Here is a 144,179-nt window from a genome sequence, read left to right as displayed (position 1 = left end):
TACTGTGACACGGTGAACCACGTGGGTTAGAGAACACACATACAGTGTGGTAGTGTTGGTGTTCGTCTAGCAGTGGATAAATTAATGGTTGTACTGAGACACGGTGAACCACGTGGGTTAGAGAACACACATACAGTGTGGTAGTGTTGGTGTTCATCTAGCAGTGGATAAATTAATGGTTGTACTGTGACACGGTGGACCACGTGGGATAGAGAACACACATACAGTGTGGTAGTGTTGGTGTTCATCTAGCAGTGGATAAGTTAATGGTTGTACTGTGACACGGTGGACCACGTGGGATAGAACACATACAGTGTGGTAGTGTACAGTGTTGGTGTTCATCCAGCAGTGGATAAGTTAATGGTTGCACAGGGAGACACGTGGAGAGGGACCCACAGGTTTTTACCCAACATAATTATCCAGTCAGAATCCTTATCCTGCAGGAGAAATCCGAAGAGCTACTAAGCTCTTTACACACGAGTAGTAGCAGTGTCTAAAGCTACAGACAAAGATCCCCCGTGTAGCCTTAACATACAGTAGGGGCAAGTGGCTGCTAGTAGCGAATAGCAGCAGTGTCTATGAAGGCTACAGACAAAGATCCCCCGTGTAGCCTTAACATAATGTAGGGGCAAGTGGCTGTTAGTAGCGCGTAGCAGCAGCGTCTATGAAGGCTACAGACAAAGATCCCCCGTGTAGCCTTAACAGACTGTAGGGGCAAGTGGCTGTTAGTAGCGAGTAGCAGCATCGTCTATGAAGGCTACAGACAAAGGTCCCCCGTGTAGCCTTAACATACTGTAGGGGCAAGTGGCTGTTAGTAGCAGCAGTGTCTATGAAGGCTACAGACAAAGATCCCCCGTGTAGCCTTAACAGACTGTAGGGGCAAGTGGCTGTTAGTAGCGAGTAGCAGCATCGTCTATGAAGGCTACAGACAAAGATCCCCCGTGTAGCCTTAACACACTGTAGGGGCAAGTGGCTGTTAGTAGCAGCAGTGTCTATGAAGGCTACAGACAAAGATCCCCCGTGTAGCCTGAACAGACTGTAGGGGCAAGTGGCTGTTAGTAGTGAGTAGCAGCAGTCTCTAAATCTACAGACAAAGATCCCCCGTGTAGCCCTAACAGACTGTAGGGGCAAGTGGCTGTTTAGTAGTGGGTAGCAGCAGTGTCTAAAGCTACAGACAAAGATCCCCCGTGTAGCCTTAACAGACTGTAGGGGCAAGTGGCTGTTAGTAGCGAGTAGCAGCAGCGTCTAAAGCTAGAGACAAAGATCCCCCGTCTAGCCTTAACATACTGTAGGGGCAAGTGGCTGTTAGTAGCGAGTAGCAGCAGCGTCTATGAAGGCTACAGACAAAGGTTCCCCGTGTAGCCTTAACAGACTGTAGGGGCAAGTGGCTGTTAGTAGCGAGTAGCAGCATCGTCTATGAAGGCTACAGACAAAGGTTCCCCGTGTAGCCTTAACATACTGTAGGGGCAAGTGGCTGTTAGTAGCGAGTAGCAGCAGCGTCTATGAAGGCTACAGACAAAGATCCCCCGTGTAGCCTGAACAGACTGTAGGGGCAAGTGGCTGTTAGTAGCAGCAGTGTCTATGAAGGCTACAGACAAAGATCCCCCGTGTAGCCTTAACATACTGTAGGGGCAAGTGGCTGTTAGTAGCGAGTAGCAGCAGCGTCTATGAAGGCTACAGACAAAGGTCCCCCGTGTAGCCTTAACATACTGTAGGGGCAAGTGGCTGTTAGTAGCAGCAGCGTCTATGAAGGCTACAGACAAAGGTCCCCCGTGTAGCCTTAACATACTGTAGGGGCAAGTGGCTGTTAGTAGCGAGTAGCAGCAGTCTCTAAAGCTACAGACAAAGATTCCCCGTGTAGCCCTAACAGACTGTAGGGGCAAGTGGCTGTTAGTAGCGAGTAGCAGCAGTCTCTAAAGCTACAGACAAAGATCCCCCGTGTAGCCCTAACAGACTGTAGGGGCAAGTGGCTGTTTAGTAGTGGGTAGCAGCAGTCTCTAAATCTACAGACAAAGATCCCCCGTGTAGCCTGTAACAGACTGTAGGGGCAAGTGGCTGTTAGTAGTAGCGAGTAGCAGCACTGTCTCTAAAGCTACAGACAAAGATCCCCCGTGTAGCCTTAACATACTGTAGGGGCAAGTGGCTGGTTAGTAGTGAGTAGCAGCAGTCTCTAAAGCTACAGACAAAGATCCCCCGTGTAGCCTTAACATACAGTAGGGGCAAGTGGCTGTTAGTAGCGAGTAGCAGCAGTGTCTAAAGCTACAGACAAAGATCCCCCGTGTAGCCTTAACATACAGTAGGGGCAAGTGGCTGTTAGTAGCGAGTAGCAGCAGTCTCTAAAGCTACAGACAAAGATCCCCCGTGTAGCCTGAACAGACTGTAGGGGCAAGTGGCTGTTAGTAGCGAGTAGCAGCAGCGTCTATGAAGGCTACAGACAAAGGTCCCCCGTGTAGCCCTAACAGACTGTAGGGGCAAGTGGCTGCTAGTAGCGAGTAGCAGCATCGTCTATGAAGGCTACAGACAAAGATCCCCCGTGTAGCCTTAACATACTGTAGGGGCAAGTGGCTGTTAGTAGCAGCAGCGTCTATGAAGGCTACAGACAAAGGTCCCCCGTGTAGCCCTAACAGACTGTAGGGGCAAGTGGCTGTTTAGTAGTGGGTAGCAGCAGTGTCTAAAGCTACAGACAAAGATCCCCCGTGTAGCCTCAACATACAGTAGGGGCAAGTGGCTGTTAGTAGCGAATAGCAGCAGTGTCTAAAGCTACAGACAAAGATCCCCCGTGTAGCCTTAACAGACTGTAGGGGCAAGTGGCTGCTAGTAGCGAATAGCAGCATTGTCTATGAAGGCTACAGACAAAGGTCCCCCGTGTAGCCTTAACATACAGTAGGGGCAAGTGGCTGTTTAGTAGCGAGTAGCATCAGTGTCTATGAAGGCTACAGACAAAGGTCCCCCGTGTAGCCTTAACAGACTGTAGGGGCAAGTGGCTGTTTAGTAGTGGGTAGCAGCAGTGTCTAAAGCTACAGACAAAGATCCCCCGTGTAGCCCTAACAGACTGTAGGGGCAAGTGGATGTTAGTTGCGAGTAGCAGCAGTCTCTAAATCTACAGACAAAGGTCCCCCGTGTAGCCCTAACAGACTGTAGGGGCAAGTGGCTGTTTAGTAGTGGGTAGCAGCATTGTCTAAAGCTACAGACAAAGGTCCCCCGTGTGTAGCCTGTAACAGACTGTAGGGGCAAGGGGCTGTTAGCGAGCAGCGTCTATGAAGGCCGGAACGGTACGTGATGGGGATGGGTGGCCAGCACCACGCGCCCGGCCGCCTTTGTCTCCCCCACTAGGCGATGGTTGACCACACCGCCGCTACACCAGCTGCTCGCCTGTGGCTGGGTCGACCTAGGGGGGCGAGCCCCCCCTATGACCAAGTTGGGATAGTTCCAATTCGCAGCGCGAACCGCAGGCACGGCCGCTTTGTCCCACGTAATACAACTCTGTCTCTCTCTCTGTCTCTCTGTACCTCTGTCTCTCTCTGTACCCGTCTCTCTCTCTGTCTCTCTGTACCTGTCTCTCTCTCTCTGTACCCTCTCTACCCCCTCTCTCTCTGTCCCCTCTCTGTCTCTCCCCCCCCTCTCTCTCTCTCTGTCTCTCCGTCTCTGTCTGTCTCTATCCCCTCTCTCTCTCTCTCTCTCTCTCTCTCCCCCCTCTCTCTCTCCCCCTCTCTCCCCCTCTCTCTCTCTGTCCCCCTCTCTCCCCCTCTCTCTCTCTGTCCCCCTCTCTCTCCCCTCTCTCTCTGTCCCCCTCTCTGTCTCTCCGTCTCTGTCTGTCTCTATCCCCTCTCTCTGTCCCCCTCTCTCTCTCTCCCCCTCTCTCTCTCCCCCTCTCCCCCTCTCTCTCTCTCTCCCCCTCTCTCTCCCTTTCTCTCTCTCTCTGTCCCCCTCTCCCCCTCTCTCTCCCCCCTCTCTCTCTCTCTGTCTCCCTCTGTCTCCCTCTCCCCCTCTCGTCCCCCTCTCTCTCCCCCCTCTCTCTCCCCCTCTCTCTCCCCCCCCCTCTCTCCCCCCTCTCTCTCCCCCCTCCTCCCCCCTCTCGCAGGTGAACGTTCCCAAGTCGCGCAGGACCTTCTGCAAGAAGTGTCGCAAGCACCAGCCGCACAAAGTGACGCAGTACAAGAAGGGAAAGGACTCCGTCTACGCTCAAGGTGAGGGGACACCCCCTGGAGCGGGTCCACATAGCCGCCGTGACCAGGTCGAGGATTGACCCAAGTGCCACCTGTGATTTGTAAACAGATGAGTAATGTTTTATATATATATGTGTGTGTGTTTGTGTGTGTGTGTGTGTGCCTGGGGAGCGGTAGTGTAGCGGTTAGCGCTATGAACCTGGCGACCCGGGTTCGATTCCCGCTCACGGCCAACACCGTCAGTGGCGATTATTTGAACCGGTCCCGGGCCTCCCCTAGGTCGACTCAGCCTCAAATGAGTACCTGGTGCGGTGTGTAGTAAACATCGTCACTGGGGAGACAAAGGCGGTCGGGCGTGGTGCTGGCCACCCACCCCCTCGTGTGTACCGTTCCGGCCTTCATAGACGCTGCTCGCTAACAGCACTTGCCCCTACAGTCTGTTAAGGCTATACGGGGGATCTTTGTCTTTGTTGCCTTGCTAGTAAGCTCGCCACCACGTAAGGGTAAAGGGGCCGTGGTCAGTTGGACATTAGACCCAAGCCGAAGCGTAACATCTAAAAAATAACATTTACAAAAATCTATTTTTATTTTAATGATAGAATATCGTATCGTCATCAGTGTGACAATAAGTATTATAGCGAGTTTTGCAGTCGATAGCACACTGGGAAGTGGGTTACAAATTGAGTTACAAGATTTGAATATACAACAACAACAGACAGTGAGTTAATAGAAAGCGTTTAAAAAGATTGTTTAAAAAAATCTATTTTTAATGATAGAATATCGTATCGTCATCAGTGTGACATAAGTATAGCGAGTTTTGCAGTCGATAGCACACTGTGAAAGTGGGTTACAAATTGAGTTACAAGATTTGAGGATACTACTACAACCAGAGTGAGTTAATAGAAAGCGTTTAAAAAGATTGTTTAAGAATTTATTTTTAATGATAGAATCTAGTATCGTCATCAGTGACAATAAGTATAGCGAGTTTTGCAGTCGATAGCACACTGGGAAAGTGGGTTACAAATTGAGTTACAAGATTTGAGGTAACAACAACAGACAGAGTGAGTTAATAGAAAGCGTTTAAAAAGATTGTTTAATTTTTGTTTATTTTTAATGATAGAATCTAGTATTGTCATCAGTGTGACATAAGTATAGCGAGTTTTGCAGTCGATAGCACACTGGGAAAGTGGGTTACAAATTGAGTTACAAGATTTGAGGATACTACTACAACAGAGTGAGTTAATAGAAAGCGTTTAAAAAGATTGTTTAAAAAAATCTATTTTTAATGATAGAATATCGTATCGTCATCAGTGTGACAATAAGTGTAGCGAGTTTTGCAGTTGATAGCACACTGGGAAAGTGGGTTACAAATTGAGTTACAAGATTTGAGGATACTACTACAACAGAGTGAGTTAATAGAAAGCGTTTAAAAAGATTGTTTAAAAAATCTATTTTTAATGATAGAATCTAGTATTGTCATCAGTGACGTAAGTATAGCGAGTTTTGCAGTCGATATCACACTGGAAAGTGGGTTACAAATTGAGTTACAAGATTTGAGGATACTACTACAACAGAGTGAGTTAATAGAAAGCGTTTAAAAAGATAGTTTAAAAATCTATTTTTAATGATAGTATCTAGTATTGTCATCAGTGTGACAATAAGTATTATAGCGAGTTTTGCAGTCGATAGCACACTGGGAAAGTGGGTTACAAATTGAGTTACAAGATTTGAGGTTTCAACAACAACAACAGACAGAGTGAGTTAATAGAAAGTGTGTAAAAAGATTGTTTAAAAATCTATTTTTAATGATAGACTATAGTATTGTCATCAGTGACATAAGTATAGCGAGTTTTCAGTCGATAGCACACTGGGAAAGTGGGTTACAAATTGAGTTACAAGATTTGAGGATACTACTACAACAGAGTGAGTTAATAGAAAGCGTTTAAAAAGATTGTTTAAAAATCTATTTTTAATGATAGAATCTAGTATCGTCATCAGTGACAATAAGTATAGCGAGTTTTGCAGTCGATAGCACACTGGGAAGTGGGTTACAAATTGAGTTACAAGATTTGAATATACAACAACAACAGACAGTGAGTTAATAGAAAGCGTTTAAAAAGATTGTTTAATTTTTGTTTATTTTTAATGATAGAATCTAGTATTGTCATCAGTGTGACATAAGTATAGCGAGTTTTGCAGTCGATAGCACACTGGGAAAGTGGGTTACAAATTGAGTTACAAGATTTGAGGTTTCAACAACAACAACAGTGAGTTAATAGAAAGTGTGTAAAAAGATTGTTTAAAAATCTATTTTTAATGATAGAATCTAGTATTGTCATCAGTGTGACATAAGTATGTCAAGTTTTCAGTCGATAGTACACTGGGAAGTGGGTTACAACAACAACAACAGACAGAGTGAGTTAATAGAAAGTGTGTAAAAAGATTGTTTAAAAATCTATTTTTAATGATAGACTATAGTATTGTCATCAGTGACGTAAGTATAGCGAGTTTTCAGTCGATAGCACACTGGGAAAGTGGGTTACAAATTGAGTTACAAGATTTGAGGATACTACTACAACCAGAGTTAAATTAAAGCGTGTATTAAGATAGTTTAATTTTTGTTTATTTTTAATGATAGACTATAGTATTGTCATCAGTAACAATAAGTATTATAGCGAGTTTTGCAGTCGATAGCACACTGGGAAAGTGGGTTACAAATTGAGTTACACGATTTGAGGATACTACTACAGAGCGAGTTAAATTAAAGCGTGTAATAAGATAGTTTAATTTTTGTTTATTTTTAATGATAGAATCTAGTATTGTCATCAGTGTGACATAAGTATGTCAAGTTTTCAGTCGATAGCACACTGGGAAGTGGGTTGCAAATTGAGTTACAAGATTTGAGGTTTCAACAACAGACAGAGTGAGTTAATAGAAAGCGTTTAAAAAGATTGTTTAAAAATCTATTTTTAATGATAGACTATAGTATTGTCATCAGTGTGACAATAAGTATAGCGAGTTTTCAGTCGATAGCACACTGGGAAATGGGGTACAAATTGAGTTACAAGATTTGAGGATACTACTACAACCAGAGTTAAATTAAAGCGTGTATTAAGAAAGTTTAATTTTGTTGTTTATTTTTAAGGATAGACTATAGTATCATCATCAATATGACAAGTATATCAAGTTTGCTGTCGATACCACATTGCGAAGTGGGTTACAAATTGAGTTACAAGATTTGAGGATACTACAACAACAGACAGAATGTTAATAGAAAGCGTGTAAAAAGATTGTTTAAAAATCTATTTTTATTTTTAATGATAGAATGTCGTATTGTCATTAGTGACAATAAGTATAGCGAGTTTTCAGTCGATAGCACACTGGGAAAGTGGGTTACAAATTGAGTTACAACATTTGAGGTTTCAACATCAACAACAGACAGAGTGAGTTAATAGAAAGCGTTTAAAAAGATTGTTTAAAAATCTATTTTTAATGATAGACTATAGTATTGTCATCAGTGTGACATAAGTATAGCGAGTTTGCAGTCGATAGCACACTGGGAAAGTGGGTTACAAATTGAGTTACAAGATTTGAGGATACTACTACAACCAGAGTTAAATTAAAGCGTGTATTAAGATAGTTTAATTGTGTTGTTTATTTTTAATGATAGACTATAGTATTGTCATCAGTGTGACATAAGTATATCAAGTTTGCTGTCGATACCACATTGCGAAGTGGATTACAAATTGAGTTACAAGATTTGAGGATACTACTACAGAGCGAGTTAAATTAAAGCGTGTAATAAGATAGTTTAATTTTTGTTTATTTTAATGATAGACTATAGTATCGTCATCAGTGTGACATAAGTATAGCGAGTTTTCAGTCGATAGCACACTGGGAAAGTGGGTTACAAATTGAGTTACAAGATTTGAGGATACTACTACAACCAGAGTTAAATTAAAGCGTGTATTAAGATAGTTTAATTGTGTTGTTTATTTTTAATGATAGACTATAGTATCGTCATCAGTGTGACAATAAGTATAGCGAGTTTTCAGTCGATAGCACACTGGGAAAGTGGGTTACAAATTGAGTTACAAGATTTGAGGATACTACTACAACCAGAGTTAAATTAAAGTGTGTATTAAGATAGTTTAATCTTGTTGTTTATTTTTAATGATAGACTATAGTATTGTCATCAGTATGACATAAGTATAGCGAGTTTTCAGTCGATAGCACACTGGGAAAGTGGGTTACAAATTGAGTTACAAGATTTGAGGATACTACTACAACCAGAGTTAAATGAAAGCATGTAAGAAGATAGTTTAATTTTTGTTTATTTTTAATGATAGAATCTAGTATTGTCATCAGTGTGACATAAGTATAGCGAGTTTTGCAGTCGATAGCACACTGGGAAAGTGGGTTACAAATTGAGTTACAAGATTTGAGGTTTCAACAACAACAGACACAGTGAGTTAATAGAAAGCGTTTAAAAAGATTGTTTAAAAATCTATTTTTAATGATAGAATCTAGTATTGTCATCAGTGTGACATAAGTATAGCGAGTTTTCAGTCGATAGCACACTGGGAAGTGGGTTACAAATCGAGTTACAAGATTTGAGGATACTACAACAACAGACAGAATGTTAATAGAAAGCGTTTAAAAAGATTGTTTAAAAATCTATTTTTATTTTTAATGATAGAATATCGTATTGTCATCAGTGTGACATAAGTATAGCGAGTTTTGCAGTCGATAGCACACTGGGAAATGGGTTACAAATTGAGTTACGAGATTTGAGGATTCAACAACAACAACAGACGGAGCGAGTTAAATGGAATCTTGTAAGAAGATAGTTTTGAGCGTTATTGTTTTTTTGTGGACTCTTGTCCGTACAGAGCACCCATCCCAGACTGCAGGTTAACTACCTCGCCGGAGATGTTAACTACCTCGCCGGAGATGTTAACTACCTCGCCGGAGATGTTAACTACCTCGCCGGGAGATGTTAACTACCTCGCCGGAGATGTTAACTCCCTCGCCGGATATGTTAACTACCTCGCCGGAGATGTTAACTACCTCGCCGGGAGATGTTAACTACCTCGCCGGAGATGTTAACTACCTCGCCGGAGATGTTAACTACCTCGCCGGAGATGTTAACTACCTCGCCGGAGATGTTAACTACCTCGCCGGAGATGTTAACTCCCTCGCCGGAGATGTTAACTACCTCGCCGGAGATGTTAACTACCTCGCCGGGAGATGTTAACTACCTCGCCGGAGATGTTAACTACCTCGCCGGGAGATGTTAACTACCTCGCCGGAGATGTTAACTACCTCGCCGGGAGATGTTAACTACCTCGCCGGGAGACGTTAACTACCTCGCCGGGAGATGTTAACTACCTCGCCGGGAGATGTTAACTACCTCGCCGGGAGATGTTAACTACCTCGCCGGGAGATGTTAACTACCTCGCCGGGAGATGTTAACTCCCTCGCCGGGAGATGTTAACTACCTCGCCGGAGATGTTAACTACCTCGCCGGGAGACGTTAACTACCTCGCCGGAGATGTTAACTACCTCGCCGGAGATGTTAACTACCTCGCCGGGAGATGTTAACTACCTCGCCGGAGATGTTAACTACCTCGCCGGGAGATGTTAACTCCCTCGCCGGGAGATGTTAACTCCCTCGCCGGGAGATGTTAACTACCTCGTCGGGAGATGTTAACTACCTCGCCGGAGATGTTAACTACCTCGCCGGAGATGTTAACTACCTCGCCGGGAGATGTTAACTACCTCGCCGGAGATGTTAACTACCTCGCCGGAGATGTTAACTACCTCGCCGGAGATGTTAACTCCCTCGCCGGAGATGTTAACTACCTCGCCGGGAGATGTTAACTACCTCGCCGGGAGATGTTAATTACCTCGCCGGAGATGTTAACTACCTCGCCGGAGATGTTAACTACCTCGCCGGGAGATGTTAACTACCTCGCCGGAGATGTTAACTACCTCGCCGGGAGATGTTAACTACCTCGCCGGGAGATGTTAACTCCCTCGCCGGGAGATGTTAACTCCCTCGCCGGAGATGTTAACTACCTCGCCGGAGATGTTAACTCCCTCGCCGGAGATGTTAACTACCTCGCCGGAGATGTTAACTCCCTCGCCGGAGATGTTAACTACCTCGCCGGAGATGTTAACTACCTCGCCGGAGATGTTAACTACCTCGCCGGGAGATGTTAACTACCTCACCGGAGATGTTAACTACCTCGCCGGGAGATGTTAACTACCTCGCCGGAGATGTTAACTACCTCGCCGGAGATGTTAACTACCTCGCCGGGAGATGTTAACTCCCTCGCCGGAGATGTTAACTACCTCGCCGGAGATGTTAACTACCTCGCCGGAGATGTTAACTACCTCGCCGGGAGATGTTAACTACCTCGCCGGAGATGTTAACTACCTCGCCGGAGATGTTAACTACCTCGCCGGAGATGTTAACTACCTCGCCGGAGATGTTAACTACCTCGCCGGGAGATGTTAACTACCTCGCCGGGAGATGTTAACTACCTCGCCGGAGATGTTAACTACCTCGCCGGAGATGTTAACTACCTCGCCGGAGATGTTAACTACCTCGCCGGGAGATGTTAACTACCTCGCCGGGAGATGTTAACTACCTCGCCGGAGATGTTAACTACCTCGCCGGGAGATGATAACTACCTCGCCGGGAGATGTTAACTACCTCGCCGGAGATGTTAACTACCTCGCCGGAGATGTTAACTACCTCGCCGGAGATGTTAACTACCTCGCCGGAGATGTTAACTACCTCGCCGGAGATGTTAACTACCTCGCCGGGAGATGATAACTACCTCGCCGGAGATGTTAACTCCCTCGCCGGAGATGTTAACTACCTCGCCGGAGATGTTAACTACCTCGCCGGAGATGTTAACTACCTCGCCGGAGATGTTAACTACCTCGCCGGGAGATGATAACTACCTCGCCGGAGATGTTAACTCCCTCGCCGGAGATGTTAACTACCTCGCCGGGAGATGTTAACTACCTCGCCGGGAGATGTTAACTACCTCGCCGGAGATGTTAACTACCTCGCCGGGAGATGTTAACTACCTCGCCGGAAGATGTTAACTACCTCGCCGGGAGATGTTAACTACCTCGCCGGGAGATGTTAACTACCTCGCCGGAGATGTTAACTCCCTCGCCGGAGATGTTAACTACCTCGCCGGGAGATGTTAACTACCTCGCCGGAGATGTTAACTACCTCGCCGGGAGATGTTAACTACCTCGCCGGAGATGTTAACTACCTCGCCGGGAGATGTTAACTACCTCGCCGGGAGATGTTAACTACCTCGCCGGAGATGTTAACTACCTCGCCGGGAGATGTTAACTACCTCGCCGGAGATGTTAACTACCTCGCCGGGAGATGTTAACTACCTCGCCGGGAGATGTTAACTCCCTCGCCGGGAGATGTTAACTACCTCGCCGGAGATGTTAACTCCCTCGCCGGGAGATGTTAACTACCTCGCCGGAGATGTTAACTCCCTCGCCGGGAGATGTTAACTACCTCGCCGGAGATGTTAACTACCTCGCCGGAGATGTTAACTACCTCGCCGGAGAGAGATGTTAACTCCCTCGCCGGGAGATGTTAACTACCTCGCCGGGAGATGTTAACTACCTCGCCGGGAGATGTTAACTACCTCGCCGGGAGATGTTAACTACCTCGCCGGAGATGTTAACTACCTCGCCGGGAGATGTTAACTACCTCGCCGGGAGATGTTAACTACCTCGCCGGGAGATGTTAACTACCTCGCCGGAGATGTTAACTACCTCGCCGGGAGATGTTAACTACCTCGCCGGGAGATGTTAACTACCTCGCCGGGAGATGTTAACTACCTCGCCGGGAGACGTTAACTACCTCGCCGGAGAGAGATGTTAACTACCTCGCCGGGAGATGTTAACTACCTCGCCGGGAGATGTTAACTCCCTCGCCGGAGATGTTAACTACCTCGCCGGGAGATGTTAACTCCCTCGCCGGAGACGTTAACTACCTCGCCGGGAGATGTTAACTACCTCGCCGGGAGATGTTAACTACCTCGCCGGGAGATGTTAACTCCCTCGCCGGAGATGTTAACTACCTCGCCGGGAGATGTTAACTACCTCGCCGGGAGATGTTAACTACCTCGCCGGAGATGTTAACTACCTCGCCGGAGAGAGATGTTAACTACCTCGCCGGGAGATGTTAACTACCTCGCCGGGAGATGTTAACTACCTCGCCGGGAGATGTTAACTACCTCGCCGGGAGATGTTAACTACCTCGCCGGAGAGAGATGTTAACTACCTCGCCGGGAGATGTTAACTCCCTCGCCGGGAGATGTTAACTACCTCGCCGGAGATGTTAACTCCCTCGCCGGGAGATGTTAACTACCTCGCCGGAGTTGTTAACTACCTCGCCGGGAGATGTTAACTACCTCGCCGGGAGATGTTAACTACCTCGCCGGGAGATGTTAACTACCTCGCCGGGAGATGTTAACTACCTCGCCGGGAGATGTTAACTCCCTCGCCGGAGATGTTAACTACCTCGCCGGGAGATGTTAACTACCTCGCCGGGAGATGTTAACTACCTCGCCGGGAGATGTTAACTACCTCGCCGGGAGATGTTAACTACCTCGCCGGAGAGAGATGTTAACTACCTCGCCGGAGAGAGATGTTAACTACCTCGCCGGAGAGAGATGTTAACTACCTCGCCGGAGAGAGATGTTAACTACCTCGCCGGGAGATGTTAACTCCCTCGCCGGGTATGCGGGAGGACGTTGTGGGTTGGACCCCACACGCCCTGCCGTCTGTTTTGAGTGTTTTGCGTGTTCTCTGCGGGTCCGGTGGGATTTCCCCTCTGCGTTTTGGAAGCGTCTGTGGCAAGAGCTTCATAGCTCATCGGATTCCTCAGTGCTGATTGCGATGATTGTTGTCGCAGGCAAGCGTCGCTACGACCGCAAACAGAGCGGCTATGGCGGGCAGACGAAACCGATCTTCCACAAGAAGGTGAGGTGATGGCGGCGGTGGTGGTGGTGGTGGCGGTGGTGGTGGTGGTGATGGTGGTGATGGTGGTGGTGGTGGTGGTGATGGTGGTGGTGGTGGTGATGGCGGTGATGGTGGTGGTGGTGGTGGTGACGGTGATGGTGGTGGTGGTGATGGTGGTGATGGTGGTGGTGGTGGCGGTGATGGTGATGGTGGTGATGGTGGTGGTGATGGTGGTGATGGTGATGGTGGTGGTGATGGTGGTGGTGATGGTGGTGATGGTGGTGGTGGTGGTGATGGTGGTGGTGATGGTGGTGGTGATGGTGGTGGTGATGGTGGTGATGGTGGTGATGGTGGTGGTGATGGTGGTGGTGGTGATGGTGGTGGTGATGGTGGTGGTGATGGTGGTGATGGTGGTGATGGTGGTGATGGTGGTGGTGATGGTGGTGGTGGTGATGGTGGTGGTGATGGCGGCGGTGGCGGTGATGGTGATGGTGGTGATGGTGGTGGTGGTGGTGATGATGGTGGTGATGGTGTTGTTGTTGTTGTTGTTCCAGGCGAAGACGACCAAGAAGATTGTGCTGCGCCTGGAGTGCGTGGAGCCCAGCTGCCGTGCCAAGCGGATGATCGCCATCAAGCGCTGCAAGCACTTCGAGCTGGGAGGAGACAAGAAACGGAAGGTGGGTGGGGCACCCCTCCACCACCCACCCACCCACTACACACACCACCACCCACCCACTACACACACCACCCACTACACACTACACCCACTACACACACCACCCACCCACCCACTACACACACCACCCACCCACTACACACACCACCCACCCACCCACTACACACACCACCCACCCACTACACACACCACCCACCCACTACACACTCCACCCACTACACACACCACCCACTACACACACCACCCACTACACACTACACCCACTACACACACCACCATCCACCCACCCACTACACACACCACCCACTACACACACCACCCACTACACACACCACCCACTACACACACCACCCACCCACCCACTACACACTCCACCCACCCACTACACGCACCACCCACACACTACACACACCACCCACCCACTACACACACCACCACCCACCCACTACACACACCACCACCCACCCACTACACACTCCACCCACCCACTACATGCACCACCCGCCCACTACACACACCACCCACTACACACTCCACCCACTACACGCACCACCCACACACTACACACACCACCACCCACCCACTACACACACCACCCACTACACACACTACACACCACCACCCACTACACACTCCACCCACTACACACCACACACACCACCACCCACCCACTACACACACCACCCACTACACGCACCACCCACCCACTACACACACCACCCACTACACGCACCACCCACCCACTACACACCCACCCACCCACTACACACTCCACCCACTACACACACCACCCACCCACTACACACTCCACCCACTACACACACCACCCACCCACTACACACTCCACCCACTACACACACCACCACCTACCCACTACACACACCACCACCCACCCACTACACACACCACCCACTACACACTCCACCCACTACACGCACCACCCACTACACACACCACCACCCACCCACTACACGCACCACCCACCCACTACACACCACCCACCCACTACACGCACCACCCACTACACACACCACCCACTACACACACCACCCACTACACACACTACACGCACCACCTACTACACACTCCACCCACTACACGCACCACCCACTACACACACCACACACTACACACACCACCCACCCACCCACTACACACTCCACCCACTACACACTCCACCACCCACCCACTACACACACCACCCACTACACACTCCACCCACTACACACACCACCCACTACACACACCACCCACTACACACACCACCCACTACACACACCACCCACCCACTACACACACCACCCACCCACTACACACACCACCCACCCACTACACACTCCACCCACTACACGCACCACCCACTACACGCACCACACACCCACTACACACACCACCCACCCACTACACACTACACACACCCACTACACACACCACCCACTACACACACCACACACCCACTACACACACCACTACACACACCACACACTACACACACCACCCACTACACACACCACACACACACTACACGCACCACCCACCCACTACACACACACCACCCACTACACACACCACACACTACACACACCACACACCCACTACACGCACCACCCACCCACTACACGCACCACCCACACACTACACACACCACCCACCCACTACACACACCACCACCCACCCACTACATACACCACCCACCCACTACATACACCACCCACCCACTACCCACTACACACACCACCCACTACACACACCACCCACCCACCACACACACCACCCACCCACCACACACACCACGCACCCACTACCCACTACACACACCACCCACTACACACACCACCCACCCACCACCCACTACACACCACCATCCACCCACCACTCACACCACCCTACACTTTACTCACCCTACACCCACTCACCCGCCTGCTCAGCCCAGTCGTCCACCCACGCACTTGCCCACTAACCCATCTACTCGCCCACCCACTCACCCATCTACTCACCCACCCACTCACCCATCTACTCACCCACCCAGCCATCTTCTCACCCACTCAGCCACCTAATCACCCACCCAGCCATCTACTCACCCACCCAGCCATCTACTCACCCACTCCCCCATCTACTCACCCACCCAGCCATCTACTCACCCACCCAACCATCTACTCACCCACTCAGCCATCTACTCACCCACCCACTCCCCCATCTACTCATCCACCCAGCCATCTACTCACCCACCCAGCCATCTACTCACCCACCCAGCCATCTACCCACCCACCCAGCCATCTACTCACCCACCCAGCCATCTACTCACCCACCCAGCCATCTACTCACCCACCCAGCCATCTACTCACCCACCCAGCCATCTACTCACCCACCCAGCCATCTACTCACTCAGCCATCTACTCACCCACCCAGCCATCTACTCACCCACCCAGCCATCTACTCACCCACCCAGCCATCTACTCACTCACCCAGCCATCTACTCACCCACTCAACCATCTACTCATCCACTCAGCCATCTACTCACCCACCCAGCCATCTACTCACCCACCCACTCAGCCATCTACTCACCCACCCACTCCCCCATCTACTCACCCACCCAGCCATTTACTCACCCACCCATCCATCTACTCACTCAGCCATCTACTCACCCACCCAGCCATCTACTCACCCACCCACCCATCTACTCACCCACCCACCCATCTACTCACCCAGCCATCTACTTACCCATCCAGCCATCTACTCACCCACCCAGCCATCTACTCACTCACCCAGCCATCTACTCACCCACCCAGCCATCTACTCACTCACCCAGCCATCTACTCACCCAGCCATCTACTCACCCACCCAGCCATCTACTCAGCCATCTACTCACCCATCCACCGTCACCCACTCGTCCACCCACTCATCCACACAAATCCGATGTATGGAAACCGTATTTTGGTTTGTGCATGGAGAGACTAACTTTGCGTGTGTGTGTCCGTGTGTGTCTGTCTGGGTGTTCATTCCTGTCTGGGGGTGTGTGTGTCTGTGTGTGTGTCCGTGTCACTGTGTGTCTGCATGGGTGTGTTTTTGCGTGTGTGTCCGTTGCTGTGTGTGTGTGTGTCTGTCTGTGTGTATCTGCGCGTGTCCGCGTGTGTGTCTGTGTCGCTGTATGTGTCTGCGCGTGTGTGTCTGTGTGTGTCTCTGCGTGTGTGTCTGCGTCTGTGTGTCTGCGTGTGTGTGTCTGCGTGTGTGTGTCTGCGTGTGTCTGTGTGTGTCCATGTCTGCGTGTGTCTGTGTGTCCGTGTCTGCATGTCTCTCTGCGTGTGTCTGTGTGTGTATGTGTGTGTCTGTGTATGTGTCTGTGTCTGTGTGTGTCTATGTGTCTGTGTGTCTCTGTGTGTGTGTCTGTGTGTCTGTGTCTCTCCATGCGCACCGTGTCTCCCCCAGGGCCAAGTCATCCAGTTCTAGGCCTCGTCTCGTCACCCCCCCACCGCCCAGCGCTGAACACGTGCCCAACAACAACAACTCGTGCACAACAACAACACGTGTGTGTGTGTACAACACGTGCCCAACAACAACAACTCGTGCACAACAACAACACGTGTGTGTGTGTGTACAACACGTGCCCAACAACAACAACTCGTGCACAACAACAACACGTGTGTGTGTGTGTACAACACGTGCCCAACAACAACAACTCGTGCACAACAACAACACGTGTGTGTGTGTACAACACGTGCACAACAACAACAACACGTGTGTGTGTGTGTGTACAACAACACGTGTGTGTGTGTGTACACAACAACTACAACACGTGTGTGTGTGTACAACAACAACAACTACAACAACACGTGTGTGTACAACAACACGTGTGTGTGTACACAACAACTACAACAACACGTGTGTGTGTACACAACAACAACTACAACAACACGTGTGTGTACAACAACACGTGTGTGTGTGTACAACTACAACACGTGTGTGTGTGTACAACTACAACACGTGTGTGCCCTGGGCTAATAAAGAGTGCCCTGCGATCACAACCAAACACGTTGTGTGCCACCTTGTCCCTCCTTACTGTGTTCATGTGTCGCTGGGCGTGCGGTCAGCACTACGTCGCTGTGTCTGGGGGAGCGGTGGTGCAGTGGTTAGCGCTACGTCGCTGTGTCTGGGGGAGCGGTGGTGCAGTGGTTAGCGCGGTGCGTCTGGGGGGAGCGGTGGTGCAGTGGTTAGCACTACGTCGCTGTGTCTGGGGGAGCGGTGGTGCAGTGGTTAGCGCGCTGCGTCTGGGGGGAGCGGTGGTGCAGTGGTTAGCGCGCTACGACTTTGGGGGGAGCGGTGGTGCAGTGGTTAGCGCGCTGCGTCTTTGGGGGGAGCGGTGGTGCAGCGGTTAGCGCTACGTCGCTGTGTCTGGGGGAGCGGTGGTGCAGTGGTTAGCGCGCTACGACTTTGGGGGGAGCGGTGGTGCAGCGGTTAGCGCTACGTCGCTGTGTCTGGGGGAGCGGTGGTGCAGTGGTTAGCGCTGTGCGTCTTTGGGGGGAGCGGTGGTGCAGTGGTTAGCGCGGTGCGTCTGGGGGGAGCGGTGGTGCAGCGGTTAGCGCTACGTCGCTGTGTCTGGGGGGAGCGGTGGTGCAGTGGTTAGCGCGGTGCGTCTGGGGGGAGCGGTGGTGCAGCGGTTAGCGCTACGTCGCTGTGTCTGGGGGAGCGGTGGTGCAGTGGTTAGCGCTACGTCTTTGGGGGGAGCGGTGGTGCAGCGGTTAGCGCTACGTCGCTGTGTCTGGGGGGGAGCGGTGGTGCAGTGGTTAGCGCTACGTCGCTGTGTCTGGGGGGGAGCGGTGGTGCAGCGGTTAGCGCTACGTCTTTGGGGGAGCGGTGGTGCAGCGGTTAGCGCGGTGCGTCTGGGGGGAGCGGTGGTGCAGCGGTTAGCGCGCTACGACTTTGGGGGGAGCGGTGGTGCAGCGGTTAGCGCGGTGCGTCTGGGGGGAGCGGTGGTGCAGCGGTTAGCGCTACGTCTTTGGGGGGAGCGGTGGTGCAGCGGTTAGCGCTACGTCGCTACGTCTTTGGGGGGAGTGGTGGTGCAGCGGTTAGCGCGGTGCGTCTGGGGGGAGCGGTGGTGCAGTGGTTAGCGCTGTGCGTCTTTGGGGGGAGCGGTGGTGCAGCGGTTAGCGCTACTACCGTCTTTGGGGGGAGCGGTGGTGCAGCGGTTGGGGCTGCGACTTGGGCAAAGGGCAGAGTTCGATTCCCGGCCAACGCCTCCGGTGATCGTCATCCAAACCGGTCCTGGGCCTCCCCTAGGTCGACTCGGCCTCAAATGGGTTCGCTACACAACCGCCGCTGGTGGAAGCTGTGTCGCCTTGGTCTGTCGCTCGGCATGGGAGATTCTCGGCCACGGAGGGGGCGTGGCCTCACGGAGGAGGCGTGGCCTCATTGAGGGGGCGTGGCCTCACGTAGGGGGCGTTGCCTCTCGGACGGGTCCTTGCCTCACGGAGAGGGCGTGGCATCATGGAGGGGCGTGGCCCCTCGCAGGGGGCTTCTTCACGGAGGGGGCGTGGCCTCATGGAGGGGGCGTGGCCTCACAGGGGCGTGGCCTAACGGAGGTGGGGGGGGCGTGTTAGGCACACCCCCTCGGTGAGGCAGACGTGATAGCTGCCTCCCCTTGGTGCTTTTTCATTTGCAGTTTCACGACGAGACCAGCGAGCCCGCAACACCTTCATACACACCACGGTGAAATAAGTTACCCGGGGTGTGGAAGGCGAGGACGTGAAATGAAGGGCGGGAGGAGGGCGTTCTACAAACATCTGCATTGGTGACACACACACAGAGAGAGAGAGAGATAGTAAACGGGCTTATTGCCATGCGCTCCGTCCAGTTACTGAGGGGTTGCGCAATCAGAGAGGGGAGGCTGGGCTGGTCGCTGCCTCACCTCCTCGCCTCTCCCCCCCCCCCCCTCGCATTTGCAAAATTTGTCGATTTTTGTTTTACCACCACCATCAAAGTGATGGCGAATCGTACAGGAAGCGAATTTTCATAACGTGCGGCGGGCGGGGGGAGGAAAAACAACTAAAAATATAAATATTTTATTTTCGGTCGTTCTTCGTTTTTAACTTTTAGTAACGGCCTTGTTTTCATTGGCGCGTGATGGGCGGTGAGGCTCTGCCGCCTCCCCTTACCGCACGTGCCTGTCCCACCCACCCCACCCACCCCACCCACCCACCACCACCCCCCACCACCACCCCCCCACCACCAATGGAACATCTGTGCCGGGTCGAGAGACGTTCACAACGGGGCTGACCCCTAGGATTCATCCTTGGTGGTGGTGGTGGTGGTGTGGTTGGTGTGGGTGGTGTGGTTGGTGTGGCGTGCGCTTAGCCTGCAGGCTCCATCTCGGGTGTGAGACTGGCAGAAGGAGTAGGAGGAGTAGGAGCTCACAAATCCCTCGGAAAGTTCTGGACGGGCTCATCTCATCTCATCTCTCGCCTCCGGCTCTCAAAGGGGGTGGTGGTGGTGTGGTTGGTGTGGTTGGTGTGGCGTGCGCTTAGCCTGCAGGCTCCATCTCGGGTGTGAGACTGGCCCATTTCCCGTGTGTGACTGGCAGAAGGAGTAGGAGGAGCTCACAAATCCCTCGGAAAGTTCTGGACGGGCTCCTTTCATCTCTCCTCTCTCGCCTCCGGCTCTCGAAGGGGGTGGTGGGTGGGTGGGTGGTGGGTGGGTGGGTGGGTGGTGGTGGGTGGGTGGGTGGTGGTGGGTGGGTGGGTGGTGGGTGGAAGCAGGCAGGGGCACGCGGTTTGACTGCTGCGTCATTCACGATTTGGAACTTTGGCGCGTGCGCGAATCCCATTCTCGTCGGTGCTTTCGGTTGAAGGGGGCCGTCCGTAAATGACGTCACTCACCTAGAGGACGGGGTGGGGGCGTGGTCTTTGAGAGGAACGTGACGTCACGTAACAATGCCTCGACCAAAAACATGAAACTAAATTTTTCAATGGCACGGAATTATTTTTTTTTTTTCAAGTAGTGGTACCCCAAAACTTCCGCAGCTCTTAAAAATTCTCCTTTTTCACACCGTCAATAGGTAAACTCCCCCTCCTCCCCCTCGCCAACTGGCATGTTCACCCGCATGTACAACACCTACTACGCCGTTCATCATGCTAAGTCGGCCAATCAAATGCTAATTTGTATACTCTTTGGTTCTATTGGCTAAAGTCGTCACGTAGGTAGAAAAAAATCAAATGACAAAAATCACGACGTTTCGGCCACAACACAAGCGGCCTTCATCAGGTTGAAGGGACCAGGCTGTCTGGTAGGACAGCGCTGGAGTGAGAAAAAGCCAAGCTCAGATCGCGACCTTTAAGCTGTGTGAGAAGAAACAAAGCGCCTTGACAAAGGAATTAGCATAGAATTTAGCATTGAAATGGCTCATTGAAAGAGCTAAGTTAAAGTATACACATCCGCAGAGGCACCCCTTGACAAAGGAATTAGCATAGAATTTAGCATTGAAATAACTGAGGGATTAGCTTGTGACTGGTCACAGAAATGGCTATGTTAAAGTCAAAGCCTACACATCCGCAGAGGCACCCCTTGACAAAGGAATTAGCATAGAGTTTAGCATTGAAATGGCTCATTGAAATAGCTAAGTTAAAGTATACACATCCGCAGAGGCACCCCTTGACAAAGGAATTAGCATAGAATTTAGCATTGAAATGGCTCATTGAAATTGCTAAGTTAAAGTATACACAACCGCAGAGGCACCCCTTGACAAAGAAATTAGCATAGAATTTAGCATTGAAATGGCTCATTGAAATAGCTAAGTTAAAGTATACACCTCCGCAGAGGCACCCCTTGACAAAGGAATTAGCATAGAAATTAGCATTGAAATGGCTCATTGAAATAGCTAAGTTAAAGTATACACATCCGCAGAGGCACCCCTTGACAAAGGAATAAGCATAGAATTTAGCATTGAAATGGCTCATTGAAATAGCTAAGTTAAAGCATACACATCCGCAGAGGCACCCCTTGACAAAGGAATTAGCATAGAATTTAGCATTGAAATGGCTCATTGAAATAGCTAAGTTAAAGTATACACATCCGCAGAGGCACACGTTTACAAAGGAATTAGCATAGAATTTAGCATTGAAATGGCTCATTGAAATAGCTAAGTTAAAGTATACACATCCGCAGAGGCACCCCTTGACAAAGGAATTAGCATAGAATTTAGTATTGAAATGGCTCATTGAAATAGCTAAGTTAAAGTATACACATCCGCAGAGGCACCTCTTGACAAAGGAATTAGCATAGAAATTAGCATTGAAATGGCTCATTGAAATAGCTAAGTTAAAGTATACACATCCGCAGAGGCACCCCTTGACAAAGGAATTAGCATAGAATTTAGCATTGAAATGGCTCATTGAAATTGCTAAGTTAAAGTATACACATCCGCAGAGGCACCCCTTGACAAAGGAATTAGCATAGAATTTAGCATTGAAATGGCTCATTGAAATAGCTAAGTTAAAGTATACACATCCGCAGAGGCACCCCTTGACAAAGGAATTAGCATAGAATTTAGCATTGAAATGGCTCATTTAAATAGCAAAGTTAAAGTATACACATCCGCAGAGGCACACGTTTACAAAGGAATTAGCATAGAATTTAGCATTGAAATGGCTCATTGAAATAGCTAAGTTAAAGTATACACATCCGCAGAGGCACCCCTTGACAAAGGAATTAGCATAGAATTTAGTATTGAAATGGCTCATTGAAATAGCTAAGTTAAAGTATACACATCCGCAGAGGCACCTCTTGACAAAGGAATTAGCATAGAAATTAGCATTGAAATGGCTCATTGAAATAGCTAAGTTAAAGTATACACATCCGCAGAGGCACCCCTTGACAAAGGAATTAGCATAGAATTTAGCATTGAAATGGCTCATTGAAATTGCTAAGTTAAAGTATACACATCCGCAGAGGCACCCCTTGACAAAGGAATTAGCATAGAATTTAGCATTGAAATGGCTCATTGAAATAGCTAAGTTAAAGTATACACATCCGCAGAGGCACCCCTTGACAAAGGAATTAGCATAGAATTTAGCATTGAAATGGCTCATTTAAATAGCAAAGTTAAAGTATACACATCCGCAGAGGCACCCCTTGACAAAGGAATTAGCATAGAATTTAGCATTGAAATGGCTCATTGAAATAGCTAAGTTAAAGTATACACATCCGCAGAGGCACCCCTTGACAAAGGAATTAGCATAGAATTTAGCATTGAAATGGCTCATTGAAATAGCTAAGTTAAAGTATACACATCCGCAGAGGCACCCCTTGACAAAGGAATTAGCATAGAAATTAGCATTGAAATGGCTCATTGAAATAGCTAAGTTAAAGTATACACATCCGCAGAGGCACCCCTTGACAAAGGAATTAGCATAGAATTTAGCATTGAAATGGCTCATTGAAATAGCTAAGTTAAAGTATACACAACCGCAGAGGCACCCCTTGACAAAGGAATTAGCATAGAATTTAGCATTGAAATGGCTCATTGAAATAGCTAAGTTAAAATATACACATCCGCAGAGGCACCCCTTGACAAAGGAATTAGCATAGAATTTAGCATTGAAATGGCTCATTGAAATAGCTAAGTTAAAGTATACACCTCCGCAGAGGGCACCCCTTGACAAAGGAATTAGCATAGAAATTAGCATTGAAATGGCTCATTGAAATAGCTAAGTTAAAGTATACACATCCGCAGAGGCACCCCTTGACAAAGGAATTAGCATAGAATTTAGCATTGAAATGGCTCATTGAAATAGCTAAGTTAAAGTATACACATCCGCAGAGGCACCCCTTGACATAGGAATTAGCATAGAATTTAGCATTGAAATGGCTCATTGAATAGCTAAATTAAAGTATACACATCCGCAGAGGCACCCCTTGACAAAGGAATTAGCATAGACTTTAGCATTGAAATGGCTCATTGAAATAGCTAAGTTAAAGTATACACATCCGCAGAGGCACCCCTTGACATAGGAATTAGCATAGAATTTAGCATTGAAATGGCTCATTGAATAGCTAAATTAAAGTATACAAATCCGCAGAGGCACCCCTTGACAAAGGAATTAGCATAGAATTTAGCATTGAAATTGCTCATTGGAATTCCTAAGTTAAAGTATACACATCCGCAGAGGCACCCCTTGACAAAGGAATTAGCATAGAATTTAGCATTGAAATGGCTCATTGAAATAGCTAAGTTAAAGTATACACATCCGCAGAGGCACCCCTTGACAAAGGAATTAGCATAGAATTTAGCATTGAAATGGCTAATTGAAATTGCTAAGTTAAAGTATACACATCCGCAGAGGCACCCCTTGACAAAGGAATTAGCATAGAATTTAGCATTGAAATGGCTCATTAGAATTGCTAAGTTAAAGCATACACATCCGCAGAGGCACCCCTTGACAAAGGAATTAGCATAGAATTTAGCATTGAAATGGCTCATTGAAATAGCTAAGTTAAAGTATACACATCCGCAGAGGCACCCCTTGACAAAGGAATTAGCATAGAATTTAGCATTGAAATGGCTCATTGAAATAGCTAAGTTAAAGTATACACATCCGCAGAGGCACCCCTTGACATAGGAATTAGCATAGAATTTAGCATTGAAATGGCTCATTGAAATAGCTAAGTTAAAGTATACACATCCGCAGAGGCACCCCTTGACAAAGGAATTAGCATAGAATTTAGCATTGAAATGGCTAATTGAAATTGCTAAGTTAAAGTATACACATCCGCAGAGGCACCCCTTGACAAAGGAATTAGCATAGAATTTAGCATTGAAATGGCTCATTAGAATTGCTAAGTTAAAGCATACACATCCGCAGAGGCACCCCTTGACAAAGGAATTAGCATAGAATTTAGCATTGAAATGGCTCATTGAAATAGCTAAGTTAAAGTATACACATCCGCAGAGGCACCCCTTGACATAGGAATTAGCATAGAATTTAGCATTGAAATGGCTCATTGGAATTGCTAAGTTAAAGCATACACATCCCCAGAGGCACCCCTCGACAAAGGAATTAGCATAGAATTTAGCATTGAAATGGCTCATTGAATAGCTAAATTAAAGTATACACATCCGCAGAGGCACCCCTTGACATAGGAATTAGCATAGAATTTAGCATTGAAATGGCTCATTGAATAGCTAAATTAAAGTATACACATCCGCAGAGGCACCCCTTGACAAAGGAATTAGCATAGACTTTAGCATTGAAATGGCTCATTGAAATAGCTAAGTTAAAGTATACACATCCGCAGAGGCACCCCTTGACATAGGAATTAGCATAGAATTTAGCATTGAAATGGCTCATTGAATAGCTAAATTAAAGTATACAAATCCGCAGAGGCACCCCTTGACAAAGGAATTAGCATAGAATTTAGCATTGAAATTGCTCATTGGAATTCCTAAGTTAAAGTATACACATCCGCAGAGGCACCCCTTGACAAAGGAATTAGCATAGAATTTAGCATTGAAATGGCTCATTGAAATAGCTAAGTTAAAGTATACACATCCGCAGAGGCACCCCTTGACAAAGGAATTAGCATAGAATTTAGCATTGAAATGGCTAATTGAAATTGCTAAGTTAAAGTATACACATCCGCAGAGGCACCCCTTGACAAAGGAATTAGCATAGAATTTAGCATTGAAATGGCTCATTAGAATTGCTAAGTTAAAGCATACACATCCGCAGAGGCACCCCTTGACAAAGGAATTAGCATAGAATTTAGCATTGAAATGGCTCATTGGAATTGCTAAGTTAAAGTATACACATCCGCAGAGGCACCCCTTGACAAAGGAATTAGCATAGAATTTAGCATTGAAATGGCTCATTGAAATAGCTAAGTTAAAGCATACACATCCCCAGAGGCACCCCTCGACAAAGGAATTAGCATAGAATTTAGCATTTAAAAAGCTATTAACTTAGCTATTTCAATGAGCCATTTCAATGCTAAATTCTATGCTAATTCTTTGTCAAGGGGTGCCTCTGCCGATGTGTATGCTTTAACTTTAACATAGCCATTTCTGTGACCAGTCTCAAGCTAATCACTCAGCCATTTCAATGCTAAATTCTATGCTAATTCCTTTGTCAAGGGGTGCCTCTGCGGATGTGTATACTTTAACTTAGCTATTTCAATGAGCTATTTCAATGCTAAATTATATGCTAATTCCTTTGTCAAGGCGCTTTGTTTCTTCTCACACAGCTTAAAGGTCGCGATCTGAGCTTGTGGCTTCTTCCACTCCAGCGCTGTCCTCCAGACAGCCTGGTTCCTTCACCTGATGAAGGCCGCTTGTGTTGTGGCCGAAACGTCGTGATTTTTGTTATTTTATTTTTTTACCTACGTGGTGACTTTGCCGAATAGAACCAAAGAGTATGGATCCTTGCAGTCACGAATGCTTCAAATCTAGTATGGACAACACGTTCCGCTTAAATTTTGATTTTAAAGCTTTTCGTGAATGCAGTGATTCATATTCCTGGTTCTTTGGGTAAAGTCACCACCGCGTACATAGGGAAACAATAAAATCATAAAAATATAAAACAATAAAATTATTATTCTTGGTTCTTTCGGTAAAGTCACCACCACGTAGATAGGGAAACAATAAAATAATACAAAATATAAAACAATAAAATTATTGTAAAACAATTAAATTATTATTCTTGGTTCTTTCGGTAAAGTCACCACCACGTAGATAGGGGAAACAATAAAATAATAAAAATATAAAACAATAAAATTATTGTAAAACAATAAACGTATTATTCTTGGTTCTTTCGGTAAAGTCACCACCACGTAGAAGGGAAACAATAAAATAATAAAAATATAAAACAATAAAATAATTGTAAAACAAAATTATTATTCTTGGTTCTTTGGATAAAGTCTGTGGGTCTCTGTGCATGTCTGTGGGTCTGTATGCATGTCTGTGGGTCTCTATGCATGTCTTTGGGTCTCTGTGCATGTCTGTGGGTCTCTATGCGTGTCTGTGGGTCTCTGTGCATGTCTGTGCATGTCTGTGGGTCTCTATGCATGTCTGTGGGTCTCTATGCATCTCTATGCATGTCTGTGGGATCTCTATGCATGTCTGTGGGGTCTCTATGCATGTCTGTGGGTCTCTATGCATGTCTATGGGTCTCTATACATGTCTATGCATGTCTGTGGGGTCTCTATGCATGTCTGTGGGTCTCTATGCATCTCTATGCATGTCTGTGGGTCTCTGTGCATGTCTGTGGGATCTCTATGCATCTCTATGCATGTATGTGGGTCTCTATGCATGTCTGTGGGTCTCTGTGCATGTCTGTGGGATCTCTATGCATCTCTATGCATGTCTGTGGGTCTCTGTGCATGTCTGTGGGTCTCTGTGCATGTCTGTGGGTCTCTGTGCACGGCTGTGGGTCTCTATGCATGTCTGTGGGTCTCTGTGCATGTCTGTGGGTCTCTATGCATGTCTATGCATCTCTATGCATGTCTGTGGGTCTCTATGCATGTCTGTGGGTCTCTGTGCATGTCTGTGGGTCTCTGTGCATGTCTGTGGGTCTCTGTGCATGTCTGTGGGTCTCTGTGCATGTCTGTGGGTCTCTATGCATGTCTATGCATCTCTATGCATGTCTGTGGGTCTCTATGCATGTCTGTGGGTCTCTGTGCATGTCTGTGGGTCTCTGTGCATGTCTGTGGGTCTCTGTGCATGTCTGTGGGTCTCTGCGCATGTCTGTGGGTCTCTATGCGTGTCTGTGGGTCTCTATGCATGTCTGTGGGTCTCTGTGCATGTCTGTGGGTCTCTGCGCATGTCTGTGGGTCTCTATGCATGTCTGTGGGTCTCTGCGCATGTCTGTGGGTCTCTATGCGTGTCTGTGGGTCTCTGTGCATGTCTGTGCATGTCTGTGGGTCTCTATGCATGTCTGTGGGTCTCTATGCATCTCTATGCATGTCTGTGGGAGCTCTATGCATGTCTGTGGGGTCTCTATGCATGTCTGTGGGTCTCTATGCATGTCTATGGGTCTCTATACATGTCTATGCATGTCTGTGGGGTCTCTATGCATGTCTGTGGGTCTCTATGCATCTCTATACATGTCTGTGGGTCTCTGTGCATGTCTGTGGGATCTCTATGCATCTCTATGCATGTATGTGGGTCTCTATGCATGTCTGTGGGTCTCTGTGCATGTCTGTGGGTCTCTGTGCATGTCTGTGGGATCTCTATGCATCTCTATGCATGTATGTGGGTCTCTATGCATGTCTGTGGGTCTCTGTGCATGTCTGTGGGATCTCTATGCATCTCTATGCATGTCTGTGGGTCTCTGTGCATGTCTGTGGGTCTCTGTGCACGGCTGTGGGTCTCTGTGCATGTCTGTGGGTCTCTGTGCATGTCTGTGGGTCTCTGTGCATGTCTGTGGGTCTCTATGCATGTCTGTGGGTCTCTGTGCATGTCTGTGGGTCTCTGTGCATGTCTATGGATCTCTATGCATGTCTGTGGGTCTCTATGCATGTCTGTGTGTCTCTGTGCATGTCTGTGGGTCTCTGTGCATGTCTGTGGGTCTCTATGCATGTCTGTGGGTCTCTGTGCATGTCTATGGATCTCTATGCATGTCTGTGGGTCTCTATGCATGTCTGTGTGTCTCTGTGCATGTCTGTGGGTCTCTGTGCATGTCTGTGGGTCTCTGTGCACGTCTGTGGGTCTCTGTGCATGTCTGTGGGTCTCTGTGCATGTCTGTGGGTCTCTGTGCATGTCTGTGGGTCTCTATGCATGTCTGTGTGTCTCTGTGCATGTCTGTGGGTCTCTGTGCATGTCTGTGGGTCTCTATGCATGTCTGTGGGTCTCTGTGCATGTCTGTGGGTCTCTATGCATGTCTGTGGGGTCTCTATGCATGTCTGTGGGTCTCTGTGCATGTCTGTGGGTCTCTGTCCATGTCTGTGGGTCTCTGTGCATGTCTGTGGGATCTCTGTGCATGTCTGTGGGTCTCTATGCATGTCTGTGGGTCTCTGTGCATGTCTGTGGGTCTCTATGCATGTCTGTGGGTCTCTATGCATGTCTGTGGGTCTCTATGCATGTCTGTGGGTCTCTGTGCATGTCTGTGGGTCTCTGTGCATGTCTGTGGGTCTCTGTGCATGTCTGTGGGTCTCTATGCATGTCTGTGGGGTCTCTATGCATGTCTGTGGGTCTCTGTGCATGTCTGTGGGTCTCTGTCCATGTCTGTGGGTCTCTGTGCATGTCTGTGGGATCTCTGTGCATGTCTGTGGGTCTCTATGCATGTCTGTGGGTCTCTGTGCATGTCTGTGGGTCTCTATGCATGTCTGTGGGTCTCTGTGCATGTCTGTGGGTCTCTGTGTATGTCTGTGGGTCTCTATGCATGTCTGTGGGATCTCTATGCATGTCTGTGGGGTCTCTATGCATGTCTGTGGGTCTCTATGCATGTCTGTGGGTCTCTATGCATGTCTGTGGGTCTCTATGCATGTCTGTGGGTCTCTATGCATGTCTGTGGGTCTCTATGCATGTCTGTGGGTCTCTATGCATGTCTGTGGGTCTCTATGCATGTCTGTGGGTCTCTATGCATGTCTGTGGGTCTCTATGCATGTCTGTGGGTCTCTATGCATGTCTGTGGGTCTCTGTGCATGTCTGTGGGTCTCTGTGTATGTCTGTGGGTCTCTATGCATGTCTGTGGGTCTCTGTGCATGTCTGTGGGTCTCTGTGCATGTCTGTGTGTCTCTATGCATGTCTGTGGGTCTCTGTGCATGTCTGTGGGTCTCTGTGCATGTCTGTGGGTCTCTATGCATGTCTGTGTGTCTCTGTGCATGTCTGTGGGTCTCTGTGCATGTCTGTGGGTCTCTATGCATGTCTGTGGGTCTCTGTGCATGTCTGTGGGTCTCTATGCATGTCTGTGGGTCTCTATGCATGTCTGTGGGTCTCTATGCATTTCTGTGGGATCTCTATGCATCTCTATGCATGTCTGTGCATCTCTATGCATGTCTGTGGGTCTCTATGCATGTCTGTGGGGTCTCTATGCACGTCTGTGGGATCTCTATGCATGTCCGTGGGTCTCTCTGCATCCTGCAGTTACCGCTGAGAGTCACTGCTCAGATATCACAGCAGGGGGCAACAGACCATCAGCGGTGCCGATTTAAAGCCACCAGCGTGCCTGGTAAAAGCGCGCTCCGTGACCCCGCCAAGGCAGCCTCACAGCCTGCCCACAGGATCTCACCGATAATGTGGACTGTTCAGATCTTACCCACTCACCTACCCACTCACCCACTCACCTACCCACTCACCTACCCACTCACCTATTAACTCGCCCACTCACCTATTAACTCGCCCACTCACCTACCCACTCACCGATTAACTCGCCCACTCACCTACCCACTCACCTATTAACTCGCCTATTAACTCGTCCACCTACTCACTCACCTATTAACCCACCAACCTACCCACTCACCTAACCACTCACCTATTAACTCACCTATTAACTCGACCACCTACCCACTCACCTACCCACTCACCTATTAACTCACCCACCTACCCACTCACCAATTAACTCACTCACCTACCCACTCACCTACCCACTCACCTATTAACTCACCCACCTACCCACTCACCTATTAACTCACCCACCTGCCCACTCACCTACCCACTCAACTATTAACTCGCCTACCCAATCACCTATCAACTCGCCTTTTAACTCACCCACCTACCCATTCACCTATTAACTTACCCACTCACCTATTAACTCACCTATTAACTCACTCACTCACCCACCCACTCACCTATTAACTCGCCCAATCACCTACCCACTCACCTATTAACTTACCTATTAACTCACCAATTAACTCACCCACTCAACTACCCACTCACCTATTAACTCACCCGCCTAACCACTCACCTATTAACTCACCTATTAACTCACCCACTCACCTACCCACTCACCTATTAACTCACCCACCACGCGCTCAACTACCCACTCACCTACCCACTCACCTATTAACTCGCCTATTCACCTATTAACTCACCTATTAACTCACCCACTCACCTACCCACTCACCTATTAACTCACCCACCAGCCACTCACCTACCCACTCACCTACCCACTCAACTATTAACTCACCCACCTACCCACTCACCTACCCACTCACCTATTAACTCACCCACTCACCTATTTACTCGCCCACCTACCCACTCACCTACCCACACACCTGTTAACTCGCCCACTCACCTACCCACTCACCTATTAACTCGCCCACTCACCTACCCACTCAACTATTAACTCACCCACCATCCACTCACCTACCCACTCATCTACCCACTCAACTATTAACTCACCCAGCTACCCACTCACCTACCCACTCTCCTATTAACTCGCCCACCTACTCACTCACCTACCCACTCACCTATTAACTCACCCACCTACCCACTCACCTATTAACTCACCCACCTACCCACTCACCTATTAACACACCGATTAACTCACCCACTCACCTACCCACACACCTATTAACTCACCCACCACCCACTCACCTACCCACTCACCTACCCACTCACCTATTAACTCGCCCACTCACCTATTAACTCACGTATTAACTCACCCACTCACCTACTCACTCACCTATTAACTCACCCACCAGCCACTCACCCACCAGCCACTCATCTACCCGCTCACCTACCCACTCAACTATTAATTCACCCACCTACCCACTCACCTACCCACTCACCTATTAACTCGCCCACCTACCAACTCACCTATCAACTCACCCACCTACCCACTAATATATTAACTCTCCCACCTACCCACTCACCTATTAACTCACCCAGTCACCTACCCACTCACCTATTAACTCACCCACCTACCCACTCACCTATTACCTCACCCACTCACCTATTAATTCACTCACCTACCCACTCACCTATTAACTCACCCACTCACCTATCAACTCACCCACCTACCCACTCACCTATTAATTCACTCACCTACCCACTCACCTATTAACTCACCCACTCACCTACCAACTCACCTATTAATCCACTCACCTATCCACTCACCTACCCACTCACCTATTAACTCACCCATTCACCTATTAATTCACTCACCTACCCACTCACCTACCCACTCACCTATTAACTCACTCACCTACCCAATCACCTATTTACTCACCCACATACCCAATCACCTACCCACCTATTAACTCACCCACTCACCTACCCACTCACCTATTAATTCACTCACCTACCCACTCACCTATTAACTCACCCACCTACCCACTCACCTATTAACTCACCCACCTACTCACCTACCCACTCACCTATTAACTCATCCACCTACCCACTCACCTACCCACTCACCTATTAACTCACCCACCTACCCACTCACCTACCCACTCACCTACCCACTCACCTACCCACTCACCTACCCACCCACCTACCCATTCACCTACCCACTCACCTACCCACTCACCTATTAACTCACCCACCTACCCACTCACCTACCCACTCACCTATCAACTCACCCACCTACCCACTCACCTACCCACTCACCTATTAACTCACCCACCTACCCACTCACCTACCCACTCACCTATTAACTCACTCACCTAACCACTCACCTGCTCACTCACCTATTAACTCACCCACCTACCCACTCACCCACCTACCCACTCACCTAACCACTCACCTACGCACTCACCTATTAACTCACCCACCTACCCACTCACCTACCCACCCACCTACCCACTCACCTACCCACTCACCTACGTACTCACCTATGAACTCACCCACCTACCCATTCACCCACCTACCCATTCACCTACCCACTCACCTACCCACTCACCTACTAACTCACCCACGTACCCACTCACCTACCCACCCAACCACTCACCCACCTACCCACTCACCTACCCACTCACCTACCCACTCACCTATTAACTCACCCACCTACCCACTCACCTACCCACTCACCTATTAACTCACCCACCTACCCACTCACCTACCCACTCACCTACCCACTCACCTATTAACTCACCCACCTACCCACTCACCTACCAACTCACCTACCCACCCACCGACCCACTCACCTACCCACTCACCTACCCACTCACCTATTAACTCACCCACCTACCCACTCACCTACCCACTCACCTAACCACTCACCTGCTCACTCACCTATTAACTCACCCACCTACTCACTCACCTACCCACTCACCCATTAACTCACCCACCTACCCACTCACCTTCCCACCCACCTACCCACTCACCCACCTACTCACTCACATACCCACTCACCTATTAACTCACCCACCTACCCACTCACCAACCCACCCACCCACTCACCCACCTACCCACTCACCTACCCACTCACCTACCCACTCACCTATTAACTCACCCACCTACCCACTCACCTACCCACTCACCTATTAACTCACCCACCTACCCACTCACCTATTAACTCACCCACCTACCCACTCACCTATTAACTCACCCACTCACCTATTAACTCACCCACTTACCTATTAACTCACCCACCTACCCACTCACCTATTAACTCACCCACCTACGCACTCACCTACCCACTCACCTACCCACTCACCTACCCACTCACCTACCCACTCACATATTAACTCACCCACCTACCGACTCACCTACCCACTAACCTATTAAATCACCCACCTACCCACTCACCTACCCACCCACCCACCTACTCACCCACCTACCCACTCACCTACCCACCCACCTACCCACTCACCTATTAACTCACCCACTTACCTATTAACTCACCCACTCACCTATTAACTCACCCACCTACCCACTCACCTATTAACTCACCCACCTACCCACTCACCTACCCACTCACCTACCCACTCACCTACCCACTCACCTATTAACTCACCCACCTACCGACTCACCTACCCACTAACCTATTAACTCACCCACCTACCCACTCACCTACCCACCCACCCACCTACTCACCCACCTACCCACTCACCTACCCACCCACCTACCCACTCACCCACCTACCCACTCACCTACCCACTCACCTACCCACTCACCTATTAACTCACCCACCTACCGACTCACCTACCCACTAACCTATTAACTCACCCACCTACCCACTCACCTACCCACTCACCTACCCACTCACCTATTAACTCACCCACCTACCCACTGCCCACGTGACTGCCCTCGTCACTGCCCACGTGACCGCTGCCCTCGTGACCGCTGCCCTCGTGACTGCCCTCGTGACCGCTGCCCTCGTGACTGCCCTCGTGACCGCTGCCCTCGTGACTGCCCTCGTGACTGCCCACGTGACCGCTGCCCACGTGACCGCTGCCCTTGAGAGCTCCGTGTTGCCCGCGAGAGTCGTGCGGGCGCTGCGTCACAGCGGGAGTCCAGTTCCATAGGGGGAGGGGGGGGCGAGGGGGAGGGGCGAGGGGGGGGCGTGGGGGAGGGGCGAGGGGGAGGGCGAGGGGCGAGGGGGAGGGGCGAGGGGGGAGGGGCGAGGGGGGAGGGGCGTGGGGGAGGGGCGAGGTGGGGCACTACCACCACCGTCACCACCATCATCACCACCACCATCACCACCACCATCACCACCACCACCATCACCACCATCACCACCGTCACCACCATCATCACCACCACCATTCACCACCATCATCACCAGCACCATCACCACCATCACCACCTTCGCCACCATCACCACCACCACCATCATCACCACCACCATCACCACCACCACCATCACCACCACCACCATCATCACCACCACCATCACCACCATCATCACCAGCACCATCACCACCATCACCACCTTCACCACCATCACCACCACCACCATCACCACCACCATCACCACCACCATCACCACCACCATCACCACCGTCACCACCATCATCACCACCACCATCACCACCATCACCACCACCATCACCATCACAACCATCACCACCATCACCACCATCACCATCACCACCACAATCACCACCACCACCATCACCACCACCATCATCACCACCATCACCACCACCATCACCACCATCATCACCACCACCATCACCACCACCATCACCACCACCATCACCACCACCACTACCACCAACACCATCATCACCACCACCATCATCACCAACACCATCACCACCACCACCATCATCACCACCACCACCATCACCACCATCACCACCACCACCATCACCACCACCACCACCATCATCACCACCATCACCACCATCATCATCACCACCACCACCACCATCACCACCACCATCACCACCATCACCATCACCACCACCATCACCACCATTACCATCACCACCACCATCACCACCACCACCATCACCACCATCACCACCACCATCGCCACCATCACCACCACCATCACCACCACCATCACCACCACCACCATCACCACCATCACCACCACCATCACCACCATCACCAGCACCTGCATCACCACCACCACCATCACCATCATCACCACCATCATCACCATCACCACTATCACCACCACCTTCATCACCACCACCACCATCATCACCATCACCACCACCACCATCATCACCATCACCACCATCACCACCACCATCACCACCATCACCACCACCACCATCACCACCATCACCATCACCACCATCACCATCACCACCATCACTACCACCATCACCACCATCACCACCATCACCATCACCACCACCACCACCACCAACATCACCACCACCATCACCACCATCACCACCATCATCATCACCATCACCATCACCACCATCACCACCATCATCATCACCATCACCACCACCATCACCACCACCATCACCACCACCATCACCACCATCACCACCATCACCATCACCACCATCATCATCACCATCACCACCACCACCATCACCACCACCATCACCACCATCACCACCATCATCATCACCATCACCACCATCACCACCACCATCACCACCATCACCACCATCATCATCACCATCACCACCATCACCATCACCACCATCACCATCATCACCACCATCACCATCATCACCATCATCATCACCATCACCACCACCATCACCACCATCACCACCATCACCATCACCACCATCACCACCACCATCACCACCATCACCACCATCATCATCACCATCACCACCATCACCACCACCATCACCACCATCATCATCACCATCACCACCACCATCACCACCATCACCACCACCACCATCACCACCATCACCACCACCATCACCACCACCACCACCATCATCATCACCATCACCACCATCACCATCACCACCATCATCATCACCATCACCACCACCATCACCACCACCATCACCACCATCATCATCACCACCACCACCATCACCACCACCATCACCACCATCACCACCATCATCATCACCATGACCACCATCACCACCACCATCACCACCATCATCATCACCATCACCACCATCACCATCACCACCATCACCACCATCATCACCACCATCACCACCATCACCATCATCACCATCACCACCACCATCATCATCACCATCACCACCATCACCACCATCACCACCATCATCATCACCATGACCACCATCACCACCATCATCACCACCATCACCACCATCACCATCACCACCATCACCATCACCACCATCACCATCACAACCATCACCACCGTCCCCTTTCCCCCCTCCCCCTGTCCCCGCCCCTCCCCCCTGTCCCCGCCCCTCCCCCCATGGCCCCTCCCCCCTGGCCCCGCCCCTCCCCCTGGCCCCGCCCCTCCCCTCTGGCCCCGCCCCTCCCCGTGGTTGTCTCTAAGCGATGAGTCGACTTCAACTCCTCAGCGAGTGGCAGCGGCAGTCGTGTGGGGACTCTCAACCCAGTTGACAGTCACTCCCAGTCACTCCCAGTCGCTCCCAGTCACTCCCAGTCACTCCCAGTCACTCTCAGTCACTCCCAGTCACTCCCAGTCACTCCCAGTCACTCCCAGTCACTCCCAGTCACTCCCAGTCGCTCCCAGTTGCTCCCAGTCACTCCCAGTCGCTCCCAGTCACTCCCAGTCACTCCCAGTCGCTCTCAGTCACTCCCAGTCACTCCCAGTCGCTCTCAGTCGCTCCCTGTCGCTCCGAGTTGCTCAGAGTCGCTCCCAGTTGCTCCCAGTCGCTCCGAGTTGCCAGTGACTCCGAGTTGCTCCCAGTCGCTCCCAGTCGCTCCGAGTTGCTCCCAGTCGCTCCCAGTCGCTCCGAGTTGCTCAGAGTCGCTCCCAGTTGCTCCCAGTCGCTCCGAGTTGCTCAGAGTCGCTCCCAGTTGCTCCCAGTCGCTCCGAGTTGCCAGTGACTCCGAGTTGCTCCCAGTTGCTCCCAGTTGCTCTCAGTCGCTCCGAGTCGCTTCCAGTCGCTCCCAGTTGCTCCCAGTCACTCCCAGTCGCTCCCAGTCGCTCCCAGTCGCTCAGAGTTGCTCCCAGTCGCTCCCAGTCGCTCACAGTCACTTCCAGTCGCTCACAGTCACTCCCAGTTGCTCTCAGTCACTCCCAGTTGCTCAGAGTTGCTCCCAGTCGCTCCGAGTCGCTCAGAGTTGCTCCCAGTCGCTCTCAGTTGCTCAGAGTAGCTCCCAGTCGCTTCTAGTTGCTCCGAGTTGCTCACAGTCGCTCCCAGTTGCTCTCAGTTGCTCCGAGTTGGCAGTGACTCCGAGTCGCTCCCAGTCGCTCCGAGTTGCTCAGAGTCGCTCCCAGTTGCTCCCAGTCGCTCCGAGTCGCTCCGAGTTGCTCCCAATTGCTCCCAGTCGCTCCGAGTTGCTCAGAGTTGCTCCCAGTCGCTCCCAGTCGCTCCGAGTCGCTCCGAGTTGCTCCCAATTGCTCCCAGTCGCTCCGAGTTGCTCCCAGTTGCTCTCAGTTGCACCGAGTTGCTCCCTGTCGCTCCCAGTCGCTCCCAGTCACTCCCAGTTGCTCCGAGTTGCCAGTGACTCCGAGTTGCTCCGAGTTGCACCGAGTTGCTCCAAGTTGCTCCGAGTTGCTCCGAGTTGCCAGTGACTCAGAGTTGCTCCGAGTTGCTCCGAGTTGCTCTGAGTTGCAAGTTGCTCCGAGTTGCAAGTTGCTCCGAGTTGCAAGTTGCTCCGAGTATTTTGTTGCTCCGAGTTGCTCCGAGTTGCTCCGAGTTGCAAGTTGCTCCGAGTTGCAAGTTGCTCCGAGTATTTTGTTGCTCCGAGTTGCTCCGAGTTGCCATCGACTTCAAGTTGCTCCGAGTTGCTGTTGCTGGCAACCATGGTGGTGTTGCCTACGATCGTGGCTCTCATCTTGGCCTTGACGACGAGGTGAGTGAGTGGGTGGTGAGTGAGTGGGTGGGTGAGTGGGTGGGTGAGTGTGTGAGTGGGTGAGTGAGTGGGTGAGTGAGTGGGTGGGTGAGTGGGTGGGTGGATGAGTGGGTGAGTGAGTGGGTGAGTGGGTGAGTGAGTGAGTGGGTGGGTGAGTGGGTGGGTGAGTGGGTGAGTGAGTGGGTGGGTGAGTGAGTGGGTGGGTGAGTGGGTGAGTGAGTGGGTGAGTGAGTGGGTGAGTGGGTGAGTGAGTGAGTGGGTGAGTGAGTGGGTGAGTCGGTGAGTGAGTGGGTGAGTGAGTGGGTGGGTGAGTGGGTGGGTGAGTGAGTGAGTGAGTCGGTGAGTGAGTGGGTGAGTGAGTGAGTGAGTGGGTGGGTGAGTGGGTGGGTGAGTGAGTGAGTGGGTGGGTAAGTGGGTGAGTGAGTGGGTGGGTGGGTGAGTGAGTGGGTGAGTGAGTGTGTGAGTGGGTGAGTGAGTGAGTGGGTGAGTGAGTGGGTGAGTGAGTGGGTGGGTGAGTGAGTGGGTGAGTGAGTGAGTGGGTGAGTGAGTGAGTGGGTGAGTGAGTGGGTGGGTGAGTGGGTGGGTGGGTGAGTGAGTGGGTGGGTGAGTGGTTGAGTGAGTGGGTGGGTGAGTGGGTGGGTGAGTGTGTGAGTAAGTGTGTGAGTGAGTGAGTGAGTGGGTGAGTGGGTGGGTGAGTGAGTAGGTGGGTGAGTGAGTGGGTGTGTGAGTGAGTGGGTTAGTGGGTGAGTGGGTGGGTGAGGGAGTGAGTGGGTGAGTGAGTGGGTGAGTGAGTGGGTGGGTGAGTGGGTGAGTGAATGGGTGGGTGAGCTGGTGAGTGAGTGGGTGCATGAGTGGGTGGGTGAGTGGGTGGGTGGGTTGGTAGGTGAGTGGGTGAGTGAGTGGGTGCATGAGTTGGTGAGTGGGTGGGTGGGTTGGTAGGTGAGTGGGTGAGTGGGTGGGTGCATTAGTGGGTGAGTGAGTGGGTGCATGAGTGGGTGGGTGAGCCTGTGAGTGAGTGGGTGCATGAGTGGATGGATGAGTGGGTGGGTGGGTTGGCAGGTGAGTGGGTGAGTGTGTGGGTGAGTGAGTGAGAGGATGAGTGAGAGAGTGAGTGGGTGGGTAGGTGAGTGAGTGAGTGGGTGGGTGGGCCGGTGAGTGAGTGGGTGCATGAGTGAGTGGGTGAGTGAGTGGGTGGGTGAGTTGGTAGGTGAGTGGGTGGATGAGTGGGTGGATCGGTCGGTGTGGGTGAACGGTTGAGTGAATGGGTGAGTGAGTGAGCGGGTGAGTGAGCGGTTGAGGGAGTGAGTGAGCGGGTGAGCGAGTGAGTGAGTGGATGAGTGAGCGAACGGATGGGTGAGTGAGTAGGTAGGTAAGTGAGCAGACGACTGAGTAGGTGAGTGATCAGGTGAGCGAGTGAGCGGGCGAGTAGGTGAGTGAGTGGGCGAGTGAGTGGGTGAGTGAGTGAGCGGGGGAGTGAGTTTATAGGTGAGTGGGTGAACGATTGGGTGAGTTGAGTGAGTAGATTGGTGAGTGCGCGAGATGATGGGTGAGTGGGTGATTGAATGGTTGAGAAAGTGAGTGAGCAGGTGGGTGAGTGAGCGGGCGAGTCAGTGAGTAGGTGAGTGAGCGGCTGAGCGAGTGAGTAAGCGGGACAGCGAGCAGATGAGTGAGTGGGTGGGTGAGTGGGTGAGTGAATGGGTGGGTGAGCAGGTGAGTGAGTGAGCAAATGAGTGATTGGGTGAGCAGGTGAGTGAGCGGGTGAGCATGCGGGTGGACGAGCTGGTGAGTGTGCGAGATGGTGAGTGAGTGGGAAATTGAGTAACCGAGCGAGCGGGTAAGTGAGCGAGGAAGATGATGGGTGAGCGAGCAGGTGAGTGAGCGGGTGAGCTAGCGAGTGAGCAGGTGAGTGAGCGAGATGATGGGTGAGTGAGTGACATGATGGGTGAGCACGTGGCTGAGTGAGTGAGCGAGCGAGTGAGATGATGGGTGAGAGAGTCTGTGAGTGAGCAGGTGAGCTAGCGAGTGAGCAGGTGAGTGAGCGAGATGATGGGTGAGTGTCATGATGGGTGAGCACGTGGCTGAGTGAGTGAGCGAGCGAGTGAGATTATGGGTGAGTGAGTCTGTGAGTGAGTGGGTGAGCTAGCGAGTGAGCAGGTGAGTAAGCGAGATGATGGGTGAGTGAGTGACATGATGGGTGAGTGAGTGAGCAGGTGAGTGAGATGATGGGTGAGCGAGCGTGCGAGTGAGTGAGATGATGATGGGTGAGTGAGTGAGATGGTGAGATGATGGGTGAGTGAGTGAGTGAGATGATGTGTGAGTGAGTGAGATAATGGGTGAGTGAATGAGTGAGATGATGGGTGAGTGAGCGAGTGAGTGGGATAATGGGTGAGCAAGCGAGTGGGTGAGTGAGATGATGGGTGAGTGAGTGAGTGAGATGATGGGTGAGTGAGATGATGGGTGAGTGAGCGGGCGAGTGAGTGAGATGATGGGTGAGCGAGTGAGTGAGATGATGGGTGAGTGAGATGATGGGTGAGTGAGTGAGTGAGATCATGAGTGAGCAAGCGAGTGGGTGAGTGAGATGATGGGTGAGTGAGTGAGTGAGATGATGGGTGAGTGAGCGAGTGAGTGGGATGATGGGTGAGCGAGTGAGTGAGTGGGATGATGGGTGAGTGAGTGAGATGTTGGGTGAGCGAGTGAGTGAGTGGGATGATGGGTGAGCGAGTGAGATAATGTGTGAGTGACCGAGCAAGTGAGATGATGTGTGAGTGAGCGGGTGAGTGAGTGAGTGAGCGAGTGAGTGAGATGATGGGTTAGTGAGCGGGTGAGTGAGTGAGTGAGCGGGTGAGTGAGTGAGATGATGGGTGAGTGAGTGAGATGAGTGAGTGAGATGATGGGTGAGTGAGCATGTGAGTGAGATGATGGGTGAGCGAGCGGGTGAGTGAGATGATGGGTGAGTGAGTGAGATGATGGGTGAGCGAGTGAGTGAGTGGGATGATGGGTGAGTGAGTGAGTGAGATGATGGGTGAGTGGGTGAGTGAGATAATGGGTGAGTGAGCGAGCGAGTGAGGTGATGAGTGAGTGAGCAGGTGAGTGAGTGAGATGATGGGTTAGTGAGCGGGTGAGTGAGTGAGATGATGGGTGAGCGAGCGGGTGAGTGAGATGATGGGTGAGTGAGATGATGGGTGAGCGAGCGAGTGAGATGATGAGTGAGTGAGCGGGTGAGTGAGTGAGTGAGCGAGTGAGTGAGATGATGGGTTAGTGAGCGGGTAAGTGAGTGAGTGAGTGAGCGGGTGAGTGAGTGAGATGATGGGTGAGTGAGTGAGATGAGTGAGTGAGATGATGGGTGAGTGAGCATGTGAGTGAGATGATGGGTGAGCGAGCGGGTGAGTGAGATGATGGGTGAGTGAGTGAGATGATGGGTGAGCGAGTGAGTGAGTGGGATGATGGGTGAGTGAGTGAGTGAGATGATGGGTGAGTGGGTGAGTGAGATAATGGGTGAGTGAGCGAGCGAGTGAGATGATGAGTGAGTGAGCGGGTGAGTGAGTGAGATGATGGGTTAGTGAGCGGGTGAGTGAGTGAGATGATGGGTGAGCGAGCGGGTGAGTGAGATGATGGGTGAGTGAGATGATGGGTGAGTGAGCGAGTGAGATGATGGGTGAGTGAGTGAGATGATGGGTGAGCACGTGAGCGAGCGGGCGAGTGAGTGAGATGATGGGTGATTGAGTGAGTGAGATGATGGGTGAGTGATTGAGTGAGTGGGATGATGGGTGAGTGAGTGAGTGAGATGATGGGTGAGTGGGTGAGTGAGATAATGGGTGAGTGAGCGAGCGAGTGAGATGATGAGTGAGTGAGCGGGTGAGTGAGTGAGATGATGGGTTAGTGAGCGGGTGAGTGAGTGAGATGATGGGTAAGCGAGCGGGTGAGTGAGATGATGGGTGAGTGAGATGATGGGTGAGTGAGCGAGTGAGATGATGGGTGAGTGAGTGAGATGATGGGTGAGCACGTGAGCGAGCGGGCGAGTGAGTGAGATGATGGGTGATTGAGTGAGTGAGATGATGGGTGAGTGATTGAGTGAGATGATGGGTGAGCGAGCAAGTGAGTGGGCGAGTTAGCGTGTGAGTGAGCAGGCGAGTGATCAAGATGATGGGCGAGCGAGCGAGCGAGTGGGCGAGCGAGATGATGGATGGACGAGCGGGCGGGCGAGCGAGAGGATGAGCGAGATGATGGGCGAGCGAGCGAGAGGGTGAGCGAGCGAGATGATGGGCGAGCGAGCGAGCGGATGAGTGAGTGAGCGAGATGATGGATGGACGAGCGGGCGGGCGAGCGAGAGGGTGAGCGAGATGATGGGCGAGCGAGCGAGAGGGTGAGCGAGTAGGCGAGCGAGAGGGTGAGCGAGCGAGCGGGTGAGTGAGCGATATGATGGATGGACGAGTGGGCGGGCGAGCGAGAGGGTGAGCGAGCGAGATGATGGGCGAGCGAGCGAGTGGGCGAGCGAGTAGGCGAGCGAGATGATGGATGGACGAGTGGGCGGGCGAGCGAGATGATGGGCGAGCGAGCGAGAGGGTGAGCGAGCGAGATGATGGGCGAGCGAGCGAGAGGGTGAGCGAGAGGGTGAGCGAGCGAGAGGGTGAGCGAGTAGGCGAGCGAGAGGGTGAGCGAGCGAGAGGGTGGGCGAGCGAGCGGGTGAGTGAGCGAGATGATGGATGGACGAGCGAGCGAGTGAACGAGCGAGTCCACATGGTTACCACGACAACCACCACTACCACCGCCCCCCCCCCCATCCTGCCACGTGACTCCGCGTGGCTCCCCGCCAACGTCACGGGCGGCTCCGCCCGCCGCTGCCGTCGCGCGCGCCACGCGGGCCGTGACGCGCTGGGGGTGACGTCACGGATGGGCGTGGTGCCAGCCCCGCCTCGGGGGTGGGGGGTGGGCGGGGCGGGGCGCCAATCAACAACGAGCAGAGCCAAAGGGGTCCCTGGTAGCCTTCAGCGGAGGCAGGGGGCAAGTGGGGGGTCTCCTTTGTATCTCTGTGTAGTGTGTCTCTGTGTATCTCTGTGTGTCTCTGTGTCTCTGTGTATCTCTGTGTATCTCTGTGTCTCTGTGTATCTCTATGTATCTCTGTGTATCTATGGGTCTCTGTGTGTCTCTGTGTATCTCTATATCTCTATGTATCTCTATATCTCTATGGGTCTCAGTGTGTCTCTGTGTATCTCTATGTATCTCTGTGTATCTCTGTGTATCTCTGTGTCTCTGTGTATCTCTATGTATCTCTGTGTATCTATGGGTCTCTGTGTGTCTCTGTGTATCTCTATATCTCTATGTATCTCTATATCTCTATGGGTCTCAGTGTGTCTCTGTGTATCTCTATGTATCTCTGTGTATCTCTGTGGATCTCTATGTATCTCTATGTGTCTCTGTGTCTCTGTGTATCTCTATGTATTTCTATGTCTCTGTGTATCTCTGTGTATCCCTGTATCTCTATGTATCTCTATGGGTCTCTGTGTGTCTCTTTGTATCTCTATGGGTCTCAGTGTGTCTCTGTGTATCTCTATATCTCTATGTATCTCTATGAGTCTCTTTGTCTCTCTATGTATCTCTATGGGTCTCTGTGTGTCTCTGTGTATCTCTATGGGTCTCAGTGTGTCTCTGTGTATCTCTATATCTCTATGTATCTCTGTATCTCTATGTATCTCTATGTCTCTGTGTATCTCTGTGTATCTCTATGTCTCTCTATGTATCTCTATGTGTCTTTGTGTCTCTGTGTATCTCTATGTATCTCTGTGTATCTCTATGTCTATCTATGTATCTCTATGTGTCTTTGTGTCTCTGTGTATCTCTATGTATCTCTGTGTATCTCTATGTCTCTCTATGTCTCTCTTTGTATCTCTGTGTATCTCTATGTATCTCTGTGTATCTATGGGTCTCTGTGTGACTCTGTGTATCTCTATATCTCTATTTATATCTGTGTATCTCTGTGTATCTGTGTATCTCTATGTATATCTATGTATCTCTATGTGTCTCTGTGTATCTCTGTGTATCTCTATGTCTCTCTATGTATCTCTATGTCTCTGTATATCTCTATGTCTCTCTGTGTATTTCTATGTATCTCTTTGTATCTCTGTGTATCTTTGTGTATCTCTGTGGATCTCTAAGGGTCTCTGTGTGTCTCTGTGTCTCTCTATGTATATCTATGGGTCTCTGTGTATCTATGGGTCTCTGTGTGTCTCTGTGTATCTCTATATCTCTATATATCTCTATGTATCTCTATGTGTCTCTGTATCTCTGTGTATCTCTATGGGTCTCTGTGTGTCTCTGTGTCTCTCTATGTATCTCTATGGGTCTCTGTGTGTCTCTGTGTATCTCTATATCTCTATGTATCTCTATGTATCTCTATGTCTCTATGTCTCTGTGTATATCTGTGCATCTCTATGTCTCTCTTTGTATCTCTATGTGTCTCTGTGTCTCTTTGTATCTCTATGTATCTCTGTGTATCTCTATGTATCTCTGTGTATCTCTATGTATCTCTATGTATCTCTATGTATCTCTATGTATCTCTGTATCTCTGTGTATCTCTATGTATCTCTATGTCTCTGTGAATCTCTGTGTCTCTATGTATCTCTATCTATCTCTATGTATCTCTATGTCTCTCTGTGTATCTCTATGTATCTCTATGTCTCTCTGTGTATCTCTATGTCTCTCTGTGTAAATCTGTTTATCTCTGTGTCTCTCTATGTATCTCTGTGTCTCTGTGTATCTCTGTATCTCTATGTATCTCTATGTATCTCTGTGTATCTCTGTGTCTCTCTATGTCTCTATGTATCTCTATGTGTTTCTCTGTATCTCTGTGTATCTCTATGTATCTCTGTCTCTCAGGTGTATCTCTGTGTATCTCTCTGTATTTCTATGTTTATTTGTGTATCTCTACGTATCTCTATGTATCTCTGTGTATCTCTATGTATCTCTATGCATCTCTTTGTATCTCTATGTATCTCTGTGTATCTCTATGTATCTCTGTCTCTCTGTGTATATCTGTGTATCTCTATGTCTCTCTGTGTATCTCTATGTTTATTTGTGTATCTCTGTGCATCTCTATGTATCTCTGTATCTTTGTCTCTCTATGTATCTCTATGTATCTTTATGTATCTCTGTATCTCTGTATATTTCTAAGTATATCTATGTTTATTTGTGTATCTCTATGTATCTCTGTATCTCTATGTATGTCTATGTATCTCTATATATCTCTGTGCATCTCTGTATCTCTGTGTATCTCTGTATCTCTATGTGTCTCTATGTATCTCTATGTATCTCTGTATCTCTATGTGTCTCTATGTATCTGTATGTATCTCTATGTATCTATGTGTATCTCTATGTATCTCTGTGTATCTCTATGTAGCTCTGTGTATCTCTGTGTATCTCTGTGTATCTGTGTGTATCTCTATGTCTCTCTATGTCGCTCTGTGTATCTCTATGTCTCTCTGTGTATCTCTATGTATGTCTGTGTATCTCTATGTATCTCTATGTATCTCTATGTATCTGTGTGTATCTCCACGTATCTCAATGTATCTCTATGTATCTGTGTGTATCTCTATGTATCTCTATGTATCTGTGTGTATCTCTATGTCTCTCTGTGTATCTCTATGTATCTCTGTGTATCTATATGTATCTCTATGTATCTCTGTGTATCTCTGTGTATCTATGTGTATCTATGTATCTCTGTGTATCTCTATGTATCTCTATGTCGCTCTGTGTATCTCTACGTATCTCTATGTATCTCTGTGTATCTATGTGTATCTATGTATCTCTGTGTATCTCTATGTATCTCTATGTCGCTCTGTGTATCTCTATGTATCTCGATGTATCTCTGTGTATATCTATGTATCTCTGTGTCTCTCTGTGTATCTCCGTGGATCTCTATATATCTCTGTATCTTTGTCTCTCTATGTATCTCTATGTATCTCTGTATCTCTATGTATCTCTGCGTATCTCTGTGTCTCTGTGTATCTCTATCTATCTCTATGTAACTTTGTGTATCTATTTGTATATCTGTGTATCTCTGTATCTCCATGTCTCTCTATGTATCTATATTAATCTCTGTGTATCTCTGTGTGTCTCTGTGTATATCTTTGTATCTCTGTGTGTCTCTCTGTATCTCTATCTATCTCTATGTATCTCTGTGTATCGTTGTATATCTCAATGTATCTCTATGTATCTCTACGTATCTCTGTGTATCTCTGTGTCTCTCTGTGTATCTCTATGTATCCCTATGTATCTCTATGCAACTTTGTGTATCTCTACGTATCTCTGTGTATCTCTATGTATCTCTATGTATCTCTATGCATCTTTATGTATGTCTATGTATCTTTGTGTATCTCTATGTATCTCTATGTATCTCTATGCATGTCTATGTATCTTTGTGTATCTCTATGTATCTCTTTGTATCTCTATGTATCTCTGTCTGTCTCTGTGTATCTCTGTGTATCTCTATGTATCTCTATTTCTCTCTATGTATCTCTATGTATCTCTGTGTATCTCTATTCATCTCTGTGTATCTCTATGTATCTTTGTATCTCTATGTATCTCTGTGTGTCTCTATGTCTCTCTGTGTATCTCTATGTATCTCTGTGTATCTCGATGTATCTCTATGTGTCTTTGCATCTCTATGTATCTCTATGTATCTCTATGTATCTTTGTGTATCTCTATGTATCTCTATGTCTCTCTGTGTATCTCTATATCTCTCTGTGTATCTTTATGTATCACTATGGGTCTCTCTTTCTCTCTGTGTATCTCTATGTATCTTTATGTATCTCTTTGTCTCTCTATGTATCTCTGTGTATCTCTATGTCTCTCTGTATATCTCTATGTATCTCTATGTACCTCTTTATCTCTCTATGTATCTCTGTGTATCTCTATGTCTCTCTGTATATTTCTATGTATTTCTATGTATCTCTATGTCTCTCTGTGTATCTCTGTGTATCTCTGTGTATCTCTATGTGTCTTTGTGTCTCTGTGTATCTCTATGTATCTCTATGTGTCTCTATGTCTCTTTGTGTATCTGTGTGTGTCTCTATCTATCTCTATGTATCTGTGTGTATCTCTATGTATCTCTATGTATCTCTATGTATCTCTGTGTATCTCTATGCATTTTTGTGTATCTCTATGTATCTCTGTGTATCTCTATGTTTCTCTATGTATCTCTATGTATCTCTATGCATTGTTGTGTATCTCTATGTATCTCTGTGCATCTCTATGTCTCTCTGTGTATCTCTGTGTATCTCTATGTATATCTATGTATCTCTGTGTATCTCTATGTATCTCTATGTCTCTCTGTGTGTCTATATGTATCTCTATGTCTCTCTGTGTATCTCTATGTATCTCTATGTTACTTTGTGTATCTGTGTGTATCTCTATGGGTCTCTGTGTATCTCTATGCATCTCTGTGTATCTCTGTCTCTCTATATATCTCTATGTATCTCTATTTGTCTTTGTGCATCTCTATGCATCTTTGTGTTTCTCTATATATCTCTATGTATCTCTATGTTACTTTGTGTATCTGTGTGTATCTCTATATATCTCTATGTATCTCTATGTATTTCTGCGTGTCTCTGTGTATCTCTGTGTATCTCTGTGTATCTCTATGGGTCTCTATGTATCTCTACGTGTCTCTATGTATCTCTATGTATGTCTATGAGTCTCTATGTATCTCAACGGGTCTCTATGTATCTCTACAGGTCTCAATGTATCTCTACGGGTCTCTATGTATCTCTACGTGTCTCTATGTATCTCTACGTGTCTCTATGTATCTCTACGGGTCTCTATGTATCTCTATGGGTCTCTATGCATCTCTATGGGTCTCTATGCATCTTTACGTGTCTCCATGTATCTATATGCATCTCTATGTATCTCTATGGGTATCTATGTATCTCTACGGGTCTCTATGTATCTCTACATGTCTCTATGTATCTCTACGCGTCTCTATGTATCTCTACGGGTCTCTCTGTATCTCTACGTGTCTCTATGTATCTCTACCTGTCTCTCTGTATCTCTACGTGTCTCTATGTATCTCTACGGGTCTCTATGTATCTCTACGGGTCTCTCTGTATGTATGTGTATGGGTCTCTACTGGTCTCTTCGTATCTATGCGGGTCTCTATGCATAGCTATGTATCTCTACGTGTCTCTATGTATCTCTACGTGTCTCTATATATCTCTACGTGTCTCTATGTATGTCTATGGGTCTCTATGTATCTCTACGTGTCTCTTTGTTTGGGTTTTGGCCCAACGTTCACCCAACGTCGCGTGCAGGTCACGTGGCCAGCGAGCTAACATGGATCCAGTGGACATCCTGGACTCACTGCTGCGAACCAGCGACTACAAGAAGACCATCCGTCCCAACTTCGCAGGCGAGGACACTCCACGTGACGCACACGGGCCACCCACCAACCCAGCCACCCAGCTATCCACTCACCCATCTATCCACCCACCCACCGATCCACACACCAACCCATCCACCCATCTATCCACCCACCCATTCACCCACCCACCCATCCACCCACCAACCCAGCCACCCATCTATCCACTCACCCATCTATCCACCCACCCACCGATCCACACACCAACCCATCCACCCATCTATCCACCCACCCACTCACCCACCCACCCATCCAGCCACCAACCCATCCACCCATCTATCTACTTACCAACCCATCCAGTCACCAACCCATCCACCCATCTATCAACTCACCCATCTATCCACCCACCCACCGATCCACCCAACAACCCATCCACCCATCTATCCACCCACCCACTCACCCACCCACCCACCAACCCATCCAGTCACCAACCCATCCACCCATCTATCCACCCAACCACTCACCCACCCACCCATCCAGCCACCAACCCACCCACCCATCTATCCACTCACCAACCCATCCAGCCACCAACCCATCCACCCACCCACCGACTTATACACCCACCCATCCATCCACCCACCGATCCACCCACCAATCCATCCACCTATCTATCCACCCACCCACTCACCCACCCACCCAACCATCCACCCACCAACCCATCCACCCATCTATCCACTCAACAACCCATCCAGCCACCAACCCATCCACCCATCTATCCACCCACCCATCTATCCACCCACCCACCCACCCACCCAACCACCCACCTATCTATCCACCCACCCAACCACCCACCTATCTATCCACCCACTCACTCACTCACTCACCCATCCACCCAACCCACCCACCCACCCACCCACAGACCCACCCACCCATCCACCCACCCTCCCAACCAACCACCCATCCACTCACCCACCCACTCACCCATCCACTCACCCACCCACAGACCCACCCACCCACAGACCCACCCACCCACCCACAGACCCACCCACCCACCCACCCTCCCAACCAACCACCCATCCACTCACCCACCCACCCATCCACTCACCCACCCACAGACCCACCCACCCACAGACCCACCCACCCACCCACAGACCCACCCACCCACAGACCCACCCACCTACCCACCCACTCACCCACCCACCGACTCACCCGTCGAAGCAAACAGCTGCGACTCTCACCTCGCTCCGCTCATCTCCGCGCAGGAGACCCCGTGGTGGTGAACATCAGCATTTACCTCAAGAGCTTGGGCGACATCCGCGAGTCCACCATGGTGAGTCGACCACACGTCCACCCACCCACCCACCAACCCACCCACCCACCAGCCCGCCCGCCCGCCCACACAAAGACAGAGTGTAGCCTCATCAGGCTTTAGGTTGCTGGTGCCGTTAGCTCATAGCGGCGTCCTCAGGGCCGCGGCAGGGGGTGGCTTTCCGCCTTTGTCTCCCCCCCCCCCCCCACTGCTGTCGATGTCTCCACACGCTCCCGGAGGGGGGGGGGGGGGGGCACTGGTGGGGAGTCCCAGGGCCGGCTCGGATAACCATCACTGTTGGTGCTGGTGGCCGCTACCACCACCACCATCACCACTACCACCTCCACCACCACCACCACCTCCACCACGACCACCTCCACCACCACCATCACCACTACCACCACCACCATCACCACCACCACCACCTCCACCACCACCACCATCACCACCAGTACCGCCCACAACCACCACCGATCCACCCACCCAACCAACCATCCAGGACTACCACCACCACCAGTACCACCACCAGTACCACTACCACCACTACCACCACCATCACCACCACCATCACCACCAACACCACTACCACCACCACCACCATCACCACCAGTACCACCCACAACCACCACCGATCCACCCACCCAACCAACCAACCATCCAGGACTACCACCACCACCACCACGACTACCACCACCACCATCATCACCACTACCACCACCACGACTACCACCACCGCCACCGCCAACCACTACCACCACCACCCACCACCACCACCACCAGTACCACCACCACCACCCACACGAGTGGTATCGGCGTGGCGAGGCCAGGACTACCACCACCACTACCACCACCAGCACTACCACCACCACCACCCACACGAGTGGTATCGGCGTGGCGAGGCCAGGACTACCACCACCACTACCACCACCACCGTCACTACCACCACCACCACCACCCACACGAGTGTTGTCGGTGTGGCGAGGCCAGGACTACCACCACCACCATCACCACTACCACCACCACCACCCACCACCACCACCAGTACCACCACCACCACCACCACCCACACGAGTGGTGTCGGCGTGGCGAGGCCAGGACTACCACCACCACCATCACCACTACCACCACCACCACCCACCACCACCAGCATCACCACCACCACCACCACCACCCACACGAGTGTTGTCGGCGTGGCGAGGCCAGGACTACCACCACTACCACCAGCATCACCACCACCACCAGTACCACCACCACCACCACCACCCACACGAGTGGTGTCGGCGTGGCGAGGCCAGGACTACCGGGTGACCCTCACGCTGTGGCAGCGCTGGAACGACGACCGCCTGCGCTACAGCAGCCGCGACTTCAACGCCACCGACCTGGACGAGTCCAACGCGGCCTTCATGTGGAAGCCCGACCTCTACTTTGGCAACGAGGAGAGCGCCACGGTGCACACCGTCACCACGCCCAACAGCATGCTGCGGATACACGACAACGGGGACGTCCTCTACTCCATGAGGTCTCACACAGCTACACGCTCAGCTACCCATTCACTCACTCAGCTACACAGTCAGCTACACACTCACACCGTCACCACGCCCAACAGCATGCTGCGGATACACCACAACGGGGACGTCCTCTACTCCATGAGGTCTCACACAGCTACACACTCAGCTACCCATTCACTCACTCAGCTACCCATTCACTCACTCAGCTACACATTCAGCTACCCATTCACTCACTCAGCTACACACTCAGCTACCCAATCACACCGTCACCACGCCCAACAGCATGCTGCGGATACACGACAACGGGGACGTCCTCTACTCCATGAGGTCTCACACAGCTACACATTCAGCTACACACTCAGCTACCCATTCACTCACTCAGCTACACACTCACTCAGCTACCCATTCACTCACTCAGCTACACACTCACTCAGCTACACACTCAGCTACTCACTCAGCTATCCACTCACTCACTCAGCTACACACTCAGCTACACACTGACACCGTCACCACGCCCAACAGCATGCTGCGGATACACGACAACGGGGACGTCCTCTACTCCATGAGGTCTCACACAGCTACACACACAGCTACTCACTCAGCTACACACTCAGCTATCCACTCACTCACTCAGCTACACACTCACTCAGCTACTCACTCAGCTACACACTGACACCGTCACCACGCCCAACAGCATGCTGCGGATACACGACAACGGGGACGTCCTCTACTCCATGAGGTCTCACTCAGCTACACACTCAGCTACCCATTCACTCACTCAGCTACACACTGAGCTACACACTGACACCGTCACCACGCCCAACAGCATGCTGCGGATACACGACAACGGGGACGTCCTCTACTCCATGAGGTCTCACACAGCTACACACTCAGCTACTCACTCAGCTACACACTCACTCAGCTACACACTCAGCTACACACTCACACCGTCACCACGCCCAACAGCATGCTGCGGATACACGACAACGGGGACGTCCTCTACTCCATGAGGTCTCACTCAGCTACACACTCAGCTACCCATTCACTCACTCAGCTACACACTCAGCTACACACTGACACCGTCACCACGCCCAACAGCATGCTGCGGATACACGACAACGGGGACGTCCTCTACTCCATGAGGTCTCACACAGCTACACACTCAGCTACCCATTCACTCACTCAGCTACCCACTCACACCGTCACCACGCCCAACAGCATGCTGCGGATACACGACAACGGGGACGTCCTCTACTCCATGAGGTCTCGCCGCTCAGCTACTCACTTACTCAGCTACACACTCAGCTACACACTCACTCAGCTACTCACTCACTCAGCTACACACTCAGCTACACACTCACACCGTCACCACGCCCAACAGCATGCTGCGGATACACGACAACGGGGACGTCCTCTACTCCATGAGGTCTCACACAGCTACACACTCAGCTACCCATTCACTCACTCAGCTACCCAATCACTTACTCAGCTACACACTCACTCAGCTACACATTCAGCTACACACTTACTCAGCTACACACTCACACAGCTACACACTCAGCTACACACTCACACCGTCACCACGCCCAACAGCATGCTGCGGATACACGACAACGGGGACGTCCTCTACTCCATGAGGTCTCGCCGCTCAGCTACTCACTCAGCTACACACTCAGCTACAGACTCAGCTACAGACTCACTCAGCTACTCACTCAGCTACACACTCACTTAGCTACCCACTCAGCTACACGCTCAGCTACCCACTCACTCAGCTACTCACTCAGCTATCCACTCACTTACTCAGCTACACACTCAGCTACACACTGACACCGTCACCACGCCCAACAGCATGCTGCGGATACACGACAATGGGGACGTCCTCTACTCCATGAGGTCTCACACAGCTACACACTCAGCTACACAGTCAGCTACACATTCACTCAGCTACACACTCAACTACTCACTCACTCACTCAGCTACACACTCACTCAGCTACACACTCAGCTACACACTCACACAGCTACACACTCAGCTACACACTTACTCAGCTACACACTGACACCGTCACCACGCCCAACAGCATGCTGCGGATACACGACAACGGGGACGTCCTCTACTCCATGAGGTCTCACACAGCTACACACTCAGCTACCCATTCACTCACTCAGCTACACACTCACTCAGCTACACACTCACTCAGCTACACACTCAGCTACTCACTCACTCACTCAGCTACACACTCACTCAGCTACACACTCAGCTACGCACTCAGCTACACACTCAGCTACCCACTAACTCAGCTACACACTGACACCGTCACCACGCCCAAGAGCATGCTGCGGATACACGACAACGGGGACGTGCTCTACTCCATGAGGTCTTGCCGCTCAGCTACTCACTCAGCTACACACTCACTCAGCTACACACTTACTCAGCTACACACTCAGCTACTCACTCAGCTATCCACTCACTCACTCAGCTACACACTCAGCTACACACTGACACCGTCACCACGCCCAACAGCATGCTGCGGATACACGACAACGGGGACGTCCTCTACTCCATGATGTCTCGCCGCTCAGCTACTCACTCAGCTACACACTCACTCAGCTACACACTCAGCTACACACTCACACCGTCACCACGCCCAACAGCATGCTGCGGATACACGACAATGGGGACGTCCTCTACTCCATGAGGTCTCGCCATTCAGCTACTCACTCACTCAGCTACACACTCAGCTACTCACTCAGCTACCCAATCACTCACTCAGCTACACACTCACACACTCACTCAGCTACACACTCAGCTACACACTCGCTCATTCAGCTACACACTCACTCAGCTACTCACTCACTTAGCTACACACTCAACTACTCACTCACTCACTCAACCACCCACTCAGCTACCCACTCAGCTACACACTCACACAGCTACACACTCACTCACTCAGCTACCCACCCACACAGCTACCCACTCACCCTCCGTGCCATACGGGCGAATCCACACTCCTCCCGTCTTTTCGCGAGCTCTGGAGGGGGTGATGGTGGTGGTGTGGTGGTGGTGTGGTGAGGCCTAGTCCTATCTGGTCTGGCACCCGATAGAAAGAGAGAGTGTGTGGGGACCGCTACGTGCAACTAGACGCTTCGTGAAGCAACGCCTGGAGTCCTCCTCCCAGCTCCCACGTGCACACCAGCAACCAACCACCCAGGGCTACTGCGGCCTTACCAAGGGAGGGTTAGCCTCCCTTCCCCGGCCGGTGGGCGGAGACTCTCGCTTTATGCACTCGTCGCTGGCGCCAGGGAGGGGTTTTCTAAGCCTCGGGCGTCTCCCGCTCAGGCCCGAACCCTCCCGTAGTTCCGTTCAACGTTCATTTGCGTGTGGCCCTGCGTGAGCCATTAGGCCAGGGGGTGGGGCCAAAATTGTTACCACTCGGTTATAGAAATTTTGACGGCGGGGGCCCCGGGCCAGGAAACAGACGGACGTGACGGAGAGTTTGCGCGAACTGAATATAAAAATGGCGCGCGTATGAAAAAAAAAATCATCACCACAGCGGAAAGGGTTTGGCCTTTGACGGGTAAGCAAAGCGTTTATTTGCACGGCGATTGAACAAATTTCACGATCGCGGACGATGCGAAGGACACGCCTTAACTCCCGGTCAAAGCGCGCCACCTAGTGGTGGAAATGTTGGGTTGGGGGGGGGGGGCATTACAGGCGAAAGGGGAAAAATTTAACTTAATAACAACACCTGATGACGACCGTTTGTGTTATGGTCGAAACGTCGTGAGAATTATTTTTTATTGTTTTATATATATTTTATTGTTTTTATTGTTTCCCTTCAACGCGGTGACTTTACCGAAAGAGCTAAGAATAACGATAAATGGTTCGGCGGGCCGGATTAAGAAGCCCAACCGGCCGTGCCTTTGCCCCGCGTCTGCATTAGGATCTTGAGTCGGATGCAACCTCAACAAACACAAAACAGAAACGCGAACACGAAAAAACGTCTTAAAGTGACTTTGTGCGTGCGTGTGACTGTGTGCAAAACGGAAAGTCCAGGGGGGGGGGGGGAAAATAAATAAACGTCAAAATATTCCTGAAAAAAATCACCGTCGCACCACCAACGCTGCGTGCAAAAAAAAATCCCAGCGGGATTGCAAACTCAAACAAACAACAACAACAACAACCACAACAACAACAACAACCACAACAACAACACCAACAACAACCACAACAACAACAACAACCACAACAACCACAACAACAAGACAGCTAAGATTAAGGCCACGTAGGTAAAAAAAAGTATAAAACAGCAACCGAATAGAACCAAAGAGTACGGATCCCTTGCAGTCACGAAAGCTTCCAATCTAGAATAGAAGGGGAAGAGGTGTTCGCGTGATTGGCCATCGCCAATCACGTGACCCCCCCCCCCCCCCACCAAACACCCCCCCCCCCCACCTACCACCCCTCCCCACCCAGCCCCATCCAGCCCCACCCCTCCCATTTTATCCGGGTGTCCGGATACACGTGGACGGACATCCGCAGACATACACGACAATATTAATCCCCAGCCTCCTGTGAGAATTAATCCCGGTTGGGCTTCCCGCCCACCACGCTCGCTACCGCTAATATAAAGATAAACGTGAGGTGTGGCAGTGGTGGGAGTGGTCAGGCCTCCGATTTGGAGTCAATTGGTCTCGACACATGTTGGGGGGAGGGGAGGGAATGGCGCGGTTCTTAGCATGAAGACTCACACAGAGAGAGAGAGAGGGAGAGGAGCTCACTCACTCAGCTACACACTCACTCGACGTGTCATCATCGTCATCACCACGTGTCATCATCGTCACCACGTGTTATCATCATCATCACCACGTGTCATCATCATCACCACGTATCATCGTCATCATCACCACGTGTCATCGTCATCATCACGTGTCATCATCACCACCACGTGTCATCATCATCATCATCATCACCACGTGTCATCATCATCATCACCACGTGTCATCATCGTCACCACGTGCCATCATCATCATCACGTGTCATCATCACCACCACGTGTCATCATCATCATCATCACCACCACGTGTCATCATCGTCACCACGTGTTATCATCATCATCACCACGTGTCATCATCATCACCACGTATCATCGTCATCACCACGTGTCATCATCATCATCACGTGTCATCATCATCACCACGTGTCATCATCACCACGTGTGATCATCATCACCACGTGTGATCATCGTCACCACGTGTCATCACCACCACGTGTCATCATCGTCCCCACGTGTCATCGTCATCACCACGTGTCATCATCATCACCACGTGTCATCACCACCACGTGTCATCATCGTCCCCACGTGTCATCATCATCACCACGTGTCATCATCATCACGTGTCATCATCACCACCACGTGTCATCATCACCACGTGTCATCATCATCACCACGTGTCATCATCACCACGTGTCATCATCATCACCACGTGTCACCACCCCCACGTGTCACCACCCCCACGTGTCACCACCCCACGTGTCACCACCCCACGTGTCACCACCCCCACGTGTCACCACCCCCACGTGTCACCACCACCCCCACGTGTCACCACCCCCACGTGTCACCACCCCCACGTGTCTCTCCGTCTCGTGCCTTCAGGCTGACGCTCACCCTCAGCTGCCCCATGGACCTCCGCACGTTCCCCATGGACACGCAAACCTGTCCCTTGCTCATCACCAGTGGTGAGTGTCTAGTGTAGTGTATAGTGTAGTGTATAGTGTAGTGTATAGTGTAGTGTATAGTGTAGTGTATAGTGTAGTGTATAGTAGTGTAGTACCTGTCCCTTGCTCATCACCAGCGGTGAGTGTATAGTGTAGTGTATAGTGTAGTGTATAGTGTAGTGTATAGTGTAGTGTATAGTGTAGTGTATAGTGTAGTGTATAGTGTAGTGTATAGTGTAGTGTAGTATATAGTGTAGTGTATAGTGTAGTGTATAGTGTAGTGTGTAGTGTAGTGTATAGTGTAGTGTATAGTGTAGTGTATAGTGTAGTGTAGTGTATAGAGTATAGTAGTGTAGTAACTGTCCCTTGCTCATCACCAACGGTGAGTGTCTAGTGGTGTGTAGTGTAGTGTATAGTGTAGTGTATAGTGTAGTGTATAGTGTAGTGTATAGTGTAGTGTATAGTGTAGTGTGTAGTGTAGTGTGTAGTGTAGTGTATAGTGTAGTGTATAGTAGTGTAGTACCTGTCCCTTGCTCATCACCAGCGGTGAGTGTCTAGTGTAGTGTATAGTGTAGTGTATAGTGTAGTGTATAGTGTAGTGTATAGTGTAGTGTATTGTAGTGTATAGTGTAGTGTATAGTGTAGTGTATAGTGTAGTGTGTAGTGTAGTGTATAGTGTAGTGTAGTGTATAGTGTAGTGTATAGTGTATAGTAGTGTAGTGTATAGTGTAGTGTATAGTGTAGTGTATAGTGTAGTAGTGTATAGTGTAGTGTAGTACCTGTCCCTTGCTCATCACCAGCGGTGAGTGTCTAGTGTAGTGTATAGTGTAGTGTATAGTGTAGTGTATAGTGTAGTGTATGGTGTAGTGTATAGTGTAGTGTATAGTGTAGTGTATAGTGTAGTGTATAGTGTAGTGTATGGTGTAGTGTAGTGTATAGTGTAGTGTATAGTGTAGTGTATAGTGTAGTGTATAGTAGTGTAGTACCTGTCCCTTGCTCATCACCAGCGGTGAGTGTCTAGTGTAGTGTATAGTGTAGTGTATAGTGTAGTGTAGTGTATAGTGTAGTGTATAGTGTAGTGTGTAGTGTAGTGTATAGTGTAGTGTATAGTGTAGTGTCTAGTGTAGTGTGTAGTGTAGTGTATAGTGTAGTGTATAGTGTAGTGTGTAGTGTAGTGTATAGTGTAGTGTAGTGTATAGTGTAGTGTATATTGTAGTGTATAGTAGTGTAGTGTATAGTGCAGTGTATAGTGTAGTGTATAGTAGTGTAGTGTATAGTGTAGTGTATAGTGTAGTGTATAGTGTAGTGTATAGTGTAGTGTAGTGTATAGTGTATAGTAGTGTAGTACCTGTCCCTTGCTCATCACCAGCGGTGAGTGTCTAGTGTAGTGTGTAGTGTAGTGTATAGTGTGTAGTGTAGTGTATAGTAGTGTAGTGTATAGTGTAGTGTATAGTGTAGTGTATAGTGTAGTGTATAGTGTAGTGTAGTGTATAGTGTAGTGTATAGTGTAGTGTATAGTGTATAGTGTAGTGTATAGTGTAGTGTAGTGTATAGTGTAGTGGATAGTGTAGTGTATAGTGTAGTGTAGTTTATAGTGTAGTGTATAGTGTAGTGTATAGTGTAGTGTATAGTAGTGTATAGTGTAGTGTATAGTGTAGTGTATAGTAGTGAAGTACCTGTCCCTTGCTCATCACCAGCGGTGAGTGTCTAGTGTAGTGTATAGTGTAGTGTATAGTGTAGTGTATAGTAGTGTAGTGTATAGTAGTGTATAGTGTAGTGTTGTGTATAGTAGTGTAGTGTATAGTGTAGTGTATAGTGTAGTGTATAGTGTAGTGTATAGTGTAGTGTATAGTGTAGTGTATAGTGTAGTGTATAGTGTAGTGTAGTACCTGTCCCTTGCTCATCACCAGCGGTGAGTGTCTAGTGTAGTGTGTAGTGTAGTATATAGTGTAGTGTATAGTGTAGTGTAGAGTGTAGTGTAGTGTATAGTGTAGTGTATAGTAGTGTAGTGTATAGTGTAGTGTATAGTGTATAGTAGTGTAGTACCTGTCCCTTGCTCATCACCAGCGGTGAGTGTCTAGTGGTGTGTAGTGTATAGTGCAGTGTATAGTAGTGTAGTGTATAGTGTAGTGTATAGTGTAGTGTATAGTGTAGTGTATAGTAGTGTAGTGTATAGTGTAGTGTATAGTGTAGTGTATAGTGTAGTGTATAGTGTAGTGTATAGTAGTGTAGTACCTGTCCCTTGCTCATCACCAGCGTTGAGTGTCTAGTGTGGTGTATAGTGTAGTGTATAGTGTAGTGTATAGTGTAGTGTAGTGTATAGTGTAGTGTATAGTGTAGTGTATAGTGTAGTGTGTAGTGTAGTGTATAGTGTAGTGTATAGTGTAGTGTATAGTGTAGTGTGTAGTGTAGTGTATAGTAGTGTAGTGTATAGTGTAGTGTAGTGTGTAGTGTATAGTGTAGTGTATAGTGTAGTGTATAGTGTATAGTAGTGTAGTGTATAGTGTAGTGTATAGTGTAGTGTATAGTGTAGTGTAGTGTATAGTGTAGTGTATATTGTTGTGTATAGTGTAGTGTATAGTGTAGTGTATAGTGTAGTGTATAGTAGTGTATAGTGTAGTGTAGTATATAGTGTAGTGTATAGTGTAGTGTAGTGTATAGTGTATAGTAGTGTAGTACCTACCCCTTGCTCATCACCAGCGGTGAGTGTCTAGTGTAGTGTATAGTGTAGTGTATAGTGTAGTGTATAGTGTAGTAGTGTATAGTGGTGTAGTGTATAGTGTAGTGTATAGTGTATAGTGTAGTGTATAGTGTATAGTAGTGTATAGTGTAGTGTATAGTAGTGTAGTGTATAGTGTAGTGTATAGTAGTGTAGTGTATAGTAGTGTATAGTGTAGTATAGTGTGTGTGTATAGTGTAGTGTATAGTGTAGTGTATAGTGTAGTGTATAGTGTAGTGTATAGTGTAGTGTATAGTATAGTGTATAGTAGTGTAGTGTATAGTGTAGTGTATAGTGTAGTGTATAGTGTAGTGTATAGTAGTGTAGTGTAGTGTATAGTGTAGTGTATAGTGTAGTGTAGTGTATAGTAGTATAGTGTATAGTGTAGTGTATAGTGTAGTGTATAGTGTGGTGTATAGTGTAGTGTATAGTGTATAGTAGTGTATAGTAGTGTAGTGTATAGTGTAGTGTATAGTGTAGTGTAGCGTATAGTGTATAGTGTAGTGTATATTGTAGTGTATAGTGTAGTGTAATGTATAGTTATGTAGTGTATAGTAGTGTAGTATATAATGTAGTGTATAGTAGTGTAGTGTGTAGTGTAGTGTATAGTGTAGTGTATAGTGTAGTAGTGTATAGTGTATTGTGTAGTGATTAGTGTAGTGTATAGTGTAGTGTATAGTGTAGTGTATAGTAGTGTAGTGTATAGTGTAGTATATAGTGTAGTGTATAGTAGTGTATAGTGTAGTGTTGTGTATAGTAGTGTAGTGTATAGTGTAGTGTATAGTGTAGTGTATAGTGTAGTGTATAGTGTAGTGTATAGTGTAGTGTATAGTGTAGTGTATAGTGTAGTGTAGTACCTGTCCCTTGCTCATCACCAGCGGTGAGTGTCTAGTGTAGTGTGTAGTGTAGTATATAGTGTAGTGTATAGTGTAGTGTAGAGTGTAGTGTAGTGTATAGTGTAGTGTATAGTAGTGTAGTGTATAGTGTAGTGTATAGTGTATAGTAGTGTAGTACCTGTCCCTTGCTCATCACCAGCGGTGAGTGTCTAGTGGTGTGTAGTGTATAGTGCAGTGTATAGTAGTGTAGTGTATAGTGTAGTGTATAGTGTAGTGTATAGTGTAGTGTATAGTAGTGTAGTGTATAGTGTAGTGTATAGTGTAGTGTATAGTGTAGTGTATAGTGTAGTGTATAGTAGTGTAGTACCTGTCCCTTGCTCATCACCAGCGTTGAGTGTCTAGTGTGGTGTATAGTGTAGTGTATAGTGTAGTGTATAGTGTAGTGTAGTGTATAGTGTAGTGTATAGTGTAGTGTATAGTGTAGTGTGTAGTGTAGTGTATAGTGTAGTGTATAGTGTAGTGTATAGTGTAGTGTGTAGTGTAGTGTATAGTAGTGTAGTGTATAGTGTAGTGTAGTGTGTAGTGTATAGTGTAGTGTATAGTGTAGTGTATAGTGTATAGTAGTGTAGTGTATAGTGTAGTGTATAGTGTAGTGTATAGTGTAGTGTAGTGTATAGTGTAGTGTATATTGTTGTGTATAGTGTAGTGTATAGTGTAGTGTATAGTGTAGTGTATAGTAGTGTATAGTGTAGTGTAGTATATAGTGTAGTGTATAGTGTAGTGTAGTGTATAGTGTATAGTAGTGTAGTACCTACCCCTTGCTCATCACCAGCGGTGAGTGTCTAGTGTAGTGTATAGTGTAGTGTATAGTGTAGTGTATAGTGTAGTAGTGTATAGTGGTGTAGTGTATAGTGTAGTGTATAGTGTATAGTGTAGTGTATAGTGTATAGTAGTGTATAGTGTAGTGTATAGTAGTGTAGTGTATAGTGTAGTGTATAGTAGTGTAGTGTATAGTAGTGTATAGTGTAGTATAGTGTGTGTGTATAGTGTAGTGTATAGTGTAGTGTATAGTGTAGTGTATAGTGTAGTGTATAGTGTAGTGTATAGTATAGTGTATAGTAGTGTAGTGTATAGTGTAGTGTATAGTGTAGTGTATAGTGTAGTGTATAGTAGTGTAGTGTAGTGTATAGTGTAGTGTATAGTGTAGTGTAGTGTATAGTAGTATAGTGTATAGTGTAGTGTATAGTGTAGTGTATAGTGTGGTGTATAGTGTAGTGTATAGTGTATAGTAGTGTATAGTAGTGTAGTGTATAGTGTAGTGTATAGTGTAGTGTAGCGTATAGTGTATAGTGTAGTGTATATTGTAGTGTATAGTGTAGTGTAATGTATAGTTATGTAGTGTATAGTAGTGTAGTATATAATGTAGTGTATAGTAGTGTAGTGTGTAGTGTAGTGTATAGTGTAGTGTATAGTGTAGTAGTGTATAGTGTATTGTGTAGTGATTAGTGTAGTGTATAGTGTAGTGTATAGTGTAGTGTATAGTAGTGTAGTGTATAGTGTAGTATATAGTGTAGTGTATAGTGGAGTGTGTAGTGTAGTGTATAGTGTAGTACCTACCCCTTACTCATCACCAGTGGTGAGTGTCTAGTGTAGTGTATAGTGTAGTGTATAGTGTAGTGTATAGTGTAGTGTATTGTAGTGTATAGTGTAGTGTATAGTGTAGTGTATAGTAGTGTATAGTGTAGTGTATAGTGTAGTGTATAGTGTAGTGTATAGTGTAGTGCAGTGTGTAGTGTAGTGTATAGTGTAGTGTATAGTGTAGTGTATAGTGTAGTGTATAGTGCAGTGTGTAGTGTATAGTGTAGTGTGGTGTATAGTGTGGTGTATAGTGTAGTGTATAGTGGTTCTAAAGTCTCTCTCCCTCCCCTCCCTCAACTCCCTCCCTCCCTCCCTCCCCTCCACAACTCCAGCGAGCTACACGGAGCGAGATTTGCTTCTCCGCTGGAGGGTGGAGCAAGCCATCGTGTTGGCTGACGACCTCAGCATCCCCCAGTTCGAGTTGGACCGCAGGATCACCCTGGAGGACTGCACAGAGACCTACCGCACAGGTGGTGGACGGCGATAGCAACGCGTGACGCTCCCTTGCCCCGTTCCCTCGTTCAATTCTTCATTCATTCATTCATTCCTTCATTCATTCATTCATTCGCTCGCACGGATGGTGATGCCTTGGCACGGCTATAGGCGCGCTGGTGGTGGTGGTGTGTGTGTCTGTGGAGGAGGCTCGTGAAGGACGCTGCTACTGGGCAGTTGGAGGTAGTCGCCCTCCAGCAACAACGGAGTGCGGAGGAGCGACGCTCACAACAACGAGCGGAGCGCCGGGTGGCTAAAGCACAGCGGGTTGGCACAGTAGGGGGCAACAGGTGGTGCATCAGCCAGTCATCTCAGTCATCTCAGTCAGTCGACCCGTGGCACCTGCTGGGTCTGCCCCGTGACCTCCTGCCAGTGGGCGTTCGACACTTCACGTGGCCTCAGGGTGCACATAGCCTGGCACAAGCGTCGTGGTGACGTCACCGCCACTTAGTGGCGAATGTCGGTTGTTGTTGTTGTGTGTGCGTGCGTGCGTACGTACGGTTATTGCAGAGACTCGATGGAGAATCTCGATTTGAAATCCACACCCTTCGGTTATTTTTGGTCAAGTCCACGTAGGCATAGGATGAAATAAATGACGACGTTTCGGACGCAAGGCCAAGCGTCCATGACTTATTGGTGGATGATGTTGGTCGTGAATGCCTCCTACTAGTACCGCTGCTACTACGACTTCTGTGTTAAAGTAACTAACCGATTTGAAATAGCGGTCCATAGGACGGGCTTTTTTTTGGGGGGGGGGAGGTGTAGGGGGGGGAGCGGTTAGATCGTATGATTATATAAATGTGTCCATGTTACATTCTTGGTTCTTTCGGTAAAGTCACGTAGAGGGGAAATAATAAAATAAAACAATTAAATAATAAAAAGTATAAAGCAATTAAATAATAAAAATAATAAACAAATATAAAACTATTGTTTTATACAAATATAAAACTATTGTTTTATATTTGTTTATTATTTTATTGTTTCCCTTCTACGTGATGGTGACTTTACAATTATAAAACAATTTTTTTAATATTTTTATTATTTTATTGTTTCGCTTCTACGTGGTGGTGACTTTATCGAAAGAACCAAGAATAATAATTTTATTGTTTTATATTTTTATTATTTTATTGTTTCCCCTATCTACGTGGTGGTAACTTTACCGAAAGAACCAAGAATAATAATTTTATTGTTTTACAATAATTTTATTGTTTTATATTTTTTATTATTTTATTGTTTCCCTTCTACGTGGTGGTGACTTTACCGAAAGAACCAAGAATAATAATACAATTATTGTTTTACAATAATTTTATTGTTTTATATTTTTATTATTTTATTGTTTCCCTATCTATGCGCCAGTGACTTTACCGAAAGAACCAAGAATAATAATTTTATTGTTTTACAATAATTTTATTGTTTTATATTTTTATTATTTTATTGTTTCCCTTCTACGCGGTGGTGACTTTACCGAAAGAACCAAGAATAATAATTTTATTGTTTTACAATAATTTTATTGTTTTATATTTTTATTATTTTATTGTTTCCCTTCTACATGGTGGTGACTTTACCGAAAGAACCAAGAATAATAATTTTATTGTTTTACAATAATTTTATTGTTTTATATTTTTATTATTTTATTGTTTCCCCTATCTACGTGGTGGTGACTTTACCGAAAGAACCAAGAATAATAATTTTATTGTTTTATATTTGTATTATTTTATTGTTTCCCTTCTACGTGGTGGTGACTTTACCGAAAGAACCCAGAACACGAATCCCTGCAGTGACGAAAAGCTTTCAATCGAACTTTAACGGGGGGGGGGGGGGGGGGTGAGTTTGTCACGTAAGCAGACACGTGCCAATCTTTGGATGCTTGCGCTGAAGCAACTTCGACAGGAAATGGAACTCAAATAACAACGACGACAACAATAACAACAACAACAATAATAATAGATCAGGAAGTTCCGATCGCAATGCAAGCGATCGTCATTGTGTACGGATGAGCGCGTTGTGTTGCTTTATATTTCTACACCGCCACCCACCCACCCACCCACCACCCCCCTCCAACGCCAATCCACGGTACGTCAGTTCAGTTTCAGGTTTCAGCTCAGCTCAGTTTTATTTTGGGTATAGGCCCCAGGCCCCGCGCGTGTGTGTGTGGTGTGAGCCATCCGGCTCTTGAACCCGGGCAGTTGAAACCGCAACAAACACACAAAAAACCACGAACGAGAGAAAAAAATATATGTATCTTAAAGCGAATATGTGCGTGCGTGACTGTGTGCAGACAGAAAATCCATGGGGGAAAAACACAAAAAAACCAGCAAAAAATATTCCTTTAAAAAAAGCGGCGTTACACCACCAACCCTCCGTGCAAATAATCCCAGCGGGATTGCAAAGTCAAACAACAACAACAACCACAACAACAACAACAACCACAACAACAACCACCACAACAACCACCACAACAACCACAACCACCACCACAAGACAAATTTCGATTTTTTTAAAAGCTTTTCGTGACTTGCAGGGATTCATCATCTTTGGTTCTATTCGGTAAAGTCACCACGTAGGTATTCCTTCAAAAAAAAAATCGGCGTTACACCACCAACGCTCGGTGCAAATAATCCCAGCGGGATTGCAAAGTCAAACAACAACAACAACAACCACCACAACCACAACAACCACCACCACCACAAGACAAATTTCGATTTAAAGCTTTCGTGACTTGCAAGGATTCATCTTCTTTGGTTCTTTCGGTAAAGTCACCACCACCACGTAGAATGAGAATAAAATAATAAATTGATAAAATAAAATAACGCGATAAAATTATCACGACGTTTCGGCCACAACACAAGCGGCCTTCATCAGGTGAAGGGACGAGACTGTCTGGAGGACAGCGCTGGAGCGAACACAGCCAAGCTCAGACCGCGACCTTTAAGCTGTGTGAGAAGAAACAGAGCGCCTTGACCAAGGAATTAGCATAGAATTTAGCATTGAAATGGCTGAGTGATTAGCTTGTGACTGGTCACAGAAATAGTTATGTTAAAGTTAAAGCATACACATCCACAGAGGCACCCCTTGACAAAGGAATTAGCATAGAATTTAGCATTGAAATAGCTGAGTGATTAGCTTGTGACTGGTCACAGAAATGGCTATGTTAAAGTCAAAGCCTACACATCCACAGAGGCACCCCTTGACAAAGGAATGAGCATAGAATTTAGCATTAAAATAGCTGAGTGATTAGCTTGTGACTGGTCACAGAAATGGCTATGTTAAAGTCAAAGCATACACATTCACAGAGGCACCTAGTACAAATCAAACAGGAGAATTTAGCATTGAAATAGCTGAGTGATTAGCTTGTGACTGGTCACAGAAATGGCTATGTTAAAGTCAAAGCCTACACATCCACAGAGGCACCCCTTGACAAAGGAATTAGCATAGAATTTAGCATTGAAATGGCTGAGTGATTAGCTTGTGACTGGTCACAGAAATGGCTATGTTAAAGTCAAAGCCTACACATCCACAGAGGCACCTAGTACAAATCAAACAGGAGAATTTAGCATTGAAATAGCTGAGTGATTAGCTTGTGACTGGTCACAGAAATGGCTATGTTGAAGTCAAAACCTACACATCCACAGAGGCAACTAGTAATTTAGTATTGAAATAGCTAAGGGATTATCTTGTGCAAATAGCTGAAGGATTAGCTTGTGACTGGTCAAAGGAATGGCTATGTTAAAGTCAAAGCCTACACATCCACAGAGGCAACTAGTAATTAGCATTGAAATAGCTAAGGGATTAGCTTGTGACTGGTCACAGAAATAGATGTTAAAGTAAAGGCCTACACATCCACAGAGCTTCAATGAACGCTGTTAAGATTCGTAGCGACTTTTTAAGCTGGTTGGGAGAAGTGAGGCACCTTGACAAAGGGCGTTTACATATCAAATAGCTGAGGGATTAGCTTGTGACTGGTCACAGGAATGGCTATGTTAAAGTCAAAACCTACACATCCACAGAGGCAACTAGTAATTTAGCATTGAAATAGCTGAGGGATTAGCTTGTGACTGGTCACAGGAATGGCTATGTTAAAGTCAAAACCTACACATCTTTAAATCGAAATCTATATATTCTCTTGTTCACAAACTGCTCTCTCTCTCTGTCTCTGAACTCACCACGGTAATTTTTTTTGCTGTGACTCTTGATGCCTGATGGAGGAGGCTTCTTGTGTTGTCTCTGAAACATCGTGATTTAGTGATTAACTTTTTATTTTTTATTTTTACCCACGTGACTTCTATTTGACAGGAAAAAAGGGGAACACCCTATTTATTATCATTACATTTTGGTACTGGCAAAGGAGGTCTAATGATGATGTAGATGCTCACCCCGAGCTCTCATTACTTTGATAGCGGCATTGTCTTTGAGCTGCGTGACGCCTTTTGGCGTCATCTGGTCGAGCACCAATTGGGTCGAGGCTCAAAAGAAAGCCGTCCATTGGTGCGGACCAATCGGTGTCAAGGACAATGCATCATCATATATGATCATAGTATGTTTTTTTGTTTGCATTTTGACCGCAGGTATTGTGGTTAATGCAGCAACATGAATCAGGTTTCAGTTTTGTTACCAGAAAACAAGTGGAAAACCCCTATTATTACTACATTTTGGTACTGGCAAAGGGAGGTCTAATGATGATGATTTACCGAAACAACCGAACGAGCAATTCCTGCGGTGAGGAAAGCTTCGAAAGGATCCGTTACCCGGCAAAACAGCGAAGTACCGTTCCGTGGTGTCGTAGGGTTGAAGCCCACTCCGCTACAACGTCTACAATCCCCGCCAGAAAGTCTAAAAAAAAAACCGCCTATTTTTGAAATGAAATGAAATTTTTCGAGAAAAGTTTTTGAGTAAACTTACACCGGGCACGTAGCGAGACTGCTGCAGTGACAACGGCTTATTACCGGTAAGCTCATAGCCGGCTGACAACGGCATCGGCCACCAGCGCCACCAACACCAGCGCCACCACCACCACCACCACCAGCGCCACGTTGCACGTGGTCATCGTCATCGTCGTCGTGATGATGACGATGACGATGGTGATGATGACGATAACGATGATGACGTTGACAACGACGACGATGATGACGGCATCTGCAGACCAGGAAGAACCAGCGGCATCTGCATCTGCAGGACGTGAAGAACCAGTGGCATCTACATCTGCAGAATGTGAAGAACCAGTGGCATTTACATCTGCAGAACGTGATCAATCAGTGGCATCTACATCTGAAGAACGTGAAGAACCAGTGGCATAAACATCTGCAGAACGTGAAGGACCAGTGGCATCTACATCTGCAGAACGTGAAGAACCAGTGGCATCGACATCTACAGAACATGAAGAACCAGTGGCATCTACAGAACGTGAAGAACCAGTAGCATCTACATCTACAGAACATGAGGAACCAGTGGCATCTACATCTACAGAAAGTGAAGAACCAGTAGCATCTACATCTACAGAACATGAAGAACCATTCGCATCTACATCTACAGAACGTGAAGAACCAGTGGCATCTACATCTGCAGACCGCAAAGAACCAGGGGCATCTACATCTACAGAACGTGAAGAACCAGTGGCATCTACAGAACGCGAAGAACCAGTGGCATCTACATCTGCAGAACGTGAAGAACCAGTGGCATCTTCATCTGCAGAACGTGAAGAACCAGTGGCATCTACATCTGCAGAACGTGAAGAACCAGTGGCATCTACATCTGCGGAACGTGAAGAACCAGTGGCATCGACATCTACAGAACATGAAGAACCAGTGGCATCTACAGAACGTGAAGAACCAGTAGCATCTACATCTACAGAACATGAGGAACCAGTGGCATCTACATCTACAGAAAGTGAAGAACCAGTAGCATCTACATCTACAGAACATGAAGAACCATTCGCATCTACATCTACAGAACGTGAAGAACCAGTGGCATCTACATCTGCAGACCGCAAAGAACCAGGGGCATCTACATCTACAGAACGTGAAGAACCAGTGGCATCTACAGAACGCGAAGAACCAGTGGCATCTACATCTGCAGAACGTGAAGAACCAGTGGCATCTTCATCTGCAGAACGTGAAGAACCAGTGGCATCTACATCTGCAGAACGTGAAGAACCAGTGGCATCTACATCTGCGGAACGTGAAGAACCAGTGGCATCGACATCTACAGAACATGAAGAACCAGTGGCATCTACAGAACGTGAAGAACCAGTAGCATCTACATCTACAGAACATGAGGAACCAGTGGCATCTACATCTACAGAAAGTGAAGAACCAGTAGCATCTACATCTACAGAACATGAAGAACCATTCGCATCTACATCTACAGAACGTGAAGAACCAGTGGCATCTACATCTGCAGACCGCAAAGAACCAGTGGCATCTACATCTACAGAACGTGACGAACCAGTGGCATCTACAGAACGTGAAGAACGAGTGGCATCTACATCTGCGGAACGTGAAGAACCAGTGGCATCTACATCTGCAGAACGTGAACAACCAGTGGCATCTACATCTGCAGAACGCGAAGAACCAGTGGCATCTACATCTGCAGACCGTGAAGAACCAGTGGCATCTTCATCTGCAGAACGTGAAGAACCAGTGGCATCTACATCTGCAGAACGTGAAGAACCAGTGGCATCTACATCTACAGAACGTGAAGAACCAGTGGCATCTACATCTACAGAACGTGAAGAACCAGAAGCATCTACATCTACAGAACGTGAAGAACCAGTGTCATCTACAGAACGTGAAGAACCAGTAGCATCTACATCTACAGAACGTGAGGAACCAGTGGCATCTACATCTACAGAACGTGAAGAACTAGTAGCATCTACATCTACAGAATGTGAAGAACCAGTGGCATCTACAGAACATGAAGCAGTGGCATCTACATCTGCAGAACGTGAAGAACCAGTAACATCTACATCTGCAGAACGTGAAGAATAAGTGACATCTACATCTAGAGAACATGAAGAACCAGTGGCATCTTCATCTACAGAACGCGAAGAACCAGTGGCATCTACATCTGCAGAACGTGAAGAACCAGTGGCATCTACATCTGCAGAACGTCAAGTACCAGTGGCATCTACATCTGAAGAAAGTGAAGAACCAGTGGCATCTACATCTGCAGAATGTGAAGAACCAGTGACATCTACATCTACAGAACGTGAAGAACCAGTGGCATCTACATATGCAGAACACGAAGAACTAGTGGCATCTACATCTGCAGAACGCAAAGAACCAGTGGCATATACATCTGCAGAACGTGAAGAACCAGTGGAATTTACATCTGCAGAACGTGAAGAACCAGTGGCATCTACATCTGCAGACCGCAAAGAACCAATGGCATCTACATCTGCAGAACGTGAAGTACCAGTGGCATCGACATCTACAGAACGTGACGAACCAGTGGCATCTACAGAACGGGAAGAACCAGTGGCATCTACATCTACAGAACGTGAAGAACCAGTAGCATCTACATCTACAGAACCTGAGGAACCAGTGGCATCTACATCTACAGAACGTGAAGAACCAGTGGCATCTACATCTACAGCACGTGAATAACCAGTGGCATCTGCATCTACAGAACGTGAAGAACCAGTAGCATCTACATCTACAGAACATGAAGAACCAGTAGCATCTACATCTACAGAACGTGAAGAACCAGTGGCATCTACGTCTGCAGAACGTGAATAACCATTGGCATCTACATCTGCAGAACGTGAAGAACCAGTGGCATCTACATCTGCAGAACGTGAAGAACCAGTGGTATCTACATCTGCAGAACGTGAAGAACCAGTGGCATTGACATCTACAGATCGAGAAGAACCAGTGGCATCTACAGAACGTGAAGAACCAGTGGCATCTAAATCTACAGAACGTGAAGAACCAGTAGCATCTACATCTACAGAACGTGAAGAACCAGTGGCATCTACATCTACAGAACGTGAAGAACCAGTAGCATTTATATCTACAGAACATGAAGAACCAGAAGCATCTACATCTACAGAACGTGAAGAACCAGTGTCTTCTACATCTACAGAACGCGAAGACACCAGTGGCATCTACATCTGCAGACCGTGAAGAACCAGTGGCATCTTCATCTGCAGAACGTGAAGAACCAGTGGCATCTACATCTGCAGAACGTGAAGAACCAGTGGCATCTACATCTACAGAACGTGAAGAACCAGTGGCATCTACATCTACAGAACGTGAAGAACCAGAAGCATCTACATCTACAGAACGTGAAGAACCAGTGGCATCTACAGGACGTGAAGAACCAGTAACATCTACATCTACAGAACGTGAGGAACCAGTGGCATCTACATCTACAGAACGTGAAGAACTAGTAGCATCTACATCTACAGAATGTGAAGAACCAGTGGCATCTACAGAACATGAAGCAGTGGCATCTACATCTGCAGAACGTGACGAACCAGTAACATCTACATCTGCAGAACGTGAAGAACCAGTGACATCTACATCTAGAGAACATGAAGAACCAGTGGCATTTTCATCTACAAAACGCGAAGAACCAGTGGCATCTACATCTGCAGAACGTGAAGAACCAGTGGCATCTACATCTGCAGAACGTCAAGTACCAGTGGCATCTACATCTGAAGAAAGTGAAGAACCAGTGGCATCTACATCTGCAGAATGTGAAGAACCAGTGACATCTACATCTACAGAACGTGAAGAACCAGTGGCATCTACATCTGCAGAACACGAAGAACTAGTGGCATCTACATCTGCAGAACGCAAAGAACCAGTGGCATATACATCTGCAGAACGTGAAGAACCAGTGGCATTTACATCTGCAGAACGTGAAGAACCAGTGGCATCTACATCTGCAGACCGCAAAGAACCAATGGCATCTACATCTGCAGAACGTGAAGAACCAGTGGCATCGACATCTACAGAACGTGACGAACCAGTGGCATCTACAGAACGGGAAGAACCAGTGGCATCTACATCTACAGAACGTGAAGAACCAGTAGCATCTACATCTACAGAACCTGAGGAACCAGTGGCATCTACATCTACAGAACGTGAAGAACCAGTGGCATCTACATCTACAGCACGTGAATAACCAGTGGCATCTGCATCTACAGAACGTGAAGAACCAGTAGCATCTACATCTACAGAACATGAAGAACCAGTAGCATCTACATCTACAGAACGTGAAGAACCAGTGGCATCTACGTCTGCAGAACGTGAATAACCATTGGCATCTACATCTGCAGAACGTGAAGAACCAGTGGCATCTACATCTGCAGAACGTGAAGAACCAGTGGTATCTACATCTGCAGAACGTGAAGAACCAGTGGCATTGACATCTACAGATCGAGAAGAACCAGTGGCATCTACAGAACGTGAAGAACCAGTGGCATCTAAATCTACAGAACGTGAAGAACCAGTAGCATCTACATCTACAGAACGTGAAGAACCAGTGGCATCTACATCTACGGAACGTGAAGAACCAGTAGCATTTACATCTACAGAACATGAAGAACCAGTAGCATCTACATCTACAGAACGTGAAGAACCAGTGTCCTCTACATCTACAGAACGCGAAGACACCAGTGGCATCTACATCTGCAGATCGTGAAGAACCAGTGGCACCTACATCTACAGAAAGTGAAGAACCAGTGGCATCTACATCTGCAGAAATTGAATAACCAGTGGCATCTACATGTTCAGAACGTGAAGAACCAGTGGCATCTACATCTGCAGGTCGTGAAGAACCAGTGGCATCTACATCTACAGAACGTTAAGAACCAATGGAATCTACATCTGCAGAACGTGAAGAACCAGTGGCATCTACATATATAGAACGTGAAGTCACCAGTGGCATCTACATCTGCAGACCGCGAAGAACCAGTGGCATCTGCATTTGCAGAACGTAAATAAACAGTGGCATCTACATCTACAGAACGTGAAGAACCAGTGGCATCTACATCTACAGGACGTGAAGAACCAGTGACATCTACATCTGCAGAACGTGAAGAACCAGTGGCATCTACATAACGTGAAGAACCAGTGGCATCTACATCTACAGAACTTGAAGAACCAGTGGCATTGACATCTACAGATCGAGAAGAACCAGTGGCATCTACAGAACGTGAAGAACCAGTGGCATCTAAATCTACAGAACGTGAAGAACCAGTAGCATCTACATCTACAGAACGTGAAGAACCAGTGGCATCTACATCTACAGAACGTGAAGAACCAGTAGCATTTACATCTACAGAACATGAAGAACCAGTAGCATCTACATCTACAGAACGTGAAGAACCAGTGGCATCTACATCTGCAGATCGTGAAGAACCAGTGGCATCTACATCTACAGAAAGTGAAGAACCAGTGGCATCTACATCTGCAGAAATTGAATAACCAGTGGCATCTACATGTTCAGAACGTGAAGAACCAGTGGCATCTACATCTGCAGGTCGTGAAGAACCGGTGGCATCTACATCTACAGAACGTTAAGAACCAATGGAATCTACATCTGCAGAACGTGAAGAACCAGTGGCATCTACATATATAGAACGTGAAGACACCAGTGGCATCTACATCTGCAGACCGCGAAGAACCAGTGGCATCTGCATTTGCAGAACGTAAATAAACAGTGGCATCTACATCTACAGAACGTGAAGAACCAGTGGCATCTACATCTACAGGACGTGAAGAACCAGTGACATCTACATCTGCGGAACGTGAAGAACCAGTGGCATCTACATCTACAGGACGTGAAGAACCAGTGGCATCTACATCTACAGAACGTGAAGAACCAGTGGCATCTTCATCTGCAGAACGTGACGAACCAGTGGTATCTATAGAACGTGAAGAACCAGTGGCATCTACAGAACATGAAGAACCAGTGGCATCTACAACTGCGGAACGTGAAGAACCAGTGGCATCTACATCTGCAGAACGGGAAGAACCAGTGGCATCTACATCTGCAGAACGCGAAGAACTACTGGCATCTACATCTGCAGAACGCAAAGAACCAGTTGCAACTACATCTGCAGAACGTGAAGAACCAGTGGCATCTACATCTGCAGAACGTGAAGAACCAGTGCCATATACATCTGCAGAACGTGAAGGACCAGTGGCATCTACATCTGCAGAACGTGAAGAACCAGTGGCATCGACATCTACAGAACGTGACGAACCAGTGGCATCTACAGAACGTGACGAACCAGTGGCATCTACATCTATAGAACGTGAAGAACCAGTAGCATCTACATCTACAGAACCTGAGGAACCAGTGCCATCTACATCTACAGAACGTGAAGAACCAGTAGCATCTACATCTACAGCACGTGAATAACCAGTGGCATCTGCATCTACAGAACGTGAAGAACCAGTAGCATCTACATCTACAGAACATGAAGAACCAGTAGCATCTACATCTACAGAACGTGAAGAACCAGTGGCATCTACGTCTGCAGAACGTGAATAACCATTGGCATCTACATCTGCAGAACGTGAAGAACCAGTGGCATCTACATCTGCAGAACGTGAAAAACCAGTGGTATCTACATCTGCAGAACGTGAAGAACCAGTGGCATTGACATCTACAGATCGAGAAGAACCAGTGGCATCTACAGAACGTGAAGAACCAGTGGCATCTAAATCTACAGAACGTGAAGAACCAGTAGCATCTACATCTACAGAACGTGAAGAACCAGTGGCATCTACATCTACAGAACGTGAAGAACCAGTAGCATCTACATCTACAGAACATGAAGAACCAGTAGTATCTACATCTACAGAACGCGAAGACACCAGTGGCATCTACATCTGCAGATCGTGAAGAACCAGTGGCATCTACATCTACAGAAAGTGAAGAACCAGTGGAATCTACATCTGCAGAAATTGAATAACCAGTGGCATCTACATCTTCAGAACGTTAAGAACCAGTGGCATTTACATCTGCAGGTCGTGAAGAACCAGCGGCATCTACATCTACAGAACGTAAAAAACCAATGGAATCTACATCTGCAGAACGTGAAGAACCAGTGGCATCTACATATATAGAACGTGAAGACACCAGTGGCATCTACATCTGCAGACCGCGAAGAACCAGTGGCATCTGCATTTGCAGAACGTAAATAACCAGTGGCATCTACATCTACAGAACGTGAAGAACCAGTGGCATCTACATCTACAGGACGTGAAGAACCAGTGACATCTACATCTGCAGAACGTGAAGAACCTGTGGCATATACATCTACATAACGTGAAGAACCAGTGGCATCTACATCTACAGAATGTGAAGAACCAGTGGCATCTTCATCTGCACAACGTGAAGAACCAGTGGTATCTATAGAACGTGAATAACCAGTGGCATCTACAGAACATGAAGAACCAGTGGCATCTACAACTGCGGAACGTGAAGAACCAGTGGCATCTACATCTGCAGAACGTGAAGAATCAGTGGCATCTACATCTGCAGAATGTGAAGAACCAGTGGCATCTACATCTGCAGAACGTGAAGAATCAGTGGCATCTACATCTGCAAAACGTGAAAAACCAGTGGCATCTACATCTGCAGAACATGAAGAATCAGTGGCATCTACATCTGTAGAACGTGCAGAACCAGTGGCATCTACATCTACAGAACGTGAAGAACCAATGGCATCTACATCTGCAGAACGCGAAGAACCAGTGGCATCTGCATCTGCAGAACTTGAAGAACCAGTGGCATCTACATTTACAGAACGTGAAGACACCAGTGGCATCTACATCTGCAGACCGCGAAGAACCAGTGGCATCTACATCTACAGAACGTGAAGAACCAATCGCATCTACATCTGCAGAACGCGAAGAACCAGTGGCATCTACATTTACAGAATGTGAAGAACCAGTGGCATCTACATCTACAGAACTTGAAGAACCAGCGGCATCTACATCTTCGGAATGTGAAGAACCAGTGGCATCTACATCTGCAGAATGTGAAGAACCAGTGGCATCTACATCTACAGAACGTGAAGAACCAGCGGCATCTACATCTTCGGAATGTGAAGAACCAGTGGCATCTACAGAACGTGAAGAACCAGTGGCTTCTACATCTACAGAACGTGAAGAACCAGAGGCATCTACATCTGCAGAACGTGAAGAACCAGTGGCATCTACATCTACGGAACGTGAAGAACCAGTGGCATCTACATCTGTAGAACGTGAAGAACCAGTGGAATCTACATCTACAGAACGTGAAGAACCAGTGGCATCTACATCTGCAGAACGTGAAGAACCAGTGGCATCTACATCTGCAGAACGTGAAGAACCAGTGGTATCTACATCTGCAGAACGTGAAGAACCAGTGGCATTGACATCTACAGATCGAGAAGAACCAGTGGCATCTACAGAACGTGAAGAACCAGTGGCATCTACATCTGCAGAACGTGAAGAACCAGTGGCATCTACATAACGTGAAGAACCAGTGGCATCTACATCTACAGAACTTGAAGAACCAGTGGCAATGACATCTACAGATCGAGAAGAACCAGTGGCATCTACAGAACGTGAAGAACCAGTGGCATCTAAATCTACAGAACGTGAAGAACCAGTAGCATCTACATCTACAGAACGTGAAGAACCAGTGGCATCTACATCTACAGAACGTGAAGAACCAGTAGCATTTACATCTACAGAACATGAAGAACCAGTAGCATCTACATCTACAGAACGTGAAGAACCAGTGTCCTCTACATCTACAGAACGCGAAGACACCAGTGGCATCTACATCTGCAGATCGTGAAGAACCAGTGGCATCTACATCTACAGAAAGTGAAGAACCAGTGGCATCTACATCTGCAGAAATTGAATAACCAGTGGCATCTACATGTTCAGAACGTGAAGAACCAGTGGCATCTACATCTGCAGGTCGTGAAGAACCGGTGGCATCTACATCTACAGAACGTTAAGAACCAATGGAATCTACATCTGCAGAACGTGAAGAACCAGTGGCATCTACATATATAGAACGTGAAGACACCAGTGGCATCTACATCTGCAGACCGCGAAGAACCAGTGGCATCTGCATTTGCAGAACGTAAATAAACAGTGGCATCTACATCTACAGAACGTGAAGAACCAGTGGCATCTACATCTACAGGACGTGAAGAACCAGTGACATCTACATCTGCGGAACGTGAAGAACCAGTGGCATCTACATCTACATAACGTGAAGAACCAGTGGCATCTACATCTACAGAACGTGAAGAACCAGTGGCATCTACATCTGCAGAACGTGACGAACCAGTGGTATCTATAGAACGTGAAGAACCAGTGGCATCTACAGAACATGAAGAACCAGTGGCATCTACAACTGCGGAACGTGAAGAACCAGTGGCATCTACATCTGCAGAACGGGAAGAACCAGTGGCATCTACATCTGCAGAACGCGAAGAACTACTGGCATCTACATCTGCAGAACGCAAAGAACCAGTTGCAACTACATCTGCAGAACGTGAAGAACCAGTGGCATCTACATCTGCAGAACGTGAAGAACCAGTGCCATATACATCTGCAGAACGTGAAGGACCAGTGGCATCTACATCTGCAGAACGTGAAGAACCAGTGGCATCGACATCTACAGAACGTGACGAACCAGTGGCATCTACAGAACGTGACGAACCAGTGGCATCTACATCTATAGAACGTGAAGAACCAGTAGCATCTACATCTACAGAACCTGAGGAACCAGTGCCATCTACATCTACAGAACGTGAAGAACCAGTGGCATCTACATCTACAGCACGTGAATAACCAGTGGCATCTGCATCTACAGAACGTGAAGAACCAGTAGCATCTACATCTACAGAACATGAAGAACCAGTAGCATCTACATCTACAGAACGTGAAGAACCAGTGGCATCTACGTCTGCAGAACGTGAATAACCATTGGCATCTACATCTGCAGAACGTGAAGAACCAGTGGCATCTACATCTGCAGAACGTGAAAAACCAGTGGTATCTACATCTGCAGAACGTGAAGAACCAGTGGCATTGACATCTACAGATCGAGAAGAACCAGTGGCATCTACAGAACGTGAAGAACCAGTGGCATCTAAATCTACAGAACGTGAAGAACCAGTAGCATCTACATCTACAGAACGTGAAGAACCAGTGGCATCTACATCTACAGAACGTGAAGAACCAGTAGCATCTACATCTACAGAACATGAAGAACCAGTAGTATCTACATCTACAGAACGCGAAGACACCAGTGGCATCTACATCTGCAGATCGTGAAGAACCAGTGGCATCTACATCTACAGAAAGTGAAGAACCAGTGGCATCTACATCTGCAGAAATTGAATAACCAGTGGCATCTACATCTTCAGAACGTGAAGAACCAGTGGCATTTACATCTGCAGGTCGTGAAGAACCAGCGGCATCTACATCTACAGAACGTAAAAAACCAATGGAATCTACATCTGCAGAACGTGAAGAACCAGTGGCATCTACATATATAGAACGTGAAGACACCAGTGGCATCTACATCTGCAGACCGCGAAGAACCAGTGGCATCTGCATTTGCAGAACGTAAATAACCATTGGCATCTACATCTACAGAACGTGAAGAACCAGTGGCATCTACATCTACAGGACGTGAAGAACAAGTGACATCTACATCTGCAGAACGTGAAGAACCAGTGGCATATACATCTACATAACGTGAAGAACCAGTGGCATCTACATCTACAGAATGTGAAGAACCAGTGGCATCTTCATCTGCAGAACGTGAAGAACCAGTGGTATCTATAGAACGTGAATAACCAGTGGCATCTACAGAACATGAAGAACCAGTGGCATCTACAACTGCGGAACGTGAAGAACCAGTGGCATCTACATCTGCAGAACGGGAAGAACCAGTGGCATCTACATCTGCAGAACGTGAAGAACCAGTGGCATCTACATCTGCAGAACGTGAAGAATCAGTGGCATCTACATCTGCAAAACGTGAAAAACCAGTGGCATCTACATCTGCAGAACATGAAGAATCAGTGGCATCTACATCTGTAGAACGTGCAGAACCAGTGGCATCTACATCTACAGAACGTGAAGAACCAATGGCATCTACATCTGCAGAACGCGAAGAACCAGTGGCATCTGCATCTGCAGAACTTGAAGAACCAGTGGCATCTACATTTACAGAACGTGAAGACACCAGTGGCATCTACATCTGCAGATCGCGAAGAACCAGTGGCATCTACATCTACAGAACGTGAAGAACCAATCGCATCTACATCTGCAGAACGCGAAGAACCAGTGGCATCTACATTTACAGAATGTGAAGAACCAGTGGCATCTACATCTACAGAACTTGAAGAACCAGCGGCATCTACATCTTCGGAATGTGAAGAACCAGTGGCATCTACATCTGCAGAATGTGAAGAACCAGTGGCATCTACATCTACAGAACGTGAAGAACCAGCGGCATCTACATCTTCGGAATGTGAAGAACCAGTGGCATCTACAGAACGTGAAGAACCAGTGGCTTCTACATCTACAGAACGTGAAGAACCAGTGGCATCTACATCTGCAGAACGTGAAGAACCAGTGGCATCTACATCTACGGAACGTGAAGAACCAGTGGCATCTACATCTGTAGAACGTGAAGAACCAGTGGAATCTACATCTACAGAACGTGAAGAACCAGTGGCATCTACATCTGTAGAACGTGAAAAACCAGTGTCATCTACATCTACGGAACGTGAAGAACCAGTGGCATCTACATCTGCAGAACGTGAAGAACCAGTGGAATCTACATCTGTAGAACATGAAGAACGAGTGGCATCTACCTCTACAGAACGTGAAGAACCAGTGGCATCTACATCTGCAGAACGTGAAGAACCAGTGGCATCTACATCTACAAAACGTGAAGAACCAGTGGCATCTTCATCTGCAGAACCTGAAGAACCAGTGGTATTTACAGAACGTGAAGAACCAGTGGCATCTACAGAACGTGAAGAACCAGTGGCATCTACATCTACAGAACGTGAAGATCCAGTGGCATCTTCATCTACAGAACGTGAAGAACCAGTGGAATCTACATCTGTAGAACGTGAAGAACGAGTGGCATCTACCTCTACAGAACGTGAAGAACCAGTGGCATCTACATCTGCAGAACGTGAAGAACCAGTGGCATCTACATCTTCAAAACGTGAAGAACCAGTGGCATTGACATCTACAGATCGAGAAGAACCAGTGGCATCTAAAGAACGTGAAGAACCAGTGGCATCTAAATCTACAGAACGTGAAGAACCAGTAGCATCTACATCTACAGAACGTGAAGAACCAGTGGCATCTACATCTACAGAACGTGAAGAACCAGTAGCATTTACATCTACAGAACATGAAGAACCAGTAGCATCTACATCTACAGAACGTGAAGAACCAGTGTCCTCTACATCTACAGAACGCGAAGACACCAGTGGCATCTACATCTGCAGATCGTGAAGAACCAGTGGCATCTACATCTACAGAAAGTGAGGAACCAGTGGCATCTACATCTGCAGAAATTGAATAACCAGTGGCATCTATATGTTCAGAACGTGAAGAACCAGTGGCATCTACATCTGCAGGTCGTGAAGAACCAGTGGCATCTACATCTACAGAAGGTTAAGAACCAATGGAATCTACATCTGCAGAACGTGAAGAACCAGTGGCATCTACATATATAGAACGTGAAGACACCAGTGGCATCTACATCTGCACACCGCGAAGAACCAGTGGCATCTGCATTTGCAGAACGTAAATAAACAGTGGCATCTACATCTACAGAACGTGAAGAACCAGTGGCATCTACATCTACAGGATGTGAAGAACCAGTGACATCTACATCTGCAGAACGTAAAGAACCAGTGGCATCTACATCTACATAACGTGAAGAACCAGTGACATCTACATCTACAGAACGTGAAGAACCAGTGGCATCTTCATCTGCAGAACGTGAAGAACCAGTGGTATCTATAGAACGTGAAGAACCAGTGGCATCTACAGAACATGAAGAACCAGTGGCATCTACAACTGCGGAACGGGAAGAACCAGTGGCATCTACATCTGCAGAACGGGAAGAACCAGTGGCATCTACATCTGCAGAACGCGAAAAACTAGTGGCATCTACATCTGCAGAACGCAAAGAACCAGTTGCAACTACATCTGCAGAACGTGAAGAACCAGTGGCATTTACATCTGCAGAACGTGAAGAACCAGTGGCATCTATATCTGCAGAACGTGAAGAACCAGTGCCATATACATCTACAGAACGTGAAGGACCAGTGTCATCTACGTCTGCAGAACGTGAAGAACCAGTGGCATCTAGATCTGCAGAACGTGAAGAACCAGTAGCATCTACATCTACAGAACCTGAGGAACCTGTGGCATCTACATCTACAGAACGTGAAGAACCAGTGGCATCTACATCTACAGCACGTGAATAACCAGTGGCATCTGCATCTACAGAACGTGAAGAACCAGTAGCATCTACATCTACAGAACATGAAGAACCAGTAGCATCTACATCTACAGAACGTGAAGAACCAGTGGCATCTACGTCTGCAGAACGTGAATAACCATTGGCATCTACATCTGCAGAACGTGAAGAACCAGTGGCATCTACATCTGCAGAACGTGAAGAACCAGTGGTATCTACATCTGCAGAACGTGAAGAACCAGTGGCATTGACATCTACAGATCGAGAAGAACCAGTGGCATCTACAGAACGTGAAGAACCAGTGGCATCTAAATCTACAGAACGTGAAGAACCAGTAGCATCTACAGAACGTGAAGAACCAGTGGCATCTACATCTACAGAACGTGAAGAACCAGTAGCATCTACATCTACAGAACATGAAGAACCAGTAGCATCCACATCTACAGAACGTGAAGAACCAGTGTCCTCTACATCTACAGAACGCGAAGACACCAGTGGCATCTACATCTGCAGATCGTGAAGAACCAGTGGCATCTACATCTACAGAAAGGGAAGAACCAGTGGCATCTACATCTGCAGAAATTGAATAACCAGTGGCATCTACATCTTCAGAACGTGAAGAACCAGTGGCATTTACATCTGCAGGTCGTGAAGAACCAGTGGCATCTACATCTGCAGAACGTGAAGAACCAGTGGCATCTACATAACGTGAAGAACCAGTGGCATCTACATCTACAGAATGTGAAGAACCAGTGGCATCTTCATCTGCAGAACGTGAAGAACCAGTGGTATCTATAGAACGTGAATAACCAGTGGCATCTACAGAACATGAAGAACCAGTGGCATCTACAACTGCGGAACGTGAAGAACCAGTGGCATCTACATCTGCAGAACGGGAAGAACCAGTGGCATCTACATCTGCAGAACGTGAAGAACCAGTGGCATCTACATCTGCAGAACGTGAAGAATCAGTAGCATCTACATCTGTAGAACGTGAGGAACCAGTGGCATCTACATCTACAGAACGTGAAGAACCAGTGGCATCTACATCTGCAGAACGCGAAGAACCAGTGGCATCTGCATCTGCAGAACGTGAAGAACCAGTGGCATCTACATAACGTGAAGAACCAGTGGCATCTACATCTACAGAACGTGAAGAACCAGTGGCATCTTCATCTGCAGAACGTGAAGAACCAGTGGTATCTACAGAACGTGAAGAACCAGTGGCATCTACAGAACATGAAGAACCAGTGGCATCTACATGTGCGGAACGTGAAGAACCAGTGGCATCTACATCTGGAGAACGGGAAGAACCAGTGGCATCTACATTTGCAGAACGTGAAGAACCAGTGGCATCTACATCTGCAGAACGTGAAGAATCAGTGGCATCTACATCTGCAAAACGTGAAAAACCAGTGGCATCTACATCTGCAGAACGCGAAGAACCAGTGGCATCTGCATCTGCAGAACTTGAAGAACCAGTGGCATCTACATTTACAGAACGTGAAGACACCAGTGGCATCTACATCTGCAGACCGCGAAGAACCAGTGGCATCTACATCTACAGAACGTGAAGAACCAATGGCATCTACATCTGCAGAACGCGAAGAACCAGTGGCATCTACATTTACAGAATGTGAAGAACCAGTGACATCTACATCTACAGAACTTGAAGAACCAGCGGCATCTACATCTTCGGAATGTGAAGAACCAGTTGCATCTACATCTACAGAACGTGAAGAACCAGTGGCCATCTACATCTACAGAACGTGAAGAACTAGTGGCATCTACATCTACAGAACGTGAAGAACCAGCGGCATCTACATCTATGGAATGTGAAGAACCAGTGGCATCTACATCTACAGAACATGAAGAACCAGTGGCATCTACATCTGCAAAACGTGAAAAACCAGTGTCATCTACATCTGCAGAACATGAAGAATCAGTGGCATCTACATCTGTAGAACGTGAAGAACCAGTGGCATCTACATCTACAAACGTGAAGAACCAGTGGCATCTACTTCTGCAGAACGTGAAGAACCAGTGGCATCTGCGTCTGCAGAACGTGAAGAACCAGTGGCATCTACATCTACATAACGTGAAGAACCAGTGGCCTCTACATCTACAGAACGTGAAGAACCAGTGGCATCTTCATCTGCAGAACGTGAAGAACCAGTGGTATCTACAGAACGTGAAGAACCAGTGGCATCTACAGAACATGAAGAACCAGTGGCATCTACATCTGCGGAACGTGAAGAACCAGTGGCATCTACATCTGCAGAACGGGAAGAACCAGTGGCATCTACATTTACATAATGTGAAGAACCAGTGGCATCTACATCTACAGAACTTGAAGAACCAGCGGCATCTACATCTTCGGAATGTGAAGAACCAGTTGCATCTACATCTACAGAACGTGAAGAACCAGTGGCCATCTACATCTACAGAACGTGAAGAACTAGTGGCATCTACATCTACAGAACGTGAAGAACCAGCGGCATCTACATCTATGGAATGTGAAGAACCAGTGGCATCTACATCTACAGAACATGAAGAACCAGTGGCATCCACATCTGCAAAACGTGAAAAACCAGTGGCATCTACATCTGCAGAACATGAAGAATCAGTGGCATCTACATCTGTAGAACGTGAAGAACCAGTGGCATCTACATCTACAAAACGTGAAGAACCAGTGGCATCTACTTCTGCAGAACGTGAAGAACCAGTGGCATCTACATCTACATAACGTGAAGAACCAGTGGCCTCTACATCTACAGAACGTGAAGAACCAGTGGCATCTTCATCTGCAGAACGTGAAGAACCAGTGGTATCTACAGAACGTGAAGAACCATTGGCATCTACAGAACATGAAGAACCAGTGGCATCTACATCTGCGGAACGTGAAGAACCAGTGGCATCTACATCTGCAGAACGTGAAGAACCAGTGGCATCTACATCTGCAGAACGTGAAGAATCAGTGGCATCTACATCTGCAAAACGTGAAAAACCAGTGGCATCTACATCTGCAGAACATGAAGAATCAGTGGCATCTACATCTGTAGAACGTGCAGAACCAGTGGCATCTACATCTACAGAAATTGAAGAACCTGTGGCATCTACATCTGCAGAACGCGAAGAACCAGTGGCATCTGCATCTGCAGAACGTGAAGAACCAGTGGCATCTACATCTACGGAATGTGAAGAACCAGTGGCATCTACATCTACAGAACGTGAAGAACCAGTGGCATCTACATCTACAGAACGTGAAGAACCAGCGGCATCTACATCTGTAGAACGTGAAGAACCAGTGGCATCTACATCTACGGACGTGAAGAACCAGTGGCATCTACATCTACGGAATGTGAAGAAAAGTGGCATCTACATCTACAGGACGTGAAGAACCAGTGATATCTACATCTACAGAATGTAAAGAACCAATGGCATCTACATCTGCAGAACGTGAAGAACCAGTGGCATCTACCTCTACAGAACGTGAATAACCAGTGGCATCTACATCTACGGAATGTGAAGAAAAGTGGCATCTACATCTACAGAACGTGAAGAACCAGTGACATCTACAGAACGTGAAGAACCAGCGGCATCTACATCTATGGAATGTGAAGAACCAGTGGCATCTACATTTACAGAACGTGAAGAACCAGTGGCATCTACATTTACAGAACGTGAAGACACCAGTGGCATCTACATCTGCAGACCGCAAAGAACCAGTGGCATCTACATCTACAGGACGTGAAGAACCAGTGACATCTACATCTACAGAACGTAAAGAACCAATGGCATCTACATCTGCAGAACGTGAAGAACCAGTGGTATCTACATCTACAGAACGTGAAGAACCTCCGGCATCTACATCTATGGAATGTGAAGAACCAGTGGCATCTACATCTACAGAACGTGAAGAACCAGTGGCATCTACATCTGCAGAACGTGAAGAACCAGTGGCATCTACATCTACGAAACGTGAAGAACCAGTGGCATCTACATCTTTAGAACGTGAAGAACCATTGGCATCTACATCTACAGAACGTGAAGAACAAGTGGTATCTACTTCTGCAGAATGTGAAGAACCAGTGCCATCTGCGTCTGCAGAACGTGAAGAACCAGTGGCATCTACATCTACATAACGTGAAGAACCAGTGGCCTCTACATCTACAGATCGTGAAGAACCAGTGGCATCTTCATCTGCAGAACGTGAAGAACCAGTGGTATCTACAGAACGTGAAGAACCAGTGGCATCTACATCTACAGAACTTGAAGAACCAGCGGCATCTACATCTTCAGAATGTGAAGAACCAGTTGCATCTACATCTACAGAACGTGAAGAACCAGTGGCCATCTGCATCTACAGAACGTGAAGAACTAGTGGCATCTACATCTACAGAACGTGAAGAACCAGCGGCATCTACATCTATGGAATGTGAAGAACCAGTGGCATCTACATCTACAGAACATGAAGAACCAGTGGCATCCACATCTGCAAAACGTGAAAAACCAGTGGCATCTACATCTGCAGAACATGAAGAATCAGTGGCATCTACATCTGTAGAACGTGAAGAACCAGTGGCATCTACATCTACAAAACGTGAAGAACCAGTGGCATCTACTTCTGCAGAACGTGAAGAACCAGTGGCATCTACATCTACATAACGTGAAGAACCAGTGGCCTCTACATCTACAGAACGTGAAGAACCAGTGGCATCTTCATCTGCAGAACGTGAAGAACTAGTGGTATCTACAGAACGTGAAGAACCAGTGGCATCTACAGAACATGAAGAACCAGTGGCATCTACATCTGCGGAACGTGAAGAACCCGTGGCATCTACATCTGCAGAACGGGAAGAACCAGTGGCATCTACATCTGCAGAACGTGAAGAACCAGTGGCATCTACATCTGCAGAACGTGAAGAATCAGTGGCATCTACATCTGCAAAACGTGAAAAACCAGTGGCATCTACATCTGCAGAACATGAAGAATCAGTGGCATCTACATCTGTAGAACGTGCAGAACCAGTGGCATCTACATCTACAGAAATTGAAGAACCTGTGGCATCTACATCTGCAGAACGCGAAGAACCAGTGGCATCTGCATCTGCAGAACGTGAAGAACCAGTGGCATCTACATCTACGGAATGTGAAGAACCAGTGGCATCTACATCTACAGAACGTGAAGAACCAGTGGCATCTATATCTACAGAACGTGAAGAACCAGCGGCATCTACATCTGTAGAACGTGAAGAACCAGTGGCATCTACATCTACGGACGTGAAGAACCAGTGGCATCTACATCTACGGAATGTGAAGAAAAGTGGCATCTACATCTACAGGACGTGAAGAACCAGTGACATCTACAGAACGTGAAGAACCAGCTTCATCTACATCTATGGAATGTGAAGAACCAGTGGCATCTACATTTACAGAACGTGAAGAACCAGTGGCATCTACATTTACAGAACGTGAAGACACCAGTGGCATCTACATATGCAGACCGCAAAGAACCAGTGGCATCTACATCTACAGGACGTGAAGAACCAGTGACATCTACATCTACAGAACGTAAAGAACCAATGGCATCTACATCTGCAGAACGTGAAGAACCAGTGGCATCTACATCTACAGAACGTGAAGAACCTCCAGCATCTACATCTATGGAATGTGAAGAACCAGTGGCATCTACATCTACAGAACGTGAAGAACCAGTGGCATCTACATCTGCAGAACGTGAAGAACCAGTGGCATCTACATCTACGAAACGTGAAGAACCAGTGGCATCTACATCTTTAGAACGTGAAGAACCATTGGCATCTACATCTACAGAACGTGAAGAACAAGTGGTATCTACATCTGCAAAACGCGAAGAACCAGTGGCATCTGCATCTGCAGAACATGAAGAACCAGTTGCATCTACATCTACAGAACGTGAAGAACCAGTGGCATCTACATCTACAGAACATGAAGAACCAGTGGCATCTACATCTACAGAACGTGAAGAACCAGTGGCATCTACATCTACAGAACGTGAAGAACCAGTGGCATCTACATTTGCAGAACGTGAAGAACCAGTGGCATCTACATCTGTAGAACGTGAAGAACCAGTGGCATCTACATTTACAGAACATGATGAACCAGTGACATCTACATCTACAGGACGTGGAGAACCAGCGGCATCTACATCTATGGAATGTGAAGAACCAGTGGCATCTACATTTACAGAACGTGAAGAACCAGTGGCATCTACATTTACAGAACGTGAAGACACCAGTGGCATCTACATCTGCAGACCACAAAGAACCAGTGGCATCTACATCTGCAGGACGTGAAGAACCAGTGGCATCTACATCTGCAGAACGTGAAGAACCAGTGGCATCTACATCTACAGAACGTGAAGAACCAGTGGCATCTTCATCTGCAGAATGTGAAGAACCAGTGGCATCTACATCTACAGAACGTGAAGAACCAGTGGCATCTACATCTGTAGAACGTGAAGAACCAGTGGCATCTATATCTATGGAATGTGCATCTACATCTACAGAACGTGAAGAACCATTGGCATCTACATCTGCAGAACGTGAAGAACCAGTGGAATCTATATCTACGAAACGTGAAGAACAAGTGGCATCTATATATGTAGAACGTGAAGAACCATTGGCATCTACATCTACAGAACGTGAAGAACCAGTGGCATCTACATCTACAGAACGTGAAGAACCAGTGTTATCTAAAGAACGTGAAGAACCAGTTGCATCTACAGAACGTGAAGAACCAGTGGCATCTACATCTACAGAACGTGAAGAACCAGTGGCATCTACATCTGCAGAACGTGAAGAACCAGTGGTATCTACAGAACGTGAAGAACCAGTGGCATCTACAGAACGTGAAGAACCAGTGGCATCTACATCTGCGGAACGTGAAGAACCAGTGGCATTTACATCTACAGAACGTGAAGAACCAGTGGCATCTACATCTACACAACGTGAAGAACCTGTGGCATCTACATCTGCGGAACGTGAAGAACCAGTGACATCTCCATCTATAGAACGTGAAGAACCAGTGCATCTACATCTACAGAACGTGAAGAACCAGTGGCATCTACATCTACAGAACGTGAAGAACCAGTGGCATCTACATCTGCAGAACGTGAAGAACCAGTGGCATCTACATCTGCAGAACGTGAAGAACCAGTGGCATCTACATCTGTAGAACGTGAAGAACCAGTGGCATCTACATCTACAGAACGTGAAGAACCAGTGGCATCTACATCTACAGAACGTGAAGAACCAGTGACATCTTCATCTGCAGAACGTGAAGAACCAGTGGCATCTGCATCTACAGAACGTGAAGAACCAGTGACATCTACATCTGCAGAACGTGAAGAACCAGTGGCATCTACATCTGCAGAACATGAACCAGTGGCATCTACATCTGCGGAACGTGAAGAACCAGTGGCATCTACATCTGCGGAACGTGAAGAACCAGTGGCATCTACATCTACAGAACGTGAAGAACCAGTGGCATCTACATCTTCAGAACGTGAAGAACCAGTGGCATCTATATCTGCAGAACGTGATGAACCATTGGCATCTACATCTGCAGAACGTGAAGAACCAGTGGCATCTTCATCTGCAGAACGTGAAGAACCAGTGGCATCTTCATCTGCAGAACGTTAAGAACCAGTGGCATCTACATCTGCGGAACGTGAAGAACCAGTGGCATCTACATCTGCGGAACGTGAAGAACCAGTGGCATCTACATCTACAGAACGTGAAGAACCAGTGGCATCTACATCTACAGAACGTGAAGAACTAGTGGCATCTACATCTGCAGAACGTGAAGAACCAGTGGCATCTACATCTACAGAACGTGAAAAACCAGTGGCATCTACATCTGCAGAACGTGAAGAACCAGTGGCATCTACATCTGCAGAACGTGAAGAACCAGTGGCATCTACATCTGTAGAACGTGAAGAACCAGTGGCATCTACATCTACAGAACGTGAAGAACCAGTGGCATCTACATCTACAAAACGTGAAGAACCAGTGGCATCTTCATCTGCAGAACGTGAAGAACCAGTGGCATCTACATCTACAGCACGTGAAGAACCAGTGGCATCTACATCTGCGGAACGTGAAGAACCAGTGGCATCTACATCTACAGAACGTGAAGAACCAGTGGCATCTACATCTACAGCACGTGAAGAACCAGTGGCATCTACATCTGCGGAACGTGAAGAACCAGTAGCATCTACATCTGCGGAACGTGAAGAACCAGTGGCATCTACATCTGCGGAACGTGAAGAACCAGTGGCATCTACATCTGCGGAACGTGAAGAACCAGTGGCATCTACATCTGCGGAACGTGATGAACCAGTGGCATCTACATCTGCAGAACGTGAAGAACCAGTGGCATCTTCATCTGCAGAACGTGAAGAACCAGTGGCATCTTCATCTGCAGAACGTTAAGAACCAGTGGCATCTACATCTGCGGAACGTGAAGAACCAGTGGCATCTACATCTGCAGAACGTGAAGAACCAGTGGCATCTTCATCTGCAGAACGTGAAGAACCAGTGGCATCTTCATCTGCAGAACGTTAAGAACCAGTAGCATCTACATCTGCGGAACGTGAAGAACCAGTGGCATCTACATCTGCGGAACGTGAAGAACCAGTGGCATCAACATCTACAGAACGTGAAGAACCAGTGGCATCTACATCTACAGAACGTGAAGAACTAGTGGCATCTACATCTGCAGAACGTTAAGAACCAGTGGCATATACACCTGCGGAAGGTGAAAAATCAGTGGCATCTACATCTACAGGAGATTATACAGCTTGTAACGCTGTTCCATCCGTGTTCAGTGTTAACGCGGAACAGCCTGGTAGGAATTGACAGGCGTAAAGTTTGGGTCACGAACAAAACCGACTTACGAACAGGCGCCTCCGACAGTAGTTCAAGAACAATTTGTAGTGTATAGTGTAGTGTGGTGTATAGTGTAGTGTATAGTGTAGTGTGTAGTGTGGTGTATAGTGTAGTGTATAGTGTATAGTGTAGTGTATAGTGTAGTGTATAGTGTATAGTAGTGTAGTGTATAGTAGTATAGTGTATAGTAGTGTAGTATACAGTGTAGTGTATAGTAGTGTAGTGTATAGTGTAGTGTATAGTGGTGTAGTGTATAGTGGTGTAGTGTATAGTGTAGTGTATAGTGTAGTGTATAGCAGTGTATAGTGTAGTGTATAGTGGTGTAGTGTCTAGTGTAGTACTGTAGTGTATCGTGTAGTGTATTGTGTAGTGTATAGTGTAGTGTATAGCAGTGTAGTGTATATTGTAGTGTGTAGTGGTGTATTGTATAGTTTTGTATAGTGTAGTGTATAGTAGTGGAGTGGAAAGTGTAGTGTATAGTAGTGTAGTGTGTAGTGTAGTGTATAGTGTAGTGTATAGTGTAGTGTTAAGTAGTGTGGTGTATAGTGTAGTGTGTAGTGTAGTGTATAGTGTAGTGTATAGTGTAGTGTATAGTGGTGTCGTGTATAGTGTAGTGTATAGTAGTGTAGTGTATAGTGTAGTACTGTAGTGTATAGTGTAGTGTATAGTGTAGTGTATAGTGTAGTGTATAGTGTAGTGTATAGTAGTGTAGTGTGTTGTGTATAGTGTAGTGTATAGTGGTGTAGTGTATAGTGTAGTGTATAGTGTAGTGTATAGTGGTGTAGTGTATAGTGGTGTAGTGTATGGTGTAGTGTATAGTGTAGTGTATAATGGTGTGGTGTATAGTGTAGTATGTAGTAGTGTATATTGTAGTATATAATGTAGTGTACAGTGTAGTGTATAGTGGTGTGGTGTATAGTGGTGTAGTGTATAGTGTAGTTTATAGTAGTGTATAGTGTAGTGTATAGTGTAGTGTATAGTGTAGTATATAGTAGTGTATAGTGTAGTGTATAGTGTAGTGTATAGTGTAGCATATAGTAGTGTATAGTGTAGTGTATAGTGTAGTGTATATTGTAGTATATAGTAGTGTATAGTGTAGTGTATAGTGTAGTGTATAGTGTAGTGTATAGTGTAGTGTAGCGTGCTTTTCACAGCTGATGATGATTGCTCGTGTTGCAGTCGAAACGTCGTGATAATTTCACCGTTTCATATTTTTTTACATTTTATTTTATTGTTTCCCTTCTATGCGGTGGTGACTTTACCGAAATAACCAAGAATAATATTTTTATTGTTTTATATATTTTTATTATTTTATTGTTTCCCTTCTACGCGGTGGTGACTTTACCGAAAGAACCAAGAATGATAATTTTATTGTTTTATAATAATTTTATTGTTTTTTATTTTTATTTATTTTATTGTTTCCCTTCTACGCGGTGGTGACTTTACCGAAAGAACCAAGAATGATAATTTTATTGTTTTACAATAATTTTATTGTTTTTTATTTTTATTATTTTATTGTTTCCCTATCTACGCGGTGGTGACTTCACCGAAAGAACCAAGAATAAGACCACCCAGTCTACCGTCGTGGATACCAGCGGCGTGCCACGCCAATTTTTTGGGCCTTTCCGTTTTCGATTAATTCTTTGACATTTCCTTTCAACCCATCAACGTGAGTTCACCAGAAGACCCCCTACCACCCCCACAAAGAATCTGAATTCCTGCAGTCACGAAAGCTTCGAGTCAAGAGTTTTACCGGTAGGAACGAGGTTTGTAAACTGAGTGTACCAGCCTGCGATAGATTAATGTGTCCGTCCGTCCGTCCCCTTTCAATACTTTAACGAAGTGAAATCTCGTGCTGTTGGGTGTATAATTTTTTAACGAAGTGAAATCTCGTGCTGTTGGGTGTATAATTTTTTTAACGAAGTGAAATCTCGTGCTGTTGGGTGTATAATTTTTTTTAACGAAGTGAAATCTCGTGCTGTTGGGTGTAATAATTTGTCCGAAGAACCCTCAACGATTTCGAGGGCAAAAAAAGGTGGGAAGACGCTCTCAATTTGCACAATTTTTACGTAACAATGTCGTAAAATTGCGCAAAATTCCAATGTTCCTACCAGCCTTACCCTGCAAGGACCTGTTATTGTCATGCCTGTCAACCTCTTGTTCAGTGCCCTACCTTATTACGGACCAGGCCAGACGTTATCGGTCACCACCCCGTCTCGCCTGATGAGTCTCAACGCGTAGCCTCGCTACCGGACGACGAGGACGGATCATTTGAGGGTCGCGTTTTATTGTTCGGCGCTGCAGGCTGTCGAGCCGAGGGATAGAACGCCGTGGGTTAAAAGAATAAAATAAACGGAGCTTGTTGGGCGAGCGTGGAGTTTCGAGCGATAACGAAGGTGCCGTTACCGTCGGTCCGTCGTGGCGAGGCGGAGGGATGACGGGAACCGCGTTGGCAGACCTCCCCCTGTTTGTGTGCGATGCGAATCATCTCACGCCCCGTCACTCACCGACACACTCACCCACTCACTCACCCACACACTCACTCACCCACCCACTCACTCACCCACCCACTCACTCACCCACCCACCCATCCACTCACCCACTCACCCACTCACTCACTCACCCAGCTATCCACCCACCCACCCACTCACGTACCCAGCTACCCACTCACCCACCCACCCACCCACTCACTCACCCACCCATCCACTCACCCAGCCACTCACCCACCCACCCATTCACCCACCCATTCACCCACCCACTCATCCAACCACTGACCCACCCACCAACCCGCCCACTCACCCACCCACCCACCCACTCACCCAGCTACCCACTCACCCACTCATCCACCCAATCACCCACTCATACATTCACCCACCCAATCACCAACCCACACACCAACTCACCCACCCACTGACCCACCCACCAACCCTCCCACTCACCCACCCACCCACTAACCCACCCACTCAAACCCACCAACCCACTCACTCACCCACCCACTCACTCACCCACCCACTCATCCACCCACCCACCCACTCGCTCACCCACTCAACTACCCACTCACCCACTCACTCACCCACTCAAACAATCACACACCCACTCTCCCGCTCACTCACCCGCTCACCCACTCGCTCACCCACTCAACCACCCACTGACCCACTCACTCACCCACCCACTCATCCACCCACCCACCCACTCGCTCACCCACTCAACCACCCACTGACCCACTCACTCACCCACCCACTCATCCACCCACCCACCCACTCGCTCACCCACTCAACCACCCAATGACCCACTCACTCACCCACCCACTCATCCACCCACCCACCCACTCGCTCACCCACTCAACCACCCAATGACCCACCCACTCACCCACCCACTCAACCACCTACACACCCACTCACCTGCTCACTCACCTACCTACCCACCCACCCACTCACCCACCCACTCACTCACTCACTCACTCACTCACCCACCCACCCACACATTCACTCACCTACCTACCCACCCACTCACCCACCCACTCAACCACCCACTGACCCACTCACTCACCCACCCACGCATCCACCTACCCACCCACCCACCCACTCAACCACCCACTGACCCACCCACCCACCCGCCCGCCCGCACCAGGCCTGTTCCCGTGCCTGAAGGCGACGTTCACGCTGAGCAGGCAGATGGGCTACTACGTGACCCAGGTGTACGTGCCCAGCCTGCTGCTCGTCATGGTCTCCTGGCTCTCCTTCTGGATCAACAAGGACCCGGCACCAGCCCGGGTCAATCTGGCCGCCACCACCATCCTCAGCATGATCACCAAGAGCACCGACTCCCGGTCCTTCCTGCCCAAGGTGCGTAGCGCGTGGTGCTGGGGTGGGGCTTGATCCACGCTCGATCCACGCTCGATCACATACACGCAGGTATTCACAATATCACAGCTTGATACACGCTTGATTCACGCTCGTACACATACACACAGCTATTCACAATATCACAGCTTGATCCACACTCGATCCAAGCTCGATCAAATACACACAGGCATTCACAATATCACAGCTCGATCCACGCTTGATCCACACTCGATCACATACACACAGGCATTCACAATATCACAGCTTGATCCACGCTCGATCCACGGTCGATCACATACACACAGGTATTCACAATATCACAGCTTGATCCACAGTCGATCACATACACACAGGTATTTACAATATCACAGCTTGATCCCCGCTTGATCCACAGTTGATCACATACACGCAGGTATTCACAATATCACAGCTTGATCCAAGCTCGAACACATACACGCAGGTATTCACGATATCACAGCTTGATCCACGCTTGATCCAAGCTCGATCACATACACACAGGCATTCACAATATCACAGCTCGATCCACGCTAGATCCACGCTCGATCACATACACGCAGGCATTCACAATATCACAGCTTGATCCACGCTTGATCCATGTTCGAACACATACACGCACGCCATTCAAATCCATCACTTTACCCTACATTGCGGGGATCACAAAAAAGATCTCCAAAATCTTGAATAAACACAAGATCCAGGTTCCGATTCAACACATTACATAAAATCCGTGATCTGGTTCCGTCTGTACAAGATGTGATTCCGGACGTACAGTACCCTGGCGTCTACAAACTAAGTTGCCTCTGTGGTAGTAGCTACATTGGAGAAACCAAACGACATGTCTCGGACCGCATCCGCGAACACAAAGCAGACCTGAAACACGGTAGGACCAACACCTCGGCCGTGGCAGATCACTGTTATAATTTATTGGGCTCACACGACATTGACAGAGGTTCTCTGCAAAACCATCCGGCTACCATGAGAGAGATTCGCTCATGAGGGCTATCCACATATACAAGCACGGGGACAATCTCAACCGAGAAGATGGATTCTGGCTCAGCAATAATTGGAAGGATTTGATAAAACAATTTCGGGTCTTAAGTCATTGTGTTCACGCTTACGGTGGCTTTCAGACCGCGTCCATTCTCTTCCTCTCCTCCCCCTCCTCTTTTCCGAACATAGATGGTCTCGATTGAAAGCTTTCGTGACTTGCAAGGATTCATCTTCTTTGGTTCTTTCGGTAAAGTCACCACCACGTAGAATGAGAATAAAACAATAAATCGATAAAATAAAATAACACAGTAAAATTCTCACGACGTTTCGGTCACAACACAAGCGGCATTCCTCAGGTGAAGGGGACGAGACTGTCTGGAGGACAGCGCTGGAGCGGACACAGCCAAGCTCAGATCGCGACCTTTAAGCTGTGTGAGAAGAAACAGAGCGCCTTGACAAAGGAATTGGCATAGATTTTAGCATTGAAATTGCTGAGTGATTAGCTTGTGACTGGTCACAGAAATGGCTATGTTAAAGTCAAATCCTACACATCCACAGAGGCACCCCTTGACAAAGGAATTAGCATAGAATTTAGCATTGAGATAGCTGAGTGATTCGCTTGTGACGTCGCAGAAATGGCTATGTTAAAGTCAAAGCCTACACATCCACAGAGGCACCCCTTGACAAAGGAATTAGCATAGAATTTAGCATTGAAATAGCTGAGTGATTAGCTTGTGACTGGTCACAGAAATGGCTATGTTAAAGTCAAAGCATACACATCCACAGAGGCACCCCTTGACAAAGGAATTAGCATAAAATTTAGCATTGAAATAGTTGAGTGATTAGCTTGTGACTGGTCGCAGAAATGGCTATGTTAAAGTCAAAGCCTACAGATCCACAGAGGCACCTAGTACTAACAAAACAGGAGAATTTAGCATTGAAATAGCTGAGTGATTAGCTTGTGACTGGTCACAGAAATGGCTATGTTAAAGTCAAAGCCTACACATCCACAGAGGCACCCCTTGACAAAGGAATTAGCATAGAATTTAGCATTGAAATAGCTGAGTGATTAGCTTGTGACTGGTCACAGAAATGGCTATGTTAAAGTCAAAGCATATACATCCACAGCGGCACCCCTTGACAAAGGAATTAGCATAAAATTTAGCATTGAAATAGTTGAGTGATTAGCTTGTGACTGGTCGCAGAAATGGCTATGTTAAAGTCAAAGCCTACACATCCACAGAGGCACCTAGTACAAACAAAACAGGAGAATTTAGCATTGAAATAGCTGAGTGATTAGCTTGTGACTGGTCACAGAAATGGCTATGTTAAAGTCAAAGCCTACACATCCACAGAAGCACCCCTTGACAAAGGAATTAGCATAGAATTTAGCATTGACATAGCTGAGTGATTCTCTTGTGACTGGTCGCAGAAATGGCTATGTTAAAGTCAAAGCCTACACATCCACAGAGGCACCCCTTGGCAAAGGAATTAGCATAGAATTTAGCATTGAAATAGTTGAGTGATTAGCTTGTGACTGGTCACAGAAATGGCTATGTTAAAATCAAAGCCTACACATCCACAGCGGCACCCCGTGACAAAGGAATTAGCATAGAATTTAGCATTGAAATAGCTGAGTGATTAGCTTGTGACTGGTCACAGAAATGGCTATGTTAAAGTCAAAGCATACAGATCCGCAGAGGCACCCCTTGACAAAGGAATTAGCATAGAATTTAGCATTGAAATAGCTGAGTGATTAGCTTGTGACTGGTCAGAAATGGCTATGTTAAAGTCAAAGCCTACACATCCACAGAGGCACCTAGTACAAATCAAACAGGAGAATTTAGCATTGAAATAACTGAGGGATTAGCTTGTGACTGGTCATAGAAATAGTTATGTTATAGACAAAGCCTACACATCTACAGAGGCACCTAGTAAAAATCAAACAGGAGAATTTAGCATTGAAATAACTAAGGGATTAGCTTGTGACTGGTCAGAGAAATAGTTATGTTAAAGTCAAAGCCTACACATCCACAGAGGCACCTAGTACAAATCAAACAGGAGAATTTAGCATTGAAATAACTGAGGGATTAGCTTGTGATTGGTCATAGAAATAGTTATGTTATAGACAAAGCCTACACATCTACAGAGGCACCTAGTAAAAATCAAACAGGAGAATTTAGCATTGAAATAACTAAGGGATTAGCTTGTGACTGGTCAGAGAAATAGTTATGTTAAAGTCAAAGCCTACACATCCACAGAGGCACCTAGTACAAATCAAACAGGAAAATTTAGCATTGAAATAGCTGAGTGATTAGCTTGTGACTGGTCACAGAAATGGCTATGTTAAAGTCAAAGCATACACATTCACAGAGGCACCTAGTACAAATCAAACAGGAGAATTTAGCATTGAAAAAGCTGAGTGATTAGCTTGTGACTGGTCACAGAAATGGCTATGTTAAAGTCAAAGCATACACATTCACAGAGGCACCTAGTACAAATCAAACAGGAGAATTTAGCATTGAAATAACTGAGGGATTAGCTTGTGACCATGACCAGTCACAAGATAATCACTCAGCTATTTCAATGCTAAATTCTATGCTAATTCCTTTGTCAAGGCGCTCTGTTTCTTCTCACACAGCTTAAAGGTCCACGGTCTGAGCTTGGCTGTGTTCGCTCCAGCGCTGTCCTCCAGACAGTCTCGTCCCCTTCACCTGATGAGGGCCGCTTGTGCCGCGGCCGAAACGTCGCGGGAATTTCATCGCGTCGTTTCGTTCCATCAATTTATTGTTTCATTCTCATTCCACGCGGTGGTGACTTTACCGAAAGAACCAAAAGAACGTCTGATGGCCTCGTCCAATCTGAGCAAACGGCCAAATCGGCTCTCCGTGCCGCTGACGTTAAGTGGGGGCCGGGAAAAAACAAAAGCCGCTTTTTTTTTCAAATCGTTCCCGCCGCTGTTTTCTCCGCCTGCACCCGCCGATGGCTGCTTTCTCGTTCGCCGGGATCGCGGACGTCGCGAGAATTCTAGATTTGAAGCTTTCGCGTCTCGCAAGGATCCACACTCCTTTTGATTCTATTCGGTAAAGTCACCACGTAGGTAAGTAAGTAAAAAAAAACGGCAAAAAAACGGCAAAAATCACGACGTTTCGGCCGCGACACAAGCGGCCCTCATCAGGTTGAAGGGATCAGGCTGTCTCGAGGACAGCGCTGGAGTGAAACAGTCGGCCGATCAAACGCTAATTTTTTTACGCTAATTCCTTTGTCAGTGCACCTTGTTTCCTCGCACACAGCTTAAAGGTCCGCGGTTCCGGGCGTGGCTGCGTTTCGCTCCAGCGCTGTCCTCCAGACAGCCTGGTCCCTTCGACCTGATGAAGGCCGCTTGTGTCGTGGCCGAAACGTTGCGGGAATTTCATCGCCTTATTTTATTTTATCGATTCATTATTTCGTTCTCATTCCACGCGGCGGTGACTTTACCGAAAGAACCAAAGATGATGAATCCCTGCAAGTCACGAAAAGCTTTTAAAAAAATCGAAATTTGTCTTGTGGTGGTGGTGGTTGTTGTTGTTGTGGTTGTTGTTGTGGTTGTTGTTGTTGTTGATTGACTTTGCAATCCCGCTGGGATTATTTGCACGGAGCGTTGTTGGTGTAACGCTGCTTTTTTTTTCGAAGGAATACCTACGTGGTGACTTTACCGAATAGAACCAAAGATGATGAATCCCTGCAAGTCACAAAAAGCTTTTAAAAAATCGAAATTTGTCTTGTGGTGGTGGTTGTTGTTGTGGTTGTTGTTGTGGTTGTTGTTGTTGTTTGACTTTGCAATCCCGCTGGGATTATTTGCACGCAGCGTTGGTGGTGTAACGCTGCTTTTTTTTGAAGGAATACCTACGTGGTGACTTTACCGAAAGAACCAAAGATGATGAATCCCTGCAAGTCACGAAAAGCTTTTAAAAATCGATATTTGTCTTGTGGTGGTGGTTGTGGTTGTTGTGGTGGTGGTTGTTGTTGTGGTTGTTGTTTGACTTTGCAATCCCGCTGGGATTATTTGCACCGAGCGTTGGTGGTGTAACGCCGCTTTTTTTTTCGAAGGAATACCTACGTGGTGACTTCACCGAATAGAACCAAAGATGATGAATCCCTGCAAGTCACGAAAAGCTTTTAAAAAATCGAAATTTGTCTTGTGGTGGTGGTTGTGGTTGTTGTGGTTGTTGTTGTTGTGGTTGTTGTGGTGGTGGTTGTTGTTGTTGTGGTTGTTTGACTTTGCAATCCCGCTGGGATCATTTGCACGAAGCGTTGGTGGTTCTAACGCTGCTTTTTTTTTTTAAGGAATACCTACGTGGTGACTTCACCGAATAGAACCAAAGATGATGAATCCCTGCAAGTCACGAAAAGCTTTTAAAAAATCTAAATTTGTCTTGTGGTGGTGGTGGTTGTTGTGGTTGTTGTGGTTGTTGTTGTTGTTGTTGTTTGACTTTGCAATGCCGCTGGGATCATTTGCACGCAGCGTTGGTGGTGTAACGCTGCTTTTTTTTTGAAGGAATACCTACGTGGTGACTTTACCGAATAGAACCAAAGATGATGAATCCCTGCAAGTCACGAAAAGCTTTTAAAAAATCGAAATTTGTCTTGTGGTGGTGGTTGTGGTTGTTGTGGTTGTTGTTGTTGTGGTTGTTGTGGTGGTGGTTGTTGTTGTTGTGGTTGTTTGACTTTGCAATCCCGCTGGGATCATTTGCACGAAGCGTTGGTGGTTCTAACGCTGCTTTTTTTTTTTAAGGAATACCTACGTGGTGACTTCACCGAATAGAACCAAAGATGATGAATCCCTGCAAGTCACGAAAAGCTTTTAAAAAATCTAAATTTGTCTTGTGGTGGTGGTGGTTGTTGTGGTTGTTGTGGTTGTTGTTGTTGTTGTTGTTTGACTTTGCAATGCCGCTGGGATCATTTGCACTGAGCGTTGGTGGTGTAACGCCGCTGCTTTTTTTTTCGAAGGAATACCTACGTGGTGACTTTACCGAATAGAACCAAAGATGATGAATCCCTGCAAGTCACGAAAAACTTTAAAAAAAATCGAAATTTGTCTTGTGGTGGTGGTTGTGGTTGTTGTGTTTGTTGTGGTTGTTGTTGTTGTGGTTGTTGTTGTTGTTTGACTTTGCAATGCCGCTGGGATCATTTGCACGCAGCGTTGGTGGTGTAACGCTGCTTTTTTTTTGAAGGAATACCTACGTGGTGACTTTACCGAATAGAACCAAAGATGATGAATCCCTGCAAGTCACGAAAAGCTTTTAAAAAATCGAAATTTGTCTTGTGGTGGTGGTGGTTGTTGTTGTTGTGGTTGTTGTTGTGGTTGTTGTTGTTGATTGACTTTGCAATCCCGCTGGAATTATTTGCACGGAGTGTTGGTGGTGTAACGCTGCTTTTTTTTTTAAGGAATACCTACGTGGTGACTTTACCGAATAGAACCAAAGATGATGAATCCTTGCAAGTCACGAAAAACTTTTAAAAATCGAAATTTGTTTTGTGGTGGTGGTGGTTGTTGTTGTTGTTGTGGTTGTTGTTGTTGTTTGACTTTGCAATCCCGCTGGGATCATTTGCACCGAGCGTTGGTGGTGTAACGCCGCTTTTTTTTCGAAGGAATACCTACGTGGTGACTTCACCGAATAGAACCAAAGATGATGAATCCCTGCAAGTCACAAAAAGCTTTAAAAATCGAAATTTGTCTTGTGGTGGTGGTGGTTGTTGTGGTTGTTGTGGTGGTTGTTGTTGTTGTTGTGGTTGTTGTTGTTGTGGTGGTTGTTGTTGTTGTTTGACTTTGCAATCCCGCTGGGATCATTTGCACGAAGCGTTGGTGGTTCTAACGCTGCTTTTTTTTTTGAAGGAATACCTACGTGGTGACTTTACCGAATAGAACCAAAGATGATGAATCCCTGCAAGTCACGAAAAGCTTTTAAAAAAATCGAAATTTGTCTTGTGGTGGTGGTTGTTGTTGTTGTTGTGGTGGTTGTTGTGGTTGTTGTTGTTTGACTTTGCAATCCCGCTGGGATCATTTGCACGAAGCGTTGGTGGTTCTAACGCCGCTTTTTTTTTTTCGAAGGAATACCTACGTGGTGACTTTACCGAATAGAACCAAAGATGATGAATCCTTGCAAGTCACGAAAAACTTTTAAAAATCGAAATTTGTTTTGTGGTGGTGGTGGTTGTTGTTGTTGTTGTGGTTGTTGTTGTTTGACTTTGCAATCCCGCTGGGATCATTTGCACGAAGCGTTGGTGGTTCTAACGCCGCTTTTTTTTTTCGAAGGAATACCTACGTGGTGACTTTACCGAATAGAACCAAAGATGATGAATCCTTGCAAGTCACGAAAAACTTTTAAAAATCGAAATTTGTTTTGTGGTGGTGGTGGTTGTTGTTGTTGTTGTGGTTGTTGTTGTTGTTTGACTTTGCAATCCCGCTGGGATTATTTGCACCGAGCGTTGGTGGTTCTAACGCCGCTTTTTTTTTTCGAAGGAATACCTACGTGGTGACTTTACCGAATAGAACCAAAGATGATGAATGATCCTCCCGTCTCTGTGCGTCTCTCGCTGCGCCCGGCACGCGAGGTAGGTGTCCTACGCCACCGCCATGGACGTGTGGATGGCCACGTGCCTGGTGTTCGTGATCGCTGTGCTGGTGGAGTACACGCTGGTACAGGCCACGGCACGCCGGGCCAAGGACTCCAAAGTGGTGGAGGAGAGTAAGGTGGGTGGGGGTGGTGGTGGGGGGGTGGTGGGGGGGTGGTGGGGGGGGGGGCCGAGATGGGCGTGGCTGTCGTTCTTTCGTTCGATCTGCTCGCTTGTTCTGTCACTCATTCGGATGTTGCGCGACTCTCTCCCCTCCTCCTCGCTCCTCCTCCTCCACCTCCTCCTCCTCCTCCACCTCCTCCTCCTCCCTCCTCCACCTCTCCCTCCTCCTCCCCCTCCTCCTCCTCCTCCTCCTCCTCCTCCACCCTCCCCTCCCCCTCCTCCTCCTCCTACTCCTCCTCCTCCACCTCCTCCCTCCTCCTCCTCCTCCTCCTCCCCCTCCCTCCCTCCTCCTCCTCCTCCTCCACCTCCTCCTCCTCCTCCACCTCCTCCTACTCCTCCTCCTCCTCCCCCTCCTCCTCCTCCTCCTCCTCCACCTCCTCCCTCCTCCTCCTCCTCCTCCTCCCCCTCCTCCTCCTCCACCTCCTCCTCCTCCTCCCTCACCTCCTCCTCCTCCTCCTCCTCCTCGCCCTCCTCCTCCTCCTCCTCCTCCTCCTCCACCCCCTCCTCCTCCACCCCCTCCTCCTCCTCCTACTCCTCCTCCCCCTCCTCCTCCTCCTCCTCCACCTCCTCCCTCCTCCTCCTCCTCCTCCTCCTCCCCCTCCTCCTCCTCCTCCTCCACCTCCTCCTCCTCCTCCCTCACCTCCTCCTCCTCCTCCTCCTCGCCCTCCTCCTCCTCCTCCTCCTCCCCCTCCTCCCCCTCCTCCTCCACCCCCTCCTCCTCCACCCCCTCCTCCTCCTCATCCTCCTCTTCATCCTCCTCCTCCTCCCCCTCCCCCTCCACCTCCTCCCCCTCCCCCTCCTCATCCTCCTCCTCCCCCTCCTCCTCCTCCACCTCCTCCTCCTCATCCTCCCCCTCCCCCCCTCCCCCCTCCACACCCCCCACACCCCTCCCCCCCCACACCCCCCACACCCCCCCCCCACTCCCCCCACGTGCCCGCAGGAGTCTCCGGCCGAGCTGGAGAAGAAGTTCACGCGGCAGGCGGTGATGGTGGATGTGAAGGCGCGCTTCGTGTTCCCCGCGGCCTTCGCCGCCTTCAACGCCGTCTACTGGGTCACCTGCGTCGTGGGCCTCAAGAGCCTGCAGTGAAGACACAACCACAGAGACACCGCAGAGACACCACAGAGACACCACAGAGACACCACAACCACAGAGACACCACAACCACAGAGACACCACAGAGACACCACAACCACAGAGACACCACCACCACAGAGACACCACCACCACCACAGAGACACAGCACTGATAACGCCGTCTACTGGGTCACCTGCGTCGTGGGCCTCAAGAGCCTGCAGTGAACACACCGCCACAGAGACACCGCAGAGACACCACAGAGACACCACAGAGACACCACAGAGACACTACAGAGACACCACAGAGACACCACAACCACAAAGACACCGTGTCCACCACGACTACAGAGACACCGCAGAGACACCACCACCACTACAGAGACACCACAACTACAGAGACACCGCACTGATAACGCCGTCTACTGGGTCACCTGCGTCGTGGGCCTCAAGAGCCTGCAGTGAAGACTCAGCAGAGACACCACAACTACAGAGACACCACAGAGACACCGTGTCCACCACAGAGACACCACCACCACAGAGACACCACAGAGACACTACAGAGACACTGCACTGATAACGCCGTCTACTGGGTCACCTGCGTCGTGGGCCTCAAGAGCCTGCAGTGAAGACACCACCACAGAGACACCACAACTACAGAGACACCACAACTACAGAGACACCACAGAGACACCACAAAGACACCACAACTACAGAGACACCACAACTACAGAGACACCACAGAGACACCACAGAGACACTACAGAGACACAACACTGATAACGCCGTCTACTGGGTCACCTGCGTCGTGGGCCTCAAGAGCCTGCAGTGAAGACACCGCCACAGAGACACCACAACTACAGAGACACCACAACTACAGAGACACCGTGTCCACCACAGAGACACCGCAGAGACACCACAACTACAGAGACACCACAACTACAGAGACACCACAGAGACACCACAGAGACACCACCACCACAGAGACACCACAACTACAGAGACACCACAACCACAGAGACACCACAGAGACACCACAACCACAGAGACACCACCACCACAGAGACACCACCACCACAGAGACACAGCACTGATAACGCCGTCTACTGGGTCACCTGCGTCGTGGGCCTCAAGAGCCTGCAGTGAAGACACCACCACAGAGACACCGCAGAGACACCGCAGAGACACCGCAGAGACACCACAGAGACACCACAGAGACACCACCACAGAGACACCACAACTACAGAGACACCACAGAGACACCACAGAGACACCACAACCACAGAGACACCGTGTCCACCACAGAGACACCACAACCACAGAGACACCACCACCATAGAGACACCGTGACCACCACTACAGAGACACCACAACTACAGAGACACCACAACTACAGAGACACCACAGAGACACCACAGAGACACCGCAACTACAGAGACACCACAACTACAGAGACACCACAGAGACACCACAGAGACACCACAACCACAGAGACACCGTGTCCACCACAGAGACACCACAACCACAGAGACACCACCACCATAGAGACACCGTGACCACCACTACAGAGACACCACAACTACAGAGACACCACAACTACAGAGACACCACAGAGACACCACAGAGACACCGCAACTACAGAGACACCACCACCACAAAGACACCGTGTCCACCACAGAGACACCGTGTCCACCACTACAGAGACATCACAACTACAGAGACACCGTGTCCACCACAGAGACATCACCACCACAGAGACACCGCACTGATAACCACAGAGACACCACCACCACAGAGACACCGCCACCACCACTACAGAGACATCACAACTACAGAGACACCGTGACAGCCACCGCAGAGACATCGTGTCCACCACAGAGACACCACCACCACAGAGACACCACAGAGACACCGTGACCACCACCACAGAGACACCGTGACCACCACTACAGAGACACCGTGTCCACCACCACTACAGAGACACCGTGACCACCACCACAGAGACACCGTGTCCACCACCAGTACAGAGACACCGTGTCCACCACATAGACACCGTGACTACAGAGACACCGCAGAGACATCACAACCACAGAGACACCACAGAGACACCACAGAGATACCACAACTACAGAGACACCACAGAGACACCACAGAGACACCGCAGAGACATCACAACCACAGAGACACCGCAGAGACACCATAGAGACACCACAGAGACACCACAGAGACACCACAACTACAGAGACACCGCACTGATAACGCCGTCTACTGGGTCACCTGCGTCGTGGGCCTCAAGAACCTGCAGTGAAGACTCAGCAGAGACACCACAGAGACACCACAGAGACACCACAGAGACACCGTGATCACCACTACAGAGACATGACCACCACAGAGACACCACCACCACCACAGAGACACCACAGAGACATCGTGTCCACCACAGAGACACCACAGAGAGACCGTGACAACACCTACAGAGACACCACAGAGACACCACAGAGACACCACAGAGACACCACCACCACAGAGACACCACAACCACAGAGACACCATGTCCAACACCACAGAGACACCACCACCACTACAGAGACACCACAACTACAGAGACACCGTGTCCACTACCACAGAGACACCGCCACTACAGAGACACCGCACTGATAACGCCGTCTACTGGGTAACCTGCGTCGTGGGCCTCAAGAACCTGCAGTGAAGACACCACCACAGAGACACCGCAGAGACACCACAGAGACACCGCCACCACCACCACCACAGAGACACCGTGTCCACCACAGAGACACCGCCACCACCACTACAGAGACACCGCCACTACAGAGACACCACAGAGACACCACAGAGACACCGCAACCACCACAGAGACGCCACAGAGACACCGTGTCCACCACAGAGACATCACAACTACAGAGACACCGCACTGATAACGCCGTCTACTGGGTAACCTGCGTCGTGGGCCTCAAGAACCTGCAGTGAAGACACCACACTGATAACCACAGAGACACCGTGACCACCACTACAGAGACATCACAACCACAAAGACACCGTGTCCACTACCACAGAGACACCGCCACTACAGAGACACCACAGAGACACCACCACCACAGAGACACCACAGAGACACCGTGTCCACCACCACTACAGAGAAACCGTGTCCACCACATAGACACCGTGACCACAGAGACACCACAGAGACACCACAGAGACACCGCCACTACAGAGACACTACAGAGACACCGCAGAGACACCGCCACCACAGAGACACCGCACTGATAACGCCGTCTACTGGGTCACCTGCGTCGTGGGCCTCAAGAGCCTGCAGTGAAGACTCAGCAGAGACACCACTACAGAGACACCGTGTACACCACCACAGAGAGACCACCACCGCAGAGACACCGTGTACACCACCAGAGACACCGCACTGATAACCACATAGACACCGCCACCATAGAGACACCGTGACCACCACTACAGACACACCACCACCACAGATACATCGTGACCACCACTACAGAGACACCACAACTACAGAGACACCACAACTACAGAGACACCACAACTACAGAGACACCACAACTACAGAGACACCACAGAGACACCAAAGAGACACCGCCACCACAGAGACACCGTGACCACCACTACAGAGACACCGAGATCATGACCACAGAGACACCGCAGAGACCACAGAGACACCGAGACCACCACTACAGACACACCGCCACCACAGAGACACAGCACTGATAACCACAGAGACACCGTGACAACCACTACAGAGACACCGTGACAACAGAGACACCGAGACCACAGAGACACCGTGTCCATCACTACAGAGACATCACCACCACCACAGAGACACTGCACTGACAACCACAGAGACACCGAGACCACCACCACAGAGACACCGAGACCACCCCACCCACCACCCGACATGTGAACCATATCCGCGTATGGGGTAAACTAAATAAAAGTTGGATAATCACATTGACTACGGTGTGGTGTGGGTGTGTGGTGTGTGGTGTGTGTCGTGTAGTGTGTGTGGTGTGTGTGTGGTGTGTGTGGTGTGTGTGGTGTACGTGGGGTGTGTGATGTGTGTGGTGTGTGTGGTGTGTGTCGTGTAGTGTGTGTGGTGTGTGTGGTGTGTGTGGTGTGTGTGGTGTGTGTGGTGTGTGTGGTGTACGTGGTGTACGTGGTGTGTGTGGTGTGTGTGGTGTGTGTGGTGTGTGTGGTGTGTGTGGTGTAGTGTGTGTGGTGTGTGGTGTGTGGTGTGTGTGTGTGGTGTGTGTGGTGTGTGTGGTGTGTGGTGTAGTGTGTGTGATGTGTGTGGTGTGTGGTGTGTGTGTGTGATGAGTGTGGTGTGTGTGGTGTGGTGTGTGTGGTGTAGTGTGTGTGGTGTGTGTGGTGTGTGTGGTGTACGTGGTGAGTGTCGTGTACGTGATGTGTGTGGTGTGTGTGGTGTGTGTGGGTGTGTGGTGTGTGTGTGTGGTGTGTGTGATGAGTGTGGTGTGTGTGGTGAGTGTGGTGTGTGTGGTGTAGTGTCGTGTAGTGTGTGTGGTGTGTGTGGTGTAGTGTGTGTGGTGTGTGTGGTGTGTGTGTGGTGTGGTGTGTGTGGTGTGTGTGGTGTGGTGTGTATGGTGTACGTGGTGTGTGTGGTGTGTGTGGTGTGTGTGGTGTGTGTGTGTGTGGTGTGTGTGGTGTGTGTGGTGTAGTGTGTGTGTGGTGTGTGTGGTGTAGTGTGTGTGTGGTGTGTGGGGTGTACGTGGTGAGTGTGGTGTAGTGTGTGTGGTGTGCGTGGTGTGTGTGGTGTAGTGTGTGTGGTGTGTGTGGTGAGTGTGGTGTGTGTGGTGTGTGTGGTGTGTGTGGGTGTGTGTGTGTGTGTGTGGTGTGTGTGTGGTGTGTGTGGTGTGTGTGGTGTGTGTGGTGTGGTGTGTGTGTGGTGTGTGGTGTGTGGGGTGTGTGTGGTGAGTGTGGTGTGTGTGGTGTGTGTGGTGTGTGTGGGTGTGTGTGGTGTGTGTGTGGTGTGTGTGTGGTGTGTGTGTGGTGTGTGTGGTGTGTGTGGTGTGGTGTGTGTGGTATGTGTGGTGTGTGTGGTGTAGTGTGTGTGGTGTGGTGTGTGTGGTGTGGTGTGTGTGGTGTATGGTGTGTGTGGTGTGTGTGGTGTGTGTGTCGTGTAGTGTGTGTGGTGTGTGTGGTGTACGTGGTGTACGTGGTGGTGCTGTGTGTAGTGGTGTGTGGTGTGTGTGGTGTATGTGGCTAGTGTGTTGTGGTGTGTGTGGTGTGTGTGGTGAGTGTGGGTGTGTGTGGTGTGTGTGGTGTGTGTGGGTGTGTGTGTGGTGTGTGTGGTGTGTGTGGTGTGTGTGTGGTGTGTGTGGTGGTGTGTGGTGTGGTGTGTGTGGTGTGTGTGGTGTGTGTGGTGTGTGTGTGTGTGTGTGTGTGGTGTGTGTGGTGTGTGTGTGTGTGTGTGTGTGTGTGTGTGTGTGTGTGTGTGTGTGTGTGTGGTGTAGTGTGGTGTGGTGTGTGTGTGGTGTGTGTGTGTGTGTGTGGTGTGTGTGTGTGGTGTGTGTGGTGTGTGTGTGTGTGTGTGTGGTGTGTGTGGTGTGTGTGTTGTGTGTGTGTGTGTGTGTGTGTGTGTGTGTGTGTGTGTGTGTGTGTGTGTGTGGTGTGTGTGGTGTGTGTTGGTGTGTGTGTCGTGTAGTGTGTGTGGTGTGTGTGGTGTGTGGGGTGTAGTGTGTGTGATGTGTGTGGTGTAGTGTGTGTGGTGTGTGTGGTGTGTGTGGTGTGTGTGGTGAGTGGGGTGTGTGTGTGTGTGTGGTGTGTGTGGTGTGTGTGTGTGTGTGGTGTGTGGTGTGTGTGTGTGTGGTGGTATGGTGAGTGTGGTGTGTGTGTGTGTGTGTGTGTGTGGTGTACGTGGTGTGTGTGGTGTGTGTGGTGTGTGTGTGTGGTGTGGTGTGGTGTGGTGTGTGTGGTGTATGGTGTGTGTGGTGTGTGTGGTGTGTGGTGTGTGTGTCGTGTAGTGTGTGTGGTGTGTCTGGTGTACGTGGTGTACGTGGTGAGTGTGTGGTGTGTGTGGTGTGTGTGTGGTGTGTGTGGTGTGTGTGATGTGTGGTGTGTGTGGTGTGGTGTGTGTGGTGTGTGTGGTGTGTGTGGTGTGTGTGGTGTGGTGTGTGTGGTGTGTGTGGTGTGTGTGTGGTGTGTGTGATGTGTGGTGTGTGTGTGGTGTAGTGTCGTGTAGTGTGTGTGGTGTGTGTGGTGTAGTGTGTGTGGTGTGTGTGGTGTGTGTGGTGTGGTGTGTGTGATGTGTGTGGTGTAGTGTGTGTGGTGTGTGTGTGGTGTGTGTGGTGTGTGTGTGTGGTGTGTGTGGTGTGTGTGTGTGGTGTGTTGTGTGTGTGGTTTGTGTGTAGTGTGTGTGGTGTGTGTATGTGGTGTGTGTGTGTGTGGTATGTGTGTGTGTGTGTGGTGTGTGTGGTGTGTGTGGTGTGTCGTGTGTGTGTGTTGTGTGTGTGGTGTGTGTGTAGTGTGTGTGGGGTGTGGTGTGTGTGGTGTGTGGTGTGTGTGGTGTGTGTGTTGTGTGTGTGTGGTGTGTGTGTAGTGTGTGGTGTGTGTGGTGTGTGTGTGGTGTGTGTGTTGTGTGTGTAGTGTGTGTGGTGTGTGGTGTGTGTGGTGTGTGTGTTGTGTGTGTGTGGTGTGTTGTGTGTGTGTGGTGTGTGGTGTGTGTGGTGTGTGTGGTGTGTGGTGTGTTGTGTGTGTGTGGTGTGTGGTGTGTGTGGTGTGTGTGGTGTGTGGTGTGTTGTGTGTGTGGTGTGTGTGGTGTGTGGTGTGTTGTGTGTGTGGTGTGTTGTGTGTGTGGTGTGTGTGGTGTGTGGTGTGTTGTGTGTGTGGTGTGTGTGGTGTGTGTGGTGTGTGGTGTGTGTGGTGTGTGTGGTGTGTGGTGTGTTGTGTGTGTGGTGTGTGTGGTGTGTGTGTGGTGTGTGTAGTGTGTGTGTGTGGTGTGTGGTGTGTCTGTGTGGTGTGTGGTGTGTGTGGTGTGTGTGGTGTGTGGTGTGTTGTGTGTGGTGTGTGTGGTGTGGTGTGTGTGGTGTGTGTAGTGTGTGTGTGGTGTGTGGTGTGTGTGTGTGGTGTGTGTGGTGTGTGTGTGGGGTGTGTGTGGTGTGTGTGGTGTGTGTGGTGTGTGGTGTGTGGTGTGTGTGGTGTGTGTGTGGTGTGTGGTGTGTGTGGTGTGTGGTGTGTGGTGTGTGTGGTGTGTGTGTGGTGTGTGGTGTGTGTGTGTGGTGTGTGTGGTGTGTGTGTGGGGTGTGTGTGGTGTGTGTGGTGTGTGGTGTGTGTGGTGTGTGGTGTGTGGTGTGTGTGGTGTGTGGTGTGTGTAGTGTCTCTGGTGTGTGTGTGTGTAGTGCGTGTGTGTGGAATAGCAAACTACATCACCGTGATGATGACAGTGATAGAGAGAAACCCACCATCTCCTGTATACCAGGCGAGGTAGTCAACATCTCCTAGCCACCGTGGTGATGATGACAGTGAGAGAGAGAAACCCACCATCTCCTGTAGACCAGGCGAGGTAGTCAACATCTCCAAGTCTCCGTGATGATGACAGTAATTGAGAGAAACCCACCATCTCCTGTATATCACGCGAGGTAGTCAACATCTCATAGCCACCGTGACGATGATGATGATGATAGAGAGAAACCCACCATCTCCTGTAGACCTGGCGAGGTAGTCAACATCTCATAGCCACCGTGATGATGATGATGATGACAGTGATTGAGAGAACCCACCATCTCCTGTAGCCAGGCGAGGTAGTCAACATCCATAGAGATACCCATAGAGACCCACAGAGACACCCATAGAGACCACCATAGAGACACACAGAGACCCATAGAGACCACCATAGAGACACACAGAGACCCACAGAGACCCACAGAGACCACCATAGAGACACACAGAGACCCATAGAGACACCCATAGAGACACGCATAGACACCCACAGAGACACCCATAGAGACCACCATAGAGACACACAGAGACCCATAGAGACACCCATAGTCACCCACTGAGACACCCATAGACACCCATAGAGACACTCATAGACACCCACAGAGACACCTATAGAGACGACCATAGAGACACATAGAGACCCACAGAGACACCCATAGAGACGACCATAGAGACACATAGAGACCCACAGAGACACCTATAGAGACCCACAGAGACACCCATAGACACCCACAGAGACACCCACAGAGACACCCATAGAGACCACCATAGAGACACACAGAAACCCATAGAGACACCCATAGAGGCCCACAGAGACACCTATAGAGACACCCATAGTCACCCACAGAGACACCCATAGAGACCACCATAGAGACACACAGAGACCCATAGAGACAGCCATAGAGACCCACAGAGACACCTATAGAGACCCACAGAGACCCGTAGAGACACCCATAAAGACCCAAAGAGACACACAGAGACCCATTTAGACACCCATAGAGACCCACAGAGACACACAGAGACCCATAGAGACACCCATAGAGACCCATAGAGACACACAGAGACCCATAGAGACACCCATAGAGCTCCATAGAGACCCATAGAGACACCCATAGAGACCCATAGAGACCCACAGAGACACCCACAGAGACCCACAGAGACCACCATAGAGACCCATAGAGACACACAAAAACCCATAGAGACACCCATAGAGACCCATAGAGACATCCATAGAGACACCCATCGAGACACGCATAGACACCCACAGAGACACCCATAGAGACCACCATAGAGACACACAGAGACCCATAGAGACACCCATAGTCACCCACTGAGACACCCATAGACACCCATAGAGACACTCATAGACACCCACAGAGACACCTATAGAGACGACCATAGAGACACATAGAGACCCACAGAGACACCCATAGAGACGACCATAGAGACACATAGAGACCCACAGAGACACCTATAGAGACCCACAGAGACACCCATAGACACCCACAGAGACACCCACAGAGACACCCATAGAGACCACCATAGAGACACACAGAAACCCATAGAGACACCCATAGAGGCCCACAGAGACACCTATAGAGACACCCATAGTCACCCACAGAGACACCCATAGAGACCACCATAGAGACACACAGAGACCCATAGAGACAGCCATAGAGACCCACAGAGACACCTATAGAGACCCACAGAGACCCGTAGAGACACCCATAAAGACCCAAAGAGACACACAGAGACCCATTTAGACACCCATAGAGACCCACAGAGACACACAGAGACCCATAGAGACACCCATAGAGACCCATAGAGACACACAGAGACCCATAGAGACACCCATAGAGCTCCATAGAGACCCATAGAGACACCCATAGAGACCCATAGAGACCCACAGAGACACCCACAGAGACCCACAGAGACCACCATAGAGACCCATAGAGACACACAAAAACCCATAGAGACACCCATAGAGACCCATAGAGACATCCATAGAGACACCCATCGAGACCCATAGAGACCCACAGAGACACCCATAGAGACCCATGGAGACCCATAGAGACCCACAGAGACCCATAGAGACCCATAGAGACACACAAAGACCCATAGAGACACCCATAGAGACCCATAGAGACCCATAGAGACACCCATACAGAACAACAAAGACCCACAGAGACACCCATAGAGACCACGATAGAGACACCCATAGAGACCCATAGAGACCCACAGAGACACCCATAGAGACCCACAGAGACCCACAGAGACCTACAGAGACACCCATAGAAACCACCATAGAGACACCCATAGAGACCAACATAGAGATCCATAGAGACCCACAGAGACACACAGAGACACACATAGAGACCACCATAGAGACACCCATAGACACCCACAAAGACACCCATTGAGACACCCATAGAGACCCACAGAGACACCCATAGAGACACACAGAGACCCATCGAGACCCATGTTGATGGTGATGTTGACGGTGATGTTGATGGTGATGTTGACGGTGATGTTGATGGTGGTGTTGATGGTGATGTTGATGGTGATGTTGATGGTGATGTTGATGGTGATGTTGACGGTGATGTTGATGGTGATGTTGACGGTGATGTTGACGGTGATGTTGATGGTGATGTTGATGGTGATGTGATGGTGATGTTAACGGTGATGTTGATGGTGATGTTGATGGTGATGTTGACGGTGATGTTGATGGTGATGTTGATGGTGATGTGATGGTGATGTTGATGGTGATGTTGACGGTGATGTTGACGGTGATGTTGATGTGGATGGTGATGTTGATGGTGATGTTGACGGTGATGTTGATGGTGATGTTGACGGTGATGGTGATGTGATGTTGATGGTGATGTTGATGGTGATGTTGATGGTAATGTTGACGGTGATGTTGATGGTGATGTTGATGGTGATGTGATGGTGATGTTAGTGGTGATGTTGATGGTGATGTTGGGTGATGTTGGGTGATGTGATGTTGATGGTGATGTTGATGGTGATGTTGATGGCGATGTTGATGGCGATGTTGATGGTGATGTTGATGGTGATGTTGACAGTGATGATGTTGATGGTGATGTTGATGGTGATGTTGATGGTGATGTTGATGGCGATGTTGATGGCGATGTTGATGGTGATGTTGATGGTGATGTTGACAGTGATGATGTTGATGGTGATGGTGATGTTGATGGTGATGTTGACGGTGATGTTGATGGTGGTGTTGATGGTGATGTTGATGGTGATGTTGATGGTGATGTTGATGGTGATGTTGACGGTGATGTTGATGGTGATGTTGATGGTGATGTTGATGGTGATGTTGACGGTGATGTTGATGGTGGTGTTGATGGTGATGTTGATGGTGATGTTGATGGTGATGTTGATGGTGATGTTGACAGTGATGTTGACGGTGATGTTGATGGTGATGTTGACGGTAATGTTGATGGTGGTGTTGATGGTGATGTTGACGGTGATGTTGATGGTGATGTTGACGGTGATGTTGATGGTGATGTTGACGGTGATGATGATGGTGATGTTGATGGTGATGTTGACGGTGATGTTGACGGTGATGTTGATAGTGATGGTGATGTTGATGGTGATGTTGGGTGATGTGATGTTGACGGTGATGTTGACGGTGATGTGATGATGATGTTGACAGTGATGTTGACGGTGATGTTGACGGTGATGTTGATGGTGATGTTGATGGTGATGTTGATGGTGATGTTGATGGTGATGTGATGGTGATGTTGATGGTGATGTTGATGGTGATGTTGACGGTGATGTTGATGGTGATGTTGATGGTGATGATGATGTTCATGGTGATGTTCATGGTGATGTTGATGGTGATGTTGATGGTGATGTTGACGGTGATGTTGATGGTGATGTTGATGGTGGTTAGTCCAGAGCCAGTATCAGAGGTGCCAACATCCCCCCCAACCCCCTCCCCCCCACCCTCCCCCTCCCCCCCACCCCAACACCCCCACCCACCCACTCCCCCCTCCCCCCCAACGTCACCCCCCTCCCCCCACCCCGCAACGCGACTCCCGCGTGGCGCCGTCCCCGTCACGCCGCCCGCACCGCGCGCGTCACGCTGACGTCACGCCGACGTCACCAGCGCACGTGGCCAAGGGCAGCATCGGCCACAAGGGCAGACGCGCGTGGGTTGGCGGGCCCCAGGGTGGCCGGGGCAAGGGAATCTGACGTCACGAGGGCAGCAGAGGAAGGAAAAAATAAATAAATAAATTTCCCAATGACCACCACGACCAGAGAGAGGAGAGAGAGAGAGAGGGAGAGAGAGAGGCAGACTCCGAATCTACAGCAGAAGGAGGAGGCGTGGTCAGGGTCTGGGATTGATTCCACGACCTCCTGTGCAACAGGCGAGGTAGTCAACATCTCTCAGTGTCTGGGATTGAACCCACGACCTCCTGTGTACCAGGCGAGGTAGTCAACATCTCTCAGGGTCTGAGATTGAACCCACGACCTCCTGCGTACCAGGCGAGGTAGTCAACATCTCTCAGTGTCTGGGATTTAACCCACGACCTCCTGTGCAACAGGCGAGGTAGTCAACATCTCTCAGTGTCTGGGATTGAACCCCCGACCTCCTGTGTACTAGGTGAGGTAGTCAACATCTCTCAGTGTCTGGGATCGAACCCACGACCTCCTGTGTACCAGGCGAGGTAGTCAACATCTCTCAGTGTCTGGGATTGAACCCACGACCTCCTGCGTACCAGGCGAGGTAGTCAACATCTCTCAGTGTCTGGGATTGCACCTATGACCTCCTGTGCACCAGGCGAGGTAGTTAACATCTCTCAGTGTCTGTGATTGAACCCACGACCTCCTGCGTACCAGGCGAGGTAGTCAACATCTCTCAGTGTCTGGGATTGAACCCATGAACTCCTGTGTACCAGGCGAGGTAGTCAACATCTCTCAGGGTCTGGGATTGAACCCACGACCTCCTGCGCACCAGGCGAGGTAGTCAACATCTCTCAGGGTCTGGGATTGAACCCACGACCTCCTGCGTACCAGGCGAGGTAGTCAACATCTCTCAGTGTCTGTGATTGAACCCACGACCTCCTGCGTACCAGGCGAGGTAGTCAACATCTCTCAGTGTCTGGGATTGAACCCATGAACTCCTGTGTACCAGGCGAGGTAGTCAACATCTCTCAGTGTCTGGGATTGAACCCACGACCTCCTGCGTACCAGGCGAGGTAGTCAACATCTCTCAGGGTCTGGGATTGAACCCACGACCTCCTGCGTACCAAGCGATGTAGTCAACATCTCTCAGTGTCTGGGATTGAACCCACGACCTCCTGCGTACCAGGCGAGGTAGACAACATCTCTCAGGGTCTGGGATTGAACCCACGACCTCCTGCGTACCAGGCGAGGTAGACAACATCTCTCAGGGTCTGGGATTGATCCCACGATCTCCCGCGTACCAGGCGAGGTAGTCAACATCTCTCATTGTCTGGGATTGAACCCACGACCTCCTGCGTACCAGGCGAGGTAGTCAACATCTCTCAGTGTCTGGGATTGAACCCACGACCTCCTGCGTACCAAGCGAGGAAGTCAACATCTCTCAGTGTCTGGGATTAAACCCACGATCTTCTGTGCACCAGGCGAGATAGTCAACATATCTCAGTTTCTGGGATTGAACCCACGATCTCCTGCGTACCAAGCGTAGTAGTCAACATCTCTCAGCGTATGGGATTGAACCCCCGACCTCCTGCGTACCAGGCGAGGTAGTCAACATCTCTCAGTGTCTGGGATTGATCCCACGATCTCCTGCGCACCAGGCGAGGTAGTCAACATCTCTCAGTGTCTGGGATTGATCCCACAATCTCCTGTGTACCAGGCGAGGTAGTTAAGATCTCCTAGCCACCGTGATGATGATGATGAGAGAGAGACACAGACTCCGAATCTACAGCAGCAGCAGCAGAAGCAGGCGTCGTCAGGGTCTGGGATTGAATCCACGACCTCCTGCGTACCAGGCGAGGTAGTCAACATCGCTGAGGGGCTGGGATTGAACCCCCGACCTCCTGCGTACTAGGCGAGGTAGTAAACATCTCTCAGGGTCTGGGATTGAACCCCCGACCTCCTGCATACCAGGCGAGGTAGTCAACATCTCTCAGTGTCTGGGATTGAGCCTACGACCTCCTGTGTACCAGGCGAGGTAGTCAACATCTCTCAGGGTTTGGGATTGAACCCCCGAACTCCTGTGTACCAGGCGAGGTAGTCAACATCTCTCAGTGTCTGGGATTGAACCCATGACCTCCTGCGTACCAAGCCAGGTAGTCAACATCTCTCAGTGTCTGGTATTGAACTCACGACCTCCTGCATACCAGGCGAGGTAGTCAACATCTCTCAGTATCTGGGATTGAACCCACGACCTCCTGTGTACCAGGCGAGGTAGTCACCATCTCATAGCCAACGTGATGATGCTGATGGTGAGAGAGACGCCAACTCCAAATCTACAGAAGCAGCAGGCATAGTCAGGGTCTGGGTTTGAACCTACGATTTCCTGTGTACCAGGCGTGGTAGTCAACATATCTCAGTTTCTGGGATTGATCCCACGATCTCCTCTGTACCAGGCGAGGTAGTTAACATCTCCTAGTCACCGTGATGACGATGATGATGAGAGAGAGACGCCAAATCCAAATCTACAGCAGCAGCAGAAGCAGGCGTCGTCAGGGTCAGGGATTGAACCCACGACCTCCTGTGTACCAGGCGAGGTAGTTGACATATTTCAGTGTCTGTGATTGAACCCACCACCTCCTGTATACCAGGCGAGGTAGTCAACATTTCTCAGTTTCTGGGATCTAACCCACGACCTCCTGCGTACCAGGCGAGGTAGTCAACATCTCTCAGGGTCTGGGATTGAACCCACGAACTCCTGCGTACCAGTCGAGGTAGTCAACATCTCTCAGTTTCTGGGATTGAACCCACGACCTCCTGCGCACCAGGCGAGGTAGTCAACATCTCTCAGGGTCTGGGATAGAACCCACGAACTCCTGTGTACCAGGCGAGGTAGTCAACATCTCATAGCCAACGTGATGATGATGATGGTGAGAGAGACGCCAACTCCAAATCTACAGATGCAGCAGGCATAGTCAGGGTCTGGGTTTGAACCCACGATTTCCTGTGTACCATGCGTGGTAGTCAACATCTCTCAGTGTCTGGGATTGATCCCACGATCTCCTGTGTACCAGGCGAGGTAGTTAACATCTCCTAGCCACCGTGATGATGATGATGAGAGAGAGACGCAGACTCCGAAACTACAGCAGCAGCTGCAGAAGCAGGCGTCGTCAGGGTCTGGGATTGAACCCACGACCTCCTGTGTACCAGGCGAGGTAGTCAACATCTCTCAGTTTCTGGGATCGAACCCACGATCTCCTGCGGACCAGGCGAGGTAGTCAACATCTCTCAGGGTCTGGGATTGAACCCACGAACTCCTGCGTCCCAGGCGAGGTAGTCAACATCTCTCTGTCTCTGGGATTGAACCCACGACCTCCTGTTTACCAGGCGAGGTAGTCATCATCTCATAGCCAACGTGATGATGATGATGGTGAGAGAGACGCCAACTCCAAATCTACAGAAGCAGCAGGCATAGTCAGGGTCTGGGTTTGAACCCACGATTTCCTGTGTACCATGCGTGGTAGTCAACATATCTCAGTTTCTGGGATTGATCCCACGAGCTCCTGTGGACCAGGCGAGGTAGTCAACATCTACTCAGTGTCTGTGATTGAACCCACGACCTCCTGTGGACCAGGCGAGGTAGTCAACATATCTCAGTTTCTGGGATTGATCCCACGATCTCCTGCGTGCCAGGCGAGGTAGTCAACATCTCTCAGTGTCTGGGATTGATCCCACGATCTCCTGTGTACCAGGCGAGGTAGTTAAGATCTCCTAGCCACCGTGATGATGATGATGAGAGAGAGACGCAGACTCCGAATCTACAACAGCAGCAGCAGAAGCAGGCGTCTTCACGGTCTGGGATTGAACCCACGACCTCCTGCGTACCAGGCGAGGTAGTCAACATCTCTCAGTGTCTGGGATTGAACCCACGACCTCCTGTGTACCAGGCGAGGTAGTCAACATCTCTCAGTGTCTGGGATTGAACCCACGACCTCCTGTGTACCAGGCGAGGTAGTCAACATCTCTCAGTGTCTGGGATTGAACCCACGACCTCCTGCGTACCAGGCGAGGTAGTCAACATCTCTCAGTGTCTGGGATTTAACCCACGACCTCCTGTGCAACAGGCGAGGTAGTCAACATCTCTCAGTGTCTGGGATTGAACCCACGACCTCCTGCGTACCAGGCGAGGTAGTCAACATCTCTCAGGGTCTGCGATTGAACCCACGACCTCCTGCGTACCAAGCGATGTAGTCAACATCTCTCAGTGTCTGGGATTGAACCCACGACCTCCTGCGTACCAGGCGAGGTAGACAACATCTCTCAGGGTCTGGGATTGAACCCACGACCTCCTGCGTACCAGGCGAGGTAGACAACATCTCTCAGGGTCTGGGATTGATCCCACGATCTCCCGCGTACCAGGCGAGGTAGTCAACATCTCTCAGTGTCTGGGATTGAACCCACGACCTCCTGCGTACCAGGCGAGGTAGTCAACATCTCTCAGTGTCTGGGATTGAACCCACGACCTCCTGCGTACCAAGCGAGGTAGTCAACATCTCTCAGTGTCTGGGATTAAACCCACGATCTTCTGTGCACCAGGCGAGATAGTCAACATATCTCAGTTTCTGGGATTGAACCCACGATTTCCTGTGTACCATGCGTGGTAGTCAACATATCTCAGTTTCTGGGATTGATCCCACGAGCTCCTGTGGACCAGGCGAGGTAGTCAACATCTACTCAGTGTCTGTGATTGATCCCACGATCTCCTGTGGACCAGGCGAGGTAGTCAACATATCTCAGTTTCTGGGATTGATCCCACGATCTCCTGCGTGCCAGGCGAGGTAGTCAACATCTCTCAGTGTCTGGGATTGATCCCACGATCTCCTGTGTACCAGGCGAGGTAGTTAAGATCTCCTAGCCACCGTGATGATGATGATGAGAGAGAGACGCAGACTCCGAATCTACAACAGCAGCAGCAGAAGCAGGCGTCTTCACGGTCTGGGATTGAACCCACGACCTCCTGCGTACCAGGCGAGGTAGTCAACATCTCTCAGTGTCTGGGATTGAACCCACGACCTCCTGTGTACCAGGCGAGGTAGTCAACATCTCTCAGTGTCTGGGATTGAACCCACGACCTCCTGTGTAACAGGCGAGGTAGTCAACATCTCTCAGTGTCTGGGATTGAACCCACGACCTCCTGCGTACCAGGCGAGGTAGTCAACATCTCTCAGTGTCTGGGATTGAACCCCCGACCTCCTGTGTACTAGGTGAGGTAGTCAACATCTCTCAGTGTCTGGGATCGAACCCACGACCTCCTGTGTACCAGGCGAGGTAGTCAACATCTCTCAGTGTCTGGGATTGAACCCACGACCTCCTGTGTACCAGGCGAGGTAGTCAACATCTCTCACGGTCTGAGATTGAACCCACGACCTCCTGCGTACCAGGCGAGGTAGTCAACATCTCTCAGTGTCTGGGATTTAACCCACGACCTCCTGTGCAACAGGCGAGGTAGTCAACATCTCTCAGTGTCTGGGATTGAACCCCCGACCTCCTGTGTACTAGGTGAGGTAGTCAACATCTCTCAGTGTCTGGGATCGAACCCACGACCTCCTGTGTACCAGGCGAGGTAGTCAACATCTCTCAGTGTCTGGGATTGAACCCACGACCTCCTGCGTACCAGGCGAGGTAGTCAACATCTCTCAGTGTCTGGGATTGCACCTATGACCTCCTGTGCACCAGGCGAGGTAGTTAACATCTCTCAGTGTCTGTGATTGAACCCACGACCTCCTGCGTACCAGGCGAGGTAGTCAACATCTCTCAGTGTCTGGGATTGAACCCATGAACTCCTGTGTACCAGGCGAGGTAGTCAACATCTCTCAGGGTCTGGGATTGAACCCACGACCTCCTGCGCACCAGGCGAGGTAGTCAACATCTCTCAGGGTCTGGGATTGAACCCACGACCTCCTGCGTACCAGGCGAGGTAGTCAACATCTCTCAGTGTCTGTGATTGAACCCACGACCTCCTGCGTACCAGGCGAGGTAGTCAACATCTCTCAGTGTCTGGGATTGAACCCATGAACTCCTGTGTACCAGGCGAGGTAGTCAACATCTCTCAGTGTCTGGGATTGAACCCACGACCTCCTGCGTACCAGGCGAGGTAGTCAACATCTCTCAGGGTCTGGGATTGAACCCACGACCTCCTGCGTACCAAGCGATGTAGTCAACATCTCTCAGTGTCTGGGATTGAACCCACGACCTCCTGCGTACCAGGCGAGGTAGACAACATCTCTCAGGGTCTGGGATTGAACCCACGACCTCCTGCGTACCAGGCGAGGTAGACAACATCTCTCAGGGTCTGGGATTGATCCCACGATCTCCCGCGTACCAGGCGAGGTAGTCAACATCTCTCATTGTCTGGGATTGAACCCACGACCTCCTGCGTACCAGGCGAGGTAGTCAACATCTCTCAGTGTCTGGGATTGAACCCACGACCTCCTGCGTACCAAGCGAGGAAGTCAACATCTCTCAGTGTCTGGGATTAAACCCACGATCTTCTGTGCACCAGGCGAGATAGTCAACATATCTCAGTTTCTGGGATTGAACCCACGATCTCCTGCGTACCAAGCGTAGTAGTCAACATCTCTCAGCGTATGGGATTGAACCCCCGACCTCCTGCGTACCAGGCGAGGTAGTCAACATCTCTCAGTGTCTGGGATTGATCCCACGATCTCCTGCGCACCAGGCGAGGTAGTCAACATCTCTCAGTGTCTGGGATTGATCCCACAATCTCCTGTGTACCAGGCGAGGTAGTTAAGATCTCCTAGCCACCGTGATGATGATGATGAGAGAGAGACACAGACTCCGAATCTACAGCAGCAGCAGCAGAAGCAGGCGTCGTCAGGGTCTGGGATTGAATCCACGACCTCCTGCGTACCAGGCGAGGTAGTCAACATCGCTGAGGGGCTGGGATTGAACCCCCGACCTCCTGCGTACTAGGCGAGGTAGTAAACATCTCTCAGGGTCTGGGATTGAACCCCCGACCTCCTGCATACCAGGCGAGGTAGTCAACATCTCTCAGTGTCTGGGATTGAGCCTACGACCTCCTGTGTACCAGGCGAGGTAGTCAACATCTCTCAGGGTTTGGGATTGAACCCCCGAACTCCTGTGTACCAGGCGAGGTAGTCAACATCTCTCAGTGTCTGGTATTGAACTCACGACCTCCTGCATACCAGGCGAGGTAGTCAACATCTCTCAGTATCTGGGATTGAACCCACGACCTCCTGTGTACCAGGCGAGGTAGTCACCATCTCATAGCCAACGTGATGATGCTGATGGTGAGAGAGACGCCAACTCCAAATCTACAGAAGCAGCAGGCATAGTCAGGGTCTGGGTTTGAACCTACGATTTCCTGTGTACCAGGCGTGGTAGTCAACATATCTCAGTTTCTGGGATTGATCCCACGATCTCCTCTGTACCAGGCGAGGTAGTTAACATCTCCTAGTCACCGTGATGACGATGATGATGAGAGAGAGACGCCAAATCCAAATCTACAGCAGCAGCAGAAGCAGGCGTCGTCAGGGTCAGGGATTGAACCCACGACCTCCTGTGTACCAGGCGAGGTAGTTGACATATTTCAGTGTCTGTGATTGAACCCACCACCTCCTGTATACCAGGCGAGGTAGTCAACATTTCTCAGTTTCTGGGATCTAACCCACGACCTCCTGCGTACCAGGCGAGGTAGTCAACATCTCTCAGGGTCTGGGATTGAACCCACGAACTCCTGCGTACCAGTCGAGGTAGTCAACATCTCTCAGTTTCTGGGATTGAACCCACGACCTCCTGCGCACCAGGCGAGGTAGTCAACATCTCTCAGGGTCTGGGATAGAACCCACGAACTCCTGTGTACCAGGCGAGGTAGTCAACATCTCATAGCCAACGTGATGATGATGATGGTGAGAGAGACGCCAACTCCAAATCTACAGATGCAGCAGGCATAGTCAGGGTCTGGGTTTGAACCCACGATTTCCTGTGTACCATGCGTGGTAGTCAAAATCTCTCAGTGTCTGGGATTGATCCCACGATCTCCTGTGTACCAGGCGAGGTAGTTAACATCTCCTAGCCACCGTGATGATGATGATGAGAGAGAGACGCAGACTCCGAAACTACAGCAGCAGCTGCAGAAGCAGGCGTCGTCAGGGTCTGGGATTGAACCCACGACCTCCTGTGTACCAGGCGAGGTAGTCAACATTTCTCAGTTTCTGGGATCGAACCCACGATCTCCTGCGGACCAGGCGAGGTAGTCAACATCTCTCAGGGTCTGGGATTGAACCCACGAACTCCTGCGTCCCAGGCGAGGTAGTCAACATCTCTCTGTCTCTGGGATTGAACCCACGACCTCCTGTTTACCAGGCGAGGTAGTCATCATCTCATAGCCAACGTGATGATGATGATGGTGAGAGAGACGCCAACTCCAAATCTACAGAAGCAGCAGGCATAGTCAGGGTCTGGGTTTGAACCCACGATTTCCTGTGTACCATGCGTGGTAGTCAACATATCTCAGTTTCTGGGATTGATCCCACGAGCTCCTGTGGACCAGGCGAGGTAGTCAACATCTACTCAGTGTCTGTGATTGAACCCACGACCTCCTGTGGACCAGGCGAGGTAGTCAACATATCTCAGTTTCTGGGATTGATCCCACGATCTCCTGCGTGCCAGGCGAGGTAGTCAACATCTCTCAGTGTCTGGGATTGATCCCACGATCTCCTGTGTACCAGGCGAGGTAGTTAAGATCTCCTAGCCACCGTGATGATGATGATGAGAGAGAGACGCAGACTCCGAATCTACAACAGCAGCAGCAGAAGCAGGCGTCTTCACGGTCTGGGATTGAACCCACGACCTCCTGCGTACCAGGCGAGGTAGTCAACATCTCTCAGTGTCTGGGATTGAACCCACGACCTCCTGTGTACCAGGCGAGGTAGTCAACATCTCTCAGTGTCTGGGATTGAACCCACGACCTCCTGTGTACCAGGCGAGGTAGTCAACATCTCTCAGTGTCTGGGATTGAACCCACGACCTCCTGCGTAACAGGCGAGGTAGTCAACATCTCTCAGTGTCTGGGATTTAACCCACGACCTCCTGTGCAACAGGCGAGGTAGTCAACATCTCTCAGTGTCTGGGATTGAACCCACGACCTCCTGCGTACCAGGCGAGGTAGTCAACATCTCTCAGGGTCTGGGATTGAACCCACGACCTCCTGCGTACCAAGCGATGTAGTCAACATCTCTCAGTGTCTGGGATTGAACCCACGACCTCCTGCGTACCAGGCGAGGTAGACAACATCTCTCAGGGTCTGGGATTGAACCCACGACCTCCTGCGTACCAGGCGAGGTAGACAACATCTCTCAGGGTCTGGGATTGATCCCACGATCTCCCGCGTACCAGGCGAGGTAGTCAACATCTCTCAGTGTCTGGGATTGAACCCACGACCTCCTGCGTACCAGGCGAGGTAGTCAACATCTCTCAGTGTCTGGGATTGAACCCACGACCTCCTGCGTACCAAGCGAGGTAGTCAACATCTCTCAGTGTCTGGGATTAAACCCACGATCTTCTGTGCACCAGGCGAGATAGTCAACATATCTCAGTTTCTGGGATTGAACCCACGATTTCCTGTGTACCATGCGTGGTAGTCAACATATCTCAGTTTCTGGGATTGATCCCACGAGCTCCTGTGGACCAGGCGAGGTAGTCAACATCTACTCAGTGTCTGTGATTGATCCCACGATCTCCTGTGGACCAGGCGAGGTAGTCAACATATCTCAGTTTCTGGGATTGATCCCACGATCTCCTGCGTGCCAGGCGAGGTAGTCAACATCTCTCAGTGTCTGGGATTGATCCCACGATCTCCTGTGTACCAGGCGAGGTAGTTAAGATCTCCTAGCCACCGTGATGATGATGATGAGAGAGAGACGCAGACTCCGAATCTACAACAGCAGCAGCAGAAGCAGGCGTCTTCACGGTCTGGGATTGAACCCACGACCTCCTGCGTACCAGGCGAGGTAGTCAACATCTCTCAGTGTCTGGGATTGAACCCACGACCTCCTGTGTACCAGGCGAGGTAGTCAACATCTCTCAGTGTCTGGGATTGAACCCACGACCTCCTGTGTAACAGGCGAGGTAGTCAACATCTCTCAGTGTCTGGGATTGAACCCACGACCTCCTGCGTACCAGGCGAGGTAGTCAACATCTCTCAGTGTCTGGGATTGAACCCCCGACCTCCTGTGTACTAGGTGAGGTAGTCAACATCTCTCAGTGTCTGGGATAGAACCCACGACCTCCTGTGTACCAGGCGAGGTAGTCAACATCTCTCAGTGTCTGGGATTGAACCCACGACCTCCTGCGTACCAGGCGAGGTAGTCAACATCTCTCAGTGTCTGGGATTGCACCTATGACCTCCTGTGCACCAGGCGAGGTAGTTAACATCTCTCAGTGTCTGTGATTGAACCCACGACCTCCTGCGTACCAGGCGAGGTAGTCAACATCTCTCAGTGTCTGGGATTGAACCCATGAACTCCTGTGTACCAGGCGAGGTAGTCAACATCTCTCAGGGTCTGGGATTGAACCCACGACCTCCAGCGCACCAGGCGAGGTAGTCAACATCTCTCAGGGTCTGGGATTGAACCCACGACCTCCTGCGTACCAGGCGAGGTAGTCAACATCTCTCAGTGTCTGTGATTGAACCCACGACCTCCTGCGTACCAGGCGAGGTAGTCAACATCTCTCAGTGTCTGGGATTGAACCCATGAACTCCTGTGTACCAGGCGAGGTAGTCAACATCTCTCAGTGTCTGGGATTGAACCCACGACCTCCTGCGTACCAGGCGAGGTAGTCAACATCTCTCAGGGTCTGGGATTGAACCCACGACCTCCTGCGTACCAAGCGATGTAGTCAACATCTCTCAGTGTCTGGGATTGAACCCACGACCTCCTGCGTACCAGGCGAGGTAGACAACATCTCTCAGGGTCTGGGATTGAACCCACGACCTCCTGCGTACCAGGCGAGGTAGTCAACATCTCTCAGTGTCTGGGATTGATCCCACGATCTCCCGCGTACCAGGCGAGGTAGTCAACATCTCTCAGTGTCTGGGATTGAACCCACGACCTCCTGCGTACCAGGCGAGGTAGTCAACATCTCTCAGTGTCTGGGATTGAACCCACGACCTCCTGCGTACCAAGCGAGGTAGTCAACATCTCTCAGTGTCTGGGATTAAACCCACGATCTTCTGTGCACCAGGCGAGATAGTCAACATATCTCAGTTTCTGGGATTGAACCCACGATCTCCTGCGTACCAAGCGTAGTAGTCAACATCTCTCAGCGTATGGGATTGAACCCCCGACCTCCTGCGTACCAGGCGAGGTAGTCAACATCTCTCAGTGTCTGGGATTGATCCCACGATCTCCTGCGCACCAGGCGAGGTAGTCAACATCTCTCAGTGTCTGGGATTGATCCCACAATCTCCTGTGTACCAGGCGAGGTAGTTAAGATCTCCTAGCCACCGTGATGATGATGATGAGAGAGAGACACAGACTCCGAATCTACAGCAGCAGCAGCAGAAGCAGGCGTCGTCAGGGTCTGGGATTGAATCCACGACCTCCTGCGTACCAGGCGAGGTAGTCAACATCGCTGAGGGGCTGGGATTGAACCCCCGACCTCCTGCGTACTAGGCGAGGTAGTAAACATCTCTCAGGGTCTGGGATTGAACCCCCGACCTCCTGCATACCAGGCGAGGTAGTCAACATCTCTCAGTGTCTGGGATTGAGCCTACGACCTCCTGTGTACCAGGCGAGGTAGTCAACATCTCTCAGGGTTTGGGATTGAACCCCCGAACTCCTGTGTACCAGGCGAGGTAGTCAACATCTCTCAGTGTCTGGGATTGAACCCATGACCTCCTGCGTACCAAGCCAGGTAGTCAACATCTCTCAGTGTCTGGTATTGAACTCACGACCTCCTGCATACCAGGCGAGGTAGTCAACATCTCTCAGTATCTGGGATTGAACCCACGACCTCCTGTGTACCAGGCGAGGTAGTTAAGATCTCCTAGCCACCGTGATGATGATGATGAGAGAGAGACGCAGACTCCGAATCTACAACAGCAGCAGCAGAAGCAGGCGTCTTCACGGTCTGGGATTGAACCCACGACTTCCTGCGTACCAGGCGAGGTAGTCAACATCTCTCAGTGTCTGGGATTGAACCCACGACCTCCTGTGTACCAGGCGAGGTAGTCAACATCTCTCAGTGTCTGGGATTGAACCCACGACCTCCTGTGTACCAGGCGAGGTAGTCAACATCTCTCAGTGTCTGGGATTGAACCCACGACCTCCTGCGTACCAGTCGAGGTAGTCAACATCTCTCAGTGTCTGGGATTTAACCCACGACCTCCTGTGCAACAGGCGAGGTAGTCAACATCTCTCAGTGTCTGGGATTGAACCCCCGACCTCCTGTGTACTAGGTGAGGTAGTCAACATCTCTCAGTGTCTGGGATCGAACCCACGACCTCCTGTGTACCAGGCGAGGTAGTCAACATCTCTCAGTGTCTGGGATTGAACCCACGACCTCCTGCGTACCAGGCGAGGTAGTCAACATCTCTCAGTGTCTGGGATTGTACCTATGACCTCCTGTGCACCAGGCGAGGTAGTTAACATCTCTCAGTGTCTGTGATTGAACCCACGACCTCCTGCGTACCAGGCGAGGTAGTCAACATCTCTCAGTGTCTGGGATTGAACCCATGAACTCCTGTGTACCAGGCGAGGTAGTCAACATCTCTCAGGGTCTGGGATTGAACCCACGACCTCCTGCGCACCAGGCGAGGTAGTCAACATCTCTCAGGGTCTGGGATTGAACCCACGACCTCCTGCGTACCAGGCGAGGTAGTCAACATCTCTCAGTGTCTGTGATTGAACCCACGACCTCCTGCGTACCAGGCGAAGTAGTCAACATCTCTCAGTGTCTGGGATTGAACCCATGAACTCCTGTGTACCAGGCGAGGTAGTCAACATCTCTCAGTGTCTGGGATTGAACCCACGACCTCCTGCGTACCAGGCGAGGTAGTCAACATCTCTCAGGGTCTGGGATTGAACCCACGACCTCCTGCGTACCAAGCGATGTAGTCAACATCTCTCAGTGTCTGGGATTGAACCCACGACCTCCTGCGTACCAGGCGAGGTAGACAACATCTCTCAGGGTCTGGGATTGAACCCACGACCTCCTGCGTACCAGGCGAGGTAGACAACATCTCTCAGGGTCTGGGATTGATCCCACGATCTCCCGCGTACCAGGCGAGGTAGTCAACATCTCTCAGTGTCTGGGATTGAACCCACGACCTCCTGCGTACCAGGCGAGGTAGTCAACATCTCTCAGTGTCTGGGATTGATCCCACGATCTCCTGCGCACCAGGCGAGGTAGTCAACATCTCTCAGTGTCTGGGATTGATCCCACAATCTCCTGTGTACCAGGCGAGGTAGTTAAGATCTCCTAGCCACCGTGGTGATGATGATGAGAGAGAGACACAGACTCCGAATCTACAGCAGCAGCAGCAGGCGTCGTCAGGGTCTGGGATTGAATCCACGACCTCCTGCGTACCAGGCGAGGTAGTCAACATCGCTGAGGGGCTGGGATTGAACCCCCGACCTCCTGCGTACTAGGCGAGGTAGTAAACATCTCTCAGGGTCTGGGATTGAACCCCCGACCTCCTGCATACCAGGCGAGGTAGTCAACATCTCTCAGTGTCTGGGATTGAGCCTACGACCTCCTGTGTACCAGGCGAGGTAGTCAACATCTCTCAGGGTTTGGGATTGAACCCCCGAACTCCTGTGTACCAGGCGAGGTAGTCAACATCTCTCAGTGTCTGGGATTGAACCCATGACCTCCTGCGTACCAAGCCAGGTAGTCAACATCTCTCAGTGTCTGGTATTGAACTCACGACCTCCTGCATACCAGGCGAGGTAGTCAACATCTCTCAGTATCTGGGATTGAACCCACGACCTCCTGTGTACCAGGCGAGGTAGTCACCATCTCATAGCCAACGTGATGATGCTGATGGTGAGAGAGACGCCAACTCCAAATCTACAGAAGCAGCAGGCATAGTCAGGGTCTGGGTTTGAACCTACGATTTCCTGTGTACCAGGCGTGGTAGTCAACATATCTCAGTTTCTGGGATTGATCCCACGATCTCCTCTGTACCAGGCGAGGTAGTTAACATCTCCTAGTCACCGTGATGACGATGATGATGAGAGAGAGACGCCAAATCCAAATCTACAGCAGCAGCAGAAGCAGGCGTCGTCAGGGTCAGGGATTGAACCCACGACCTCCTGTGTACCAGGCGAGGTAGTTGACATATTTCAGTGTCTGTGATTGAACCCACCACCTCCTGTATACCAGGCGAGGTAGTCAACATTTCTCAGTTTCTGGGATCTAACCCACGACCTCCTGCGTACCAGGCGAGGTAGTCAACATCTCTCAGGGTCTGGGATTGAACCCACGAACTCCTGCGTACCAGTCGAGGTAGTCAACATCGCTCAGTTTCTGGGATTGAACCCACGACCTCCTGCGCACCAGGCGAGGTAGTCAACATCTCTCAGGGTCTGGGATAGAACCCACGAACTCCTGTGTACCAGGCGAGGTAGTCAACATCTCATAGCCAACGTGATGATGATGATGGTGAGAGAGACGCCAACTCCAAATCTACAGATGCAGCAGGCATAGTCAGGGTCTGGGTTTGAACCCACGATTTCCTGTGTACCATGCGTGGTAGTCAACATCTCTCAGTGTCTGGGATTGATCCCACGATCTCCTGTGTACCAGGCGAGGTAGTTAACATCTCCTAGCCACCGTGATGATGATGATGAGAGAGAGACGCAGACTCCGAAACTACAGCAGCAGCTGCAGAAGCAGGCGTCGTCAGGGTCTGGGATTGAACCCACGACCTCCTGTGTACCAGGCGAGGTAGTCAACATTTCTCAGTTTCTGGGATCGAACCCACGATCTCCTGCGGACCAGGCGAGGTAGTCAACATCTCTCAGGGTCTGGGATTGAACCCACGAACTCCTGCGTCCCAGGCGAGGTAGTCAACATCTCTCTGTCTCTGGGATTGAACCCAGGACCTCCTGTTTACCAGGCGAGGTAGTCATCATCTCATAGCCAACGTGATGATGATGATGGTGAGAGAGACGCCAACTCCAAATCTACAGAAGCAGCAGGCATAGTCAGGGTCTGGGTTTGAACCCACGATTTCCTGTGTACCATGCGTGGTAGTCAACATATCTCAGTTTCTGGGATTGATCCCACGAGCTCCTGTGGACCAGGCGAGGTAGTCAACATCTACTCAGTGTCTGTGATTGAACCCACGACCTCCTGTGGACCAGGCGAGGTAGTCAACATATCTCAGTTTCTGGGATTGATCCCACGATCTCCTGCGTACCAGGCGAGGTAGTCAACATCTCTCAGTGTCTGGGATTGATCCCACGATCTCCTGTGTACCAGGCGAGGTAGTTAAGATCTCCTAGCCACCGTGATGATGATGATGAGAGAGAGACGCAGACTCCGAATCTACAACAGCTGCAGCAGAAGCAGGCGTCTTCACGGTCTGGGATTGAACCCACGACCTCCTGCGTACCAGGCGAGGTAGTCAACATCTCTCAGTGTCTGGGATTGAACCCACGACCTCCTGCGTACCAAGCGAGGTAGTCAACATCTCTCAGTGTCTGGGATTGAACCCACAACCTCCTGCGTACCAGGCGAGGTAGTCAACATCTCTCAGTGTCTGGGATTGAACCCACGAACTCCTGCGCACCAGGCGAGGTAGTCAACATCTCTCAGTTTCTGGGATTGAACCCACGACCTCCTGCGTATCAGGCGAGGTAGTCAACATCTCTCAGGTCTGGGATTGAACCCACGACCTCCTGTGTACCAGGTGAGGTAGTCAACATCTCTCAATGTCTGGGATTGATCCCACGATTTCCTGCGTACCAGGCGAGGTAGTCAACATCTCTCAGTGTCTGGGATTGAACCCACGACCTCCTGCGTACCAAGCGAGGTAGTCAACATCTCTCAGTGTCTGGGATTGAACCCACGACCTCCTGCGTACCAGGCGAGGTAGTCAACATCTCTCAGTGTCTGGGATTGAACCCACGACCTCTGCGTACCAAGCGAGGAAGTCAACATCTCTCAGTGTCTGGGATTGAACTCACGACCTCCTGCGTACCAGGCGAGGTAGACAACATCTCTCAGTGTCTGGGATTGAACCCATGAACTCCTGCGTACCAGGCGAGTTAGTCAACATCTCTCAGTGTCTGGGATTGAACCCACGACCTCCTGCGTACCAAGCGAGGAAGTCAACATCTCTCAGTGTCTGGGATTGAACTCACGACCTCCTGCGTACCAGGCGAGGTAGTCAACATCTCTCAGTGTCTGGGATTGAAGCCACGACCTCCTGTGTACCAGGCGAGGTAGTCACCATCTCATAGCCAACGTGATGATGATGATGGTGAGAGAGACGCCAACTCCAAATCTACAGAAGCAGCAGGCATAGTCAGGGTCTGGGTTTGAACCCACGATTTCCTGTGTACCAGGCGTGGTAGTCAACATATCTCAGTTTCTGGGATTGATCCCACGATCTCCTGTGTACCAGGCGAGGTAGTTAACCTCTCCGCGTCACCGTGATGATGATGATGAGAGAGAGACGCCAAATCCAAATCTACAGCAGCAGCAGCAAAAGCAGGCGTCGTAAATGTCTGGGATTGAACCCACGACCTCCTGTGTACCAGGCGAGGTAGTTGACATCTGTCAGTGTCTGTGTTTGAACCCACGACCTCCTGTATACCAGGCGAGGTAGTCAACATCTCTCAGTGTCTGGGATTGAACCCACGACCTCCTGCGTACCAGGCGAGGTAGTCAACATCTCTCAGTGTCTGGGATTGAACCCACGAACTCCTGCGTACCAGGCGAGGTAGTCAACATCTCTCAGTGTATGGGATTGAACCCACGACCTCCTGCGTACCAGGCGAGGTAGTCAACATCTCTCAGTGTCTGGGATTGAACCCACGAACTCCTGCGTACCACGCGAGGTAGTCAACATCTCTCAGTGTATGGGATTGAACCCACGACCTCCTGCGTCCCAGGCGAGGTAGTCAACATCTCTCAGTCTCTGGGATTGAACCCACGACCTCCTGTTTACCTGGCGAGGTAGTCATCATCTCATAGCCAACGTGATGATGATGATGAGAGAGAGACGCAGACTCCGAATCTACAACAGCAGCAGCAGAAGCAGGCGTCTTCACGGTCTGGGATTGAACCCACGACCTCCTGCGTACCAGGCGAGGTAGTCAACATCTCTCAGTGTCTGGGATTGAACCCACGACCTCCTGCGTACCAAGCGAGGTAGTCAACATCTCTCAGTGTCTGGGATTGAACCCACGACCTCCTGCGTACCAGGCGAGGTAGTCAACATCTCTCAGTGTCTGGGATTGAACCCACGAACTCCTGCGCACCAGGCGAGGTAGTCAACATCTCTCAGTTTCTGGGATTGAACCCACGACCTCCTGCGTATCAGGCGAGGTAGTCAACATCTCTCAGGTCTGGGATTGAACCCACGACCTCCTGTGTACCAGGTGAGGTAGTCAACATCTCTCAATGTCTGGGATTGATCCCACGATTTCCTGCGTACCAGGCGAGGTAGTCAACATCTCTCAGTGTCTGGGATTGAACCCACGACCTCCTGCGTACCAAGCGAGGTAGTCAACATCTCTCAGTGTCTGGGATTGAACCCACGACCTCCTGTGTACCAGGCGAGGTAGTCAACATCTCTCAGTGTCTGGGATTGAACCCACGACCTCCTGCGTATCAAGCGAGGAAGTCAACATCTCTCAGTGTCTGGGATTGAACTCACGACCTCCTGCGTACCAGGCGAGGTAGACAACATCTCTCAGTGTCTGGGATTGAACCCACGAACTCCTGCGTACCAGGCGAGTTAGTCAACATCTCTCAGTGTCTGGGATTGAACCCACGACCTCCTGCGTACCAAGCGAGGAAGTCAACATCTCTCAGTGTCTGGGATTGAACTCACGACCTCCTGCGTACCAGGCGAGGTAGTCAACATCTCTCAGTGTCTGGGATTGAAGCCACCACCTCCTGTGTACCAGGCGAGGTAATCACCATCTCATAGCCAACGTGATGATGATGATGGTGAGAGAGACGCCAACTCCAAATCTACAGAAGCAGCAGGCATAGTCAGGGTCTGGGTTTGAACCCACGATTTCCTGTGTACCAGGCGTGGTAGTCAACATATCTCAGTTTCTGGGATTGATCCCACGATCTCCTGTGTACCAGGCGAGGTAGTTAACCTCTCCGCGTCACCGTGATGATGATGATGAGAGAGAGACGCCAAATCCAAATCTACAGCAGCAGCAGCAAAAGCAGGCGTCGTAAATGTCTGGGATTGAACCCACGACCTCCTGTGTACCAGGCGAGGTAGTTGACATCTGTCAGTGTCTGTGTTTGAACCCACGACCTCCTGTATACCAGGCGAGGTAGTCAACATCTCTCAGTGTCTGGGATTGAACCCACGACCTCCTGCGTACCAGGCGAGGTAGTCAACATCTCTCAGTGTCTGGGATTGAACCCACGACCTCCTGCGTACCAGGCGAGGTAGTCAACATCTCTCAGTGTCTGGGATTGAACCCACGAACTCCTGCGTACCACGCGAGGTAGTCAACATCTCTCAGTGAATCGGATTGAACCCACGACCTCCTGCGTCCCAGGCGAGGTAGTCAACATCTCTCAGTCTCTGGGATTGAACCCACGACCTCCTGTTTACCTGGCGAGGTAGTCATCATCTCATAGCCAACGTGATGATGATGATGGTGAGAGAGACGCCAACTCCAAATCTACAGAAGCAGCAGGCATAGTCAGGGTCTGGGTTTGAACCCACGACCTCCTGCGTACCAGGCGAGGTAGTCAACATCTCTCAGTGTCTGGGATTGAACCCACGACATCCTGTGTACCAGGCGAGGTAGTTAACCTCTCCGCGTCACCGTGATGATGATGATGAGAGAGAGACGCCAAATCCAAATCTACAGCAGCAGCAGCAAAAGCAGGCGTCGTAAATGTATGGGATTGAACCCACGACCTCCTGTGTACCAGGCGAGGTAGTTGACATCTGTCAGTGTCTGTGTTTGAACCCACGACCTCCTGTATACCAGGCGAGATAGTCAACATCTCTCAGTGTCTGGGATTGAACCCACGACCTCCTGCGTACCAGGCGAGGTAGTCAACATCTCTCAGTGTCTGGGATTGAACCCACGAACTCCTGCGTACCAGGCGAGGTAGTCAACATCTCTCAGTGTATGGGATTGAACCCACGACCTCCTGCGTACCAGGCGAGGTAGTCAACATCTCTCAGTGTCTGGGATTGAACCCACGAACTCCTGCGTACCACGCGAGGTAGTCAACATCTCTCAGTGTATGGGATTGAACCCACGACCTCCTGCGTCCCAGGCGAGGTAGTCAACATCTCTCAGTCTCTGGGATTGAACCCACGACCTCCTGTTTACCTGGCGAGGTAGTCATCATCTCATAGCCAACGTGATGATGATGATGATGGTGAGAGAGACGCCAACTCCAAATCTACAGAAGCAGCAGGCATAGTCAGGGTCTGGGTTTGAACCCACGACCTCCTGCGTACCAGGCGAGGTAGTCAACATCTCTCAGTGTCTGGGATTGAACCCACGACCTCCTGTGTACCAGGCGAGGTAGTCAACATATCTCAGTATCTGGAATTGAACCCACCATCTCCTGCGTACCAGGCAAGGTAGTCAACATCTCTCAGGGTATGGGATTGAACCCCCGACCTCCTGCATACCAGGCGAGGTAGTTAACATCTCTCAGTGTCTGTGATTGAACCCACGACCTCCTCCGTACCAGGCGAGGTAGTCAACATCTCATAGCCACCGTGATGATGATGATGGTGAGAGAGACGCCAACTCCAAATCTACAGCAGCAGCAGGCATCGTCAGGGTCTGGGATTGAACTCACGACCTCCTGCTTACCAGGCGAGGTAGTCAACATCTCTCAGGGTCTGGGATTCAACCCACGAACTCCTGCGTACCAGCCGAGGTAGTCAACATCTCTCAGTGTCTTGGATTGATCCCACGATCTCCTGCGTACCAGGCGAGGTAGTCAACATCTCTCAGTGTCTTGGATTGATCCCACGATCTCCTGCGTACCAGGCGAGGTAGTCAACATCTCTCAGTGTCTGGGATTGATCCCACGATCTCCTGTGTAGCAGGCGAGGTAGTTTACATCTCCTAGCCACCGTGATGATGATGATGAGAGAGAGACGCAGACTCCGAAACTACAGCAGCGGCAGCTGCAGAAGCAGGCGTCGTCAGGGTCTGGGATTGAACCCACGACCTCCTGCGTACCAGGCGAGGTAGTCAAGATCTCTCAGTGTCTGGGATTGAACCCACGACCTCCTGCGTACCAGGCGAGGTAGTCAACGTGTCTCAGTGTCTGGGATTGAACCCACGAACTCCTGCGTACCAGGCGAGGTAGTCAAGATCTCTCAGTGTCTGGGATTGAACCCACGACCTCCTGTGTACCAAGCGAGGTAGTTGACATCTGTCAGTGTCTGTGATTGAACCCACGACCTCCTGTATACCTTGCGAGGTAGTCAACATTTCTCAGTGTCTGAGATCGAACCCACGACCTCCTGCGTACCAGGCGAGGTAGTCAACATCTCTCAGTCTCTGGATTGAACCCACGACCTCTGTGTACCAGGCGAGGTAGTCAACATCTCATAGCCACCGTGATGATGATGACGGTGAGAGAGACACCAACTCCAAATCTACAGCAGCAGGCATCGTCAGGGTCTGGGATTGAACCCACGACCTCCTGTGTACCAGGCGAGGTAGTCAGCATCTCTCAGTGTCTGGGATTGAACCTACGACCTCCTTTGTACCAGGCGAGGTAGTTAACATCTCTCAGGGTCTGGGATTGAACCCACGACCTCCTGTGTACTAGGCGAGGTAGTCAACATCTCTCAGGGTCTGGGATTGAACCTACGACCTCCTTTCTACCAGGCGAGGTAGTTGACATCTCTCAGAATCTGGGATTGAACCCACGACCTCCTGTCTACAAGGCGAGGTAGTTAAAATCTCCTAGCCACCGTGATGATGATGATGATGGTGAGAGAGACGCCAACTCCAAATATATAGCAGCAGCAGACATCGTCAGGGTCTGTGATTGAACCATTGACCTCCTCTGTACCAGGCGTGGTAGTCAACATCTCTCAGTGTCTGAGATTGAACCCACGACCTCCTGTGTACCAGGCGAGGTAGTCAACATCTCATAGCCACCGTGATGATGATGATGGTGAGAAAGACGCCAACTCCAAATCTACAGCAGCAGCAGGCATCGTCAGTGTCTGGGATTGAACCCACGACCTCCTGTGTACCAGGCGAGGTAGTCAACATCTCCCAGTGTCTGGGATTGATCCCACGATCTCCTGTGTACCAAGCGACGTAGTCAACATCTCTCAGTGTCTGGGATTGAACCCACGACCTCCTGTGTACCTGGCGAGGTAGTCAACATCTCTCAGTGTCTGGGATCGAACCCACGACCTCCTGTGTAGCAAGCGATGTAGTCAACATCTCTCAGTGTCTGGGATTGAACCCACGGACCTGCTGTGTACCAGGCGAGGTAGTCAACATCTCATAACCACCTTGATGGTGAGGATGGTGAGAGAGACACCAACTCCAAATCTACAGCAGCAGCAGGCATCGTCTAGGTCTGGGATTGAACCCACGAACCTCCTGTGTACCAGGCGAGGTAGTCAACATCTCATAGCCTCCGTGATGATGATGATGGTGAGAGAGAGAAACCCACGACCTCCTGTCTACAAGACGAGATAGTTAACATCTCCTAGCCACCGTGATGATGATGATGGTGAGAGAGACGCCAACTCCAAATCTACAGCAGCAGCAGGCATCGTCAGGGTCTGGGATTGAACCCACGGACCTCCTGTGTACCAGGCGAGGTAGTTAACATATCTCAGTGTCTGGGATTGAACCCACTGACCTCCTGTGTACCAGGCGAGGTAGTTAACATCTCCTAACCACCGTGATGATGATGAGAGAGATAGAGACGCAGACTCCAAATCTACAGCAGCAGCAGGCATCGTCAGGGTCTGGGATTGAACCCACGGACCTCCTGTGTACTAGGCGAAGTAGTTAACATCTCCTAACCACCGTGATGATGATGAGAGAGAGAGAGACGCAGACTCCAAATCTACAGCAGCAGCAGGCATCGTCAGGGTATGGGATTGAACCCACGGACCTCCTGTGTACCAGGCGAGGTAGTTGACATCTCATAGCCACCGTGATGATGATGACGAGAGAGAGAGAGAGAGACGCAGACTCCAAATCTACAGCAGCAGCAGGCATCGTCTGGGTCTGGGATTGAACCCACGGACCTCCTGTGTACCAGGCGAGGTAGTCAACATCTCATAGCCACCGTGATGATGATGATGATGAGAGAAACACCAACTCCAAATCTACAGCAGCAGCAGGCATCGTCAGGGTCTGGGATTGAACCCACGGACCTCCTGTGTACCAGGCGAGGTAGTTGACAACTCCTAACCACCGTATGCACCCATACATCCTTACGTAACCCGCGGGGGAAAAAACTAAAACTAAAACAGAACACCTCTGTGCTGTAGAACAACATTCGATCGCTGCACTTGCGAAGGCAATGCTGCCTCGTGTTGAACTGAACGACGCTTTTTGTAATTGCAGTAAACATTCGAGGCGTTGAGGGCTGCCGAGTTGGCGATAATTATAACAACAGCCTCTGTTGCCTGTCGCGTCCTTGGCACGGGACACGACAGCTGTCTCAAAGATGTGAGGGTTGTGGCGGCTTTAGAGTGGGTGGTGGTGCTGGTGTGCTGTCAACACATCAACATGATCAACATTATTAACATTGTTTACATTTTTATTGGAAGCTTTCGTGACTGCGCGGATTCACTTGCTTGGTTCTCTCTTACGTGACTTTACCGAAAGAGCAAAGGGTATTGTTTACATTGCCTCAGCCACCATCATCATCATCACTATCAATATTGTTCATCGCCATCATCATCACCATCATCGTCATCACCATCATCATCATCACCACCACCACCATCATCACCACCACCATCACCATCAACACCATCTACATCTATCCATCACCATCACCACCATCATCATCATCATCACCACCACCACCATCACCACTACCATCATCACCACCACCACCATCACCACTACCATCGTCAACACCACCATCACCATCATCACTACCATCAACAACCGCCATTCGCCACGAAGTGGCGGTGACGTCACCACGACGCTTGTGCCAGGCTATGTGCACCTTGAGGCCACGTGAAGGGTCGAACGCCCGCTGGCAGGAGATCACGGGGCAGACCCAGCAGGTGCCACGGGTCGACTGACTGAGATGACTAAGATGACTGGCTGATGCACCACCTGTGCACCCTACTGTGCCAACCTGCTGTGCTTTAGCCACCCGGGGCTCCGCTCGTTGTTGTGAGCGTCGCTCCTCCGCCCTCCGTTGTTTTTGGAGGGCGACTGCCTCCAACTGCCCAGTAGCGTCCTTCACGAGCCTCCTCCACAGAGGCCGATCTTGACACCGCTGGTACCAGTCATCGGCAAGTCCACTCAGCTCCACGTCCTCCTGTACCACATCACTCCATCTCTTCTCTAGCCCGTGCCGCGCCCGTTTAGCCCCCTCGATCCGGCCGAACAAAAGCTGTTTCGGCATGCGGTGGCTGGGCATGCGGGCTACATGACCCAGCCAACGCAGCCTTGCCTGCCGGAGGAGCTCACCGATGGGACCTTCCCCAGATTTTTCAAGGATTTGTGAGCTCCTCACGCAATCCAGTCTGGTTAAACCCAGGATGGATCGTAGGCAGGCTAGCCTAAATGTTTCTAACCGGTGAAGATGTTCCATTAGGGGGGTCCACGTTTCGCAAGCGTAGAGAAGGGAGGGAATGACCGTGGCCGAGAAGACCGGAAGCTTAGTGCGGAGCGACAGACCAGGTAGCTTCCACACAGCGTTACGCAACCGATGAAAAGATATTGCCGCTCGACTGATTCGGAGTGAGACCTCTGCTGTTAAACTGGAGCCGGTCATAAGCACACTACCATCACCACCACCATCACCATCATCACTACCATCACCACTATCAACATTATCCATCACCATCATCACTACCACCATCACCACTACCATCATCACCACCATCACCACACATCACCACTACCATCACCACCATCACCATCATCACCACCATCACCAGTACCATCATCACCACCACCATCACCATCATCACCACTATCAACTTTATCCATCATCACCATCACCACTACCATCACCACTACCACCATCACCACCATCACCACTACCATCATCACCACCACCACCACCATCAACACCACCATCATCATCACCACCACCATCACCACCACCATCAACACCACCACCATCATCACCACCATCACCACCACCATCACCACCATCATCACCACCATCACCACCACCACCATCAACACCACCATCATCATCACCACCACCATCACCACCACCATCATCACCATCACCACCACCATCACCATTGAGCTACGTGCTGAATTCGCAACTCCCCCCTCCTCCACTCGCCCCACCCCCACCCATTGCCCCGCCCCCTGCCCATCTCGCCCCGCCTCCTGCGTCACTCGCCCCTCCCCCATCCCCTCGCCCCGCCCACTGCTCCCTTCACCCCCTGCCCCCTCCTCCTCTCGCCCCACCCCCACCCAACCGCCCATCCCTCTGCTCCACTCGCCCCGCCCTCCCACCCCTTGCCCCGCCCCCTTGTCATCTCGCCCCGCCTCCACCTCCCGCCCACCTACTCCACTCGCCCCGCCTCCTGTGCAACTCGCCCCCTCCCCCATCCCCTTCGCCCCGCCCACTGCTCCCTTCGCCCACGGCCCCCTGCTCCACTAGCCCCGCCCCCACCCCCATCTGATCCACTCACGCTGCACCCCATGCCCTCGCCCCGCCCCCTGCTCCGCTCGCCCCGCCCTCCACCCTCGTGGCCCCGCCCATCAGGCAGCTACATAAATAATGAGCGGGCGAGTCGCGCGTAGTGCCAGGAGAAAAGTTGTACGAGGAGTTTGTGCCAGTTGCTGTCCCAAGTTGCTCCGAGTTGCTCCAAATTGCCCCAAGTTGCTCCGAGTTGCTCCAAGTTGCACCGAGTTGCTCCGAGTTGCACCGAGTTGCTCCGAGTTGCTCCGAGTTGCACCGAGTTGCTCCGAGTTGCTCCAAGTTGCTCCGAGTTGCCAGTTGCTCCGAGTTGCACTGGGTTGCTCCAAGTTGCTCCAAGTTGCTCCAAGTTGATCCGAGTTGCACCGAGTTGCTCCGAGTTGCTCCAAGTTGCTCCGAGTTGCACCGAGTTGCTCCGAGTTGCTACGAGTTGCTCCGAGTTGCTCCGAGTTGCACCGAGTTGCTACGAGTTGCTCCGAGTTGCTCCGAGTTTCATCGGGTTGCTCCAAGTTGCTCCGAGTTGCTCCGAGTTGCTCCGAGTTGCACCGAGTTGCTCCGAGTTGCCAGTTGCTCTGAGTTGCTCGGAGTTGCATCGGGTTGCACCGGGTTGCCAGTTGCACCGAGTTGCTCCGAGTTGCACCGGGTTGCTCCAAGTTGCTCCGAGTTGCTCCGAGTTGCTCCAAGTTCCTCCGAGTTGCATCGGGTTGCACCGGCTTGCCAGTTGCTCCAAGTTGCCCCAAGTTGCTCCAAGTTGCTCCAAGTTGCTCCGAGTTGCTCCGAGTTGCCAGTTGCTCCGAGTTGCTCCAAGTTGCTCCGAGTTGCTCCAAGTTCCTCCGAGTTGATCCGAGTTGCACCGAGTTGCCAGTTGCTCCCAGTTGCTCCCAGTTGCTCCGAGTCGCACCTGGTCGCACCGGGTCGCTCCGAGTCGCTCCGAGTTCACCAGTTGCGCCCGGTTGCCGGTTGCCGGTTGCGCCGAGTTGCGCGTTGCTCCATCGAGCTGCGAGGTGGTGTCAGCGGCTTGCCAGCGAGGTTGCTTCGTTGCGTGCGGCCTCAGTCCGAAGCTGCGTTGAGTTGCCACCAACCCAACCCCCCCCCGCTCACCCCACCCACAAGTTGCTCCGGGTCGCTCCGGGTCGCTCCGGGTCGCTCCGGGTCGCTCTGAGTTGCTCCGGGTCGCTCCGGATTGCTCCGGGTCGCTCCAGGTCGCTCCGGGTCGCTCCGGGTTGCTCCGGCTCGCTCCGGGTCGCTCCGGGTCGCTCCAGGTCGCTTTGGGTCGCTCCGGGTTGCTCCGGGTCGCTCCGAGTTGCTCCGGGTCGCTCCGGGTCACTCCGGGTTGTTTGGAGTCGCCCCCAGTTGCTCTGAGACCTCCCCCCCCCCCCCCCCAAGATTCTCCGAGTCGCCCCTAGTCGCCCGAGTCGCCCCGAGTCGCCCCGAGTTTCTTCAAGTTGCTCCGTGCTCCGAGTCGCCCCAAGTCGCCGCTAGTCGCCTCAAGTTGCTCCGAGTCGCCCCAAGTCGCCCCAAGTTGCTCCAAGTTGCTCCGAGTCGCCCCTAGTCGCAGCTAGTCACCCCAAGTTGCTCCGAGTCGCCCCTAGTCGCCCCTAGTCACCCCAAGCTGCTCCGAGTCGCCCCGAGTCGCCCGAAGTTGCTCCAAGTTGCTCCAAGTCGCCCCTAGTCGCCCCTAGTCACCCAACGCTGCTCCGAGTCGCCCCTAGTCGCCCCTAGTCGCCCCAAGTTGCTCCGAGTCGCCCCGAGTCGCTCCGAGTTGCCGTTGCCGGCAACCATGGCGATGTTGCCCGTGATTGTGGCTCTCATCCTGGGCTTGGCAGCGAGGTGAGTGTCTGTGTGCTGGTGGGTGGATAGGTGAGTGGGTGGGTGAGTGGGTGAGTGGGTGGGTGGGTGAGTGGGTGGGTGAGTGAATGGGTGGGTGAGTGGGTGAGTGGGTGGGTGAGTGGGTGGGTGGGTGAGTGGGTGAGTGGGTGGGTGAGTGGGTGGGTGAGTGAGTGGGTGGGTGAGTGGGTGTGTGGGTGAGTGGGTGGGTGAGTGGGTGGGTGGGTGAGTGGGTGAGTGGGTGGGTGAGTGGGTGGGTGAGTGAGTGGGTGGGTGAGTGGGTGGGTGGGTGGGTGAGTGAGTGGGTGAGTGGGTGAGTGAGTGGGTGGGTGGGTGAGTGAGTGAGTGGGTGGGTGAGTGAGTGGGTGGGTGAGTGGGTGGGTGAGTGATTGGGTGGGTGAGTGGGTGGGTGAGTGAGTGAGTGGGTGAGTGGGTGGGTGAGTGGGTGGGTGAGTGAGTGGGTGGGTGGGTGAGTGGGTGGGTGGGTGGGTGAGTTAGTGGGTGAGTGGGTGAGTGAGTGGGTGGGTGAGTGAGTGGGTGGGTGAGTGGGTGGGTGAGTGGGTGAGTGGGTGAGTGAGTGAGTGGGTGAGTGGGTGGGTGGGTGAGTGGGTGAGTGGGTGGGTGAGTGAGTGAGTGAGTGGGTGGGTGAGTTGGTGGGTGAGTAGGTGGGTGAGTGAGTGAGTGAGTGGGTGAGTGAGTGGGTGGGTGAGTGAGTGAGTGGGTGAGTGAGTGGGTGGGTGAGTGGGTGAGTGAGTGAGTGGGTGGGTGGGTGAGTGGGTGGGTGAGTGAGTGGGTGAGTGGGTGAGTGAGTGAGTGGGTGAGTGGGTGGGTGGGTGAGTGGGTGAGTGGGTGGGTGAGTGAGTGAGTGGGTGGGTGAGTTGGTGGGTGAGTGGGTGGGTGAGTGAGTGAGTGGGTGAGTGAGTGGGTGGGTGAGTGAGTGAGTGGGTGAGTGAGTGGGTGGGTGAGTGAGTGGGTGAGTGAGTGAGTGGGTGGGTGGGTGGGTGAGTGGGTGGGTGAGTGAGTGGGTGAGTGAGTGGGTGGGTGGGTGAGTGGGTGGGTGGGTGAGTGGGTGAGTGAGTGGGTGAGTGAGTGAGTGGGTGAGTGAGTGAGTGGGTGGGTGAGTGGGTGGGTGAGTGGGTGAGTGGGTGGGTGAGTGAGTGGGTGGGTGAGTGGGTGGGTGAGTGGGTGAGTGAGTGGGTGGGTGAGTGGGTGGGTGAGTGAGTGAGTGAGTAGGTGAGTGGGTGAGTGAGTGAGTGAGTGAATGAGTGGGTGAGTGAGTGGGTGGGTGGGTGAGTGAGTGGGTGAGTGGGTGAGTGGGTGGGTGAGTGGGTGGGTGAGTGGGTGGGTGGGTGGGTGAGTGGGTGAGTGGGTGGGTGGGTGAGTGGGTGGGTGGGTGGGTGAGTGAGTGGGTGGGTGAGTGGATAGGTGAGTGGGTGAGTGAGTGGTTGAGTGGGTGGGTGAGTGGATAGGTGAGTGGGTGGGTAGGTGGTTGAGTGGGTGGGTGAGTGGGTGGGTGAATGAGTGGGTGAGTGAGTGAGTGGGTGAGTGGGTGGGTGAGTGGGTGAGTGAGTGAGTGCGTGAGTGGGTGAGTGAGTGGGTGGGTGAGTGGGTGGGTGGGTGAGTGAGTAGGTAGGTAAGTGGGTAGGTGAGTGATTGGGTGGGTGAGCAAGTGAGTGGGTAGGTGAATCGGTGGGTGAGTGGATGAGTGAGCGGGTTAGGTGAGTAGGTAGGTGAGTGGTTAGGTGAGTGATTGGGTGGGTGAGCAAGTGAGTGGGTAGGTGAGTGAGTAGGTAGGAGAGTGAGTAGGTGATTGATTGGATGAGTGATTGGGTGGGTGGATGAGTGAGCAGGTGAGTTGGTAGGTGAGTGAGTGAGTAGGTAGGTGAGTGGATAAGTGATTGATTGGATGGGTGATCAAGTGAGTGTGTAGGTGAGTTAGTGGGTGAGTGGATGAGAGAGCAGGTGAGTTAGTACGTGAGTGAGTAGGTGAGTGGGTAGGTGAGTGATTGGGTGGGTGAGCAAGTGAGTGGGCAGGTGAGCGAGTAGGTAGGTGAGTGGGTGGGTAGGTGAGTGATTGGGTTGGTGAGCAAGTGAGTGGGTAGGTGAGTGAGTGGGTGAGTGGATGTCTGAGTGGGTGAGTTGGTAGGTGAGTGAGTGAATAGGTAGGTGAGTAGGTAGGTGAGTGATTGGGTGGGTGAGCAAGTGAGTAGGTAGGTGAGTCAGTGGGTGAGTGGATGAGTGAGCGGGTAAGTTGTTAGGTGAGTGAATGAGTAGGTGAGTGGGTTAGTGAGTGATTGGGTGGGTGAGCAAGTGAGTTGGTAGGTGAGTGAGTGAGTAGGTAGTTGAGTGGGTGGGTAGGTGAGTGATTGGGTGGGTGAGCAAGTGAGTGAGTAGGTGAGTGAGTGGGTGAGTGGGTTAGTGAGTGGGTGAGTTGGTAGGTGAGTGAGTGGACAGGTAGGTGAGTGGGTAGGTGAGTGATTGGGTGGGTGAGCAAGTGAGTAAGTAGGTGAGTCAGTGGGTTAGTGGATGAGTGAGCGGGTGAGTTGTTAGGCGAGTGAGTGAGTAGGTGAGTGGGTTAGTGAGTGATTGGGTGGGTGAGCAAGTGAGTGGGTAGGTGAGCGAGTAGGTAGTTGAGTGGGTGGGTAGGTGATTGATTGGGTGGGTGAGCAAGTGAGTGGGTAGGTGAGCGAGTAGGTAGTTGAGTGGGTGGGTAGGTGAGTGATTGGGTGGGTTAGAAAATGAGTGGGTAGGTGAGCGAGTAGGT

The 144,179-nt window shown here is 49.7% G+C and overlaps 5 protein-coding genes across 9 annotated transcripts in view; all 5 read left to right on the top strand.

The window, feature by feature from the left end:
• LOC116957516 (large ribosomal subunit protein eL42) overlaps positions 1-17,881 on the top strand; it is a 55,935-nt gene extending 38,054 nt beyond the window's left edge. For 2 of the 5 annotated variants that reach the window (XM_076056548.1, XM_032979721.2), the window contains exons 2-5: positions 4,082-4,187; positions 13,132-13,199; positions 13,733-13,855; positions 17,281-17,446. In XM_076056548.1, coding sequence (XP_075912663.1) covers positions 4,082-4,187; positions 13,132-13,199; positions 13,733-13,855; positions 17,281-17,301 — 318 coding nt within the window. In that variant the 3' untranslated portion in view covers positions 17,302-17,446. The other 3 variants (XR_012930892.1, XR_012930894.1, XR_012930893.1) reach the window with 3 other exon arrangements.
• Positions 17,882-34,813: 16,932 nt separating this feature from the next.
• Positions 34,814-35,869, top strand: LOC142907278 (uncharacterized; the record flags this gene model as incomplete). The annotated part of the gene is made up of 1 exon (XM_076056586.1): positions 34,814-35,869. A coding segment is annotated over one exon (1,056 nt), but the record flags the coding sequence as incomplete, so codon positions are not given.
• Positions 35,870-49,728: 13,859 nt separating this feature from the next.
• On the top strand, positions 49,729-51,623 carry LOC142907277 (glycine receptor subunit alphaZ1-like). The gene is made up of 3 exons (XM_076056585.1): positions 49,729-49,810; positions 51,085-51,358; positions 51,580-51,623. The coding sequence occupies exons 1-3, from the start codon at positions 49,808-49,810 to the stop codon at positions 51,621-51,623; spliced, it is 321 nt and encodes a 106-aa protein (XP_075912700.1). The 5' UTR covers positions 49,729-49,807.
• A 1,612-nt stretch (positions 51,624-53,235) lies between these two features.
• LOC116957536 (glycine receptor subunit alpha-2-like) lies at positions 53,236-104,923 on the top strand. Its single transcript, XM_076056542.1, has 6 exons — positions 53,236-53,422; positions 56,954-57,036; positions 62,541-62,678; positions 93,750-93,964; positions 101,574-101,708; positions 102,693-104,923. The coding sequence occupies exons 1-6, from the start codon at positions 53,379-53,381 to the stop codon at positions 102,837-102,839; spliced, it is 762 nt and encodes a 253-aa protein (XP_075912657.1). The 5' UTR covers positions 53,236-53,378; the 3' UTR covers positions 102,840-104,923.
• Positions 104,924-140,762: 35,839 nt separating this feature from the next.
• Positions 140,763-144,179, top strand: part of LOC116957557 (glycine receptor subunit alphaZ1-like) — a 49,361-nt gene continuing 45,944 nt past the window's right edge. The window contains exon 1 of the mRNA XM_076056541.1: positions 140,763-141,418. Within this exon, the coding sequence (XP_075912656.1) occupies positions 141,369-141,418 (50 nt within the window). The 5' untranslated portion in view covers positions 140,763-141,368. The remainder of the gene's footprint in view (positions 141,419-144,179) is intronic.

This window comes from Petromyzon marinus, chromosome 76 (genome assembly GCF_048934315.1).
Source record: "Petromyzon marinus isolate PM22_M1 ecotype Great Lakes invasive population chromosome 76, UKy_Petmar_22M1.pri1.0, whole genome shotgun sequence".
NCBI classification, from domain to species: domain Eukaryota; kingdom Metazoa; phylum Chordata; class Hyperoartia; order Petromyzontiformes; family Petromyzontidae; genus Petromyzon; species Petromyzon marinus.
The sequence above is the reverse complement of the archived record's forward strand: the minus strand, read 5'-3'. Positions and strand labels throughout refer to the sequence as shown.

What these genes read in the sequence shown, in the direction of transcription:
- LOC142907277 (XM_076056585.1), top strand. An exon ending in TTCACTCACTCAGCTACACA is followed by an intron (nt 51,359 to 51,579) that starts GTCAGCTACACA and finishes CACGCCCAACAG; the next exon opens with CATGCTGCGGATACACGACA.
- LOC116957536 (XM_076056542.1), top strand. Translation starts at nt 53,379, where the DNA reads ATGCTGCGGATACACGACAACGGGGACGTCCTCTACTCCATGAG. An exon ending in CACAGAGACCTACCGCACAG is followed by an intron (nt 62,679 to 93,749) that starts GTGGTGGACGGC and finishes CGCCCGCACCAG; the next exon opens with GCCTGTTCCCGTGCCTGAAG. An exon ending in CCCGGTCCTTCCTGCCCAAG is followed by an intron (nt 93,965 to 101,573) that starts GTGCGTAGCGCG and finishes CACGCGAGGTAG; the next exon opens with GTGTCCTACGCCACCGCCAT.